Source organism: Trematomus bernacchii, unplaced genomic scaffold (genome assembly GCF_902827165.1).
Source record: "Trematomus bernacchii unplaced genomic scaffold, fTreBer1.1, whole genome shotgun sequence".
NCBI classification, from domain to species: domain Eukaryota; kingdom Metazoa; phylum Chordata; class Actinopteri; order Perciformes; family Nototheniidae; genus Trematomus; species Trematomus bernacchii.
The window spans coordinates 1,131,531-1,266,253 of NW_022987592.1; the positions used below are offsets into that span (position 1 = coordinate 1,131,531).

General features: G+C 43.0%; 5 protein-coding genes across 11 annotated transcripts in view; 2 read left to right on the forward strand and 3 right to left on the reverse strand.

The window, feature by feature from the left end:
* The first annotated feature begins 7,070 nt into the window (after positions 1-7,070).
* gpr173 (G protein-coupled receptor 173) lies at positions 7,071-17,727 on the forward strand. Its single transcript, XM_034129164.1, has 2 exons — positions 7,071-7,726; positions 14,792-17,727. Exon 2 carries the CDS (start codon positions 14,990-14,992, stop codon positions 16,169-16,171), a length of 1,182 nt encoding a protein of 393 aa, XP_033985055.1. The 5' UTR covers positions 7,071-7,726; positions 14,792-14,989; the 3' UTR covers positions 16,172-17,727.
* A 14,064-nt stretch (positions 17,728-31,791) lies between these two features.
* Positions 31,792-43,068, reverse strand: LOC117481505 (histone-lysine N-methyltransferase SUV39H1-like). 3 transcript variants are annotated; one of them, XM_034129218.1, is made up of 6 exons: positions 42,708-43,068; positions 41,853-41,998; positions 36,060-36,716; positions 34,187-34,333; positions 33,610-33,739; positions 31,792-32,655 (listed from the first exon to the last, which is right to left on the reverse strand). In XM_034129218.1, exons 1-6 carry the CDS (start codon positions 42,760-42,762, stop codon positions 32,522-32,524), a joined length of 1,269 nt encoding a protein of 422 aa, XP_033985109.1. In that variant the 5' UTR covers positions 42,763-43,068; the 3' UTR covers positions 31,792-32,521. The 3 variants fall into 3 exon arrangements, with proteins under 3 accessions (XP_033985109.1, XP_033985108.1, XP_033985110.1); XM_034129217.1 differs by having other exon boundaries at positions 36,060-36,719; positions 42,708-43,067; XM_034129219.1 differs by lacking the exon at positions 42,708-43,068 and adding an exon at positions 42,356-42,539 and having other exon boundaries at positions 36,060-36,719.
* A 15,966-nt stretch (positions 43,069-59,034) lies between these two features.
* Positions 59,035-66,696, reverse strand: si:dkey-16n15.6 (organic solute transporter subunit alpha). The gene is made up of 7 exons (XM_034129212.1): positions 66,633-66,696; positions 63,428-63,579; positions 63,239-63,312; positions 62,990-63,145; positions 60,936-61,047; positions 59,541-59,793; positions 59,035-59,444 (listed from the first exon to the last, which is right to left on the reverse strand). Exons 1-7 carry the CDS (start codon positions 66,694-66,696, stop codon positions 59,035-59,037), a joined length of 1,221 nt encoding a protein of 406 aa, XP_033985103.1.
* Positions 66,697-68,693: 1,997 nt separating this feature from the next.
* LOC117481496 (protein-serine O-palmitoleoyltransferase porcupine-like) lies at positions 68,694-87,675 on the reverse strand. Of its 5 annotated transcripts, none has more exons than XM_034129197.1 (13): positions 87,589-87,675; positions 85,917-86,059; positions 84,379-84,571; positions 80,492-80,535; positions 78,670-78,851; positions 77,791-77,921; positions 75,823-75,948; positions 75,225-75,325; positions 74,256-74,332; positions 72,603-72,666; positions 72,157-72,242; positions 70,483-70,593; positions 68,694-69,306 (listed from the first exon to the last, which is right to left on the reverse strand). In XM_034129197.1, exons 2-13 carry the CDS (start codon positions 86,050-86,052, stop codon positions 69,205-69,207), a joined length of 1,353 nt encoding a protein of 450 aa, XP_033985088.1. In that variant the 5' UTR covers positions 86,053-86,059; positions 87,589-87,675; the 3' UTR covers positions 68,694-69,204. The 5 variants fall into 5 exon arrangements, with proteins under 5 accessions (XP_033985088.1, XP_033985086.1, XP_033985087.1 ...); XM_034129195.1 differs by having other exon boundaries at positions 87,396-87,652; XM_034129196.1 differs by having other exon boundaries at positions 87,400-87,646.
* A 19,709-nt stretch (positions 87,676-107,384) lies between these two features.
* LOC117481471 (myelin transcription factor 1-like) overlaps positions 107,385-134,723 on the forward strand; it is a 45,381-nt gene continuing 18,042 nt past the window's right edge. The window contains 13 exon segments of the mRNA XM_034129161.1: positions 107,385-107,542; positions 108,368-108,446; positions 108,751-108,802; positions 109,767-109,809; positions 109,890-109,958; positions 110,166-110,368; positions 116,898-117,581; positions 117,987-118,349; positions 118,828-118,947; positions 119,822-119,912; positions 120,362-120,437; positions 120,439-120,476; positions 121,968-122,185. Coding sequence (XP_033985052.1) covers positions 108,751-108,802; positions 109,767-109,809; positions 109,890-109,958; positions 110,166-110,368; positions 116,898-117,581; positions 117,987-118,349; positions 118,828-118,947; positions 119,822-119,912; positions 120,362-120,437; positions 120,439-120,476; positions 121,968-122,185 — 1,957 coding nt within the window. The 5' untranslated portion in view covers positions 107,385-107,542; positions 108,368-108,446.

A 134,723-nucleotide genomic window follows, 5' to 3' on the forward strand; every position in this document is an offset into this window, starting at 1 on the left:
TCCTGCTGGAAGACCCCTCCATGACCCATTTTCAGATAAAAATGCACTAAAGCCAAGGTTCAAAGGTCAACAGTTGAGAGCACGACCTGCTTATAATCTTCTTCCTCCACACAGCCTAAGCCCAGGGTTACTTTCCACCGAACCCTTTGGAGGTTCAATCTCAACAATACCACTACTATTACCTTTACCATTACTTTTCAAGTTCTACAGTACACATATGTAAATATCATAACCAAGCAAAATATGGACTATTTGAGGCTTATGAATTGTACCATGAACCAGTGGCGGCTGGTGCATTTTTCTCCAGGGGGGGCTCTACCAAAATGTAAGCAAACTTATACACAAACTCAAAACATATGTCATATTACAACGCAGGGCTAGCTCAAAGGCACACAGCACTTGATACAGTCTATTATTTTGGTGCCTGTTTTTGTCAACCTCCTTATTATGCTTACAGATCCCTATCCTGTAGCCCTCATTGGACAGCAGTGTTTACTTTCCTAAACATGGCTAGTCGCATAGCATCATCCATGTTGACTCTTTGTTCATGCTTTTTGTTTTTTTTCTGATATTTAAATCACTCACATTTGTCTGGATCCATGCTGGGTCTGGTCCATAGACTGGTCTGATCCTGACGTTTGAAAAGGGCGGCAGGGGAAGCAAAATATAGCACTGGTGTAGCTACAGGTAGTTAGCCAAGCCTTCTTGCCAAAGCAGCTACTTTGAAAGAGCACGTATACTGCCTTCCTCTGTGCTTAACTCCTGCCTATGTCAGGCTGATCAGGTCCGAGCGCTTACACTTTCAGCTTTCCCTCCAGTGTCCTCCTCTCAAAGGCTGTTTCTTTAAGTGATTAAACATCATTTTCCTTCTCCATATTCGCTATCTAGTTTTGTTTACACACCGTCTCCGTCTAACTCTCTCTCATTCAAACGTCAATCACTCACTCTGGCTCTCCTGCTGCCCCCTAGTTGTTGGCGGTGTCAACAGCTGCTTTGGGCGCAGTTAGGTGCGCCCCGAGCTGCTCCTATCTGTTGCATTGAAGAGGTGCGGACTGCGCATGCACCACTTATAACGAGAGTCAATGGCCAAAGATTTCTGCGCCCCAAGCAGGAAACACGTGATTTATCAGTAACTTTAGACATCGTAAAACCATTTTTATCTATATTTTATCGTAGATTATACATTTAACTGACACCAACTATATAATATGTACCTTGTTCATTAATTTTCTTTTTTAATTAAATTAATAAAATAAAAATATTTTTGAATGACAATCTAGAATGTGGGAAGAGGTGGGGCGGCGCCCCTAGCGCCGCTATGGGCCGGCCGCCACTGCCATGAACCTCTATACACCTGTATAGGCAACTGATGTTACAAATAAGGTACACAGTAACACAGCATACAATGCCATAATCACTTTTCATTATTAGTGTAGGACACATATGTGTGTATAACATCTGAAGATGTGTAGTTTTATTCATGTTTTCACATAATTTTACTGGATGACATATTTCACATATTTTAGTTCTATACTGATTTGTAAAACATCACAGGCAGTAAGGTTTATCCGCCCCCTTAAGGTGCTAATCAATAAGTTATGATTGCAACAAGTAAATGGAACATGGATCTCTGAACAGAGATACAAACATAACATGAATGCACAGTCATAACAATGACCGTCAACCCTAATATCGGACCTTGGTAACAAAGAAAAATGATGTCCAGTCATTTAACGGTTATCTATTGAAATGCTGATTCCATAGATGTGTCTCCCATCACCAAAAACCCCTGACTATACTCTCAACTCAGTGTTTACATTCTTTAATGCAAAGAAAATCAATAATATCTTTAAAAACGACAAGTCTCTTTATATCAGCTGTGCACCGTTATGCAAAACGACACAATATTTTGTAGTTTATTTTGGGTATGCAAAAAGGTGTAAAATATAGCCTGTCCACCGATTGGATCAAATATAAAAGTCAGCCGTATAAAAGTATTATTTTCTTTTTTAAATAATTTTGCAGATTTTTTTTATAGCACAAACATCATATCCCAACGTGCATTGCACGTGACTGGCATCATACCCTGCATTGGGTAGTGTAATATTTTCAAAACTCTGAAAAAATAAATGTGGAAAAACACAAAAGCATTGTACACAATTTAAACCAATTAATGTCATGTAATTAACAAGGACAATTTATGTTTTTTAGTTGATGAGTACTGCATACATGTATATCACTGTAAAATCATTCGACAGTGAGGAGAATACTTCCGGTTGTTATATGCCAACCACCTTAGTTACTATGAAAATCTGAGACCGGAATTAATGTTTTCACGGTTTTTACATGGACGCTGGTCAATAGAAATGAATAGGGGGAAAGACATATCAATCTCACAATTTCAGGGGGTGCGCGCAGAGCAGCCTTTATAGTTTACATACCTAGTATATACACGTTCTCCTGGCGAGACCTCAAATAATCTTCGTAATATCTATCAAACTGTAGATCCTACACATCCACTGGATGTAGATTTTAAAACAATATACACTTCTCGCTAGAAATTGAATCAAAACGCATTTGAATGGCCAAACTATCCTACAATTTAGGATTTTCCACGTGGCCAGCAGCAGCTCGGTTACATTTAAAGGGCCAGACCCAGAATCAGCACTTCAGTAACAGGGCTGTAATAGAGGGGTATGAGGCATGCTACAATGGGTGATCTGTTTGGTATTTTGAGCAAAACACTTCAGAGACATGTTTTGTATAGATATGGCCCGATAATATATTGTTCAAATTTAGCATTATCGGTGAGCTTTAAAAAAAGAACAGCTTTAACAAACGAATAACACCGAATAAAATGAACTAAAGGTGAGGAGACAGAGTGCATTTAGGAGATGATGCCAGTCACAGAGGCGTTAGCAGCTCAGCCCTTCATCTATAATCTTCAACCTAAAAGAGGGATTATTTTACAAGTGCAGATGGAAACTTTATGACCACCTGTCACATCATCAGATCCTCAATGCTTGCTGGAGGTCCAGACATGCAGCAGATTGCCAGGATTGATCAGCAAAACAACAGTGAGTCAGAAGAGACACGCACTGTTGTGTTTTAGTTTTGTAACGCATTACTAAAGCCTGCACGGTATATATGTACTGTAAAATAACAGACACCTGGACGTAAGATTGCATCTATTCTACTCTACACTAAACATATATTACTGTATTTCTTTTCATTCTTTCCTTACAAATAAAGAGAAAAGTATTTAACATAATACATTCAATATATGTTGCTTTAGTTCCTTACAAGTCCTTAATCATTGGATCAGTTGACTGTAAGAATAACAGTATTTGGAGCATTTATAATACAAAACTGACATTTATGACAGGCTTTACTAAACTGATGAACATAAGCTCAGACGCAGAATTAAAAAGCATCCAGCAGCAGAGAGAAGGTCAGCTGTTTTTCATATCAGCTGTACAACAACAACAAAAATAGGAGAACACAATAAATGAAACCTGAATTATTATCAGAATTGACAGCAGTTTGATAAAACCATCAAAGAAAACCATACTGGACAGTGGACACAGACTTCAGGAGACAGGCTGATGAGCTCTGTGTGGTCCCCGGCAGCAGATCCAGGCAGGGCTTCAGAAGCAGGGCATGAGCCGTTAAACTACAAAAGAGTTATCATCACTATAGAAATATCTGGCATATGTTCACTGCTTGACAGAAAACAAATACATTATGTTATGTATCTGCCTTTATTTAAACCAACTGCAATTTAATTGTTTATTGATTATTTAACAGTATTTTAGAATGATTATGAAATACTGTAAGATACTGTTGTCGTCCCCCTCCTGGTAAATGTGTAGCAATCCATTTCAGTGTAATAAAGCATATTTCATATGATTTCAATAGACCTTAAAGGTCCCCAATAATACTGTTTTTCATCAATACCGATAGGTCTCATATATACAAAACATGTCTCTGAAGTGTTTGGCTCGAAATAACAAGCAGATCACCCATTGTAGCATCCCATAAATCCCTCTGTTTCAGCCCTGTTTCAAAAGTGCTGATTCTCTGTCTGTTACTTTAGATGAAAATAAGGAGCCCCTCCCCACGCCCCTCTGAGAGAGATTTGGTTCAAAAGAACCCAATGGTGCTCTAGGAGGAGATTCAGGTGATAAGGTGGGGGGGGGGGTACCTTGGTTGGTTATTGGCTAATGGTTACACGAGCCAAAAAATCGTTATGACATCATAAAGTGGCCAAAATCTAATCAGCTCATTTTCAGACAGGTTTTTATATAAATGGATCAGGACAAAAAGAGAGAGAATCTTTTTTCCTGAAACTTTCAGAATCTCTTTCCACAGAGGGGACACATGTTTATGTATTAAAGGTCCCATGACATGGCCATTTCTACTGATCATAATTCCATTGTTGAGGTCTACTAGAATAGATTTACATTGTGCAATTTTCCAAACTCACATTGGTTTTCTCATACAGCATCTCTGTATTGTATGTGTATTCACTGAATTTCACTCTCTGTCCTAAACGCCTTGTTGGAGATGTTTAAAACTCAGTTAATGGGGCTCATTCACTGGCGCTTCCACAAACAACAAACAACATAATTATTACATTCAAATGAAGTACATTATTCAAGTTTACATTAACTTTGGATAATAACACGGGAGAAATGAGCGGATGCGCTCTCTTTTCCTCTCTCCCCCTCTCTCTCTCTCCTGACAGCCTGTCAGTATCTCATGCAGCTCACTGATCCAGTAATAATAATATATAATATAAATAAATATATTTATAACTAGTTTAGCTTGTTCCAGAGGTAGATCAAATAGCTAAGTGTGTTAGGTCTAACACTTAGTGTGTGTTTTGCTCCCCCGTCCGTCTGTCCGTCACAGCGGGTGGAGCTGCAGGATTTCTGCTTCACACACGTTGCATACCACTATTTTATTGTCATTTTCGGACACCTTAAAATACTGCCAGACTGGTGAAGCCGCGCACAGAGAAAAGTGTCATGTATTTTACGTCATCATTTTACGTCATGCGATCGGCTCTCGCGATCGGCATTTTTAGAGAGCACCGATCGATCGGCAGAGAGTGAGTATCGGCCGATATCGATCAGCGGCCGATCGATCGGAGCATCCCTAAAAAATATTCATAGACCACAGAACACAGGAGTCGCAGGATGGTAGTCATGTGGGGGGGCTGCGTCTGTGTTCAGGTTACAGATTCAGAGGAGATCCTGCTCCTGTGACCCTATGGGTATGTGTCGTCCGGTTCAGTAGCTCTTGGTCGAGTCTCACAAGGCAAAGTGTTCCCAGTGAGACTCAGGCCCAGTTCCAAACTGCCCCCTACACCCTACCCCTACACACTTCCCCCTGTTTGCAAGGAGGGTACGCCACGTTAAGTGCTGTTCCAATCTAACAAGTGGGGAGTGAGTTATCAAGTCCTCCAACAGAGAGTCTGCACCGGTCCGGACTTCACCTGCTGCTCTACCTGACCGACCCAACGCTGTTTCTGTCCGTCATGAAACACACTGTTACAAACAGTTCCTGCAAACATTTACTGGCAAACTGCTCCTAACAAGATAAACAATAAATATCGTCATTCTGACATTAACAACTTAATTTTATTTTTTACTCAGGATCATTTTGTTCGTGTTTGGTCTAGAAAGGGGTAAATGTGTGCATTTTGTTATAAAGTTTTGTATATTTACAGTGTGTTGCAAAAAACCAAGTAGCTTATAAACATCCGATTTTAAAACAAAAATAAGAGAAACGTCATTTTATTTTGGTTATCATGATTTATTTTTTGTACGAGAGGATTTTGCATTTCCTGTTTCTGTTTCTGTCAGAGAAAGGGGAGGCTTTCTGACCCCTGGAGGGACAGACCTCCTGAGCTGGAGTGGGAGTTGTATGGATTAGTTAGAGATCAGGTCACCCCCACTTCAAGTACAATATCTTGTCCCAGGATATTATGGGTCTCTGTAAAGATGTTTTAAATCCATCTGATTAGTTGGTTTCACAGAGATCTCATGTTTTGGTGTTCATTAAATCCCTTGTTATGGTCCATGGCAATGAATGATTCGAATATTGCTCACCTGAATTAATCGAAAACACATAATTGTATTTAATCTTCCCAAAAGGTTTCTTTCCCACATACGTGTGCTCCAAACAGTGATGTAAGTGATGTGCAAGACACATTAGCTCCATGGTTAGTGAGGTAGAGGTTTTACAGTGAACAGCTTCCAGCAGAGCACACATCTGTTCAGGCAGCACACAAACACATTGACCTGCCGAGAGGAGGGCAGTGATCCAAGCCACACTGTGAAGCTCTTCATGTCCTCACCGAGGCCGCATGTTCCTGTGACCTCTGCTGACCCCAGACCAGTCAGCCTGCAGGCCATCAGAACACATGGACCAGTGCACTGCAGCGGCCTCATTAGTCAGCACAACGTTCATCATCATCATCATCATCATCATCATCATCATCATCATCATCATCATCATCATCATCATCATCATCATCATCATCATCATCATCCTCATCATCCTCATCATCATCATCAGGACTGCGCAGCTTGTTGACTAATCCTTTCTTTAAAAATACATCAATTAAACAGATGTCTGGAACTTTTGACTCTCAATAGAGAGATACTCAATTTTTAATGTTGGATTTTCAGTTGAATTATATTTATGGTTCAAGAAAACCCACTTTTAAAAGGATTCATTTTTGTTCGAAGTTTAAAGTATGCATGATGTTTCCTAAATCAGGTTTTGGGCTCTGGTGGTGAGAGTCCGCCCACATCCCCAAAAAGCGTGGGGCCGCCCCTGACCATTGAGCATTCAGACGGGATTAAAATCATTCCCGATACCAGCAGTTCCCTTTCCTGACGGTTGGATGCTGCTCTTATTCCCGGCCCATCGCTCCCTCTCTGCTCCGGTACAAAGCGGCACATTGAGCTGCAGTGACACCGAGCAGCAGGCGTCCCCCGGCTCTCCGCACAGTGTCTCCCCGCTGGCCGCTGACGGGCTGCGGGACAGAATGAGGACCGGCCTCGGTGTCATCCCGCAGCCCTGCCCGCTCCGGGCTTTCTCTACTCAATACGTTAGCTAGCGAACAGAATCTGTTCTGAGCCATCGAATTGTTACTGCATGCTGACGGATTTCCTGAACAGCAGACTGAGGGTTCGGACCCGATTCATGCGAGGGACCTGCGGCGGGGATCGACAGGCTCTCGGACACCGGGAGCAGCAGAGGCTCCACAGGGCGTCTGCTGCCGGCAGCTCCAACAGAACCTCAGCTTACTCATGCCACAATAGGATCCTACCACCTGCAGTATTTGTATTCATTAATGTTAATTATACTGGGTAAAGGAGCAGCCCTCTCTGGATCACAACCCTGTGCTGCCTCTCACTGTGGATTTACCGTCGACCGGCACGAGCTGTGGAAAAACGGAGACATGACATGCACGAGAAAAAAGAGGAAACAGCTTTGGGTTCTTTAAGCACTTTGATTAATAAAGGGAGTCCTCAACAGGCTTCCCTTAACACCCTTTAGGAAGATCTGGACCGTTGACACAGCTGTCAGCTCAGCAGGTGATCTATCTCTCGTGTATGATGTGTGGAGCAGCCTAACGGTTCATGTGGACTGCATCGTGGACTGCATCACGGCCTGCCCGCCACAGAGTGGAGGACCAGCGGCCCAGCAGGTAAGGACCACAACATGAACACCATTTTGTGCTGCCTACAGATCCCAGGTCTGCTGCCTGCTCTGCAGCCATTAGCCTGAGTGTGTCTCTGCAGGCCCAGACTGGGACTCTCTGGGACACAGCCTTTGTCTGCCAGCCTCTACAGGGCTGTCATCTAATGAGGGGGGGCATTATGCAGAGCTAAGCTAATGTTTGATGCATGTCTCACAGCAGCATGCAGTGGTCAGTGTGACACTGCTATGTTGATGATAAATAATACAGGCTTTTCCCTGGCTCGCTCAGCACTGGGACAAGCAAGTGATTTAATATAATTTGGTGTAATGTGGCCCGGAGAACCCAGCTCCCCCCACCTCCCCTGCTTATACACAGATCATGTGGTGTGTGGTTTAAAGCAGCCTGGCTCCTAAATGCTGGACTGCAGCAGTCACTGGCCCCCCACTCCTACATGTGAGGGGCCTGATGCTGGGCCCCTCTGTCAGAGACCAGCTCTGTCTCCGTCTCCTCCACTGGGCTCTGTCGCCTCCTCCCACCGACATTGAGCCAGAGGTATTGGGCTGCTGTTGCTACCCAGTTCCTGACAGTGACTCTGCCCTCCCCCGCCAACCAACTCTCAGCTCTGCAAAGCCCCTCCTTCAGACTCAGCCCCCCCAGACCCCCAGCCTGTGGAGCTGTGAGCACTGCAACTCAAACAGAACCTGATAAAAACAGTATATGAAAGTCAAATGAATTAACCACATGTCATCCCTACATCTCTTTTGTTATCACCCTCTGATTTACATTAATCATTTCCTGTTTTCACTCTCCTTTAACACTGAGAGGCTTAAGCCCTTTTTTAATATGTTTGGTTTGCCTTGTATTCTTGCTTAATAATGCATGTATAACCTCAACCCTGAAAGGCATAATCAAGTTATACATCTTTCTTTTCAGGATAAACTAAGCTATCAGCACATCTAGGCTACAAGGATGCCACATTAAGGCTTTTCCTTTTTGCTTATTTGTAATAAAATGTCGTCAAAGGCTCTCCTCATGTTCACAAACAGCTGATATTAGACTGTTCTTGGACTGTGCTGACAGATAACCAAATAGATAAATAAATAATTCATAGAAACATTTTCAGAGGCTCCTATCTTGAAATGGCAAAACTGACATCCCCCTTTATTTGCTTTCGTCTCTTTTTATTTGTGAATGAGGTGTTCTGCAGGCACAGCAGCAGTGTGAACAGTGGTGTAGTGGGGATTTTTTTACTGGGTGGACGCTATTTTAATTAGGTCATCCCAAACAATGCCACAGACTCAAAACCATGAACACACCGGCACTAGGCCTGTCAAGATAATACATTTTGTTGGACGATAAATTTTTCCGGAAATTATTGCGATAAACGATAATATTGTCGGCACCGTTGTAAGACCATTTTAGACCACTGACATAATGATAATATATAATAATAATTCAAGTACATCCTTTCAAACAGAACTTTTTTATTGAACATTCAACATTGCAAATGAAATGTGAAATAATATTCAAATATATAAATTATATATAATAAATAAAAAAATATATTAAATTATAAAAAAATTATTAAATCACACAACCAAAACAATCAAATAAATAGACTCAGGCTGGAAAACAGAGCTCTCTCTCTCTCTCTCTCTCTCTCTCTCTCTCTCTCTCTCTCTCTCTCTCTCTCTCTCTCTCTCTCTCTCTCTATATATATATATATATATATATATATATATATATATATATATATATATATGTATATTTATTTATATATATATATATACAAATAAATAAATAAATATGAGCACACATTGTCTCACAAGCAAAAAAAACCTCAACAGGCCATATCCAAATCTGTATCAATCAAATATTTCGAGCAAGGAACACCAGCATGTTTGCATTGTCGGGCAAATGCATCTTTGATTGGAAACTGTCGGGAAGGTGGGGGCTCTCCATCTCCAGCTGCCGTGTTGGCTCCCAGCTGGGAAAACGGAATGGGTAGGTTGTGTTTCAGGTGCAGTTTAAGGTTGGTCGTATTGCTAGCTTTTGTTGCTACCTTTTTAAAACAAATGCGACACACCGCCCGGCTCATTGAAGTCCGTAGGTTCGCCTCGTTGATTTGGCTTAAATCCAAAATATTCCCACACCGGAGATGGAGTTAGGTTTTGAAACCAATAGCAGCCAAATTAATAATATAGAGACAAGCAGGAGATAACGTGTGACTTACTCGAGGGGAATTTGAAGTTAAAAACTTCAAATTCCCCTCGAGTTATCTCCTGCTTGTCTCTATATTATTAATTTGGCTGCTACACTGCTGCACGCGGAGTGTCCTGACCTGGCTGTGTGTGAGCCCCGCCCCTCACGGCGCGCCTGGCTAAAATGCTGGTCACATCCTTATGTAAACAAACACGCATGTAAACGGCAATTTATCGAGTTCAGAAAAGTTATCGAGTTCATTTTTATTTATCGTACGATAAGTCAATTAATTGCTTATCGCGACAGGCCTAACCGGCACATAAGTTACATAAGAGAGAAGCAGACAGCGCTGCTTCTCTCTCTTTCTATCTCCACTTTCAAAATCTATTTAAAACTCATAACAAACAAACAAAATTCCCAAAGTTGTCCTGAAATTAACTTATTTAGCTTCGGTGCTGCTAGCCTCTTTCTTCTATTGAATGATATTCTTTTTAGAAAATAAGTCAAGTAACGTTTTTTTGCCTGCCATTATAGAGCTGTTTCGTTTGCGATAATTTTTTATTATTATAATTACTGTGAAATGTATTATGTTTTCGTCATTATTACAACAAATTCACACTTGCAACTGATAACACTGGCAATGATTTTATATTTATTAGACTATTAAAAAAAAAATCATGCTTCAAAAAAGTGGGGGCTCCAAATAAGTGGGGGAACAGCGATCCCCCGCGTCCAATGACCACTACACCACTGAGTGTGAATGCTTTGCTCAGGATTTGTTGGATTGGCTTTCTCTGGATCCACTCATCTGGACCTAAACCATAATTGCATACTTTTTTTTTTCATGTGATCCTTGTTTTCACTGCACAGCCAAAACATTCTGAATGCTGACCAAAGAGGCTCCATCACTTAATGCACACTGTAGGAGCCATTTGTGTGTATTGTTGGCATGTCCGTTCATTTTATTTTAAAGTGCAATATTATTTTTGAACACTTGGTGTGTGGCTGTGATAAGCTGCACAGGGTATATAATTAGGGTCATTGGTGACTGGAAAGGGACAGGAAGAGGGAGAGCATACCCATCCAACCATACACAGCAGATGCTCACAGCTACAACAACTCACTCATCAACCTTAGTAATGTACAAATTCTTCAATAAACACCCAGCCAAACTGAATCCAACGTCGTGAAATTCATCAGTTTTTGTCTGCATAAAGATCACACTCAGCCTCACCTGTGTAATAATGGCAACCGGAATAAATGACGTTGAACCACTTAAATTAAAGGGCCCATGTCATGGCCATTTCCACTGATCATAATTACATTGTTGAGGTATACTAAAATAGATTTATACTGTGCAATTTTCCAAACTCACATTGGTTTCGCATACAGCATCTCTGTCAAGCATGTGTATTCAGCAGTATTCACTTTCTCCACTAAACGACTCGTTGGAGCTCTTGCCCCCCCCTCCCTGTGAGCCTAGTGTGCTCCGATTGGTCAGCTCGGCCACTCTGTTCTGATTAGTCAACCACCAGAGAGGCTGCGCCCATGTCTAAACGGCTGCTCTCAGCCGAACATCAGTCTTATCATGGCGTCGGTACAGCCGTATATTTTATATACATATATATATTTTTAACTGTTGTTATAGAAGAGTGTGACGGCCCCAGGGCCTTTGTCTTACGATGGGGTGGAGCTGAAGAGGCTAATCAGCGCGATCACGGACACCTGGCCGGAGCCGAGGTGCTAGCCAGCTGCCGGGAGTCACACGGCAGCCTCTCTCTCCCTCCAAGCAGCACAGCAATCCTCTTCCCTGACCACGTATCTCTGCATTTACCACAATAAATGTGCCGTGGTTTTGTAAACTCGTGTATGTCTCCTTGTCTTTCCGTTGTGGCCTACGAGCCGGTCATAACAAAGAGTAAGTTATTTTTACCCGTTATAAACTACTACTGTTTGATGAGAAATCAAATCATGGTTTGCTATATATAGTATTTCCATTAAACTTTATTTTTAGAAATGTACAAAATGAACGTAAATATACATATATACACGGTATATCGTCAATCACTCCCCGTTGTCGGCATCTTGCCTATAGCAGCCGGGGCTTTTTAGGACGAGGCCTCAGTGTGGTAGTCCGGTCCCCGTCATGTATTGTCCGGCAGGATCTGGCTGGACGAAATCAAATGCAAATCACAAAATATTAGAGAAACTTAGTTGTTTTAGATTCGTTAGTAGTAGTTGTGGTAGGAGTGTGGATCTATCTAATCAATCTAATGAACAGCTTGCCAGCTAATATGCTAACCTAGCTTTGTTTACCTTGGTAGCTAACGTTAGCTCGGAGGAACGGCAACTATAATGTAGAGTAATAAAACTACTATGAACAAAAACTAGTGGTTCATATTAGGCTAGCAATAACGTGTTTATAATTGCAATGTTATACGGGTAGTCTGCTACGTTCGGTCATACATTGTAACGGTCATGAATACATTGTTTTGCGCTAGCATACAGCTAGCCTCGAGCTATACATGCAGTATATGTACTGTCACAATGTACGGTAAATCACCCGGAGTATACTGTATGAGTATTCCGTGTGTGTGACTGCAGACATTCTCCTGCCATGACAAACATGTAAGGCCATCTGCTGACATTGTAGTTGATATATTTAAACGCTAGCAACGTAGCATCACAAAAATGTTTTTCCGACCAAACCTAGCTCTAGCTCTAGCTCCGTGTGTTAGATCGGTTGCATACACGCTACGCCAGCTATAATGTAATTACGTTTCGCGACTGACCGCACGGCAAATCACCCGGAGTATACTGTCAATAGGTATTTTGTGTGTGACTGCAGACATTCTCCTGCTATGAGATACATGTATGCAAGGCCATCTGCTGATATTAGAGTTGATATATGGAAACTCTAGCAACTTAGTTAGCACAGTTAGCACTGTGTCAATGGCTTAGCAGTCCAACACAGTTTACACATTTAAACAGTCTTGTTTGATAAATACACAAATAACAATGCAAACTTACAGGTTGTGTACCCGAATCTTCCCCTGCTCCAAACGGTCCAAACAAGCTGTGCATATCCGGCCTCAAACTGGGCAATGTTTTGGAAGCTTTCGTCTGTGAAATGCCGGTTCTTCGAACCTCTGGAGGAACACGCCGCTGCTGGTGTGGCCATAGCTCTTCGGGATTGGTCCATTTCGTTCCGGGTACCGCATGACATCAGGCGGTACCCGGAACTAAATGGAAGACTCAAATGGGCAGTGACGTATCTCCAACGAGGCGTTTTGGGGAGGTATTTTCTGTGTTAGAGTTTTACTCGCTACAGGGTGTACTTTCAGGGTTTTGACTCTGCACACCGTTTACATGCATAAAAACCTTCATAACACACAAGGGGACGGGTAATAACCGGAAAAGCATGACATGGGAGCTTTAACATTACACACACTATAAGACCAGCTTTAGTGGTTGGTGTGATAAATGTACGTAGGATTAACTTTCTTCCCGGATTACAGTGGAGCACAGCTTCTTATCTGAGCCTTCACAAGTAGCATTCAGGACTTTCAAATATTGAAACAGTCCAAATGAGTGTATGGTTTTAGAAGTAAGATTGTTTTGGATAAAGTGCTTTTCTAAATTGCATCTTAAATGCAGTTTCTGATGCTTCCTGCCGGTACACATATCACGGATATGGAATCCTAATAAAATATGAGCATTTTAAGTTAATGCTGAATTTTAGGTAACTTTAATTTCCTACACGTTTCAGGAGAGTTTAGCTGCTTTTAGGCTTTATTAATTTACTGTCACACAGAATAACATGATAACTGAAAATAAGAAGCATAGTATACTGTTCTCTTTTACTGGAAACATATAAATGATCTCCCAACCAAGCATGTTTCAGAGTTTACTCCTAACGTTTCTACAGTGTCTTAATCTGTCCTAATTATGAGATTATTACATTTTTGTAAAATAAGTATGAGGATTGACTGGCCTTACAGCAGGTCCTATTTCACTGAATCTTTTATCATTATTTATCTCTCTGGAGTCACATGGTACTCCCCCACATTAACTAATTATGAACATTAAAAGACTGAAACTGGGTTACAGCTCTCTTGAAAAGTGACAAACACACAAATGTCACTGAAGTGTCTTCTCGTGGGGTTGCAATATTTCACTTGATCAACTTAAACTAATATACTTAACATAACCCTGTATTTCTTTCAGATTTATCATGAAAACTCCTTACACCCACTATTGCATTAGTATATGCATGAGTCATACTTAGCAGGTTGCTCTGCAATAGTTCATGATCAGCAGATTGATTTAAAAGTGGTGTATCTTTTGAATTCAATGTAAAACCATGTGCTCACTTAAATGTGGATTGTCTGCATTGGATTGACACTAAAAACAAACCTCATTGAGTTTGAGACCAGTTTATCGGTTGGTGTTGGCCTTCAGTCTGTTCAATGAGTTCCTGGAGAGGATGGTCCAGTTCTGTTTCACCACCAGATTACATTTCCCCTCGGCCTCCTGCTAGCTCTCAACATCTTCCCAATCCGTCTGGTTGACATCAAAAAGGATCCTCCTGATATGGCGGCTGGTCCACATCAAAGTTTGATAGATAGTTTTAACCGCAAACTTTAAGAGTTTTGAAAACACCCCTAGGCACCAAAAATGATGTTATTTAAATTGTAATAATTTGCCTCATTATAGCTTAAGAAGTCATTTACATAAACAGCAACCTTTCTTTGACTTAACATTTTTATAAAAAGTGATTCTGTGGTACTACATAGATGACTCTCCACAGACAAATGTAAAAGAGATTCATCCAAACTTCTAATTCTTTGTCTGTCCTTTTGTTTTCAGGCACCTGGAGTGGATCAGGAGGTGAGAGGATCAAATACACCGTCAAAGGGATCCTGCTTGAAATGGGGCAATGTGGATTGAGGTGTTCCCGTTCCTTGTGAACCGCGGAAAAAGAGCAACCACGAGGACGCAGGAACCATTAGTAGAAGGAGGAGGCCGTGTGGGAGCGGCGGCTTTGGTGTGTGTAGAAAAGCTGGTATGGGTGGAGGGGCAATCGCGATGGCGAATGGGAACGAGAGCAGTGAAGGGCCTGCTGGGCCAATAGCAGTGGTGGCTACCGCAGGAGGCATGGTAGCAGAAAGCCCCTCCTCGGCTGTATCTACCTATATTAAACTGGTGCTCCTCGGGCTGATCATCTGCATCAGCCTGTTGGGCAACCTGGTGGTGTCTCTGCTCGTCCTGCGGGACCGGGCCCTGCACAAAGCACCTTACTACTTCCTGCTGGACCTGTGCCTGGCAGACACCATTCGCTCTGCCATCTGCTTCCCCTTTGTGCTGGTGTCTATAAAGAACGGCTCGGCCTGGACCTACAGCGTGCTGAGCTGCAAGGTGGTGGCCTTCATGGCGGTGCTCTTCTGCTTCCATGCCGCATTCATGCTGTTCTGCATCAGTGTAACACGCTACATGGCCATTGCACACCACCGCTTTTACTCGAAACGCATGACATTCTGGACTTGTGTGGCAGTGGTGTGCATGGTGTGGACACTGTCCGTGGCAATGGCGTTCCCACCAGTTTTTGATGTGGGCACATACAAATTTATTCGCGAGGAGGACCAGTGCATCTTTGAGCATCGCTACTTTAAGGCTAACGATACACTAGGTTTCATGCTAATGCTGGCTGTGCTCATTCTAGCCACACATGTTGTCTACATGAAGTTGCTCCTCTTTGAATATAAGCACCGCAAGATGAAGCCGGTCCAGATGGTGCCGGCCATCAGTCAGAACTGGACCTTCCATGGGCCGGGGGCTACTGGCCAAGCCGCAGCCAACTGGATTGCGGGCTTTGGGAGGGGGCCGATGCCGCCGACCCTGCTGGGTATCCGACAGAACTTGCACAACCAGAACCGGCGCCTGCTGGGCATGGATGAATTCAAAGTGGAGAAGCAACTTGGCAGGATGTTCTATGTGATCACCCTGCTGTTCCTGGTGCTCTGGTCTCCATACATAGTAGCTTGCTATTGGCGGGTGTTTGTGAAGGCCTGTACAATACCACACCGGTACCTCTCCACCACAGTGTGGATGAGTTTCGCCCAAGCCGGGGTCAACCCTATTGTCTGTTTCTTCCTCAACAAAGACTTGAAGAAAGGGCTCCTTTCCCACCTACCAGCCTGCTGCAGGACTAAACCTCATTTGCCACGAGAGCCTTATTGTGTCATGTGATCAGAGAGGATCTAAACAGAGAGGAAACACGGGGCAGCCAACAGTGTTGAGTGTTTGCTTGAACTGTTGCCGCATTTCAATACAATAGAAGCTATTTTTAAGCAGTGGTTGCAAACTAGTAAGTGTGATGATAACACTGGAATGGTTAGCATGTATTTCATTCGTCCAACCCTTTTTTCTCTCAAAACCACCTCATACATGGAGTCAGACTTTGACTTTTGATAATAAGAAACACAGTACTTTAATAAGAAAACATGCAAGTGATAATGCAGTCATTATGGAAACCAAGCCAGACAAACACCCAACAAATTACACAAGCTGCTTAAAAAAGAATGGCAAATTAGAAACATCTAGGGTTGATTCAAAGGATAGGAAGATTCCTACGGGGGACAAAGATAATAAAGAATAAACGTTTGTACTTCAATTAAAATGTCACTTATGTGCTGGATTAGTAAGCAAAGCCTTTTGTATAGTGACAGTGAAGAGGAACAGGTCATATCAGCAACATGATGTCACATTCTGGCCAGAAAATAGCCATTTAAGGAAAATAAAATAATTGAAAAGTAGGGGGATCACTGCATTCCTGGAGTCCGCAGAGGCAGCCTCACGGAGTCAGAGGGCGGAGAGATGGGTTAACCTGAGCTCACGATTGTAATGAATTATGAATACTTCTATGAAAGCTCTTTACTGAACAGGAAACTGAGGCAAACACATGAGTGACAGGAACACCAGCTCTAAGACCAGGATGATGTGTTTACTTCCTTACTGATTAAGACAGAAGTTATCCATGCTATGATTTATCAAGGTGTCACTAATTGAATTAACTAACACAAACTAAGGTGACTGACAAATCTTCCTTCTGATACACATTATTATTATTTAGATCTGTGCATGACTTTGAGTCAAAAGAGAGGAAGTGATCATCTGCAAACATTAACAGCAGCTTGACAAAGTGTTAGCACCGCGCCCAGCTGCATAAAAGGCTTCTCTTAGCCCAGAGCAGATTTTTGTTATAAACAACACAGTACCTTTGGTGTCCGGTAGGCAGGGCCATGCTGAGAGTGCTGATGTCCAGCAGCAGTCCCTCGGCTCTGGTGTCTTAATACGCCTAGTTTATCAGAACAGCTTGTTTCTGAAGCATGGGATTCACCTGTGAATGTATGTAAATGTCTGTATTGTGGACCATTGAATTGAAATTCATTTTTAATTCATAATATTTCATAATAACTTTGTGTTCATGTACCAATGGCAAAGCTTTTTTTCTTGTTTGTCTCAGTCACTTCTCCTCTGAAGGAGTGCTTAAGCGGTTATTCGCCACTCAGTACTAATATCAGAAGAGTGCGGCCATGTCTTCATTACCATGCTGGTCCTGCAACATGAAAACGTTTTTATTTATGTATGCTGATAGACTGTGTGTTTTCTAAGCCCATCAAATTAACGTGTGAAGTTCCAAAACACTGAACTAAATGCAAAAGATTCAGGAACAATTATTATTATTATCAGTCAGAGAAAAAGGAGCTGCACTGGGAGGAGGAGAGATGACAGACAGCAGGAATACACTGACAGGTGAGCCTGATTTCTTTATGAGACCCCTTGAGGACACATCCCAGAGTTCCCGTTAGCCGGTAATTACCGGACAATGACCGGTAAAATATGCTGAAGTCCGGCAAATCTAAATCTCTCCGGTCAAAATGTCCGGTCAAAATAATTTTCCCTTAGCGCAATACCGCATCAGTTGCGCCACTTATGTGACAGACAAGAATAGTATGTGACAGACAAAAGAGTATGTGACAGACAAAAATTGTCAATTCTAATGTCTAACACTTAATGTGGAGAAAGAGATGTCCTGTATGGGTTGATTGTGCGTTGATCTGTTGGTAATGCCTCGGGGTTCCGGTGGGCATGTAAACAAATGCATAATGCTGCGCTATACTTTGTGGCCTCATCCGGTTGCATAGCGACGCTTATTGTTTAGGTGTCTTTTAACAAGCAGGTAGTCATATCATTAGCTAGAACTAGCTAGATCTGATCGATATGGACATAAATGCGAGTAAAGTCTAATCTGACAGGAGAGAGAGATCGGCTGCTGCTGACGAGTCGACACGCAGCTCTGCATGATCCCCTGCAGCGGCGAGCAGAGCAAAACACACTTCAGGTTAGAAAATCACACGTAGCTATTTTAATTACCTCTCAAACTACCTAAACTAGTTATAGATATGTTTAGTTTTACTGTCGGGTCACTCATTACTGGATCCGCGAGCTGCATGATACTGACGGGCTGTCAGGAGAAGGAGAGAGCGCTCCGTTTATTATTCCCGCGTTTTTGTAAATTACTGTACACTTTTGAATAATGTAGTTAATCTACTATAATTAGTTTGTTTAATGTCGAATCATATCAATTTGTTTTAAAGCTCAATAAATAACAAAGAAGACCTTTAACCGGCACTTATCTAATTTTGTCCGGAAGATTTCAACTTTAACGGACATGTTGACCGGCAAAAAAATATTCTAACGGGAACTCTGACACATCCTTTACACCTGTCACACCTGAGAGCAGCTCAATGAAGTCCTGAGCTGTAGCTAGGCTCTGGTCCCTGCATAGCTCTCATCACTTGTTGAGGGACAGTATGTTCTAAAATACAGTAGATATCAGAGACAGGAGCTCTAGGCAACAGCAAGAAAGGGGTGGGGGTCCTAAACACTATATGGACTCCCTGTTCACATATAGTCTAGCCAATATTAATCTTTTGGCATTACAGCAGGCTCTATCACACACATTGGTTTTGCTGCTTCACCCATTCAGAGCAGCCAACAATGGGTGCTGCACATTCAGCTAGGACTGATTATGGGAAAGCACTCAATCCAAATTCTGAATCATATAAATGTCATATACTTACTTTTTAGAATCAACATTATGAAATGAAGTCTGAATTTATAGTTACTTTATAGAAAGTAGAAGTAAAACTCCAAACAATAGAAACTTTGATTACACACGTGAGGACAGAGATCTACGGACTTGAGGTAAAAAACCACTAGAAAGAACGCAGGTCAACTAAAGTGACCTTTGAAATGTGGTACTTTGGTAACACTAAAAACCACACCGCTCACAGCCAACATACAGCACAACATGTTTTATTAGCTCATAAGACTACAAGATGCATCTGAATCAACATCCGCCTGGTTTTGTTTGATGGCACAGTGGAGCCAAAGTCTCATTAAGCATACATCTTCATCACTTCACACAGGACTGAAGTTAGAGGGTGCAGTAGAAGAGACATCTGCTTTATTTGAGTACAAATCTAAAAATGGATAAATGTGCTTTTTCCCTGTTTCTTTCTGAAATGAACTGTAAGACAGGTAGAAATGGAAGGGGAGGACAGGGCACAGAGAATGTCTGAAAACATGACATTGTCCTTAAGATTGAGGGAATATTGTATTAGGGGTTTGAGGTGCCCCTTGTTCTCTGCCGTGGCATATCTTACAGCCCCAACAACAGCATGCTGCAGAGAAACGCTTATCTTCATTTGATCTTTTCTGAATTATGGCCTTACTCCACTAAAGAAATGTCACACCAATGGAACAAAGAGTAGACAAACGTGTCTCCTCTGTCTGCACTACAATCAGGAGGGGGCAGAACACTGTGTACACCGGAGACATCAGGAGACTCGTTGCTCTCCCCATCAGACCTGGCCCACCAGGGACCATGACGGCGCGGGGGGGGGGTAGACTGATGATCTGAGTGACCCCTACTCCGGATTTCTGTGGGATTTTGTTGAATGAAGTAAAAACATTGAGTCTGTCTATTTTCCTTTCTGAGACTAAGCTGTTGCTGGAGCAGCCTGAGCTTTTTGAGTTGCCTCAGGCAGATTCTCTTTTGTAAATGTACAGTGACCTCTGTATTGTTAGTGTGTATTATAATGACAGCTAATCAACTCTGAAATGCAACAGAACAGTTCCTGATCACCAGATTTGTACTGTGTGCGTGTTTGTGTGTTTCTATTGGCAGGAATGATTGTGTGTGTAAGATGATGGTTACATGAATGGAAGAAGAACTAAGAGGGAACACTGACCAGATACATTTTACATTTCAATGACATCATTCCTGCTAAAGCTTCTTTAGTATTCTTCATGTGGGCCTTCTCCAAGGGATCAGCTTTTGTTTTAAAAGCAATGAAGTTGACTTTAAGTCCCTTATGTCATAAATAATTATTAACTTAATATACTTTTTTGTATATATTTAGAGATAATGAAGGAAAAAAAGCTTGACATAAATCACATAAATGTGACAGGCTAAATGTGATTGCATACACTGGTCTATTTCTGAATGTTTCATTCAGTGAATTAAAAGAAAGCATCTTAAACAACCAATAATATTGAACAACCAAGAACTGTACAAACCCCTGGCAGTTTCTCAATGACATCAAATCAGCACTAACAAAGTGTTCTTTTCTTTAAAGGTGACACAGAAGGTTCTGCTTGGTCACCTCCATCAGTACTGCTAATGGTGAGATGTGCTAACACAGTGACCTCCAGAGGTGGGAGAAGTACTCAGATCTTGTACCTGAGTAAAAGTAGATGTACCAGAGTGTAGGAATACTCTGTTACAAGTAAAAGTCCTGCATTCAAAATCTTACTCAAGTAAAATCACAAAGGTATTAGCATCAAAAGTACTTATTCTGCAGATTGGTCCATTTCAGAATAATATATATGATATGTTTTATAATGATTGATCATGAAAGTGTTCTCAAAGCTGGTAAAGGTGCAGCTAGTTTGAATGACTTTGTATACTGCAGGGTAGCTTGTGAATTTACTCCAGATGGAACTAAAGTCTGATTTAACACTTGATTATATTTCACATCATTCATCCACATCTGTGAAGTAACTAAAGGGATTAAATACATGTAGTGGAGAAAAAGTACACCATGTACCTCTGAACTGTAGTGGAGTACACAGTAGCATAAAAGGAAATAGTAAAGTACAAGTATCTCAAAATTGTACTTAAGAACAGTACTTGAGTAAATGTACTTAGTTACTTCCCACCTCTGGTGACCTCACAGTCACATGATCGGCAGCTTGGAAACTGACAGGTTGAACACAGCCTGGCTGTTTCCTCCATCATGACTGGGAACACCTGCATCAGTCTGACCTCCAGATAAAGTAGTTTGGACTGTGTGATCATCTGACAGCCTTTGTGTTATTGTCACACTTTGGTTTTTAGCATGTCGCCCCTCAACAAAAACCAATACAAATAATTGACAAGGCATACAAAAAAAAACACAAGTAAAAAATTCTTCAATGGTTCTATTTTGTGTCAAAGATTGCTCCTGGTCATGTCAGAAGGGTGCAAAGTGTTACCAGAGGCTAGCAGTGCAGCTAGCTGAAGCAGAGGCCAAGGCAGCGTTTGTTTAAAGAAGTCCAGAAAAGTTGAACCCAGTTGTTCCATTGAATACAGAATTTGGTGTGAATGCTGTCATGAATGTGGAAGTGGATGTGCCACAGCAGTCAGTGAGTCAGATTCACATTGGAAGTCAGTGTTTGGTTGTTCTGCTGTGTAACTGTTTGAACCCGCACAGCAACAGAAACACACCAACAGGAATCACAGCAGCTTTATACAGCGTTTCTGTTCTCCAAATGTTGCCCTGTCTTAGAAAGGGTGCCAGTTCATGAATTATTTGGAACATGTTTAATTTAAACCTTAGGGTATACCATTAAATGTCAAAGGTTAAAAGAAAAATGTAATCTCAGTGAATCCGGAAGGCAAACAGCTGACATAAAGCAAAAGGTTTGAAGGATGTACGAGGGGTTTCCTCTGACTCAGCATCATGGAGCCGGCTCGGACTGCAGGTTCCTTTTGTTTGTTTTGGTTTTTTAAATGGTTGAGCTATAACGCATGTCTCTGGAAATTGATGACTTTGTAAAAATAATAAATTTCCTTTGAAATGATCATGGCAGTGCTTCCAATAATTCCTGGTTGTGATGGTATATTGCTTTTAAAGATGCATGTTGCATACCAAGCATACATGTATTGTTCCACTCTGCTGTTCATTATTGGTCCAGGTTTTCTGTCTCTGAGATCTTTCTCACAACACTCATTTAATACCAACGGACACTTGATGCTTGCTCCACAAATGACAGCTCAACTTGCTTTCAATGGCAATCAAGGTTTAAAGCTCACCTATTATGCTATATTTGAACAATATATTATAGGCAGGGGTGCACATAACCTTTTTAGTGAGTTACTCAGATGAGTACCAGGAGACAGCGTTTGGTACTCACCCCACACGAAGCGTGGTGTTAATAAATGCAGTCCCCCTCCCTGTCCTCCTCAGTGTCTCCTTCACTGTCCTCCTCAGTGTCCCCCTCCCTGTCCTCCTCAGTGTCTCCTTCACTGTCCTCCTCAGTGTCTCCTTCACTGTCCTCCTCAGTGTCCCCCTCCCTGTCCTCCTCAGTGTCTCCTTCACTGTCCTCCTCAGTGTCTCCTTCACTGTCCTCCTCAGTGTCTCCTTCACTGTCCTCCTCAGTGTCTCCTTCACTGTCCTCTAGTTCCTCTTCTTGCATGGTAGATGATGAAGATGATGAAGATGCTGCAGATGCACCTCCCTGTCCCTGTTTAAGCCTCCCATTTGCTTTCTCCAAAACTTGTTGCCAAAACTGTGCATTTCCTGAGGCCAAGTTGAAGGATCAAATACTAAGAAATGATCACATGACGTGAAGTCATATCATATGTGGGAAGTAACTAAGTACACTTATTCAAGTACTGTACTTAGGTACAATGTTGAGATACTTGTACTTTACTTGAGTATTTCAATTTTTTGCTACTTAGTACTTCTACTCCACTACAGTTCAGAGGTAAATGGTGTACTTTTTCTCCACTACATGTATTTAATACCTTTAGTTACTTTGCAGAATTGGATGAATGATGTGAAATATAATCAAGTGTTAAATCAGACTTTAGTTCCACCTGGAGTAAATTCACAAGCTACCCTGCAGTATACAAAGTCATTCAAACTAGCTGCACCTTTACCAGCTTTGAGAACACTTTAAAGGTTTCCTATCATGCAAAATGCACTTTTTTATGTCTTTTAATCATATTTATGTGTCCATGTTGTGTCAGGGAACTCACAAAGTTTCAGAAAATAAAACCCTCTCTCTTTTCCTCCATATCCACATCTCTAAAAACGGGGGTACAACAGAGCTGATCCAGATTTGCGTCCGATATGACGTAATATCTGAAATGTTGGCTGGATTTACACCCACGGCCCTATCAGAAAGGTCCAGTGTTGGGTGTAACTCATTACAAAGTTACAAAGTTACAAAGTTACAAAGTAACGCGTTACTGTAATCACATTACATTTTCCGGTAACGCAGTAATGAAACGCGTTACTGTTATAAATTCAGTAATGACAGTTACTAACATTGTGCGAAAAAATTACTAGATTCTCCCTTTGACAGACTAGACTCTAGTAGTTACTACATTATTCAGAAGTTTACAGTAATTTAAAGGGAATAATAAACGGAGCCTCTCTTTTCCTCTCTCCCTCTCCGTCTGTGTCTCATGCAGCTCGCTGATCCAGTGAATGAGTGACCCAACACGACAGTAAATAATAAACATATTTATAGCTAGTTTAGCTAGTTCCAGGGGCAGATAAGATTGGTAAATTAGATAGGTCTAACTTTTAACCATTTTAAATATTTCTAGTCACTAGAGGGTCGAGGCCGAGGGATTTCCGCCGCAGGTTTATATTGGCGTAACATTTGCGTGACTTGTCTACATGCAACTATCACAGGGGTTGTGCTGCATTGCAGAGATATGGCGGAGTCATCATCATCAACAGCTATAATTTTCGAGGGGGCAGGTGGGTCGTAGTGGGGGGACAAGTGGGACTGACTACCCAAGGCCCAGATGGGGGGAGGGCCCTTGAAAGGCATGGAATTCAAAGTTTGTTTGCACTTTTTTTTTTAGTAGATAGTGTCATAACTAAAATGAAACTAGCTCAATAAAATCGGTTGAATTACTGAATTCTGTATCCAACAACAAATGGTGAAAGCTGTGTGGGGCCCCTCTCACCTCACAAAAGGAGGAAAATGGTTTAGTCCTCCCCGCACTAGTTGTCCTTAAGCCCCGCCTCCCAGACGCTCTTCGGCTTTTAGCGCATTTTAAAACTTTTAGGATTTAATTATATAAATAAGGGCTATTCAAGTGTTCATACTGGAAAGTTGATTTACCTCAAAAAAACATAAGAAGATTTATAGAAGTCTCTTTCCCAATGTAATTCAATGAGAATTTGCTTCAGCTCCTGGCAAACTTCCTGAGTGGCTTGCTCGAAACGTAGATAATTCAAAGAAGAAGTAGAGGGTCAGCTAACGATTTTGCTAACAAGACCACCCCTCAGTGTCATTACTGGGGAATGAACTCCAATATCATCAGTTCCATAAGATACATTAGAGTTTGAAGTTAGAACTTCTTCATATTTATTCAATAACTGCAAGATCAATCATATTATCCAAAGCATAACTTGTAAAGATTTTTCAGCTTTCTAAAGTTTTAATTATTTAGCTTTTTGGCATTGTAAACGACGAGATGCTGTTACTAGAGCTCACGTTGACATGTAGATATATACATTGTATTGTATAGGGTATATTGACACAGTATTGTGTAACCCTAACCCCCGGGCCCGCACACCTCTAAATATAGTTCCGGGAGGGAAACGGCAAGTGGTAGTCTCCAGGGGGGAGTTTGACATTTTTGCACATAGATATATTTATTTAATGTATATTGTCATAGCTTTATTCATGTGTATATTATTGGTAAATTGGTGGGGAAATATTTAGTAAATGTGTATATAGTTGTAGTAAATCGTTTGCTTAGATAAAGATAATGGTATGTGCCAGCCAATGAAGATCTGAGGCCTCCTACAAAAGGCAGTCAGTGTTGTTGAGAAGGGTGTTGTATACTGTGTGGGAGATGGAGGACAGCCATGTGGTCACAGTGGATGGACAAATAAAACAGTTTTCTGTGGAAAAACACCAACCGGCCTGCTTCTCCTATTTTTCCTCCATGGCCGCTCGGGCATTCTAACAGGCATATTTGCTTTCTGATTCTTTGTGTGTTATTGTTTATGGAAATAATCATGACTTGTGAAGTCTTGTTCAGTTGTCTGTTATTATGCAGTATAGTACGCACACTCTCAATGTAGTGGTTAGAAAACTAAGATGGTGTTTTTTTTGTTTTGTCTTATACCGTGGGAATGATAAATACTTAAATAAACATGAAGAATGTTCTCTTAAGGCAAGGCAAGGCAAGAAAATGGCATTTAAAAACAGTCATTAAAAAGCAAAGATAAAAGAAATATTAAAAGAAAAAATACATGGATAAAAGTTACAGTGCAGTTTAAGATATGAATAGTTCAATTAAAAGCAGCGGCAAAAAGAAAAGTCTTCAGCCTGGATTTAAAAGTAGTAAGAGTTGCAGCAGACCGGCAGATTTCTGGTAGTTTGTTCCAGATATTTGGAGCATAATAACTGAACGCTGCTTTACCATGTTTAGTTCTGACTCTAGGGACAGAAAGCTGACCAGTCCCTGAAGACCTGAGAGTTCTGGATGGTTCATAATTTAGCAGTAGGTCAGACATGTATTTTGGGCCTAAACCATGCAAAGCTTTATAAACCAGCAGCAGTATTTTGATATCAATTATTTGACACACAGGAAGCCAGTGTAAAGACTTCAGAACAGGAGTGATGTGATCCACTTTCTTAGTGTTGGTGAGGAACCAGTGTAAAGACTTTAGAACTGGAGTGATGTGATCCACTTTCTTAGTGTTAGTGAGGACTCGAGCAGCGGCATTCTGAATTAGCTGCAGCTTTCTAATTGATTTTTTTAGTGAGATCTGTAAAGACACCATTACAGTAGTCGAGTCTACTGAAGATAAAACCATGGACAAGTTTTTCCAAATCCTGCTGTGACATTAGTCTTTTAATCCTAGATATGTTCTTTAGGTGATAGTAGGCTGATTTAGTAACTGTTTAAATGTGACTGTTGAAACTCAGGTCAGAGTCCATGACTACACCTACATTTCTGGCTTTATCTGTTGTTTTGAACATTGCAGACTGAAGCTCAGCGTTAACTTTTATACGTTCTGCCTTGGCTCCAAAAACCATTACCTCAGTTTTATCTTTGTTTAATTGGAGAAAGTTCTGACACATCCAGTCATTGATTTGTTCAATGCACTTCCTCAGAGTTTGAATTGGAGAATAGTCTCCTGGTGAAATGGTTACGTATTTATTTTGTTGTTTTTCATTATCTGAGCCAGTGGTAGCATGTAGATGTTAAAGAGAAGAGGCCCCAAGATGGAGCCTTGAGGTACCCCACATGTCATATTTGTCAACTCCGATGTGTATTTACCTATAGAAACAACGTTTTTTCTGTCCTTTAAGTAGGATTCAAACCAATTTAGAACTGTTGCCGAAAGTCCCACCCAGTTTTCTAGTCGGTCTAGTAATATGTTGTGGTCAACAGTGTCAAACGCAGCACTGAGATCTAATAATACTAACACTAAAGTTCTGCCACTGTCTGTGTTTAAGTGGATGTCATTGAAGACCTTTACAAGAGCAGTCTCAGACCCCATTTACACCGGTTCGCAAACGCAAACGGACCGAATTCGTTATCAAAATAGTCTTCCGTTCACACGCATTCGCCTCATTTAACGTGTCCGTTCACACGAGACCACTGGAAACCAGAGTTCCCGTTAGAATATTTTTTTGCCGGTCAACATGTCCGTTAAAGTTTAAATCTTCCGGACAAAATGAGAAAAGTGCCGGTCAAAGGTCTTCTTTGTATTGAGCTTTTAAACAAATTGATATGATTCGATATTAAACAAACTAATTCTAGTAGATTAACTACATTATTCAAAAGTGTACAGTAATTTATAACACGGGAATAATAAACGGAGCGCTCTCTCTCCCTCTCCTGACAGCCCGTCAGTATCATGCAGCTCGCACCCGACAGTAAAACTAAACATATCTATAACTAGTTTAGGTAGTTTGAGAGGTAATTAAAATAGCTACGTGATATTCTAACCTGAAGTGTGTGTTTTGTTCCGCTCACCGCTGCAGATGATCATGCAGAGCTGCGTGTCGACTAGTCAGCAGCAGCTGATCTCTTGCTCCCGTCAAATTAGACTTCACTCGCGTTTATGTCCATATCGATCAGATCTAGCTAGTTCTAGCTAATGATATGACTACCTGCTTATTAAAAGACACCTAAACAATAAGCGTCGCTATGCAACCGGGTGAGGCCGCAAAGTATAGCGCAGCATTATGCATTTGTTTACATGCCCACCGGAACCCCGAGGCATTACCAACAGATCAACGCACAATCAACCCATACAGGACATCTCTTTCTTCACATTAAGTGTTAGACATTAGAATTGACTATTCTTGTCTGTCACATACTATTCTTGTCTGTCACATAAGTGGCGCAACTGATGCGGTATTGTGCTAAAGGGAAATTATTTTGACCGGACATTTTGACCGGAGAGATTTAGATTTGCCGGTCTTCAGCATATTTTACCGGTCATAGTCCGGTAATTAGTCCGGGAACTCTGCTGGAAACGCTGTAGTACATATTCCGGGCCTGTAAGTGGCGCTGTACTTATGCCACAAAATACACCAAAAGCAGCGAAGAAGACCCCCGAGCATGGTTGCCCTTCTGTTTATGCCCCGCGGTAGATTTAGCAACATGTAGTTCATGTAATTCTCCATGTCCACTTGCAAACACCACCTCAGTGCTGTGGTTTGGACGAAAGCCTGATTGGAACACATCGAAACAGTTATTTAATTGCAAGAAATTACTCAACTGTTGAAAAACAACTTTTTCAATGATTTTACCTAGAAATGGCCGGTTTGATATGGGCCTGTAATTGTTCATTACTGAAGCATCTAGATTATTCTTATTTAAGAGTGGTTTAATGACTGCAGTTTTCAGTGCCTGTGGAAAAACACCTGAGTGAAGAGACTTGTTTACTATGTGAAGTAGATCTGAGGCCATGCAATGAATTTTTTTTGGAAAAATCCTGTTGGAATAATATCAAGGCAACTTGAGGAGGATTTCAGATGTTTTATAATGTCCTCTAGGTTTTTATAGTTTAGTTCTACTTTAGTTCATTAGTGACTTCCCTAATAACAGCTTCAGATTAATGTGTACAGTTCATGGCTCAGTCATTTGTAAATACATTTCAAAAGGTGCATTAGAGACATGGATCTAGAGGGGAAGGGGGCCCACAGAGATAGCTTATGTATAGAGCCCGGAGTTTGTGCTACGCCCCTGCGAGGGGGTATGCCCATTATTTTAAATTAGTCCGAAGAAAGGACAGGAATGTGACGGTAAGGTGCTCTGCTGCAAACACAACATAAAACCTCTCCAAGCAACTGCAAAGGCAACATGCTAACACGAAGTTAGTAGCTCAAGACCCCCGAACCCAGAGTGATGATGTTCAGTGTGCCGGATAATAGAGTGGTGCAGGCACGCAGACTGCGTGGGGCCTCACCTCGCGGAGGGGGCCTCACCTCATCTGAAGCGCAAATGCGGCGCACCTTTATGCGCTTATGCGGCGCAATTAGTGTAAGCACGCCAGTTTCACCGCTGCGAGGCTTCATAATCAATTTAGTGGTTTGGCGCTTAATCACGGCAGCAAGAAATGACGTAAGCTCCATGATCAAAACTGCCAAAAAGAATTTCATCAATGACAAAACTGAGGAAAACAAAAATAAACCCCGTGAACTTTGGAAATTACTCAATAACCAGCTTGGCTGCAGTAAAAAACTCAAAACGAGATTTTCAAACTTAAACATAAAGACAGATAACAGGCTCATCACAGACAAACTGGATGTGGCCAAGTACTTGAAATTTTTTTTCACAAACATAGCCACAACTCTTGTAAATAAATGACCCTCCCACTCAGGGCTTTTTGGAGTAGATCACATCATGACCTACTACAAAAACCTAGGGGTACGCAAAGATGATTTCAGTCTAGCAAGGGTAACAACAGCAGAGGTACTCATTAAACTGAGCGCCCTCAAACCTAACAAGGCCACTGGCCACGACAATATCCCCTCCAAATTCCTCAGAGACACAGCAACCGCCATCTCACCAGTCATAGCTCACATAATTAACCTCTCCATAAAACAGGGAAAAGTACCCAAAGACTTCAAAATTGCAAGAGTAACCCCCCTGCACAAAAAGGGCAGCAAATTGGACCCAGGCAACTACCGCCCTGTTTCTATACTTACCTCCATCTCGAAAGTCATGGAAAAAATAGTATATGAACAGGTCGAAAAGTACCTCGCGGAAAAGAAACTAATCTATGAATTTCAATCTGGCTTTAGAACATCCCACTCCACTGACACATGCCCTCTTTATTTGAACGACCACATCAAACAAGAGGTGGACGAGGGTAAATACTGCGGCATGGTGATGCTGGACCTACAAAAGGCTTTCGACACTGTCAATCACCCCATTCTGATTGACAAGCTAAAAGCAATTGGTTTTGATAAACTATCGGTGAGCTGGATGCAATCCTACCTGGAGGGGAGAGAACAGATGGTGGAGGTAAACGGTACTCTGTCCCCCCCCCTCCCAGTGAGCTGTGGTGTTCCACAAGGAAGCATATTAGGTCCGTTACTGTTCCTAATTTATGCAAATGACAAGTCATCAGCATGTGACTGCAACTTGTTCCTGTTCGCGGACGACTCAGCCCTGCTGGTCTCTGACAGGAGCAGATTGCAGGTTGAAAAAACCCTCAGCTCCGAGCTCGGCAGAATCTGCACCTGGCTCGCCGATAATAAATTATCATTACACCTGGGTAAAACAGAGTCCATTCTCTTCGGTTCGAAACATAATCTCAGCAAATCCGACGACTTCTTAGTTGCAGTGGGTGACATTATTGTCACTAGTAAGAAGGAAATTACATACCTAGGATCTATTCTTGAGGCAAACCTCTCCTGTGAAAAAATGGCATCCAATGTAATAAAAAAAGTCAATCAAAGAACTAGATTCCTATACCGGATCTCCTCTCTGGTAAACAAAAGCACCCTGAAAACTCTGCCAGGAGCACTCATTCAAGGGTACTATGACTATGCTTGCACGTCATGGTACCATAGCACCTCCAAGGCGCTAAAAATAAAACTTCAAACATCACAAAATAAACTGGTCAGACTACTGCTTGACCTTTCATCTAGAACCCACCTCACCTCTGCCCACTTTGACAACCTAGGATGGCTTAGAGTAGACGACAGAGTACAGCTACTTGCAATGGGCCTGGTCTACAAGATCCACTACACCTCTATGGTACCCATGTACATGTCAAAATTCTTCCCAAAGGTCAAGGAATACCATGACCATAACACCAGAGGGAGCTCCACAAATCATGTAAAACCCAGATTTGGCACAAAAAAGGGGGAATACACGTTTCGCAATTATGCCACATCAAGGTGGAACGCTCTTCCCACAGCTGTAAAGGAAAGTAAAACTATACTTACCTTCAAAACCTCTCTTAAAGAGCACCTTCGGGGGAGAGCATTGCAAAACTGGCCCCGGTAATGGTACAAATCTCAACCTGTCGTACAATGGACAGCTTCCCCCCCCATCTATGTATATACTCGCATTTTAGACTCTGTTACTAACTGTATATCTGTAGACTTGGTATGTCTTAAATGTCCAGTTAGGATGTATTAGAACGAAATCTAAAATGAAAATTGTAAATAAGCCATCTGTATGTAAATTGTAAATAAGCCATCTGTATGTCAAATATGTCTTAAATGATATGATGAATTGGAAATGGGGGACCCTGATGTAAACAAGACGAAAGTCTTTCTCTGGTCTGCATCGCCTTAACAATTGTATGTTTTGAGCTGTACTGTACTGTACCCAATATACAAGCTGTTAATAAACTTTTCAATCAATCAATCAAGCATTTAGCTGCATCTGAGCAGAGCAGACAGCTCGTCACAGAACTCACTGCTTGCCTTGCTCCAAAGGGGGCTGGGCCAGCAGCTACAGACCCAGAATCAGCCATTCTCTAACAGGCCTGAAATAGAGGGATATGAGGGATGTCTACAATGCATGATCGGTTTGATATTTTGAGCAAATCACATCATAGACATGTTTTTTATATATCTGACGCATAATATATGCCTAAAAATAGCAGCATGATAGGAGATCTTTAATGCATCAATAATTATAAAACATATCGTATATATTATTCTGAAATTGAACAATCTGCACAATGACTACTTTTACTTTTGGATCTTTAACTATATTTCGATGATAATACTTTTCAACTTTTACTTGAGTAACATTTTTGAATGCAGGACTTTTACTTGTAACAGAGTACTCCTGCACTCTGAGTACTTCTACCACCTCTGTTCATACTGATACAGTCTGACGTTTGGCTGAAAGTAACACCACATCAATTCTTACCTTTGTGCAGCCGGAAGTGAGACTCAAACATGTTCTGACAGTTGAAAGTGATCTAAAGCACCATCTAGTGTTATAATGTTGCTAGGAATAGACATAAAAAAAACCTCAGCCCTCTACATCCGGCACATAAAACTACAACAATGAAAACATGACAGCAACCGGTAAAAGCCATTTATTTACATTGTTTTGCTCTCCACCTATCAGACAGCAACGAAGAATAACTCAAATGTTTAAATATATACACTGTAAAAGATCCAATAGAAAGAGTCATTTTGATCTTCCCCATTTTAATATAAAAAACATAGTTCACTATAATCAGAGAAACATTTTCTTACTCCTCTCTGGTGGTGTGCAGCCATGTGAATAGTGCTAGCTGCTGAGGTCAGAGGACGTTTTAAAGCCAAGCAGAGGTTGGACATTTTCTAACAATCTGGATAAAATGTTTGTCCATCACTTCTACCAGTTGATGCATTGCACACAGAGTTAATAGCTGAGATGTGGGAACTCCAAAAAGGATCTCAAGAGGTGAAGACTCGAGCAGTCAGAACATCAGCCGAGGGGGGGGGACACGATACACCAAATCTGGACGTATAATACTCACTAGTACTGCAGTAAGCTCAGAAGGTCCAGACTGAAGCAGGAATGGATCTGCAAACTGTGGGGGGGCTGAAAATGTGTTTCTTTAAGTACTCAAATAATCCAATGATGCAGTTTCTATTTTAAATTCTAGATCATTTTTATATTGGAGGATTTCACATATAAAAAGTTTCTGGCTAAATTTCGGCTTTCATAGACAATAAGAAAATAAAAATTCATATAAAAATCTGTACAATTTTCAACGTCTCTCCATAGATGACAGTGTTACCAGTCCTTTGTCAGAACAGGTATTTTCGACAGGAGTCGGACCCACAGCGACACTCCACTCGGATCCTCTTCTTCGGGGAGCCGGGGAGCCCCGCCAGGTTGAAGCTGGAGTCCATCTTGGTGCTCTCCGTGTCCACCGGGTCAACTGCAGACAAACACAGGGCAGGATGGAGAGGGCTCAGAAGAGAAGCCAGCCACTTTCTATACTATGCCCTTCACCAAATGTTTCTCCTGCATACTGGTATGTTACCATTTAAACCATTGTTCTTTGTCCAGTTTGATATTTGAAACCTAAGGAAAACTGAACAAAACTCTAGCCTGGCCTATGGCCTTTTCCTGCGTAAGGTTCACTGCCTGGTGCTTTAGCCGCAGTTGGATTTTTAAGTTTTTATTTTATTATGTTTGCTTTTTGTTTAGGGACATAAATAGCATATATGCTGATAGGCTTGTTCCCCATCACGGAATGAACATAACCACTAGATGATTGGATATGGAATCGTTGTTGAGTTGTGAGCATGTAATTCTAAGCCACATCTTTGGCAGATGTTTTGATTAATGGCAGCTATCTTGTTTTAAGGTCTTGCTTATTTCTACCAAAAATGTGTATCCCCCTCCTTGCTATATACCATATTTGGTGTTGACAAGTCAAAATGTCCATTTCCCATTGTACAATTTAGTAAAACATCTAGTTCGGCAGACTTTAGCGATTCTTGAGGCTTTTTGTAGATCCCGTTTAGTTGGATATGTGTGGCAATTTTGAGTCAGTTACACTCAAAGGCCTTTTGAAAAACACATTTTTGGTGGTTGATTACAACTGAGATTCTTTAAAAATAAAACACTTTCTACATGTAACTGCTCACAACAAGGCCAGTGTATCTTCTTGAGTAATCGGGTGATGACTTCTGCAAAGACACATTGCTGTTGAGATTTTCTGATGCATTTTTTTCCCTTTCCTTCAGAGACGGTAGCTCACAATAAACTGTTCTGATAACTAGCCCTGCAGGCAGAGAAAGAACTGTTATTTTGGTTTTGTGGCGAGCTGGCCCCTAAAGATGATTCTGGTGACAGTGTTAATTAAAACTAAATCAGCGGCCCTTACTCTGCATCTTGTAGTCAAAGGTGAGCTCCTCTCCGCTCCGGATAGCTCGTGTTGAGAATAAAGCGATTCTTGGGAGCCTCTCATCAATGTTGTTGATGAACACATTAAATACCTGCAGGTTGGGGTTACACTGCAAAAAGAACACAACTTGTGTCAGGAGATTTTCTGACTCTGCTTAACTATAGCAGACATTGAAAGAAACTTTACATTTCCAAATAATAAAAATACATTTAATGTATATAGCGCTTATCTAGATACTCAAAGTAGCCTAATATATACACAGCATATTGTATGTGCTGAGTAAGGGAGGAGCTATGCAAAGACTGCAAGTGACATCATCAACAAGTCACTGCACATTTATCTGATTTATTTTACAGGGTTACAGAGACTTATGGATAAAAATGTAATGCATTTAAAATACTCTGCAGTATGACTTATCAAAGTTAACAAACGTTTACTTGACTGTATAGTGTAATTGATTTTACGGTTACTGAATGTACCATGTACACAAGTGCCTTCAGTACCTTTTACAGCACTAAACAAAGACAGTAATGTTATCCTCTTTTATCACACTCACGCTGTGGTTGACAAAGTGGGAGATGTTGCCTTGGTGAGCTGCGTCCACGGTGTACACGTCCTCCACATAGTCCAGGTCAAACAGGTACGTGGAGCCCTGGCAGTCGTACACATGACCCCTCCTCTCGGCTTCCTCATTCGTGATGATCTGCAGGAAACAGGACAACACAGGAAATCACTGCAACAAACATTGTTTTTTGGATGCAACACAAAAATAACAATTGATTAAAAGAAACTCAAATACCCTTTTCAGATATATATCAATTTCAGCACGAGCAAGCTCAGCCATAAAACATGACATGTATTCTAAAACACTGATCTGAGCCCCATTGATAGAAGAGAAGGACAGTTACATCAGCACAAACAGAGGGATTACAAACCTATAAACAAGAGCACTGCAATAAATCCTGTCTTAGCTTTTCTTAGAGAGGTGTCATAAGAGTGCCTGTCTAGAATTAACAAAGAAAACATTTCAGCCTGATTTCTTTTAATTGTTTTGGTTCCAGGAGAACACAGGCTTTCAATCATGAATAATTAAAATGCAGAAAATAATTGTATCTTTTTTTATGTTGCCTGAACGTAATATGTAGAGTCCGTCTTTAGTAATTTGGCCGGCTAATACACTACATTAGTTCAAATGGTTTTCTCCTAATGCAGAGTGGCAGAGGATGGGACTGTGTTACTATAATAAAAACTTGTTCCCCTCAGGGTGTTCATGGACAACCAAAGACCAACTCTTAAGGACCGTCACTAAGCTGAATCTGAATCCTTCAAACTGGAGCTATGAGTGTGCAGATCGGTTTTTATTTATAAGAGATATTTGAAACACCTTTCAATATAATACCTATACCGGGGCTTCTTGAGCTATCAAATTTGTAGTTGACTAATTGATTTGTTGACTTGAATCAACAGATGTGTAAAACTACAGTGACAGAGACTACTAATGCCAGGTTTTGTAAAAACTGTTTCCACCTCAGCAGTTATTTACATTACAGTAAATCTGAAAAGGGTCCTGATGCACACCTACAGACTGTCCCCTTCACTACACCCAGAACACACATGTTTACCTAACCCTAACCACAGATAGTGTGTGACAGCAGATGCTAGGTGAATCCAGCGGGCTGCAAGGAACCGTGATTTAGGCATGGAAGAATGAAGTGGTGAATACAGAAGGGGATGAGACACAGGGAAGAACTACCTGATTACCATAGTAGTTAGATCATTACCAGACCTCTCAACTGTAGGTTTTTTTGCCAGTTTAAAAAAAAAAAAAAATAGTATATATATATTTTTTTGGTGTACTTCTATTTGCCTACTACTAAAATACGAATTATATTAAAATTGCACAGACTACAACTGCGCAAACAGATCTACAGCAGTTAATACACACACACACACTATAGAGAAATACCTCAAAGTACCCAGTTTGAACCAGCATGCAAACAAATTGACCAGCGTTTTCTCTCATCTGCACCTGAGTGTTCATGCTGGTGTCTATCTGCTGGGCCAGAGACTTTCTGTTGCCCCAAGATTTCTCCTGTCGTCGGCAGATTATTTTTAAATTAAATTATGGATGTATCTGTTTCTCATTTATGTGTGTCAAACCGAGGGGGCTTACAAGTGAAATAAATATAAAATCATTGTCCGGTTTGAACATATATTTGTTTTCTTTACCGTGTTGCTGATTGTATTTAGTATTGTTTCCACTATATTCTCAATGATTATACTTCACTTGAGTGAATATTTGCATGTTTTGTCTTCTGTAAGAATAATGAATCGTAACGAAAAAAAACAATTTGGTGAAATAAGCATGTAACCCCGCCCATTATGGAAGTGGAATCAAGAAGGGAGAGCTGTGTGTGAGCAGGTCTTACCTCCCCCACATACTCCATGATGAAGGTGTTCTTCCTGATGTGCTGCAGCGTGCGCACCCCCCACCCCCGGCCGTTCTCCGTCTTAAAGATGCACAGGTCAACCTGGATGCCCTTCTGCACTACTCTGTTGGGACACTCGGAGCAGCAGCTGCATTGGGAGTTACACTCGTATATGGGCTGTCCCGGCCGGATCCGGACCAGGCCCTTGTCATTGTAGGCCATGCGGTGCAGCGAGGCCCCGGGGCAGCAGCCGTTTATTGGTTCCTCCAAACAGTTTTTACACTCACAGCCCACCGCCATCTCATCTAACACAATCCCTTGGCCTACTTTGTAGTTGTTGATGTAGGTGAAGCTCTTTGGAGGGCCCTCAAGGTCCACTTCGTTTGCAACAAAAATGCGGCCCGGGTGGTTGCGCGTCTGGTTCAGATGGGCCTCCCAGCGCTTCAGACTCTGACGGAGCTTGGCTTTTTGGACCAGGAATGAGGATATTTCCTTATCCAGTTTTTTTGGGGTGTTGCGTCTCTTGTGGCGCCTCAGCTGCTGATCCAGGTCCAGGTGGAACTGCTTTATCAGTTTGTGGCATTTAAGGTTCCTCTTGGGTTCCCAGCTGTTATCCGACTCTGGGAAGCCCTTCCACTTCAACAGGTAGAACTCCTCCTGCTGAAACACAAAGCACTTTTAAATAGGGGCAAAGATTTCTGCAAAGATGTCTGATGTACGCAGCCCAAAACCAGAATGCCAGGTATGTGCTTATATATGTCTCATAATTATTTGTGTGAACATAAAAATAATTTGTGTGTAAATATGTGATTTGTAAATGTAAAACACCATCCACAAATGCATAAAACGGATCTGCAAATACGCTAAATATTTTTACAAATTAAAAAAAAAAGATCTTTGAATATCTCTTTAACATTTACAACTTTCGATCAGGCATTTGTGAATCCATTTTGTGTTTGTCGACCAAAAATGTGCTTGCGGATCTCAAATCTCTGCTCGTGGATCGTCTTTTTACACACATGGAGTTTTGAGACAAACTTTCTGCCGGTCTCGGCTAAAATCTACTCGTGTCACTCGGTTATTTTCGGAAACCACGTGATGGCCTGCTGATGACGACATTTCCGCATGGTTTTCAAAGTAAGAGCATGATGGTTTGTTTAATGCGCTGTTTTTTTTAATGAACAGCGGAACGTTAGATGCATTCTTCATCACCATCATCATCATGTTATAGTGATACAGTTTAGTTTATTGGTTCAACTTTCTTCATTGTTTTTTGTGTATTCAGTCAAGCGGGTCAAAGTTACAAAGCACTTCACATCTTATTAATCAGCCTAGTTTTACCTTACCAGTGGTAAGGTAATCTGTAGAAAAGAAAGAGAGAGAGAGCAAGATTGTTGTTGCTGCGCTAACAGATATTAGAAGCTGTTTCTACAACTAAGTGAAAGGAAAGTCCTCTCCTGTCAGATAACGTCAGCTCAGTGAGGTAAAGGACTCTCTCAGTGTTTAGATAGTTAACTTTAGTCTAATGGCGCGTTTCCACTACACGGCCTCGCTCGGTATGGCTAGGCCTCGTTAGGACTGGCTCACTTTAATGCTGCGCTTCCATTACAGTTTAGGAACTGGGGTAGTATCTATAGTAACGCAGTGTAGGCGGAGCCGTGACGTCATCTTCAATGAGAACCCCAGAAAAACAACACAGCCGTTAGCTGTTAGCACTCAGAGCTCACAGCTCCTCATATATGTTCAGAAACTAGACAAAAGTTAAACAAGTACAAACCACAGACTGTCTGTGTCATGGTGAGTACAGTCGCTGGTTTATTTATGTCTGTATAGGCCGTTGTTGTGAGTGTGGACGGTCGGAGCATATACTGCGTTAGCTTAGCCAATCTCCATTCAGAAAACACGCATTTTAAAAGGTTTTTTCGCCTGCCGTCTGTCTGCAGACTTGACAAAGCATTAATTCATGGTTTTTACTAACCGGTATCAGTATGTTGTTACTTCGGCATCATTTTGAAACGTGTATTACAATTAAATCACGGTCAAATATGTCCATCTTGTTGTAGTTGTAGCCCCCTTGCCAGCGATTCTCTCTCTAGTTTAGCATACTCAGCCCGACTCAGCCTGGTTGTCTCTGGCCCTAGACCCACGATTTTATGAGGCCAGAAAAACTGTGAATTAGGACCCGCCGGCCGGTACTAGGCCAAGTGGAAACGCAACCAAAAACGGGCCGCTGACGTCACAGCCCTCTTAAACCGTGCTCCGCGCTGTAGTGGAAACGCGCCATTAGTTATCTCAGTGGGTCTCAAAACAGTTTGATCACCATTTATGTAAACAAGTATTTCTGAGGCACACCTTCATATGATCATTATAGTTAGGCTATAAAACAATAAGAGAATAAATGAAAAACAGGTATGAAATACTATATGACAGTAAAACAAGAGTACAGTTTAAAAGGAGAGTGATTTGTAAAATATCCATAAAGAAAAAGTAAATCTGTTTACAGTTCTGTTTCATATGGGTGTTGAGAGATGTATCCATAGATCTCTTCATTTTGCTCTCAAAGTGCACCAGATTGATGCATTTAACTTCAATAATTTAAAAACAAATCTTCCCGGGGGAACATGCCCCCGGAACCCCCTAGGAGGCTGGTCCGCCCCCCACTTATAAAAAAATAGCACTTTACCCTTCCTATATGCCGTGAGCTGATTATCGAGCCTTCATTGTAACAGTCGCGGGTGTACTGTATGTGCGTGTGGGGAGTGTTGCAGTAGAACATTTCACTAGCCCATAGCTACATTAATGGGAAACCCTACATGTTTGAGCAACCTCTATGAAGCGGCAAGCTACCCCACAGCACCCCCAACAGAAAATCTCTGGCACTGCCCATGTATCTATCTATCTATCTGTCTGTCTATCGGTAGGTAGGTAGCTTATATATATATATATATATATATATTAGGGCTGTCAAGTTAACGCGTTAACGCAAAAAAAAAAATTAACGCCACTAATTATTTTAACGCGATTAACGCATGTGTATTTTTTGTCCTCGGCCGCCGTAGTTTCAGAGCGCATCGAGTGTAAAATACCATCGACAAGCTGATGCTGACAGCCCCGCTCCTGTCGCCAGCTTGTGGCAGACCACACTTCCACGCTCACCGGCAGGCCCGGACTGGCCATCGGGAGGACCGGGAGGGAGTGTGTATGTGTGGCGCAACTCGCGCGAGCGAGGCACACCTTACGTGGTGTTGTTGTTAGCATCTGGTGGTAGCTAGCTGCGCTAACGGATATAAGGAGCTGTTTCAATGACATTTCGCCGACAACTGCGCCGAGCACTTGACTTTATGCAGGTAGCCAGACAGTGGGACATTGTACGAAAAGTCAGCACAGATAGTACGCGCAACATGATTGCAGCGTCCAGGCAGCACCCGTTCGAGCATATATGCCTTGAGCGGCACATAGCTCCCACGATCCATCACAGTGTATCCATCACAGTGTATCCATCACAGTGTATCCATCACAGTGTGGGGGCACACACACACACACACACACACACACACACACACACACACACACACACACACACACACACACACACACACACACACACACACACACACACACACACACACACACACACACACACACACACACACACACACACACACACACACACACACACACACACATCACACACACACACACACACACACACACACACACACACACACACACACACACACACACACACACACACACACACACACACACACACCACACACACACACACACACACACACACACCACACACACACACACATCACACACACACACACACACACACACACACACACCACACACACACACACACACACACACACACACACACACCACACACACACACACACACACACACACACACACACACACACACACACACACACACACACACACACACACACACACACTTATTGTATGAGAGAGGTTCCAGGTTGAATTGAGGCGAATATTTGTAATGTTCAGAGGTTGTTGTGTTTAATATTCATGAGAATATTTGTCATTGTTCAAATGATAATAAACAAACATATAAAGCATATTTGTCCACTCATATGTTGATAAGAGTATTAAAAACGTGAAAGATATCCCTCTAAGGTACATTTAGAACAGATAAAAAATGTGCGATTAATTTGCGATTAATCGCGATTAACTATGGACAATCATGCGATTAAATATTTTAATCGACTGACAGCCCTAATATATATATATAGATAGATACTTCATTCATCCCAAATTGTGAAATGTGTGGAAACAAGTATAAACATAATAACATTAAATACAAATGAAAGCAATAGACAGGAATGTATGCATATACAGTAGAAAGGACACGATGAATATTATAACATATAATGTAGCCTTACTATGAAGGCTGACCTAAATACGGTGCTTTTCAACAGATTACCTTACCACTGCACTCACTGGTAAGGTAAAACTAGGCCGATTAATAAGATGTGAAGTGCTTTGTAACTTTGACCCGCTTGACTGAATACACAAAAAACAATGAAAAAAGTTGAACCAATAAACTAACTCAAACTAACTGTATCACTATAACATGATGATGATGGTGATAAAGAATGCATCTAACGTGTGTAAAAAGACGATCCACAAGCAGAGATTTGAGATCCACAAGCAGAAATGTGAGATCCACAAGCGCATTTTTGGTCGACAAATACAAAATGGATTCACAAATGCCTGATCGAAAGTTGTAAATGTTAGAGATATTCAAAGATCTTTTTTTTAATTTGTAAAAATATTTTGCGTATTTGCAGATCCGCTTTACATTTGCAAATTTATTTGTGAGTTTTCAAATCTTTTAAATGCATTTGTGGATGGTGTTTTACATTTACAAATCACATATTTACACACAAATTATTATGAGACATATCTAAGCCCATAGCCAGGCTTCGTGTTTAATATATAGTTCCAATGAGTCAAACGATTTGCAGCCAATATTTAATGTTTCGGTTACGTTCTATGTTCCTGCATTATACACTGGTAGATAACTGGTAATAACAAGGTAACCTGGAATAACCAGCTGCAACATTTATGTTATTTCATAAATGGCATCACTGTACACGCATTTTAGAGGATGGAAAAGGGTTTTTTGTTTGACATGTTTAAGACAAAAAATCTAAGGTTAAGGAGATCAGCAGGGAGGAAGTGCAACTTGATCAGACCCTTATTGAAACAGGGCCTTGTTCTGATGTGAATTTAATACAAATCTTAATAAACTATTTTGCATTTTCCTCGAGGACCCTTTGTGTGGAGAACCCCTGACGTTGATGAGATAGAGCTGTTAATATAAGAAAGCTGTGTGTTATGATCAGAGGTGAAAGAAGTACTCGGATCTTGTTCTTAAGTAGAAGTAGAAGTACAAGAGTGTATGAATACTCTGTTACGAGTAAAAGTCCTGCATTCAAAATGTTACTCAAGTAAAAGTAAAAAAGTATTAGCATCAGATGTTTCTATACTCATTCTGCTGATTGGTCGTTTTCAGAATAATATATATGATATGTTGTGATTTTGGTGTTGATTATATTTCACATCATTAATCCAAATCTGTAAAGTAACTAAATGTATTAAATAAATGTAGTGGGGTAAAAATACACGGTTTACCTCTGAATTAAATGGGGTAGAAGTACAAAGTAGCAAGAACTCAAGTAAAGTACCTCAACATTTTACTTAAATACAGTACTTGAGTACATGTACACACCAATGGTTATAGTACTGGTGGTTTACCTTAGGCTTCTTGTAGTCGCAGATGAATTCCACATCATAGACATTGGTGCTGCCTCGGTTCACCCCCAGCTGTTTGCAGTAGAGCTTCTCTCCGCGGCACAGAGCCTGCAGGTCCTCCCAGGACATTTTGCAGGACACACTGCAACCTGACACACACACGCACTTTAACTCAGTGTTAAGGCATGGAAGCTACACCAAACCCACTTAAAGTAAATCCATTTAAACTGGATCTGCTATGCGAGGGATCTGCAAATCAATATTACAAGACTACTAACAGTTCTTCATGCAAACGTTAATCAACATATCTCAATGAAATCGAACGATCAATTTGACCGCCAAACACAGCAGTAGAGGAGATGAGATATTCAAAAGCGAGACAGCAACATTCTTTGGGATTCTGATAGTCGAATACATACCCTTCAGAGCAACATAAAATATTTGTCAAAAACACATAAAGTTCCATTTAAACATTACCGTGGCGCTGCATGGCGCGTGAAACGTACCTAACAATACAACGGTTTCTCCGCTTATCCTGCAGCCTGCCCCTAAAAACACAGCGCTACACTAACATAATAAGTAATGCTTTCTACAACATAAAGTATATTCCTATTGCTGATACAGTCAAAATTATTTCAAATTCACAAGCAGAATGTTGGCACAAAAGAGGCTGCCAGTGACGTTACTCCAGACAAATGACTTCCTAGTCACCATAAAGTACCACCCACGCGCTCTCATTCATGTTTTGTAAACTCTATGACAAAAAACATAGTGTATATTTAAGCTATTTTAAAAGTGTAACGCTCGACGTAAATAAGCATAACGGAATATCAAATCATATGTAGTCTTATGAGTTACCTTTCAAATATTCCGCCATGTTTTCCACACAGCCGCCAAAATGGAGATACAACATTGGTGGGAGGATCCTGCTGCAGGGAGAGAGCAGCGGCTTATGATTGGATGAACGTCATCTATTTGTCCTCTCATTGGTTCAGGATGTAGTCAGGAGGGTCGGCCGGAAGACAATAGCTGTTTACGAAGCTAGTTTTCACTAAGAAGTTAGGAACGTATCTAGTTATAATAGTCTGCCTGCTGTTAGTTAGGAGGCAACTATTGTTGTGTTCTGGTACTGTATGAACAATCAATACTCCAGACTACGACGTGCTATATTCAACGTTTATTGGTATTCCGGAGGAGTCTATCGTTTTTCCAACCCAGTTTAGATTTAACCACGCCCACTTCCGCATTACGCAAGCATCGACGTAGCTCTACGCGATAGCGTCACAAAGCAGAATATTGAATAGTTGATTTTTGTCTTTCCAAAGGATTTGTTGACTGAAAGTAAACGATCCTATAATCAAAGCCATATCGAAGAGTCCTGAGATTGTATTACTGGTGTTTTATCATCTATAAATAGCCTGTGTGTATCCTCAAATTTCGTTTTCAGGACAAACAAAATACGTTTTAAATATTTTATCAGCTGGTGTAAGTGTAAGCAGAATATTGAATATAACCTTGACTATTACTGTGTACTACATTTATCTGACAGCATTATTTAATGATACTATTTTATATATATATACACTTTTATTAAAGGTAGGGTAGGTAAGTTTGAGAAACCGGCTCGAGATACACTTTTTGTTATATTCCATGGAATGCTCTTAACATCCCGATAGCAATGAATATCTTAAGTGCTTTGACAAAAAATCCATACAAAAATGTCATCTGTGGAAGCCATAGTACTGTAAAAAGTACGACCAATCATTTTAGCCGGCCCAGCTAAAATAACTGGATGGCCTACCTGCCTGTCAGCCTTCCATCTGTGCACAAACTTATTTCTTGCCCTCATTGGTCATGTGCGCGTTCGTGTGTGTTGGAGGAGGGGCTCTGTAAGGAAGTGGCAGATTTTCTCCGGTTGTGTATTTTCAAATTCTAGCGATCTCGAGCCGGTTTCTCAAACTTACCTACCCTACCTTTAATTAATTGATATACACACATATACTGTTTTTATATATGTGTGTATGTGTGTATATATAGCCTATACCGTATATATATATACACACATTTATTCCTTTGTAAACATATATATATACATAAACACACACTTATATGTACTCACACATGTATTTATTCATTTATACACACAGATTTATTCATTCATTTATACACACATACTCACATACACTTTATATTAATTCATTTGTACACACACATAAATATATATATATATATATGTGTGTATAAATAAACACACACACACAAACAAAACAACACAATATAATAAACACAGTTGCAATAATCATTTGTACACACACACACACATAAATATATATATATATTTATATATATATATATGTATATAAATAAACACACACAAACAAAACAACACAATATAATTAAAACAGGTGCAATAATAATAATATAATATGGTATGATCAATTTTACCCTTTTGTTTTTGCTCCCATATTTCAATTAAAAGATATTTGTCAAAATCAATATTGGTCGGGGCTCTTTTGCAAAGATAATCAATAACACCACCTGACAGTTGTTGCAGATTAAACAGCATTACTTGTTACTTACACACATGTGCCTTAGGATGGTCCCAAAAAAGCCAAAGTCTGCACTGTAAAAAAAGTATACATTTATTAGGCACTCTGAATAAGGGTTGACTGTGTAATAATCATGCCTTTTAATTGGTGTATATGTCTCACCAGGTGAAGGCTGGGACAGTGGGAGGGGTGAGGTAGGAGCAGGGGACTGCTGAATGCTGAGCTGAAGTCCCAGGATACAATCCCAAGTTGACTGCATGATCCACTTACCTGTTTGCATCAACTGCAGGAGGTCAAGCAGGGGTCATGTGATGTCCTTTAGGTTGGATCAACACCAGCCTCTGGAAAGATTTCATGACTGCAGAGGGCAGTGGACCTTTAGTCATTTCATACTGTGATGTAGGGTAATGGATTTGTATTAACAGGGAGGTTATATTTCAGCATTTGAGATACACCTTGAGGCCTGATTTGGTAAAAAGCCCACTTACAAGGTACAGGTCATACATGGGATAAGACATGACAAAGACATAAGGTGAAAAACAAATGAGAAAGAAAGGCATACACATATACAAACAGATACAAACAGGGTGTAGAGGGGCACTGAAGTGTCCTGCCTCTAAACAGAGGGATGGGGGTGACGAGGAGTCAGAGGGTGTAGAGGGGCACCGAATACCAGTGTCCTGCCTCTAAACAGAGGGATGGGGGTGAAGAGGAGTCAGAGGGTGTAGAGGGGCACTGACTAGTGTCCTGCCTCTAAACAGAGGGATGGGGGTGAAGAGGAGTCAGAGGGTGTAGAGGGGCACTGACTAGTGTCCTGCCTCTAAACAGAGGGATGGGGGTGACGAGGAGTCAGAGGGTGTAGAGGGGCACTGACTAGTGTCCTGCCTCTAAACAGAGGGATGGGGGTGAAGAGGAGTCAGAGGGTGTAGAGGGGCACTGACTAGTGTCCTGCCTCTAAACAGAGGGATGGGGGTGAAGAGGAGTCAGAGGGTGTAGAGGGGCACTGACTAGTGTCCTGCCTCTAAACAGAGGGATAAAATAAATACACTGCCAAACTTAAACTGTGCTGTTTCACAGGGCGCCCAGATAATAAACGCCGTCTTGAGCCAGCGCCTGACTTCCTGTGTGCAACAGCTGTAGGCTGGCAGCCAATCATCGGGCCTTGACGTCCGGCAGCCCGCCTTAAAATGGCGGCCCTTTTGCTGGTCAGGCTGCCAGATTTCCCAAAGGAATGGAAGGCTGACAGCAGTTTGGAGGGGTTGCTTCTCAGGACATTGTACTGCTTAGCCATTGCCAGTAGCCCAGCAGTGAAATGTGGATCCTGGCAACGACTTTTCATTTCCTCCATCATGCTATCCACAAGAGAGACGTCATCTGATGCGATATCTAAGAGGGACAAATATTTAAATTAAAGGTTTCTTTTTTAAGTTGATATTATACATATAGTAACAATTTATTAATTCATCAATCTATTAAGCACCAAAATGATGTGTGAACATAAACCTGCACACTCACAACTCACCTTCTTGTGGCCTATCACCAGTGACACTTCTGGAGGGCTGGACTTGTTCTGTCAAAACACCTGTGAATCAAATCAAATCAAATCAAGTTTTATTTATAAAGTACATTTAAAAGCGATTTTTGGTCGAGCCAAAGTGCTGTACATGTAATAAAAACACATTACTACAATCACAATAAAAGACAATAAATTACAACAGATATATATATAAAAAAAAACACAAGGAAAAGTCAGGAGTCGTGCTCCGCTCTGACTAGAAGGCCAGAGAGAAGAAGTGTATTTTTAGTGTAGATTTAAAAACCCCTAGGGTCTGGGCCAACCTCACATGGAGGGGCAGAGTGTTCCAGAGCCTAGGGCCAGCTGCTGCGAAGGCTCGGTGCACTCGGGTTTTAAGCCTGGTCTTGGGCACTACCAGCAGCAGCTGGTCAGCAGACCTTAAAGCTCTGGCTGGGGTGTAGCGCTGGAGGAGTTCAGCTATATAGGCCGGAGCCAGCCCATTTAGTGCTTTAAAAACAAATAAAAGGATTTTAAAATCAATTCTGAACCGAACTGGAAGCCAGTGCAGTGAGGCCAGAATTGGGGTGATGTGGTCACGCTTTTTGTGGCCAGTCAGCAAACGTGCAGCTGCGTTTTGGACTAGCTGCAGGCGTTTAATTGAGGCCTGGTCCATACCCACATACAGAGCATTGCAATACTCCAGTCTTGAGGTAACAAAGGCGTTAATAACCCTTTCTAAGTCTTTAAAAGATAAATACGACTTGGTTTTGGCCAATAATCTTATTTAAAAAAAGCAGGATTTGACTACGGTGCTGACCTGCTGGTCGAATTTAAAAGTGCTAGTGAAGGTCACTCCAAGGTTCATGACAGAGGGGAGGATGTTTTTATTGAGAGAGCCCAGAATATCAACCGGAGAGGCTGGAGGTTGGGGTCCAAAAAAGATGACCTCAGTCTTGCTCTCGTTGAGGTTGAGAACGTTTTTGCTCAGCCAGGATTTTATCTCTGTTAAGCAGTCCATCAACTGCTGTAGTGAGTGTTTGACATTTGCTTTGAGAGGCAGATAGATCTGTACATCGTCGGCGTAGCAGTGGAAGGGAATATTATGTTTTGTGAGAATTGAACCTAGGGGCAGTATGTACAGTAGAAAAAGGATGGGGCCCAGAATCGAGCCTTGGGGAACCCCACAGGTAAGAGGGGCTTTGGCAGAGGAGAAGGCACCGAGCTGTACTGAGAAGCTACGGTCTGTCAGGTAGGACCTGAACCATGCAAGGGCAGAGCCTGTGATGCCAGCGGACTGTTCAAGCCGTGACAACAGGATGCTATGGTCCACAGTGTCAAAGGCAGCTGTCAGGTCTAACAGCACCAAGACAGCTGGGCTACCTGAGTCGGCGGCTAGGAGCAGATCATTAAAAACTCTTAAAAGGGCTGTTTCAGTGCTGTGCATGGGTTTGAAGCCAGACTGAAACTTTTCATGGATTCCATGCATGGTTAAAAAAGACTGCAGCTGGGCGTAGACTACTCGCTCCAGGGCTTTAGATAAAAAAGGTAGCTGGGAGATGGGCCTAAAATTTGCGAGAATGGAGGGGTCGAGATTTTCTTTTTAAGTAGTGGCTTAACCACGGCATGTTTGAAGGCAGCTGGGACACATCCTGAGCTAAGAGAGGTGTTTATAAGTAATAAAATACTTGCACCAACTGATTCCAAAACATCTCTGAGAAGGCGAGAGGGAATGCTGTCTGAGGTGCAGTTTGTCGGCCGCAGGTGCTTGACTACATCCGAGAGAGAAGAGAGGGATACAGGCTCAAAGTGGTCGAGGACAGCAGGGCACAGAAAAGGAGCAGGATCTGGGGTAGCACTAGTGTGGGCTAGCCTAAGAGCAGATACTTTTTCAATAAAAAATTTAAGAAACTTATCACAGAGAGTAGTCGATGGCACAATAGAAGAAACATCACAGGGATTAATGATCGAGTTGAGGACATTAAAAAGAACTTGAGGTTTATGGCTGTTTTTGGAGATTAGCAGAGAAATGTGCTCTGTTTTGGCTGCTTTGACTGCCGTCTGGTAGTCAGAAAGGCAAGCACGAAGGATTTCTAGGGAGACATGGAGTTTATCCTTTTTCCATTTTCTCTCTGCACGCCTGCAAGCACGTCTGAGAGCACGAGTACAGCCATTGAGCCACGGCTCTGATAGAATTTTGGTGCGTCTAAGCGTAAAAGGAGCAACAGAATCCAGTATTAGTGTGCATGTCGAGTCAAACATGGAGATAAGCTCATCAGCATTAAAAACACAGTTCACCTCTAATTTACAGATCGGAGAAGCATTAAAAACATCAGAAAACTGTGAGGCAGTCAAGGGGTTAATCGAACGCAGACGACACGCAGGGGCACGTGATTCGACTCCTGCGGAAGGGATCGAGGTTGTAAACAGAACCGGTAAATGGTCTGAGATACGCGTTGCTGCACATATTTCATCTACAGATACAGACAGTCCAAACGATAATACTAAGTCCAAAGTGTGTCCTTTTTCGTGTGTTGGGCCAGCCACGGACTGAACGAGACCAAAAGAATCAAGGAGATTTAAAAAGTCCCTAACCAGAGGTTTGGACTCGCAACACACATGGACATTGAAGTCTCCGGAGATCAAAACACGATCATATTTCACCATGATCCCAGACAGAAAGTCAGAAAAGTCATTTATGAAATCCTTATTGCACTTTGGCGGACGATACACGACTGCGCAGAGTATAGGCGAGGCCGGGTTCAGTTCAAAAAGCTGCAACTCAAAGCTAGCATAGCTAGTTACAGGGTGAAGCAATCGGCATTGGAGGCTAGCTCTAAACACTGATGCTATGCCCCCACCACGGCCGGTGGCACGGGGGGAGCTGAAGAATGTACAGTCAGGAGGAAGAAGTTCAGAGAACGGTGTATACTCGCCAGCGTGGACCCAGGTCTCCGTCAGGAACATAAAATCCAGTTCACGAGAGGTGAAGAAGTCGTTTAGCAGGAACGTTTTGTTTGCTATCGACCTAGTGTTTAGCAAAGCCATGCAAAGTTTTAGCTCCGGGCTTGCCGAAGGTGTAGTGCGTCTCAGCTGACGAAGATGTGCGTGTTGAACGCCGCGCGGGCCGGGAGGAGTCAGTCGGGCAGGAGGAGCTGTCAGCGGGCCCAGCAGAGGCCGCAGCTCTGGAAAAACAGGGCGAATCCATCGATCCCTCACATGGCGTGCAGCGGGAGGGCCATGACATCCGAGGCGTGGATAAGTCCCAGAAGAAGCCGTCAGGTATGCTTTTTGATGGACCAGAGCACCAGCACGCTTTCCCCGTCGTCTAAAGCGCTTTCGGCGAGGCAGGATGCAGGGCAACCGGCGCAGGTAGGTGGGTATATCCGACAGTAGAGGGGGGGGTACGATTTATGGTTGCCAGATGTAGGTTTGGGCAGCAATATCAACTCCAGTGAGGGTCTGAGGTGGAGGAGAGTAGCATATGATAGTATTCAGTTAATTTGTATTAACTATTTCAGTGCCTCTTTTCTGATGTTATGGTCCAAGGGGAAAGAAAAGTCTAGGTATATATATAGTGTGTGTGTGTGTGTGTGTGTGTGTGTGTGTGTGTGTGTGTGTGTGTGTGTATGTGTGTGTGTGTGTGTGTGTGTGTGTGTGTGTGTGTGTGTGTGTGTGTGTGTGTGTGTGTGTGTGTGTGTGTGTGTGTGTGTGGCGTGCGTGCGTGCGTGCGTGCGTGGGTGCGTGCGTGGGTGTGGGTGTGTGCTTGTGTTGTTCAGTTGAAATGTTCATAACAAACCTTCATCTTGTTGATCCTGAGGCGTAGTGCTTGGTGCCTACAGATACCAAGAGATACATCAATTATGTGTGTCTCACATGGTATTAGTGATGGACATGGATAATATAGAACTACTTTGTTATTTTAATTTAAAGTTTCAATTATTTTATATAATTACACCATTATTAATGTAAGTTTAGTTTATTACTTACTTCTAAACGACTGACATGATTGCCTCGCAAGTCTGAGGGGTTGGAGGAAATCCAAAGAGATGGTTTCTATAAAACATTAAGGGATCAACATTAATATAAAAATAAACAGTGTATATCCCTTATTTTGTCTCATTACACCAGTTATTGTTAAAATATTGACTTTACCTGCCGATGTCAGTTTCATCAGCTCTGCTCTCATCTCTGGGTTTATTGTTAGAAAGGAATGTGACAAACAGCTGTAATGTTTCATCACTGCTGCCTGGTGTTTGCAAGGCGCTCCTGTTTGTCCTGCAGGGCAAGAACACAGCTCCAAATCCATGTCTACATCATAAGTTTGTGTAGATCCCTTCACCACAAACTTCTTGTCCTCAATCTGCAAAATCACAAGTCAAACAAGGATAAATGTATTTGTTACACAAGTGACATATGTGCGTATTGATTCTGTAGTGATAAACCTATAGCATGTTATGTTTTTTCAGCTGTTGTATCCATTACCTGCTGAATATGCAATGCTGCAATGTTGCCATCTTGGGGGAGGAATTTTGCTCGCTGGAATGATTCCCAGCGTCCAAGGGCAACATCAACAATGCGTGCCTCATAATGGGTCTCCAGCCTCGAGGTCAGCAGATCAAACAGCTGAGGAAGGTTGAAGGCCTTTGTCCTCTGCAGTATTTTGTCCTTGAGGACACGCATTGCCGCTTCTGCAAAATTGTTGGTATTGTTTCCTCTGGTGAGGAAACTGCCTCTATAACTGAGGGCCCAACACTCTTCTGGCGTGTTGATTACCTGAGGAACTTTTCATACCTGCAATTGGTTAAAAAAAGAAACAAAAAAAGCTTTAAATAATAACAAATTATCCAAACAGTAAAGCTTAATCACTTCACTACATTGGGATGTTATTTGATAAGAATAAGTTCATATGGCTAAACAAAACATCACTAACTTGTCTGCATTAAACACTAACCTGGCTGCAACTGGATGCCCTCTTGCCTCGCTGTAAAGCCTATCCACACTGCCTATCTCCTGACAGTAAAGCATCTCTTTTACAATGGCAAAAAGTGCCGGTCTGTCTCCGTGAGTGACCCCACTCTCCTTGCTCCACAGCCACCTCCAAACTGCTTGTAGCAGATGGAAGGAGCACAGGAGAAGTGTGGCCTTAGGAAATGCTTTTCCCAGAGCTCCCCTCTCTGCCCTACAGTCATCTGTGATGACCAGTTGTGGCCCTTCGTGTCCTCTGCCAGCAAAGCCCTTCTCTCCAACAACTTGTTTTAGCTGTTCCAGCCCTTGAGCAATAGTCTGCTCATCCTCAGACTGGCAGAGGAGAATGCCCAGAGGGAGGCCACCTGCACAGCTGTGGGTCAGGAGGAGGAATATAGTTCGGTCATCTCCAATTCCGTGACCGCGGAGAGCGGAGGTTCCTTTCTCTGTGGATTTGTCATCTATGAAGGGTTTAAAAAAATAGAAGCCCCCATGACCCTCGCAAAAATGCGGGCAAATTATTTTAGAGCCCTAAATCCAAAATGGCTGCCATCACCATAGGTTGAAAATGAGCTTTTCAATGTCTTGGCCTACAATGTTGTTCAATACATGGGTTCTGGCACTTTATGGGTCGAGGAATTCATATTTGATGTTGTTTTGATGGTTTGACCTATTTTTGACCTTGAAATCCAAGATGGCCGCCGATTTCTTCGCTCCAAAAGGTCGATTTTTCTACGTTGTCGTAGAGCCTTCATATTAGGCTCTAATGAAAGATATGCTCATGCTGAGTTGAGTTATAAACAGTAAAACAACAAGTAAGTACACAGAGGTCATCTCAGAGGTAAAAAGGATCAACATTTGTGGCTGATGAGAAACAAACCGTAGCTCTCTATGCTCACAAATGTCTCATTATGGTCACTAATTTATGAATTAATTCAGTTGAATTTGATGACAAATGTGTTTAATATAATACAAGGTATTACACAAGTAATTTAACAAGGCATTTAAATTGAATTTACAACATTACAATAGAGCGCTACTCTTCATCTGAATCTGTTGATTCTCCACACTCACTCATCTCATCATCGCTACTCTCATCAGGTAAGTCAGTACGTGTGAGCTGCTGGGTCAAAGGGGGAAGGGTATGACGCACTGGTCGGCACTTCCCATTCACAAGTTCCCAGCCATGACCAATGGGAGAGGGATGCTCAAGCAGATTGTAATGCAGCTGGCAATTTGCAATATCATTTGTCCTTTCTATATGATGGTCCAATGAGTCATCATCAGGTGGCAGACGGACTGTGCTCTTGTTCTTCAGTTTGTGCCACTTGGATGCTCTGGCCTGCCCACAGGTAACATTTGCAGTCTCAGCATAGACAATGGAGAGGCCAAATGCCTTCATGTCAGCTCTGACTCTGTCTTCCAACACCAGATTCTCACCCACTCGTCCCAGTAGCTGTCTTGTCTCAGGATTAGTCATCACCTTCTCCATCACCTTCTTTGTTCCATGCCCATAAAACCCTGAGGTGTGGTCACTGCCAGTGATCACATGGAGAGGTATGATGATCTTTGCAACCTCTTCTGAGAGCATCGCTTGGCAGTTGATGAACGCATGCTTGCGTCTAATAAGTAAATCCCTTGGGAGTTGTTTGCGAGACATAAGCCGCTTGGACAAACACGTCCGTGTCCTCACAGTAGAACAACTGTTCCAGTGTAGTTCCTGGACCTCAGCTTAGCATACACAGAGAGCAGGATTGTATCTGCTTCTGGATGCTTGAAGACATAGTCCCCGCTTGCCACGCCAGTGCCCAGGTTGGTTGCTCTTTCTCCCTCACAGTATATTATTTCACCCTGCACCCGACAAACTCGTGTTTTCAACTGTTCCTTGAGGAGCTTCTGCAGTTTTGACTTTGTTTCCTGAGTATCATTACCATGAGTTCATTGAACTCAGCAGCTCCTGGGAACTTGTCTTCAGACTTGGGGAAAACATTTTGGATGTGTGGATGTTTTGCTGCCCGACGATCATGCTCATCATCCTTGATGCTGAATGGAAGGTCATACTTATCGTTGACAAGGATGATGTGGCTTGCATTAGCGTGGTGTGAGAAGATGATTGCACAGATTCTTTCAAGGTAGTCACTCCAGAGGTACTCGGAGCCGTCACGCTTCCTGGCCTCACGGTCTTCAGGTGTGGGGGTGGCTAGCCGCCAGATCAGCCCCATGTCCACAAGGCTGCAGTGGTCTCGTGGATCCTCAATAACTGGGTCTAGGTTGAAGAGCTCTAACAACTTGCTCTTAACAGTCTTGCGCATTGACCCATCTACGTTGTAGAGTGAAAGGCACTCCTCAGTCACTCTCCCCTCAAGGGCTGACTCAAGTTGGATCAGACCTGATCCCTCTGCAAGGTCCACCAGGGCTGTCAGCCCTGATCTCTCCATCTGGGCCACCTTCATCAGTGCACCAGATGGTGCACAGATCCTTTCACTAGCGAAATTCAGCTTCTTGTTCCTGTGGATAATTGCAGTGAGAGGCTTGATCTTGGTGAACACTCGCTCTTGCATGAGGGTTCCAGCTTGAGCTTGGCCATGTGGAAGTGCGGTCTCGAGGTCATGCACTAACTCCGGTGAGGCAACCAGGCCAGACTGTAGTGACCTCAGTTTAGGTGAGGAGATGTCAAAGGGCTCAGCGTCAAAATCCTTCATGCATGCCTGCAGGTCCTGAACTGCCTGCTCATCCTTCCTCATCCTCGCTGGCTGGCATTCAACATGCTTCCTATGGCGACGCTGGCACTTGAGGTTCCGCTTCAAAGCAGCCTTTACCCTTGCAACATTGTTTGCATTCCTTGTTGTTGAGAACAGTTGCTTCTCATTCTGTAGAAGCTGAAGCCATCCTTGCTTTAGCTTTGAGATCAGATTCATAGTTGTTTCTAGCCAAAGGTCCATCGGCTGACAGGAGTAGGGTAGCCCTGTCAATGACTGGGTGAAATGATCATTGAAGAAGGCCATTTGCTCATCTGTCAGCGAAGAGAGCATTGCCCAATAATCTGGCAACCACCTCCCATAGTCATGGTTGTCGTAGGCCATCAGTCCAGGCAACATGTTGTATGTTGATGACAGGTACTCTGAGCCATTTCTTGCATGACATGCATCAATATTTTGTACAAGAGGGTCAGACATAGGGTTGGAACCGAAAATACCGGGTACTGGGTACCCATACAAAATACACAATTTCGGATCTGCTTAACGGTTCCTAAACGCGGTAGACCCTGTATTCCACCGGGTCCGTCTGCGCCGCGGCGACCCGGTGGAATCCAGGGGCGGACTGGCCATCTGTGTGTTCTGGAGAATCACAGAACGGCCGGTCGTCAGCGGGCCGTTGACGGCCGGCTCGGTTCGCTGACGGCCGGCACCGCCCTTCATTTTTTTAAACGGCATCATGTAAGTTGCGCTGACAGGCGACAGAGGTCCACAGTTGCCCCGCAGCGAGGCTCCCCCGCCCCCCCCGTAGACAGTTCACGAGCTCAGTCACTTCATAACATATATATATATATATATACACACACACAAACTCATTTTGCAGACCCTATCCCTCCGTAGTCTTTCAAGTAGGAGGAGAAATGCCAGCGTTCTCCTCCGGTTTACAGGCACTGTGTAAATTATATATTTAGAATAATTATGATGATGAATGCATTTTTTTACCACTAAAATACAGCAACACATCTTTGATTCATGTCATTTATAACTGGAATATTACAGTTATTATTAACTTTGTCTGTACAAAGTAGCCTGTCCAGGAAATATTCCCAAATCAACAAAAACTGCGAGCCGGCAGGCAAGACGCTCCGCTTCTGAAATGCTTCTGAAACGCGCCTGGTAGGGTATGACGCCGGAGGAGGCCGGACCAAAACTGCGGCGCAGCCGTAACGCGGCGCAGCCGTAACGCGGCGCAGACGGGCCTGGTGGAATCTAGGGGTTAGGCTTGCTCTTGTTGGGCGGTGTATGACGGCAGGACTGGGCACCACTGTATGCCGGAACTCGTTGCTCATGAGGTGATGGTCTTGTACCATTATTGTCTACGCGAGACAGTGCATGTATCACACAGCGAGCACGCTGCAGAACTGTGCCGTTCACTGGTGGATCTACCCTGGTACGAGCTGGTGGCTCACTCTTGCTGCCAAGGGGACATCTGTACTGGTGAACATTTGTCAGCTCTATACACTTTTGCTTCAGCTGTGCAGAGATTTCTTTCTTCTTGATGAGCCTTACAGCAGGCTCTTCATCTGGCTTCTTTTCATAGCTCTCTGGCTGAACGAACATAACATTTGTTCGATGTGCTCCAGTTGAGTTGCCTGTCATGGTATCAATCTTGAAGTCATCGTTCTTGACGATCACAATGGCTGGCTTGGTGTCTGCAATCTCCTGTGGGCAGGTTGCTGATGCCTCAAGATCCATCAGAGCCCAGTGGTCATAGAGGAGAAGTGTGTCTGCATAGCTGATGCTGACACCACTCTTGTGCAGAGTTTCGACCAGATCTCTACTCCTCGTGATGCCATGGACATTGACGCCCAGGTTAATAGCAGTGGTAGTGCGCTGTCCTGTAATGTGGTAGGTGATCATGGAGGCCAGACTGACTGTGGCAGGGCTAATGTCAGCAGTTTTTCTCTCAGGCTGTTTTAGCCAGGTCAAAAGCTTCAACAGCAACTTACATACCTCTTCGCCTTCCTCAAGATGATCAATGCGAGGTGGCCAGGGGACAGTAGTTGTGTCTTTGATCTTCTTAGATAACCGCTGTGCCAGGTTCTGGAGCAGCTGCTCATCACTGATGCCAAGGGATGAGATGGCAGCCTCAATGTAGTCACCTCCTCCCCCAACATCATAGACCCACTGGCTCTTGTTCATTTGATTTCTCTCTTTGAAGCCAATTGTCTCTTGATACTCATTAATGAGCAGGCCCTTGACATACGACGATTTGACATCACCCACTTCATAGCCATAGTCACCGAAAATGCGTTTGTATTCTGCTAAAAGAGACTGCAGTGAACGGATCTGTCGCTCAGTGAAGATGATGGAATCCACGTGTCTAACGAACAAATTCCTTGCCTCTGAGAGAGACACATTCTGAAGATGCATTGCATCATCTGGCTTGAAGTGTGTGTGGTTGACGTATTTCCTCCAACAAGCATGGTGGTACATTATATCATTTGCGAAAGGATCAGACGTTGACTCGATGAGCCGTGTGAGGCGATCCCTCAGGTCCCCATCTTCTATTAGGACTGGGTGGCGCTTGAAAGAGCGCCATGCCTCTGTCTTATCATCACACATAGATTTATGCGCTTTCATTTCAGAACTTGATGTTTGACTCGAACACTGAGCACTTTCTTTGTTTTTGCACCGTCTGGCTTTTTCAAGCTTGTCTGAAGATGACATTGAGATATAACATGACTGATGCATGTAATGACCTCCCTGCCCATCTTGCCATGAAGTGGTGGTATAAACATTACCAAATTTGTCAAGTCTTTTCCCCCTTTTCCGCCAGGCCGCTGCGGTTTCAGGCAGTACATGCCCAGCAAGCCTGCCAAATATGGAATCAAGTCCTGGGTGAACAGTACAAGTTTCCTTTCCACAATGAAAGTGGCTATAATGTGATCATTTTTCCTTCTCTTTTAGTCAACCAGCTAAATTGTGCATCACAGTGAACAATATATTTGAACTCACATTGTAGTGGTTCCTATCCAAATACTCCATACTGATGTTTTGACCATAAATGCAGCGTGAAACCGGGTAAAGAGTAACTACGGAGATTAAATACTGTGAAATCAGTTTATTATCTTACAATGATTTGATTGGGCCCTTTAGTTGGGCCCCACTGCAGCCTATGCATGAGAAGAGCTTACAGAAAATGGATGATTTGATCGGCTGTTTGTATAGGAGGTATTCATACATAAAGACACAGAAACAAACACATGGATTGGTGACAAAAGGAACACGAACATCAACAAACCGAAATATATATACAAATTCTCTCCTTTTTGTATTGTTTTTCTCAAAGAAAGTAAAGGTCATGTAGAACCTAAAACAAAGACACATTGAAGTTTAGTTGGATTAGAACCAGTGTACAATGTGTCTTTGCTCATTTTGCAGACACTTTAGTGTAAAAGATGGACTATCCAACAGTCGATCAAAGAGAAGCAATGTGGCAGGTACATGCAGCAAGCTAATAAACCTTTACACTGTGGCATAAAACATAAAAGATTCCAGTTTCATACTTTAAAAAAAAAAACGTAATATAAGTGTTTATCTATTCATCATGCCTTTCATTTTCCAAAAGTGATTAGCTTGTATGGGCTCAGAACAGTCTCATAATACACACATGCACACAGAAGGATTCACACTTGTATTTCATGATCCGCAAAAGGATTCACACTTGTATTTCTGGATCCACACTTGTGTTTTTCAATGCACACACAAATGTGTTCCGTTTCATATACATGTAAATAAAATCCAAATACAGAAAAAAGTTTTACATATGTACTTTTGATCCTCACATATTTGTTTACCATTAAAATCCCCTGAACCTGCAAACCCAACCCGCTTTCTGTGCATGGATCGCTGTGCATTCGTGTGTGGGTCTTTTGAGACTCCCCTGACGGTGACCCGATTCGTACTTGTAATTTTTTCTATCTATAGCCAATCAGATGTCTCCTCAATTCTAAGCCAATCACATGAGCGCGCCCCCACGAGGGTAGATTTCTTGCGTTCATGACGTAGCGCTTCATGTACGCATTTTGCGCTGTCTGGAGCTGACAGGTCCATGGAGCTTGCCTGCAGGCGCTAATCTCAGGACACTTCCACTCTCCGTACATTGCCACTTTCCGAGCAGGAAATGCACGCAAATACAAGCCTTTATATTATTAAGGTACAGTGCCACTTTCCGAACCATTAATGAATGCTTGTGTACACAAAAACGGCAGGCAAAACCGTTTTAAATGTGTGTTTCCTCTATGGCGAATACAGCTGCTTTATTTATGTCTGTATGAAGTTGTTGTGAGTGTGGAGGGAGCAGCTACAGGTTAGCTTAGCCTAATCGATCAGTGCACTACGAAGCCAGTGCTAGACAGTGAACTGTCAACGGGGGGAGCCCCGCCGGTCATTATCGGCCGATATTCACTCTTAATAGTTTGATCGGTGCTCTCTATAAAGGCCGATCATGAGAGCTGGATCTGATCGATATGGACATAAACGTGAGTGAAGTTTTAGCGAGCTGCATGAGAAACTGACGGGCTGTCAGGAGAGAGGAAAAAAGAGATGATCCTTACTCCCGTGTTATTATCCGGTCATAGTCCGGTAATTACCTAACGGAAACGCTGCTACACAATTCTTATTATTATTATTATTGAAACATGACCGGTAAAATTCAATTCTGTCCGCGGAAACCCTGCTCCGGACTACACAAAATGCGTATATGAAGTGACATGAACGCAAGAAATCTACCCTCGTGGGGGCGCGCTCATGTGATTGGCTTAGAATTGAGGAGACATCTGATTGGCTATAGATAGAAAAAATTACAAGTACGAATCGGGTGACCGTCAGGGGAGTCTCAAAAAACCCCACACACGAATGCACAGCGATCCATGCACAGAAAGCGGTTTGTGTTTGTAGGTTCAGGGGATTTAAACGGAAAACAAATATGTGAGGATCAAAAATACATATGTAAAACTTTTTTCTGTATTTGGATATTTTGGATGTATATGAAACGGAACACATTTGTGTGTGCATTGAAAAACACAAGTGTGGATCCGGAAATACAAGTGTGAATCCTTTTGCGGATCATGAAATACAAGTGTGAATCCTTCTGTGTGCATGTGTGTATTATGAGACTGTTCTGAGCCCATAAGCTTGTGCAGTACACAACATTGCAAAGCATATCATATTAGGAATATAACAAAAGACACATCTAGGGAGGAAAAATAACTAGAAGCAGCAACATTTCTCATGACTTTACATTGAACAGACCAAGTGGCTAACATTGCAAGGTCTGCTACAGCTGGTGGCCACTGTTTACAGTATCCTATATGTCGATTGTCACCCATTTATCATAGGGTGACCACCAGCAACTCCTGAGGTAAGCTTTAACTGATTTAGTCCTTTGTTTTAGGTCAAACTACAGTAAAATCCTTAGAGACCTGGTAGTTAATATCAGCCCTCACACTAACGTGGGAACAATTTGTCCCGGGTTCCTCTGCTGACCTGGGCTCCCCTGGTTCTGGCCTGCCTGGCTGGTGGCCCCTGGCCTTAGGGAAGGGGAATCCGTCCAGAGGGGCGTGCTCGATCCTGCACAGGCTGTCCTCGCTGTCGCTGCTGTAGCTGGGGTTGGAGGCGCTGACGAGGCCGCCCGGCTTGTGAAGCATCGTGTGAACGTTGTCTGTTTGAACAGCCTTTTCCAACTGCGTAGCACTGATGGTTCCCTCCATGTCCTCCACCAAGCTCGGCTCCACCTTGCGGAACGTGTGGCGGGCATACAGGCCGATGCAGAACATCTCCACTATCACACAGTAGTGGTAGATCACTGAGGATGGACAGAGAACACAGGTTTAGAGGATGGGCGAGCTCTCTCCTGAACTTCAGCTTTCAGACAGAGGTTGGGAGAGGTGCTGGGACTTACACTGGGACCGGGTCAGGACAGAGAAAGGGGGGGTGCAGGGGATGACCTCCAGAGCACCCATGGTCTCCAGGATGCCGCTCTGCAGGCCACACAGCACCAACACCACGATGACGCAGATGAACTTGGCTCTGAGTCCGTAGCCATGTAGAGCACTGTTAGTGGCTTTGTAAAAGAGGAGGTGGCCGTAGAAGGACACGAAGGTAGAGACACATATGATACCGTTGACGTACACGTTGGGATTGACTGAGTCCACCTGCACAACAAGAAGATGGCTTTTATCCTTCACTGCTCTAGTCTAGAGTATACCGTCAGCACATTCATAGCACCTGAGTTCAATTTGTCTTAGTTAGTTCAATGTACACGCATGTGCAATATATCCTCATGCAATTCAAGATTGAATTGTTCTCTCAATTTGTTTACAATTGGCAAACAGTACCAGCTACCTCTCACATTCTTATATGGTCACTTAAAAAATAAATATACTTATTTTTACCATGGTATACTTATCTATTTGTTTTTTTTACTCATTGTGTTTCTTATTATAAATAGCGTGTGCATACTTAGTTATTTTGGATTTTTAATATGTAAGTCTATTCTCTTCACTTTATCTGCAGTATACTTCTGCTGTTGTAATAATGTAAATGTCCCTGTTGCGGGACAAATAAAGGAATTCTGATTCTGATTCTGAATACTGCAGCTTCAGTCATGTAAGGCCTCAGAATGCTTATTATTGTCGAGTGATTGGCATGTTTTGGTGATGTCCAGGAACCTCTTCATTTTTGGGACACTGGATATGGAATGTCCTTGCTCAAACAGGAATAGAGGAATTCATATTGTAGACATGAATTGCCAACCTTAATTATCCTAAGATAAAATATGACCAGCTACTGAATAGACTTATATTGCATATCTCACTTGATTCAGTAGCATCATCTGGATGGAACATCTTAACACATATCTAATATTTAAATTTGTATAATTTTTATGTTAAGAGCTGACAGTAAAATGCATAATTGAACATGTTTGTGGTAGCAAACATGTGATCAAATAACACTATATATAAAGTATATAAATCCTGTTGAAAGTCTGTCACATATTAATTTAATTCTGTTGACTCTATAAACAATTTAGTAAAGGAAAGGATCTGCCCACTCAGAAGGTACCACGATCTGCTCTTAAACTGTGTTTATCCAGAGCCTGTAAAGGAAGAGTGCTGGGGAAAATCTGACATCCTTCATATTATCAAATATAATATACGACCCGAGCACAGACTGTACTGACAGCGTTTGGTCCTGGGGTCTCCTGCGACACTTTCCCTGCACAGGTTGGTGTTAAAGCAGCCTTAATACTCGATGGGGGATTAAGCATGGATCAAAATTCAAACAATTGACTTACATCACCATAGTCATACTGTTCATCTGTCCACAGCACCAGAGTGACGAAGAACAAGATGCTGCGGACCACCGAGAGCTGCAGCACCGCCGCCATCATCCAGGCCCGGCTGCTGCTGCACAGAGAGACAGTCACTGTACTGCTGATCCAGGACCAGTCACTATACTGCTGATCCAGGACCAGTCACTATACTGCTGATCCAGGACCAGTCACTATACTGCTGATCCAGGATCAGGCACTGTACTGCTGATCTAGGACCAGTCACTATACTGCTGATCCAGGACCAGTCTCTATACTGCTGATCCAGGACCAGTCACTATACTGCTGATCCAGGACCAGTCACTATACTGCTGATCCAGGATCAGGCACTGTACTGCAGATCTAGGACCAGTCACTGTACTGCAGATCCAGGACCAGTCACTCTACTGCTGATCAAGGACCAGTCACTCTACTGCTGATCAAGGACCAGTCTCTCTACTGCTGATTAAGGACCAGTCACTGTACTGCAGATCAAGGACCAGTCTCTCTACTGCTGATCAAGGACCAGTCTCTCTACTGCTGATCTAGGACCAGTCACTGTACTGCAGATCCAGGACCAGTCACTCTACTGCTGATCTAGGACCAGTCACTGTACTGCAGATCCAGGACCAGTCACTCTACTGTTGATTAAGGACCAGTCTCTCTACTGCTGATCCAGGACCAGTCACTGTACTGCTGATCCAGGACCAGCCACTGTACTGCTGATCCAGGACCAGTCACTGTACTGCTGATCCAGGACCAGCCACTGTACTGCTGATCCAGGACCGGTCACTATACTGCTGATCCAGGACCAGGCACTGTACTGCTGATCCAGGACCAGCCACTGTACTGCTGATCCAGGACCAGTCACTATATTGCTGATCCAGGACCAGCCACTGTACTGCTGATCCAGGACCAGTCACTGTACTGCTGATCCAGGACCAGGCACTGTACTGCTGATCCAGGACCAGCCACTGTACTGCTGATCCAGGACCAGCCACTATACTGCTGATCCAGGACCAGGCACTGTACTGCTGATCCAGGACCAGCCACTGTACTGCTGATCCAGGACCGGTCACTATACTGCTGATCCAGGACCAGTCACTATACTGCTGATCCAGGACCAGGCACTGTACTGCTGATCTAGGACCAGTCACTATACTATACTATACGAAGCATAAAGGAATTATAAAAAACAATTTTAAGAAAACTATTATAACATAAAAATATAGCAATATTTACATTAAATATAGATTTACCCGTAAAAATAGAATAAAACAAAAATAAAATATGAAATAAGAAATGTGCAGTATTGGTATGACAAGTAGAAAGCCCTAATGTGGGAGGGTGGTGCAGGACTGACAGTTTTGAAATGAACAAGATATTGTTTGCAATATCTGATATGATATAAATACTGATATCATGTTAATAATACACATAATGTGATTGAAACTTCTGAAGCAATGGAGACAGGACTCAGAAGAGACACAGGGAGAGCTGGCTGTGCCACAAGGTGTCACAGAGGTTGCCAAACCAATTCTGAAGATCTCTACCCCAGACCCATGTATTTAGCTGGTTCTGAGAGAATAATCAACATGCTGCAGAACAAGAGAAAACAGGAGAAGCACAATAACTCTATCAGCTGAAGCCAGCAGGCAGGAAACGGGAGACAAAACACTGAGAGCAGCCCAAGGTTGAGGCCTGTGCTCAGTGAGGGCAGTACAGACTGATAAACTGGGTCAAGGTGTGGGCCCAGGAAAATATTTCCCCAACACATAAGATAATAATTATCGTCAATAATCCAGCACCTCCTAAACTAAACTAAACTAAATGTTGCTCTCGCCCAGTATAATTCATAGACTTACACACATACATGCACACACTCACCCACACAGACACGCACTCACTCAGACACTGGCTGACAAGGGGAGAACAACAAACAGCTTCACTGTCACAGCTAGTAAACATGTAAAACTCAGTGCAGGTGTATTCTGTTACTCAGATGTATGAGTGGGTGTGTGTTTTGTGTGTGTATGTACCTGTTGATGGCCACCATGGGCAGGCAGCAGCAGCAGCAGCAGGGGAAGGGGTCTGGAGATACCTGGTGTCCAGACAGAGCCGCCAACATACGAGCTTTCCCCCCGAAGAAGTCTGTGATCAGCCCCATGAACTTCAGCAAGGTGGTGGAGTGATACCTACACATTGATTTAGTTGTGTGTGAGCTGGATCTAACTAATGGCCAACAATTCTGAAATTAAATCTTTAAATCTCAAGCCTTGTGAACTCACAGTGAGGCGATGAAGTTACACAGCGAGGAGGAGCGAGGCACGTACAGCGCGATGAGAGAGGTCAGGGCAAACACCTGAGATATAACAACAAACACTGAGACAGAGGGCACCCTGGACCAACACTAATTCAGGATACTTAGGATTTGAAGTGGATAATCATTATTTTTCATGTGAGGAGGTTGATGTTACCGGGTACATTCCTAATATCCACAGGTAGAGCCGCTTTCGTCTGGATGAGGGAATGTGGCGCAAGAAGAAGCCCACCTCCTCCAGAAACAGACCCAGCAGGATGAGCGCCAGGCCGGCCGGGATGAGGAAGAGCCACAGCTCGTCTTTAATGGCTGACCAGAGATATAAAGTCAGTCAGTGTCTCATTTCCCCCGTGTCATTCCACATGGACATGGGTGAACAGTGACACCATGCTGATAAAACACTGCAGCTGAATAGGAAGCCCCTTCTTTCCCCCATCTGTGGTTTGCTCTAGTATTTTTCTCCACTTTTCCCAAATTGATGGCCCACATTTTCAGATTAATACATCTTGAAGAGAAATTGAATAAGAAGATAAATACATTCACTGGCCACTTTATTAGGTACAGCTGTTCAATTGCTCGTTCACGCAAATATCTAATCAGCCAATCACATGGCAGAAACTCACTGCTTTTAGGCATGTAGACATGGTCAAGACGACCTGGTGAAGTTCAAATGTCAGATTTAAGTGACATTGAACGTGGCATGGTTGGTGGTGCCAGACGGGCTGGTCTGAGTATTTCAGAAACTTCTGATCAACCATTTACAGAGAATGGTCAGAGAAAGAGAAAATATCCAGTGAGCGGCAGTTCTCTGGGAGAAAATGCCTTGTTGATGCCAGAGGTCAGAGGAGACTGGCCAGACTGGTTCAAGATGATAAGAGGCAACAGTAACTCAAATAACCACTGGTTACAGCCAAGGTATATGCAGAAGACCATCTCTGAACACAACACATGTGGAACCTTGAAGCAGATGGGCTACAGCAGAGAAGACCCCACCGGGTGCCCCTCCTGCAGGCCCGGTTCCAGAACAAAATGACTTGGGGTGCATCTGAGATTACAGGGGGCGCAGCAGTAGTAGGCTTACATGAGCAATAGTGGCTGGCAACAGCAATGAAAAATAGCCTTGATGTTATGGTCCCCAATGAACAGATTATGGCATTTGTTATGTTTTGAAACCAAGCAAGTGAAAACATTTCAAGTGGGTGCAACAAATATTTAATATAATCCAAAGTGGACTATGGCAAAGAAAAGCACAAAAGCTTCAAAACTGTACTGATAAAACAAATGAGAACATATTGTAAATCAAGGCAAATATTATTTGAACCAGCTCATGGTTTGAAATGGCAAACATTAAAAGGCAAAAGTATTATTAAAAGCATGTACTACATCATCACCTTGGTCCCATCATATACTCTGGGAAGAGAATATTTACTGTGCTTGAAAACTGGTATCACATCATCATGTGAGGTTGACTTTGTGACCTGGAGAACATTTCAGCTGCAACATTAGCTTGTTGATAAGCTTGGGATATGAGATCTTTTTGTAGCCATTCGTGGTGAAGGCATCTGTGCTATTATATATGCATTATTTTTGACCCAACATATCTACAGGCATGGCAGAATATGGCACTATTTTTACATGAATATTCTAGCCATTGTCTATTTTTATACCACGAGCTGCAAAATGACCGCCTTACCCCACTGTGCAGGCGGGTACTTGTTTAGATATGCCTGGGCAGGCTCTGTTTTGCCGTGGTATCCTGGCACCTGCATCGTTGTATCGGGCGACGAGTAAGCTCGTGTCCACGACGGCGGGTAACGTAACGTCCCCATCTGACCTGTTGCTACTGTCTGCAGTAGATGTAGTGTTGCTGGCGTTTAGTGATGGTTGCTTAACCATTTTCGTATATCCATGATTATCCACAGATGTGTGTCACTGCTGCGGAAGCACTTTGGAAATGATGCACGTGAAGCGGCGCAGGTCAAGCACACCTGACACAATTTGTTTTGTATTGTTTTGTATTGTATTCTATTATTGTTGTTATATATTTTTTTAAATCGCTCCCTTCTCTTTTTTTAATAGAGGGTGCATAACATTCAACTGGGGGTACAATGCATGCCTATGCACCCCCGTAGAACCGGGCCTTCCCTCCTGTCAGATAAGAACAGGAAACTGAGGCTACAATTCACACAGGCTCACCAAAACTGGTCAATAGAAGATTGGAAAAATGTAACCTGGTCTGACGAGTCTGGATTTGTGCTGCGACATTCGGACGGTAGGATTAAAATGTAATGTGGCGTAAAAACATGAGAGCAGGGCCGCCCCTCCCTACATGCAGTTCACACAGACTGCGTGGGGCCTCATCTTGCAGAGGGGGCCTCATCTTATGATGCCCGTCAACGCTCGCGACACATGTGTGACGACTTGTGTACAGACCCGGGGGGCCTCATGCCACAACTTTGCGTAGGGCCACAAGTTGGCCAGGGGCAGCCCTGCATGAGAGCATGGACCCATCCTGCCTTGTACCAACGGTTCAGGCTGGTGGGGGTGGTGTAATGGTGTGGGGGATATTTTCTTGGCATACTTTGGACCCCTTAGTACCAATTGAGCATGGTTTAAACACCACAGCCTACTTGAGTATTATTGCTGACCATGTCCATCCCTTTATGACCACAGTGTACCCATCCTCTGATGCTCCTTCCAGCAGGATAACGCGCCATGTCACAAAGCTCAAATCATCTCAAACTGGTTTCTTGAACATGACGATGAGTTCACTGAACTCAAAGGGCACCAGATCTAAATCCTATAGAGCACCTTTGGGATGTGGTGGAACGAGAGATCCACATCCTGGATGTGCAGCCGACAAATCTGCAGCAACGATGCTATCATGTCAATTAGGACCAGAATCTCTGAGGGATGTTTCCAGCACCTTGTTGAGGCTATGCCCTGAAGAATGAGAGCAGTTCTGAAGGCAGAAGGGGGTCCAACCCGGTACTAGCCAGGTGTACCTAATAAAGTGGCCGGTGAGTGTGTGTGTATATATATACATGTATATTTATATATTTTTCTTCTGAAACTGCTGTACAGAATAATTGTATGCATAATTAAGATCACCCTAGTACAGCCGTGATTATATATTATATATATATAATATATATATTGATAATACATATATAAACTATATAAAATAGTCGAAACGCCCAAAAAACCATTGGTCCACATTATTTCATAGCCCTGGTCAAACGAAATAATATCTAAAGGTCCCCGACTTTACTTCTTCTGATAGAAAACAATCTGGCTGAAAAAACAAAATGCCTAAACCAAAGGTCCAGAAATTGAGATGATGAGTTATTGCCTTTGCTTACCACTGAAGAATTGTGATGACAGAGGGATCTCAGACCCAATCCAGCTACAGTTGGATCTTACCATACTGAATGTAATGCTGCTCTATTGTCCTCAGTCACATAGCAGACACTGAGGCTACAGAAAGCTGCTCTCAGACAACCAGCACACTGAGAGGCTCCGAGTGCTGTTTCACTTCCTGTGAGTCTGCACACATTAATGATTGACTGGGAACAGGTAAGTGGACATGTGGGGATCCAAGTCCATTATGTGAGAGCAGTCATTAAACCCCCGATAATCCATGTTTTGTATAAACAGGAACTAACATGAAAAGATTAGAACGGACGGACGCGCGCTAACACACTGCAGGGTTACTGCAGGGTCCTTATCGTTCCTCTAATGCTGCAGGGTTCGTGCAGCCACACCTTTCCAACGCCCTACTACTGGAGGGCAGGTCTGATGCTGACAGAAACTCAGACAAAACTGTTCATTCTATATCCCACATAATTATTTTTTAGTCTCCAAGTCAAGTTGTGTGAAGTCAAGTCGCAAGCAGCTTACACTGTATCCTTACATCTCAAGATGTGTATTAAAATGAAAAGTAACAATTTATATTAAGGTACACAAATTAACCATCAACTAGTTGTTAATTAACATGCATATTAGCAGTATATTGGCTCTTTATTAGTCATTATAAAACACTTATTAATGCCTTATTCTACATGACCATATTCTACAAGTAATAAGCCATTAGTTGAGAGTTTTTCCTCAATAACCCATAATTAGTGCTTATTTATTGCAAGTAAGGAAGTTGTTGTACATGAGTTTTGGTCTTAATATGCTCTGCTCAATATGGGCCTAATAAGGCAGTAGTATCACAAGAATTCTCCCATAATAACACTTAACAAATATGATCTATTCTTATGTAACAAGACATGAAACTATAAGCGTTAATTGTGTCTAAATAACAAAAAATGAGGTATTTCAATCTAAGAACATGTTCTTTAAAGTGAAGTCTTGTTCATAACCAATAAGCTGAAGTTGCCTATTCACACTTTGTAAATACATTATAGCACACAACTACTGAAATGAACCTCAACAGTACATGAACAAAGTAGGCATACGTTGAAATATCTGTTTAATTAGTGAACCACTAGAGAGGTTCAGGCACATTCCAAAACATGTCAAGTTTCTCCAAAGCGGAGAACACATGCAGCCTGTACTTTTTAATAACAGATTTTTAACAGAGTTTATATATTTGTGATCATACTGTATGACCTGCTTGTATGTACTTACACAATAGGTGAAAGGTGGTTATTGTGTTTTTGACAAGACTAACAGTGTGTGTAATCATTACAAGTGTGTGTAAAATAGATCATATTTGTTAAGTGTTATTATGGGAGAATTACTATTCTTGTGGTACTACTGCCTTATTAGGCCTATATTGAGCAGAGCATATTAAGACCAAAACTCATGTACAACAACTTCCTTACTTGCAATAAATAAGCACTAATTAGAGCGTTATTGAGGAAAAACTCTCAACTAATGGCCTATTACTTGTAGAATATGGTCATGTAGAATAAGGCATTAATAAGTGTTTTATAGTGACTAATAAAGAGCCAATATACTGCTAATATGCATGTTAATTAACAACTAGTTGATGGTGAATTTGTGTACCTTAATATAAAGTGTTACCAAATGAAATGTAACCTTTTGGGCAGACAGATGAACAGATCTCAGTGCTGCCATGTTCTAAAGGAACTCAACTATTTAAGCTTAATCATTCCAATAAAATGGCTCATATTTAACTCATTAACGCCAATGCACATGGCTTCTGTGGGTCAGTGTTTCTATGTGGAACTGTGAGATGACCCTAAATAAAACCTGCTCTGAGCAACTCCTTCCAACGCAACTGAAGTCAGATCATGACTGGCATCCTGTAGACTCCAGCTGCTTCAGAGGGAACACATGGACAGTCTCTTATTTACAAAAAGGCCCATTGGAGGACTAGCAAACTAGTCTTCAGCTGTGAAGGTATGGGATTAGTCCCTGGTCCATGATATGCACAAAATAAATGACATAAATATGATTATTCACCAAGTTTTTTTAATGAGGTAGGTGATTATAATAAAAGATAGAAAACAATATAATACCAGAGTTCAGGTTGTCAGTCTGTCACCATGCTATCTGCAGTTAGGAACCATTTAAGAGAAGAAGTAATAATAATAATAATAAACACATAGCAGCTGTAATAAAAAGTTGTAACAGAAGAACATATGAAATGTTATGGACCCTTAATAAATGTTCATCAGTCTAAGCATGCTAAACTGCTGAAATGCTTTTGGAGAAGGACCTCAGCAACATAACAGCAAGACTAATTCTACAGCATACAGTATATGTGTGTACAGTATATACAGTTCACCTGTTCTATGCTTCATACTGTCAATGGAATCAAATCAATGGATCATTTTCTGCAGTTCATCTCCACTCATACAGTGTAATAAGGTGGTTCCTCTGTGCTCAGTAACTCTGTCTGTGACCCTCCCCACACAACCCCACTGCATTATGAAGTATTTGGTGTCTGCTTCCGTCACGTCACAGGATCAAACGGTAGAAGACCCAGCATGCCAACATGACCCAGTGACTGGCCCAGTTCAGTTCGGACCACCTCTGGACGGTGTGGATGGCAGTGTAACCCTGTCAACAGGAGACAAAAACAAAACATTACACACACATCTCTGTCTCATGTCAGTCTGTGCTGTGAAACAATAATCACTATAACATTGAAATATGTTGTACAATTCTCAAAAGGTCACTGCAGAGAAAACCAAGCCGTTGATTGGATTAGCCTATCAGAGACAGTCCTGTATTCTAAAGCAGGGATGTCAAACATCTTCACAAATGTAATGGAGATTTTCTCAACTTTTATGTATTTTGTATATACATATATATGTACAAAATACATAAAAGTATATATATATATATATAAAGAGAGATTGTATACATTTACAAGGCAGGGGGATAACTTAAACTTCTTCCTTCATAGTTCCCACATTAGTTTTTATGCTGGTGTGTCAGGATTACTACAAACATGTGGAAATGAATGTTATATCATTTCAAGATCTTGAAAAGTTGTTTTGATCATAAAGTAAAATCCTATAGTGTTCAGTTATGTGTCTTTGTAGATACACTGTGATCTGTAAGAGTCATTACATTTTTTAAATTGTACTTAAAAAATGTCAGGTTGTAATGTTTTGTAAAAAGATAGTTCATTAAATGTGAAAATCTTCAGAATGTATTTTTTGCACTTAACCAAAGGGAACAATTTGGAGTTGTGGTTATGTATGGGTTATTCTGCTATGATGTTACTGGTCAGGCCCACATGAGATCACATGTGGCCGTATGTGGAACCTGAACTAAAATGAGTTTGACACCCCTGATCGAAAGCATCCATCCGTTATCTGTCAGCACTCCTCAGAGAGCCTCAGCAGGGACTGTCTCGCTGAGACATGTCCATGCTAACATTCACCTGCATGGCAAAGGACTGTTAAAACCCACACTGCTAACCCAGAACCCTGTTACTGTGCCAGTCCCATGTCCTTAGTATGTGCCACCACATGTTGGGTAACAGCCTTCCTGCTCTCTGCCCCTGCTGGACTTTGCTGTAAATCTAAACACATCACATGTGTACCTGCAGTTCTCTGCTCACTAACTCAATAAGACACTTGTGCACAGATGTTTTCAAATAAAAGCATTCCAGCTACTAAAATGTCTTGATCCCTCCCTTCTATTTATAACATGAGCCTCTGTGACCTGCACTATATATGACTTAATACAGTATGTTAATGTTCCTTATCCTCCAGTTGCTCTCACCTCTTCTACTTCCTGTTCGTCAAGTCCAGGATCAAACATAGAGCCCAGGTAGGTGAGGTGGAAGATGGCCAGGAGGCTGAAAACCAGGTTCAGCAACATCACCCAGTAGTCCTGCACACAAATGAAGAAAAATAACTGTGTGTTGTGTGTGTGTATTTCAATTGTGAACTTAATCTAATGCTAAACTCCCCGCAAAGTGTAATCCATGAGGCAAACAGGACAGCAGGCACGCTCCTATTCCATTTCATAAGATCAAGAGAGTCAAGTTATTTGAATACAAAGAACCATAAATCCTTAGACAGGAAGGAGAGTCCTCCTCATTAACATATGATTACTAAGGCCTAGGCTCCACGAAAACGGGTTCTATCCGCATATTTCTCTTGCGTATAGCCCTTTAAGCTACACGACGCCGTAACGGAACGGTAGAAACAGACCCTGCAAACAACAACGGGTCCAAAGGTGGATAGATCTGGGAACGGAGCGCTCTGGGGGGTCCAACGGGGCCGTGTGGTAGCCTATACGGTCATTCGTTTTCATAGCCCCGCCTCTCCCTGCCTCTCCCCTGCGGGGTTGCTATCGTGCTCCAGTCGCTACTGACCATGCTACAGTTCTTTGTGCACAGGAGCTCCTCCTTGAATTCAGATTATTTATCTTTATCTCGATATGGACATAAACGCGAGTGAAGTCTAATCTGACAGGACGGAGACACGCAGCTCCTCCCGCTGTGATGCAGCGGGAGCAAAACACACACTTCAAGTCAGATCATCACCCTTAGCTATTTTAATTACCTCTCAAACTACCTAAACTAGTTATAAATATGTTTATTTTTACTGTCGGGTCACTCATTAAAGGATCAGCTGCTGCATGAGACAGACACTGACGCTGTCAGAAGAGAGGAAAAAGAAAGGACAGGCTCCGTGTATTTTATTATTATATATCATTATATCGTCGTTATTCATTTGTTTTAAAGCTTAATAAATAACAAAGAAGACCTTTGACCGGCACTTTTATAATTTTGTCCGGAAGATTTAAACTTTAACACACGTTGACCGGCGAAAAACTCTGCCCGGTTCCCTCTGCCCCCACCGCGGAGAATAAACAGAAGTGCAGCCATGACAACCATTCTTCTTCGCTGCTTTTGTGGAGGAAGTTGCTGCTTTTGTGGAGGAAGTTACAGCGCCACGTACAGGCTCGGCATATGTACTGCAGCTTTTCCAGCGGTTGGATCTAAACGGAGCTGTCTCGTGTGGCAAGACACTATCCGGTGTATATTGCGTGTGGGCGGAAGCCTTTTGGCGATTGCGTTTGCGTTAATCCTATGCGTTTTGCCGTATGCGTTCCTGTGGGGCCTAGGCCTAAGATGTTAACTGTGTAGGTGCTAATGCCGTCAGCCCTTAGAAAGGGCATCAGTTGATGATTAAAGTGTGTTTTATTAAAGGGGACAAATTCTTATGCTGATTCATTTATATCAATCTATCTTTAAAATGATATGTGTAGAGCCCAATATGACAAATTACAATTGGCTCCGGGAGCTTTACAGTCTGCAGCATAGACCCTTCAGCGGCCCAGATCAATTCCCCTGAAACTGTTCATCATGGCAGCCATAACTGCTTTACAACAGATACACAGAATTTGCCATTGATAAGTAGATGTCTGTTTTGAGCGAAGCTGTACCTTCTTGTGCTGATGGCTGCAGTCGGGGGGGCAGGGCCTGGAGAGGACACAGGCACTGAAGATGGAGGCAAGCTTTTTTCTCAGAACTGAGGATGAGAAAAATCAACAACCTTGTTCATTGAGGTGTGAGAACCAAAACCCATTAAAGCAATCACACATGCTGGGAGCACACAAGGACCTACATGGGAAATGTAGTCTTTTTTAGCCTCTTGACTACAGAGGTCATGATAAGGTGAACATATTTGCCTTTTTTACAAAAAACTAAAGACTGGCTATAACAGTAATAGTTCTGTTCAATAGATCAACGTTCTCTCTTGAAAACTCCTATTAACAAAGCTGATATGGAAATGGAAGATTTAAATACATTCCTCTTTAAAACTTCACAAGATGAAAGATGAAAGCAGCAGCACACACACAGGAGGTTCAGTGAGTGCATTCACCCGTACCATGTTCCACATATGTGATGAAGCCCAGAGACAGCAGCACAGCGCCCAGATGGAAGCTCAGCCCCTGAGAGAGCACAGGGGGGGTTTGACAAAACCAAATCCAGTCACAACACAACAAACATACAAGACTACTACAAACAAAACAAAAATAAAATATTCAAATTTGGACATAACCACTATAGGGCCACAGAGAGGCCATGAACAAATACATCTGCAAAAATATATATATATATATTACTGTGTATACATATACACAGTAAAACAAACATAATCTGTGAAAGGAGGATCATTGGGGTTTTGTAAAGCTAGAAACTAAAATATGTTACTGAAAACATTTGAGGCAAGGCTATGAAGAAACAGAACCCTGATTTATGTTTGACAGTTTGATTGGAGGTGACAAGCAGTGATTAGGTGCTTTCACACCAAGTACTTTTCCCAGGAATAGTTCCCGGAACTTTTATTTCCTGGAACTATCTAGTAAATCGCGTTCACACCGGAATAAGTCCCTGAGGGAGCCGCTGACGTCACTTCTTCTTCTTCTTCTGCGTTGGGTTTACTGGCAGGCCGCAAACAACTTCACGGCGTATACTGCCACCCGAAGTCCCCGGAGTTGGGGACTGGCTTCAGTAGAAGCTGCTGGGAGTCCCAGCAGCTTCTACTGAAGCCTTCCGAGTAAATCGCCAGAAGCACGGACATCTCTACCGCTCCCATGTTTTCTTTTGTGTTGCCATAAGTTAGTCTCTCTCCATTGGTGCGCTGGGCTAATGCTAATGCTAATAATGCTAATGCGAGCAAATAAAATGGCGGCTTCACAAAAACTTTTCAGAGTTTTACGGGGCGTGGTTTGCAATTCGCCCAGCCAATCAGAAATTGGAACCTTTTTCTCCCCAGGAAAGTCCCTGCTCTCTAGCAGGGACTAAAAAGGGGTGAAAAGGTTCACAAAAAAAAGTTCTAGTTCCAGATCTTTTTAGTGTGAACGCAAAATCCCAGGAACTATCGGAACTATTCCTGGGAAAAGTACTCATTAGTACCTAATGTTGATGAACTGACAGGCCCAGAGTGTTATTTGTCTGACCCGGTATGGAAGAAATAACGTTTGAGCCTCTTGTTATTGTGTCATGTGACCTGTTGTTGAAGACAGCCATTGTAGTATATCATACGTTCACAAACTATATCCTAAAATAATATTAAAAGTATATTTAAAGGTGGGGTAGGTAAGTTTGAGAAACCAGCTCGAGATACACTTTTTGTTATATTCCATGGAATGCTCTTAACATCCCGATAGCAATGAATATCTTAAGTGCTTTGACAAAAAATCCATAAAAAAATGTCATCTGTGGAAGCCGTAATACTGTAAAAAGCACGACCAATCATTTTAGCCGGCCCAGCTAAAATAACTGGATGGCCCAGCTGCCCGTCAGCCTTCCATCTGTGCACAAACTTATCTCGTGCCCTCATTGGTCACGTGCGCGTTCGTGTGTGTTGGAGGAGGGGCTCTGTAAGGAAGTGGCAGATTTGTTCCGGCTGTGTATTTTCAAATTCTAGCGCACTCGAGCCGGTTTCTCCAGAATTACCTACCCCACCTTTAAGTATACAAGCAATACCCCTAACACTGTTAAGTGCCGAGCAGAAAAGAGTCTTCCTGTCACTCACATGCAGCAGAGCGCTGGCTGTGTATGTCACCAGGATGGCAGGAAAAGTCCCCAGTTTCATGGCGTTTTTAAAGGCATCTGAAAACATGGATCATTACGCATTAAACACAACATCCTGAGGTTATAATGTACAGTATCTTTCCTAAAACATGTTAATACAAAATGAGTGATGATCAATGTGCTTGTTTTTGTCTAAAACCATAAGGTTTTAAATGTATTATAATATACAGTATGTATGACAAAAAAAAGAAAAGCCTCAGAGAGTAGCTGGAAGCAGATAATATTAGGATTACTGCTAATTAAGAAGCTAAAACCATGAACTGATTTTCTAAATGGTTGCTTAAATATTTTCTTCTGATTGATCAAGTTATGCAGCTATAAATATGACACTGCTCACAACAGAACAGGAAGATGTTGACATGTGTTGTGTACGTATAAGGGAGCAACAGAGGAAAGGTGATAGTCTATTTGCAGCTCATAGAGTCCTATTGTGAACCGAAATGTTGAGCACCCCAAAGTTTTATGTTAGAAATGTATAGTAGGGTCCCCAGCTCATAAAAACTGCCGAATGCTAACTTGCATATGTCGGGCAATTTGCACAATTAGCTTAAGTTGCGTAATTAACATTATAGCTTATGTCCACAATAGTAAGTAAATGGTCTGACCGATTGTGGTTTTGGAGATAGCGGAATGCATTTCGGACATTTTCAGAATCTGAAATGGCAGTTAGCATCGGGCAGTTTCTATGTGCTGGGGACCCTACTATACATTTCTAACATAAAACTTTGGGGTACTCAACATTTCCAGGTTCACACTGCTAGCAACTAGACTAAAAGGGGGATCATCCTCTGGGGATCATGACTGTCTGTCAAAGGTTTCCCCTCCATGGATCAGTGAGTGACGTTAGCCTCCAGCAGCTTTTGTGTGTGGGGCAGCAGGACTGAATCTTTCTGAAGATGTACGCACTTACAGGTTTTCAGCCATCGAGACATGGGAATGTTCCAGGAAGTCACCACCAGCACCATGGAGCGGGGCATCTCCACACTGAGAGGCTTTACCACACTCATGTCCCTGCCCAATAAGCACAGAGACACATTTTATGACCAGTAACTCATCATTTCACTCTTCTTCTAGCGCACTAAATGGACCGATCGCATACCGCCAACTTCAGTCAAGAGGAATACGACATTATAACAGAGACCTTTAAAGGAAAATATATATAAATACACAGCACAAAAGCATCACTTTTGCATTATTAGAAAACATTTATCAACTAATTCATATGGAAAGGGAATCCAAACATGTAATATTATTAAGAAATACAGGTTTTGTTTCTGAGAGACTGCAAAAAAGGTGTGAACTTTGTAGTGAATTATTGGTGACTTCAGCATCATTATTACAGAAGACGTTGGAATCCTGCAGGACAGACCAGCAGAAACTATAAGTCAATTACTATTATCAATAAATAAAGGTTCTCGTTAGCACAGGTTTGGCCGCTGAATACCTTACAATGTGTCTGATGAACAGGTCTACCTCTACAGTGCAGTTCCCCCCTGCTCAGCTCTTACCATCTGATGTGGTCCTTCTCTTCAGTGGCCCCCGCTCCAGCCAGCATGCTGGTGCCTTCACTGAGGTGACCCACAAAGTAGTTACTGAAGTGGAAGGACACTGCGTTCTCATACGCATGCAGCCACCTGTGCACAAACACAAAGACACACATTACGTTTACTCAAACGCGGTTATCACTTTCACTTAAGACTTCCTGTAAGAGGACATCTTAACCCCCTTTTAGCGTAACTTCAGTACTTCCTTATGAACAGATAACTTAAAAGGCACTAAAGTAATCTGATAATCCAACACAGGTGACAGAATTGCATCTTCACCGGTTTGGTCTCAGAATGTTTCATACTTGGGGCATACGATGACATCTGATCCATCTTCATCTTATGATGAAGACCATGAGAGACGTGGGAGCTGATGAAGTGAATGAGTGAGTGAGTGAGTGAGTTGACCCTGAGACCAGGATGTTTTGTCTAAGGAGTAGTTAACTGAGGCCCCGTTTACATGGAGAGGGTTCGGGTTGTATCTGCTACTTTTTTCTATCGTATTGACGGTTCGTTCACACGAGGCAGCAACGGAACCGCGGAAACGGACCCCTCAAACGATAACGGGTCCCAAGGTGGGTAAATCTGCGGACGGAACGCTCTGGGGGGTCAAACGGCTCCGTGTGTACGCCCTATACGCCTTAGCCCCGCCTCTCCCCACCTCTCCTGCTCACCCCCGTGTCACCCGCGTCATTGCTGATGTGTTTCGCCAACAACAACAACAACCGAGTGTTTCGAGCCAGGTCCCGGTATCTCGCAGGACAGTGCACCCAGCAGGAGCCTCCAGCTAGATTTGATCGATATGGACATAAACGCGAGTGAAGTCTAATCGGACAGGTGAGAGAGATCAGAGATCAGCTGCTGCTGACGAAGACACGCAGCTCTGCATGATCACCTGCAGCTCCGCCCGCTGTGATGGAGCGATGAGCGGAGCAAAACACACACTTCAAGTTAGATCATCACCCTTAGCTATTTTAATTACCTCTCAAACTGCCTAAACTAGTTATAAATATGTTTATTTTTACTGTCTGGTCACTCATTACTGGATCAGCCAGCTGCATGAGACGGATACTGACGGCTGTCAGAAGAGGGGGAGGAAAAGAGAGACTCCGTTTATTATTCTTATATTATTATATAGAGTCGTTATCAATTTGGTTTAAAGCTCAATAAATAACAAAGAAGACCTTCGACCGGCACTTTTCTAATTTTGTCCGGAAGATTGAAACTTTAACGGACATGTTGACCGGCGAAAAAAACACAAGGGCAACCAGGCAACCATGCTTGGGAGGTCTTCTTCGCTGCTTTTGGTGTATTTTGTGGCGTTAGTACAGCGCCACTTACAGGCCCGGCATATGTACTACGCGTCTCCAGCGGGTCGAGCAGTCTCGTGTAGAAGGACTCGTTTATTGAGCCGATTGCGTGTGAACGGAAGACTTTTTTGATATCGAATTCGGTTCATTTTCGTTTCCGTCTCCGTGTAAATGGGGCCTAAAACACCTTACTACTGATAACTACCAAGCACGGGACTCTTGTTTGAGTTTTTGTCATTACAAACATTTGATATGTGAGCTTTGTTACACACGACATGTCTATCTGTTTTGGTTTGGTTCAAAAGTGAAAAGTCTAAAGGTCCAGACCAGAAGAGGTAGGTATGATAGAGACAGACTGACCTTTGAGTGGTTAAACATGTGCTGACAATGGAAGCATTTATCCATCATCCAATACCACATTTTTTGTATTAACACACTTCAGTTGTTCTATGGAAGCCTGTGGGAAATCAGCAAACTCTAACCCTGAAAACAATTCTTACCTTTCTCAAATGTATCTTGGAAGCAGGGAGAGAAAGACAGAAAGCATGTTCACAAAACAGTGTATTGTATTGACTCAATGTCTTAGTTGAGGAGGATAAAGATGTTTTTAAAGGTGCCTTACTTCTGTGTGATTGTGTTTCCATGGATGGGGATGAACAGAGGGAAGAGGTAGGGGGCGACGCAGGTGGAGACCAGCAGGCAGACCTGACTCTTCAGGAGGCAGAGGGAGGAGCTGCCCAGCCAGCGCCAGCTCTGAGGAACACACAGGGCGGTCCAAATGTCAGGTTAGCTTAGGAACCTTCCTAACGGAATGAAATGACCTGGAAGTTCCTCAGTGGCCGCCATGATAAGAGCTGTTCGAATTCTCTAGTCTAGATGAAAGGAAAGGAGGTTTGAAACTTCCTTTATAACCTCCTTTAGCTTAGGAACCACTGGACCTTCCTTTACGAAAGGAAATGCTGTCCCACAATGCCTTGCGGCTGCAACATTTATCGTGACTTTGTTTTGAACATTAATTTTTCACTGTAAAATAAATAATAATAAAGTCAACATTTCACAGTGTATACTGAGCGGAATGGGGTGAGCCACAATAAGTTTCACTTTACTTTTTTAATTTAAATTCAGATCTTGGTAATAAAGAGTATATTTGTCACTGTTGTCCACGTTCATAAAGCCGGCATAAAACCCATTATAACGCACGGTGCAAAGTCTTTATGTGCTCTTACAGTAGTCCTCTGTACAGACAACTGTAGTTTCCCCACAGCAGACGCACATTCATTTCTTCCTTTTGCGCATCATGAATACGTCCGATAGTGTCAGTGCAGTCGGATTCTCAAAGCACTCTATTCCTGAGTCCTGACGTTTCTCACAGAGGTCAAGGAATAGTGGTTAGGAAAAGATGATAGGAGCTGATTTTAGGACAATTCGACCGCAACCACACTCAACACCACAGCACTGAGCATGGAGAGCACCGTGCACACAGTTGGACAGAAGTACTCACCAGCTTTTTGCCCTCAATGGCGTTCTGATAAGTGGAGAAGCTTATCCAAGGGCCGAACACTACAGTGCCCACAAAGAGAACGTAGCCCAGGAACTGAGCTGGGGAGGGCAGGCAGCTCACGGCCCCCCTGTCCAGGTCAAAGGCCAGAGAGATGGCCTTCATGGCCACCACCATCTGAGAGCCTGAAACACACACACACACATTTTCAATTACCATTACATTTAGAAAAAAGTTACCAGATTATGGTTACCTTTTTTTTTAGAATAGAGATTACTAGCAGGATAGCAGTGTTACAACACATTTTGAACTAAAGATGGATATATTATAGGTAGACGTACTGAATGAGTTTTCTTTATGGTTTATATTTAGGCTACTTTAATTCTTTATTTTAAATACATTTATCTTGAATGCAGTAGGTGGACACTTGATTTATTAAACAAAAATACAGTCCATGCTTTTGATTAATGTATTAAGCATTTGTGAACTATGACTGTTACTACATTTTGGATATGAAGTATCTTGGTTTCTTCTTTTCTACGGTTACATTGTAACATTGCTTAATTAAAAAACATCTTATTGTTATTTATTTTCTCTTGTTTTTATTGATTTGATATTGATGTAATCTAAAAGTAATGAAAGGTAATCAGGTTACATTAATTATATATTTTGATACTCAGATTAAGTTACCGATTACATTTTTTGACATGTAACTAGTAACTGTAATTGTTCTTACTAACCCTCCCAACCCTGTTAATAAATGATATTGCACTCAAGCTCCATTCACTAAAGATGATTGTTATGCTAAGGTGTGTAATAATCAGGGTTCATACACTTTTTCACCAATGATTTTCAATGACTTTTCCATGACTTCTCCATGACCTTTACCTAATTTTCCATGACCAAAACAATTACTCTTTCTCAGCGGTACCACTGAAAATGGTTTATTTTAACATGGAATAGGAAAATAAGGTCTGAAACATGTTGTGCCTATCTAAAACAAATCCAATAGTAGGCTTACTAGCTTCTACACGCTAAAGCAACTCAAATCTCAACAGCAAAACACCTCGTCAGTTAAATGCCATTTTACGTTTCATTACTATACGATACAGTATGTATTATCATTATAGTATTACTATTTCGGCGATTAGATAACATATAAATTATATTTGATGCAACTTTAGTTACATTTCCATGACTTTTCCAAAACTTTGGGAAATATATTGTTTTCCATAACTTTTCCAGGGCCTGGAATTAGCATTTTGAATTTCCATGACTTTTCCAGGTTTTGAATGACCGTAAGAACCCTGAATAATGTTATCATGATGTGTTTAAAGGTCATCTTTAAAGCAATAGTAGTTTCAGCAGTGTATTGTTTTCACCCTGGGGTCCAATAGGATATTGAGAATTGTGGAATTTCGTAACGACTACTAAATGTGCTGTAGAATCCCTTTGCTAAGAACTACATCCTAGGATAATATATTGTTTTTACAATTTTCATACATTACAATATTATATTATATATTATATAAGATTTCCATAGCTGACAGGTTCACACAAACTTTTGAACATTGATTTTCACAGCAATAGATTTAGTACCATATGACCCATTCTCTGTTTCCTATCATAGTAAAACATATCACTGTCAGTTTTTAATTATTTTAAAGTAGAACAACGACTGTAAAAGGATAAACATGATCTTTGATGGGAAATGGGAACATTAAATACATAGTTGTGGAACTATGTGGTACTATCAACTGATTCAAATACACAACTAAACATACATCAGTGACAGTGTTCTCAGGACAACTGGTGGAATATTTACCTCTTATTTTATGCCAGGTCACCATGTCAATCAGATGCAACTCTCTGAAAGGAAGAGGGAAAAAAACTAAGATTTTACAATTTATTCTACACCAGAAATGTGTGGGTATGCTGAGTACTTATGGAATGGATAGATAGAAACTATTCAGCAGTGAGTAGGAGCCGCTCTAACAGGCTGCAACTTGTTTAAGTTAAGAATTAACATTTGGACTTTAGTGGCTTTTGTGAGCGAGGCCTGAAGAGACAGGCTCTCAGTGTTTTACCTAGACTTAGCAGCTTATGGAGCTAGTGCAGACAGTTCCTTTCCTAACAGTTGGCAACATTATGCTGGGTTTTTTAGTTGGACTATTTGGTGCAGTTTACTTTGCTGGCCTCTGAAACTGAAATTACTCACACAGACACACACAGACAGACAGACACACAGCCTCACACAGCCTCACACAGACAGACACACAGACTCACACAGACAGACACACAGCCTCACACAGACACACACTGACACACACAGCCCAACACAGCCCCACACAGACACACACAGCCTCACACATAGACACACACAGCCCCACACAGCCTCACACATAGACACACACAGACACACACAGCCTCACACAGACACACACAGCCTCACACAGACACACACAGCCCAACACAGCCTCACACAGCCCCACACAGACACACACAGCCTCACACATAGACACACACAGCCCCACACAGCCTCACACAGCCTCACACAGACACACACAGCCTCACACAGACACACACAGCCCAACACAGACACACACAGCCTCACACAGACACACACAGCCTCACACAGACACACACAGCCCAACACAGCCTCACACAGACACACACAGCCTCACACAGCCCAACACAGACACACACAGCCACACACAGCCACACACAGCCTCACACACACACACACACACACACACACACACACACACACACACACACACACACACACACACACACACACACACACACACACACACACACACACACACACACACACACACACACACACACACACACACACACACACACACACACACACACACACACACACACACACACAGCCTCACACAGACACACACCGACACTCACAGACACACGTATGTTGGTGATGGCCTCTGCGTTAGAGCTGTGCATATTCACTGGTTTCACGATTCGATTCGGATACGATTATCCTGTCAACGATTCGATTCGATATCCCGATGCATCACGATTCATACCAATGCGTTGCATCCTCAATTTTCTATATTACTGCACATGGCTTATTTTTCATCAATGAATACATGCAGTAAATACATATGAACTCTCTTTTTATTATTTAGAAAGTGCTTCAGAAATCAATAACATAAATGTCTTGACATTAAATTATAAACCAAAATAAATCAATTGTATAGGTCTAGCCTCCCTATATCTGTGTGTGAAATTGTTCCATCCTCAAAAACTAAAAACTAATGCTTCTGCAGTCTAGCTGCAGCTTCTAGCAACGGTCTTCTGTTAAAAAAAGGACACTGAATGTCCTGAATGTGGCATCATACACAGGACTTGAGTCTGAACACAGCAGACAACAGGAGTATTTACAACAGCATTATAAAAACAAAAATACTGCATGTGGGTGCACACTTACATTCTCTGTCTTACTGTTACATACATCCCATGATTGTATGAGATTAAAGGGGACCTATCATGCAAAATGCACTTTTGTACGTCTTTTATACATGAATATGTGTCCCCGGTGTTCCAGGGAACTCACCAAGTGTCAGAAAACACAACCCTCTCTATTTTCCTCCATACCCAAATCTCTAAAGAAGGGGCTGCAACGGATCTGATAAAAACTGATCCAGATTTGAACACTGTCCTGACGTCATGACGGTGGCGCTACGGCTATTGGGCCAACTCTCCACCTATCAGGGGAATGTGGGGTTGGGCCACGGCCGGCCATTGCCGCTCGAAAGCGCTGGAGACGCTGTAGTACATATGCCAGGCCTGTAAGTGGCGCTGTAGTCTGCCACAAAAGCAGCGAAGAAGACTTCCCGCCCATAGTTACCCTTCTGTTTATTCTCCGCTGTGGCTTTTTTTCTCCCTCCCCGAGGCAAGCGTTTGCTCCCGCTGCTTTAATTCAATGCAATCCCTCCCCGTCGAGGCAAGCACTGTAATTCTCTCCGGTTAGTCCACCAGCAGATGACAAACACCCACCTCTCCGCCTCTTCCAAGGAACGAGGGGACCGTGCAGCAGAGTTTCAGTTTCAGTTTGTTTCGCCGGTCAAGATGTCCGTTAAAGTTTAAATCTTCCGGACAAAATTAGAAAAGTGCCGGTCAGAGGTCTTCTTTGTTATTTATTGAGCTTTAAAACAAATAAATAACGACTCTATATAATAAAACACGGAGGACGGAGATCTCTTTTTCTCCCCCTCTTCTGACAGCCCAGCAGCTGATCAGAGCACGTCTCCCCTCTCCTGCAGGGGGGTGTGGTCAGCAGAATCAGACCCGTAGACAGCAAACAGCACATAGAGCGAAATGAGGCATGGCTAAAATGCATGATCTGTTTGGTATTTTGAAAACAGAAACGTATAAATATACCTTATATAGGTATGGCCCTACAATATATCATTTAAATATAGCATGATAGGTCCACTTTAAGTTAGCTTCATTATATCTCAATCAGTGATTAGGTGAATAATAAAGTTTCTATCAGGTTACTATCAGCCTGTCACTCATTATTTTCAGGGAGGGGGCGGGGTTTGGAGGAACGGAGAGGAGACGGTGATCGCGGAAGCTTTTTCCTCCTACCTTCACAAACTTTACACACGTATATATCAACTGAAAATAGCAAGAGGACATTCATACTCTGCAATCCAAGACTTAATTAAATCCACCAGAAACCTGACATGACGACAACGAGTGTTTTTCAAAAAGATAAAGCCTTGTGTGTCTGAGCCGCAGCGACAGGGACTGATTCAGAGCGGGTCCTTCTGCTGTTGGTTCTGGACTGGTGTTCTTGTGTTGGTGGATAAAGCAGACTGCTCCGTGTTTGGAGTCTCTGTGCCGCTGTCACGTCTGTTCCCTGATCTCTGCGTCACCGACCGATTTGATATTCAAGTGACAGAAAAAAACAACAACAAAAAACGTTATTGTCCAGCCGCGGCCGGAAGATTAGGAAGCAACGTTACTATGCTATTATCGATTATGTTCTGTCCCTGCATCGATGCAGAATCGTCCACGTCCGCATCACGATGTATCGTAGAAACGATTAATTTCAACACCCCTACTCTGCGTTCACTGTGATGGAGGGTTGACGCTACAGCTGGGTACTTTTCAGTTTCTTATTTAATCAAGATTTCAATACTTTAGATAAACTAAAATGGTTTGTAATCAATGCTAAAATGGTGCAATGTCACTGTTTCGATGTGGGTGATATACAAATGCATAACACATCAATCAAAAACTGCAAATAGTGTATGAGGGAGTTTGCAATTTGCAACTGTACATCGTTGCTGCAAAACATGAAGTCCTCACTGGAGAGGAAGTGTTTACGCTGCCACAAAGAGGACATCCAGGACTCTCAACAGCTAACCTGGTGTTTTCAGCAGCCAGTCTGTGTGTGTGTGTGTGTGTGTGTGTGTGTGTGTGTGTGTGTGTGTGTGTGTGTGTGTGTGTGTGTGTGTGAGCATGGCACATTGTGTACCTACAGTACCACAGAGGGGGTTTTAATACTTTGTTAGGTGTTTATATTTCTGTGTGTCCGTCTGTGTACAGATTTTGTTGCAGCGACAGCACCTGTGCAAGAAGAGGCCATTACCCACTCCCTTCTTTGTTTTAGATTTCCGAAAATTATTTCAGCTTCCAGGAACACATGTGTTTTTGCAGGTTATTTCTCACCCAACAAGGAGGTAGATGAGGATGAAGACAGAGAGGAAGACGCCTCTGCTGCTGGAGTGTTGGCTGAGGAGCAGAACCAGGTAGCAGAGCACACTGAGCAGAAGCACCCACAGCATGTGCAGCTGGAAGAACAGGAAGAGGCCGTACACCCCCGCCAGCACGGACACTACATGCTTCACAGTGGACTCACCTCCTGAGGAACACAAGCAAGAACATTTGATAAATGACGATAAAGTCCTCAGAGCTCGTTTCCTAATGAAGCTTTCATCGTACATCACATCATAAACCGGTTGCATTTAGGTATATTCTAGCCCATTGTAGTAAACATGGATGACAGAAAATCTACTATGTTAAAAAAAAAAATTCTATTTCACTGTCACTTGATCTTGAATAGGAGTAGTGTTGAAATCAAGGGACATTATCTAAGGCCCCGGCTCCACGAGGACGAAAACGGGTTGAATCCGCATATTTCTCATGCGTATAGCCCTCTAAGCTCGACGACGCCGTAAGGGAAACGTAGAAACAGACCCCGCAAACGACAACGGGTCCAAAGGTGGATAGATCTGGGAACGGAGCGCTCTGGGGGGTCCAACGGGGCCGTGGAGTCGCCTATACGGTCATTCGTTTTCATAGCCCCGCCTCTCCCCCGCAGGGTTGCTATCGTGCTCCAGTCGCTACTGACCATGCTACAGTTCTTTGTGCAACATCTACAGGAGCTCCTCCTTGAATTCAGATTATTTATCTTTATCTCGATATGGACATAAACGCGAGTGAAGTCTAATCTGACAGGACGGAGACACGCAGCTCCTGCCGCTGTGATGCAGCGGGAGCAAAACACACACTTCAAGTCAGATCATCACCCTTAGCTATTTTAATTACCTCTCAAACTACCTAAACTAGTTATAAATATGTTCATTTTTACTGTCGGGTCACTCATTAAAGGATCAGCTGCTGCATGAGACAGACAGGAAAAAGAGACAGGCTCAGTGTATTTGATGATTATATATCATTATATCGTCGTTATTCATTTGTTTTAAAGCTCAATAAATAACAATGAAGACCTTTGACCGGCACTTTTATAATTTTGTCCGGAAGATTTAAACTTTAACACACGCTGACCGGCGAAAAACTCTGCCCGGTTCTGTCGGCCCCCACTGCGGAGAATACACAGAAGTGCAGCCATGACAACCATTCTTCTTCGCTGCTTTTGTGGAGGAAGTTGCTGCTTTTGTGGAGGAAGTTACAGCGCCACGTACAGGTTCGGCATATGTACTGCAGCTTTCCCAGCGTTTGGATGTAAACGGAGCCGTCTCGTGGAGCTTGACACAATCCGGTGTATATTGCGTGGGGACGGAAGCTTTTTTGCGGTTGCATTTGCGTTACTCCGATGCGTTTTGCCGTATTTGTCCTCGTGGAGCCGGGGCCTCAGTATGTTAGTACACACCATACCATCCTTTTCCTTGAGCTATATCCACATGAAATAATGAAGACGAGTGTTGCTGTGAAGGCTTTACTTGCTGATAAGAGAGAGCACCCACCCAGTCTGAAACAGAGTCTGCAGGCCAGGCAGAGCAGCAGCAGCCCCCCCAGCTGCTGCCCCCCCTGCTGCACCGTGCTGACCCCGCAGCCCTCCCACAGCTGCTGCAGCACCACCAGCCGGACAGACAGCTCCATCCTCAAGCTGCACACACACACAATTTATTATTACAACACTTATCAACCCATGAAACTAAGACAAAATAATTGTAAAAACCAAAGGGGTTTAGATGAATGAAGGTCTGTGAGGAAACACCTCTGAAGAGCGGCCTCATAAGATGAGATAACATGAGATATACTTTATTGATCCCAATTTGTGACATTTTTCGTCACATCAGCAGTAGCATATACACCACTGTGAATATATACATATCAGTAATAAAGGATATATATCTATAAAGTATGTGTATTGAATACACAATATAACTATACAAATGTAGAGGATTGAAGGCAGTTTACATTATGATAGGCCAGCCTATCACAAACTCACAAAATGTAAACATTGATTACAATTTACATTTGAGTTAGCAGCATAATTACAGATTTAAATGAATCCTCAAGGGAGCACAAAGTTCAATAAAGCCTCTAACACAAGCTTAGTCCGGCAGTGGCTCAGTCAGTAGGGGCTTGGACTGTGAGCTGTAGGGTCGCCGATTTAAGTCCTCGACCAGACCTAAATATGGAGTGTGGACTTCTACTTGGAGAGGTCCCAGTTCACCTCCTGGGCCCTGCCGTGGTGCCCTTGAGCAAGGCACCGGACAACCTCCTTCCCCCCCACTCCCATTGCTCCCCGGGCGCTGTGCAATAGCTGCCCACTGCTCCTAGTACTAGACTCCTGGTACTAGGATGGGTTAAATGCAGAGGACACATTTCACTGTGTGCTGTGTGCTCTGCATGTGTGACCATTAAAGAGGGTTTCATCCTTCCGATTCTATTCTATTCTTCTATTAACACATCCCTGCAGAGTACGTACCTCCACAGCAGGATGTTTCAGTGGGCAACATCTCTTCCTCCCTGCAGCCTTTACAACCAGCATGCCCCTGGTAGACCCCCCCCCCCCCCACTCACACAATTTAAGACTACGACAACACTGTTGTGCAATAACACTTATGTGCAATTTGTAAATTATTAGAATCTACTTCGAATGTGACTTCTTTCACATTTGTAATCGTATAATGTGTGCATTCCCTTTCATCTAAAAGTGTTTTTTTTTTTTAAATGTTGTCTACATCTTCACTTTTGCTGTAACTATGTATATGTCCCCTCTGTGGACATTCTGCTTGTATAACCTGCACACCTCTGCAGACTGAGATATGCTAACCTTGCTACGTCAACTTCCGAGCTATAGGTCCTTCTAGCGTTAGTTTAAGAAACAAACCTAATATCGCCTTTTTCCAGCCATTAAAACATAAAAACATCACTTAAACAGTGTTAGCTACCTAGCTAAGTTAACATTAGATGCTTTGAAATAGTTCACTTACTAACTTTACTGTGAACGTATTGTCTTGTCCGTTGGAAGGTTGCCTTTAGACATGTTTGAAGACTGTGAAACAAATCAGCGCGAACGCTTCTTAATGAAATGAAGCAGCGAGCCGAGGCTAGCAGTAGTGCTACAGAGTTTATGAGTTAGCATGTAGCCGTGGAACAGGAGAAGGGAGTGTGTGCGGCGGAGACCTGTTCAGAGAAGGGAGTGTGTGTGCGGCGGAGACCTATTCAGACTCAGAGAAGCCCCGGTGACTCCAGCAGACGAGTGGAAGTTACGTTCAACAACATACCTCCACTTCTTCCTCTCTTTACGGCTGAGGCTGTGACCAGCGTTAAAGGTGCAGTACCGCCACCTGCTGCAGTGGAGTGTAGAACGGAAACATCTACCTAAACCAAGCAAGCCCCCAGTCTCCTGGTGGTCATACATACTACAGCAGAGAGTTTGGAAGAAATATACTGTACAATAGTAAAGTTATTGAAGATGATGCCATATTTATTGAAGACTTTACATTATAAATATTCACCAAAATTATTCAAAAGCATATTCTTCCAAACTCTGCTGTAGTATAACCACCAGGAGACTATTGATGTGTGTAGTGAGTTTGGTAGTAATATACTGTATAATAGTGAAGTGATTGAATATTATTGTATTCTCTTTTTTCGGAGAACTTTGCACTTTGCAGACGGTCCCTGAGCACTCGTTTCTTCTCCGGCTGCAGATAGAGACCAATGTAATGTGTCCAGCTCGGAGGACGGCGCATATTGGCTTTTTTTGATCAAAATGTGATTGTAGTTCGTTGTCAACCTTACCACGGTACTTAGGAGACGTAATTTGTGTCTGAATAACCTTTTGTTCATGAGTTATTGATCCGTAAAATCCGAATCTGCCAATATCATTCCAACTTTACTGAACTACCTTGAGCTAACTTATCCATTAGCTAGTAGCCTACCTTAGTTAACTATATTTGTTCTTGTCTTTTAGCTAATTAGCTGTAAACTCGAGGCACTGGCAGTTTAGTAATTTGTTCATCACCACTCACCTTCAAAATAAGCCAAGAAAAGCCGGCATAACATGGGACAGTAAAGTGGGAGGTGCTTGCTTGATTGATTGATTGATTGAAAAGTTTATTAACAGCTTGTATATTGGGTACAGTACAGTACAGCTCAAAACATACAATTGTTAAGGGGATGCAGACCAGAGAAAGACTTTCGTCTTGTTTACATCAGGGTCCCCCATTTCCAATTCATCATATCATTTAAGACATATAAGACATATTTGACATACAGATGACTTATTTACAATTTACATACAGGTGGTTTTTTACATACAGATGGCTTATTTACAATTTTCATTTTAGATTTCGTTCTAATACATCCTAACCGGACATTTAAGACATACCAAGTCAACAGATATACAGTTAGTAACAGAGTCTAAAATGTGAGTATATACATAGATGGGGGGGGAAGCTGTCCATTGTACGACAGGTTGAGATTTGTACCATTACCGGGGCCAGTTTTGCAATGCTCTCCCCCGAAGGTGCTCTTTAAGAGAGGTTTTGAAGGTAAGTATAGTTTTACTTTCCTTTACAGTTGTGGGAAGAGCGTTCCACCTTGATGTGGCATAATTGCGAAACGTGTATTCCCCCTTTTTTGTGCCAAATCTGGGTTTTACATGATTTGTGGAGCTCCCTCTGGTGTTATGGTCATGGTATTCCTTGACCTTTGGGAAGAATTTTGACATGTACATGGGTACCATAGAGGTGTAGTGGATCTTGTAGACCAGGCCCATTACAAGTAGCTGTACTCTGTCGTCTACTCTAAGCCATCCTAGGTTGTCAAAGTGGGCAGAGGTGAGGTGGGTTCTAGATGAAAGGTCAAGCAGTAGTCTGATCAGTTTATTTTGCGATGTTTGAAGTTTTATTTTTAGCGCCTTGGAGGTGCTATGGTACCATGACGTGCAAGCATAGTCATAGTACCCTTGAATGAGTGCTCCTGCCAGAGTTTTCAGGGTGCTTTTGTTTACCAGAGAGGAGATCCGGTATAGGAATCTAGTTCTTTGATTGACTTTTTTTATTACATTGGATGCCATTTTGTCACAGGAGAGGTTTGCCTCAAGAATAGATCCTAGGTATGTAATTTCCTTCTTACTAGTGACAATAATGTCACCCACTGCAACTGAGAAGTCGTCGGATTTGCTGAGATTATGTTTCGAACCGAAGAGAATGGACTCTGTTTTACCCAGGTGTAATGATCATTTATTATCGGCGAGCCAGGTGCAGATTCTGCCGAGCTCGGAGCTGAAGGTTTTTTCAACCTGCAATCTGCTCCTGTCAGAGACCAGCAGGGCTGAGTCGTCCGCGAACAGGAACAAGTTGCAGTCACATGCTGATGACATGTCATTTGCATAAATTAGGAACAGTAACGGACCTAATATGCTTCCTTGTGGAACACCACAGCTCACTGGGAGGGGGGGGGACAGAGTACCGTTTACCTCCACCATCTGTTCTCTCCCCTCCAGGTAGGATTGCATCCAGCTCACCGATAGTTTATCAAAACCAATTGCTTTTAGCTTGTCAATCAGAATGGGGTGATTGACAGTGTCGAAAGCCTTTTGTAGGTCCAGCATCACCATGCCGCAGTATTTACCCTCGTCCACCTCTTGTTTGATGTGGTTGTTCAAATAAAGAAGGCATGTGTCAGTGGAGTGGGATGTTCTAAAGCCAGATTGAAATTCATAGATTAGTTTCTTTTCCGCGAGGTACTTTTCGACCTGTTCATATACTATTTTTTCCATGACTTTCGAGATGGAGGTAAGTATAGAAACAGGGCGGTAGTTGCCTGGGTCCAATTTGCTGCCCTTATTTGTGCAGGGGGGTTACTCTTGCAATTTTGAAGTCTTTGGGTACTTTTCCCTGTTTTATGGAGAGGTTAATTATGTGAGCTATGACTGGTGAGATGGCGGTTGCTGTGTCTCTGCTACCTGTCCGTCTGAAGCAGGGGTCGGCAACCTTTTTGATATGAAGTGCCATTCAAAAAAAATAGTTTTATCAGCGTGCCGACGATCGTGAATTATCAACGGGGGGGGGGGGGTGAAGAGCTCGACGCTCGTGAACTGTCAACAGGAGGAGTAGTATGAAGCTGCAGCGTCGGAGGCTGCAGTCTCAGGACCCTAGTTGTTTTGCAACATCGCCACCTAGTGAGCAGGAGACATGAATATGAACGACAACGCAGAGAGTGTGAGTAGTGTCAAGTGCTTTTAAAGTTTTATTTGTTTAACATTAATAACAATTCCGGTGTCTTGAAATGAAGTGTGATTAGCTAACATTAACTATGATAGTCTTAAGGCAATACAAACAAACATCTGTTAGCTTATGATAGCTTCTAACAGTATTAAAGGCACTAAAAACAATTATTCGTTAGCTATAGCTTTCGGCAAAAGCATTATTAGCAAAAGCATTAGCTTCGTTAGCATATTTGATTATTTGTTTAATGAAACTGTAGCGTGATTTTGGCAAGCCCAACTAGGTGTCCTACATTAATTGTTGATTTAATCACTAATTACAGTAAGAGTGTGAGTAATGTGAATCATGTTGTTTGTTTAAAGTTAACAACTATTCTGGTGTATTCAATTGGACAGCAATACAAGCAACACGTGCTAAATGTCATCTGTTAGCCTATGATGACTTACTGCAAAACCAACTGTTAGCCTTTTTGTTTATTTGTTTAATGAAACCGTATGTTATGGTTATGTTATTTAGCAGAGGCTTTTATCCAAAGTGACTCACAAAAAACATAAAATAACCATAATTAACATTAGAATATCAATACAAATAGTTACATAGTCAGTTACATTACTTATTACATTTTTAACAGGGTAATTAGTCATCTGTAACCTACTACATTTAAAAAAAGTAAACTTCCCAACCCTGATCATTAATTATAGTCAGCTAATTAATTAAACTTCAGAGGATGACAAAAGCATGTCAATATGATCTGTCTGTCCGCTACATTAAATCAGCAGTAGCCTAAGTTCTGTCTTCAGTGTAAATGCTTCTTTAATAGTCATTGTATTACTATTTGAATTCATTGTAAATAATCTTAACTGTGCTGACTGCCTGTTTACTGTTTATCAGACAGTCTCATCATTTTGACATGTTTTGTAATATTGCACGAGGTGTTTTAGTCAGTTATTATGTTGGCCTATTCTGTAGGTTAGAATATTATGAAGTTGATTGACTAAGAGTAAGGTCAGCTAAATTAAGGAAGGTTTTGTTATTTTTCTGTCTGAATTGTAATTTTCTTATGACATTCTACTTCAGGTGTCGTCAACTGGAATATCTTCAGAGGGACACAAACACGAATTTAGGAAGGCCTACCAAATTTCCAGGTGCTTTCAGTGTGACAACCTGTATAAGGACGTTGGCACAGGCTACCGGGGAAGTGGACGGCGAGGAATATTACAGGGTTTTTACTCAGAAGAGGGCTTCCCGGGGTACTGCAGCTGGAGCTGTTTTCTGGTGGTTGAGGGAACAGCAGACCCCGCCTCACCCCAGTGAACAATCCACAGTGTGGAAATTGTGCCCAATAAATACAAATGTATTCTGCACTGAAATGCCTCTCGTCAAATTGCATGTTTATCTTTTGCAGCCTGGTGCATAAACACACTAACAGTTGTTTTTGAGTAATCTAGCACCTCTTCAAAGACACATTTGATTTGATTTATTTCGAACGTGTAATACAATAAAAAATATATATATAATAATAATGAAATGAAACAAGAGAATTATGATACCGTAGAAACATAAGCAGTATCAAATTGATTCAAAGGAGTTTACACTTATTTAACCCCACCCCTTCTCCCAAAAACGAAATTAACAGTTTTGTTTTCTTTTAACAAAATATACATCTAAATGTATGTCTACATACAATATACATTTACAATTATAAATAGATTATATCATTATTACTACAACATATATATATATATATTTATGTTGTATGTCAAATTTGATAAGACAAATATAAAAGACTATCTTTTTACATCTGACATACAAAATACATTTGTTATTAAAAAACAAAAACATATTAACAACAACTTGTTGTTAATAATAATAATTTAATTTCAGTAAGAAAAACATATTTTCATGCATTTTTAGATGGTTAATAACAAGCATTACAATGTCTAAAGAGACTCGCTGTGTATGAGACTCAATACTCGCTGGTTGTACTTTTGCGGTCATCCAATCCACTAGATGGCGATGTTGCAAAACAACTAGGGTCCTGTGAGTGCGGTCCTGTGAGTGCGGTCCTGAGAGTGCAGCCTCCGACGCTGCAGCTTCATACTATTGAACAGGAGGGCGGGTGTATGGAAAGCCAAATGTGCCATAATACGCATACATAGTTTCGCGCGAATATACGGGGAGGTCCGTATATTCGCGCGTAGTTTCGCGCGAATATACGGACCTCCCCGTATATTCGCGTGAAAATACGCGCAAAAATACGCGCAAAAATACGCGCAAAATACGCGCAGTTTTTAATATGATAATGAGCCCCTCCTTCTGATTTCCTTAGCCAATGAGTTCAAAGTGTCTTCAACCAATCAGTGAGGGGTAAAGCCAGACCAAAGCAATCGGTAGATGAAAAGTTCCTGACATTGTGAGGCTGTGCTGTAAAGTGTACATTATTCCAGATTCAGGGGACTAAGTATGAATTTGCCTTTGAATATAATAAATATATCACCTTCATTGTCTTTTAAAATAAAATCACATTACCCTTTTCCTTAACCCTCTGGAGTGTGAAGTGAAGGGTATTTTCTCAATTTTTAGATGTCTCCATAAATCAACTTTTAAATGTACTTCTTATAACATGGCATGGTGTTACATGTCAAAATGTTCAGTACAGTCTCTGGTCTTGCTAGAAATGCAAAGTCACTCACCTTAGAGCACTGTCTTATGAGATACTAAGCTTAGAAATCCGATTTTTGGAAAACTTCAAAACTGTTGTGAAACAATGACTCATGTCATCCTTTTTTTTGGTGTTTCAGATTTGGTTCACCAAAGTCTTTGGTTCACAAAAGTAGTGAAATCTATTCACAAATATTCAGAAACTGTAATGAACAATGACTATTATTTATTTCAAGAACTTTTATTTACAGAAACTCAACATTTCCAATCTGTGTGACACAAATATGCACGATTTTTTTGGGCTCCCCCTATTTATCTCAAAGTCGGCCTTCAGGGGAGCTCCCCCCCTCTTTAAGGGAGCCAAGCTCCCCCTGGCTCCCCCCCATTTTGAACAGTGGTTGTATGTCTTAAATGTAATTTAGGTTAACTTCCTGTGCTTTTATTTTGAAGGCGAGTTTAGGCTGTTGACAGGAAGTTGTTGTTTCTATGGAAACAACATGACAGAGAAAAAAGTAATATCTTCTACACATAAAGACGTAGAAAGTAAAGAATAACGTGGCCTACCAGATCTGTTACAATGAAGGCTCGATAATCAGCTCACGGCATATAGGTGTGTCGTGTGTGTGTAACACAGAGTTATAAAGTAGAAATTAGTAGAAATTATAAATCTTTGTAGGCCTATATAAAAAGCTTGTTAGCTGGCTGTCCATCTCATAATGTTCACATAGAAACTAGCTGTCAATAGGAAATATCAATCAGAAGAATTATAATTTCATGCAAAAATCTGTCACAAAAAGAGGTTGCACATTTAAATTCAGGTGTTGTTATGGCAACGTCAGTGGCCAAACAGCTACATTTACTGCTGCAAATACGTTCAAACATGCTGTCGACACGTAAAGCAGTGGCAACTATGCCACCATTTCAGCTGACTTTTTCTCAGAAATACAGTCACATAACATCCATATATTTCAGTGCTAGGTTGATGCTTAGCTAAGCTAACTATGAAACACTTTAACTGACAGGAGGACTCAGGATCAACTGTGTACTGTAAGGTAGCTTCTAGCTTCATGTCGAACAGTAAGTCAACATTTTCCAGAGAGCTTTCTTTGAAATCACCAGGTAACGCTAAAAAACACAACATTTAGATTGTATGACAAAGTGTTTATTTAAAGGAGAGGTGTCATGCTTTTCCAGTTATTACCCGTCCCCTTGTGTGTTATGAAGGTTTTTATGCATGTAAACGGTGTGCAGAGTCAAAACCCTCAAAGTACACCCTGTAGCGAGTAAAACTCTAACACAGAAAATACCTCCCCAAAACGCCTCGTTGGAGATTTCTCATTTTCTTCCTGGGCACTGTGACGTGTTACACGTCACAGTGCCCAGGACCCAGGCCGCACCCTCTGCCAGCCTTTCACGTAACAAAGCTTCCCAAACCTTTCAGCGATTCATGCCGGATATGTACAGCGTAGGGCACTGAAGAACAATGCTGTTCCTACTTTGTTTGGACCAGCGGGAGATTCGGGTACACAACCTGTAAGTATTCATTGTTGTTTGTGTATTTATGATGTTTAAAACAAACAAGGTATCTACCACGACTGTTTAAATGGGTAAACGTTTTTTAACGAGCAGCAACGAGCCTGTCAGCTTCTCGACCAATCAGAGCACACTGGGCTCACAGGGAGGGGGGGCAGGAGCTCGAACAAGCCGTTTAGGACAGAGAGTGAATACCGGTGAATACACATACTTTACAGAGATGCTGTATGAGAAACCAATGTGAGTTTGGAAAATTGCACAGTATAAATCTATTTTAGTATACCTCAACAATGGAATTATGATCAGTAGAAATGGCCATGACACCTCTCCTTTAATATATCTGGCTAGCTATAGCTACTTGCTAACGGTTTAGCTTACCCCCGCGATTCAAAGTAACGTCAACGTAGCTGTAATTTATGCTTTGCTTACATGTTCGCATAACTTTAAAGTTTACTGACATTTACATACCTTGTTTACCTGGCTCAAGTGGTGGCTCTGGGGTTGTTGTGTGAGCCACCACTTGAGAATTGTCGTCTTTTTTATGAAAAAAATGTCTTATGTCCATCTTTAGAAACTCAGAGTCCGCGGCTGACAGTTTAAAGTTTAAACATTGTCACAGAGGAGAGGTACGTACCTGTCAGCCAATAAAACACGTTTATTTCCATAAAAACTCTCTGATTGGTCTGGTGGTGTCTTGCCTCTGTTGCATTCACTGAACACGGGAAATTACAATCCTGCCGTCCTCTAGGTAAAGTACGGTTAATGTATTATATTATTGAGGGAGAATTTGTCCGGGGCTAAAGAAAAAACCTGGGGTGGGCATCCGGGGCTAAAGCCCCATGGTTTCCACTCGGACTTCAATACAGCCAGGGACGTGCACAGACATTTTGGGGGGCGGAAGCTCAAGTGAGAAAAAGGGCAAAAATGTTTTAAAACAAAAAGTTAAATATAGTTGCACATCTCTGACTTACTGACCAATTTATTTTAATACCCTCACACTGATGCAATTGTTTAATACTCAACAGAATTTTACAAAATAATCAGTTAACACAGAGACAATGATCTTCTTTAGTATGTTACGGCCTGGCTCATACGCTGCAACAAATATGGGAGACCAGACAAGTTAAGTGTAACAAAAGCATATTTATTTACAATACCACAAAAACCAAAGGTCTTCAAAGAAACCTAATAAATGTGGAAGTCAGTTATCAGTAATGATTGCGTGTATGGGTGTGTGAAAATGTGCAGAAACAAAGGCACGGCCGTGTCCAACAGAAGAGTGAGAGGGCAGTATGGGTTGGTGTTGGCCTTTTATGTCGACGGCCCAGGTGTGGCTCATCAGGTTGATCTCCTGAAACACAAACCCCCCCCCCTTAAAAAAGGGGTTCCCCCTAGGAACACTGTCCAAACGTAGCAACCAATACAGAATAATATTTAAATGCAAAGTTCAAAATGACATATACATGTTCCATACTGTTTGAATTTCATATCGGTGTTCACCCAGTCTCCATTTTCCAACCCAGCAACTCTAGTGCCTGAAGAAACCTTTTAAGAGATGCAACCCCGCAACATCAGTGCCTAAGGAAGCTTTTTAAGAGTTTACAGGAAAGATGGAGATCAGAGAGAACACACACTGAAGAGAAGGGTGATGGATGATGGGTCGTGCATGGAAGGTCCAAAAACAGATAAACATTCACCAGTGTCCGACAAATTACCTGCAGCTAGACAAAGCTTGTTAAAGCTTTGCCCTCAACAAGATTCCAGCTATAACAAACTAGAATCAACATAAGCGTCAAACCAAAGGTTCCTCTGAAACAAACGGCTCACTAGCCAACCAAGTCTTCCTCAGAAGCACAGCACAAAGAGGCAACCAAACTACGCAAAGCTCACCCAACCAAGGCATGAACTGCAGCGCTTATGTTCCCGAAGCTTACAGGTCTAACTAACCACTTGCAGACACTTCCAACAAATTACCATTTTGCACTTCCCTCCTGCATCTACTTACTTCCACATAAGCCACTGTAGCATCCTGCACTAAGATATCACCAAAACCCAGACTTGTTTTAGAACTAATAAAGCCAAACGGTTTACCAGAATTAAGCTACTAACAGGAAAACCCAACAACCCAAAATAGGATAGCAACAAGTAGTCAAGATAGTCAGTTTAGCTTCGGTTGCTATGCTAACATCACCCATTTTATATCAGAGAAACTTTCATAACAGCGTTGTGATGCCAAACAGCGGGCAGCACTGCAGCGGTCGGTAAATGCCGCTGAAACATATTAATAAACCATGAACCACGGCACTCTGGAGAAAAGTATAAGGGTTGAGAAGTAGTTATTTAATTTAATCTGGCTTCGTATGATTAAAAGCAACACGATCATCGACCCGACACCGTTGGGGAGAAGATCAGCGACGTAAACAATGACGCAGCACCACTCGGGCTCTGGGCGGTGTGAACAAAGCGGGGGCTGAAAACAAAAACCGGTTCCGAACCAGAAAAGCTCTAGCACGGAGCTAGAACGGGAACCGCGTTGGTGTGAAAGGGGAATGTGAGGAACAAATTTGTAGTGGCCAAACGGCGGTACTACAATTTCCGTATCAGTCCGTGATATCAAGCGGCTTCACAAAACTTTTTACGTTTTACGGGGCGTGGTTTGCAATTCGCCCAGCCAATCAGAAATTGGAACGTTTTCCTCCCCAGGAAAGTACCACCTCTCTAGCAGGGACTGAAAAGGGGGGAAAAGGTTCCCGAAAAAAAGTTCGAGTTCCAGATCTTTTTGGTGTGAACGCAAAATCCCAGGAACTATCGGAACTATTTCTAGGAAAAGTACTCCGGTGTGAAAGGGCCTATTGACTAACATGGGGAAAGAAACGTCTGTATATCAGCGGATCATTTTTTTAAAACTAAATAAACTACTCAGTATGAACTATTTTATAGCCCTTATTAGAATCATTAGGTCCTTAAAGTTGTAAAAGGCACTAAAAGCCGAATCTAGATTGATTTTCTCTCTCCATTCATTCTACTGAGCCGAGAGTGGGAGCTCTGGGAGCGGGGCTTAAGGGGCGCATGCTCTGTGAGCACACATACAGGTTCTTCTGCGCTAGGCGACCCTACAGCTCCCAGTCCAAGCCCCTACTGACTGAGCCACTGCCGGGAACGGAGCAGGACGGAGAAGCGGAGGTGTTGCCCACGTTGCCTTTTCGGCCACCAGACGCTTGCCGACGAGTCCTCCTTCTGGGCCTGGCTCCAGAAGGGGACCCCGGGCTTCCTCCGGGCCGGGTATCCTCACTTCTTAGTTCGTCTTTCATGAGGTCTTCGAACCAATCTTAGTCTGGCCCCTTGCCTGAGACCAATTTGCCATGGGAGACCCTACCAGGAACACAAGGTTCCAGACAACACAGCCCCCAGGTTCATCAGGGCACACAAACCTCTCCACCACGGTAAGGTGCTGGTTCTTCAGAGAGGTGCTGGTTCTTCTTCTTTCTATTGTCTTTTTTGTAATACAGAATGACATGTTCTACTGTTTCCTCGACCTGGCAGTGTTCATATAATTCGGATGGATGTTTTCCTACTAAATGTAGTGTTTTGTTCAGTCTTGTATGTCCTATCTAAGCCTTGGTAATGCATTATTCTCTTTGGTGCTCTTTTTAACTGTCCTGACTCTGCTGGTTTTTGGCTGTATGCATAAAGGCACTGCTTGGCTAATGTGTCTTCTATTTAATTTCCCCTAATTCCTCTGTGAGCTGGTATCCACATAAATGTGACCTGCTCCATCAAAATCAGTCGCATTGACCCAAAGACACATTTTGAGTTGTATATACTCTTTATGTTGGAAAGAGGAGATTCCTAGCTTTCTAATTATATCAGGATTGTTGTTGTACTCCAAATATTAAGCGAAATATGTCACATTACATAATGACTGTCACCGAGTCATCATTTTGAGAAAAAGGCCTTTAACCTGTTAAGCCCGAGAGACCCCGGTACCGGGGCACTGCCGCAACATCTTGCAGGAAACAGTGTCTGAGGGCATGTTCATTTAATAAACTATGAATGTTTTATATCCATGTAACGGGAAGAAACTCATCTAACTGATCTTTTTTTTTTTTTTTTAAAAAGAAAACCCACAATGCTAACACTGATTATACGGATTTGCGACGTTATAAACAAAAACAGACATCAAAACAGGTGACGCTAGGTAGCTAAAAATGCTAACAAGGTTACCTTGGCTCTGTAGTCTCAGCAGAGTGGCGAGTGAGAGCTGTTATCGTCCGTTTACAAGCTTCAAAAATGTATTTATCGTGTGATTTTGGAAATAAAAGTGTCATATTCTGAAAGCCAAGACTTTGTTTATTTAAAATCAAACAAAACACCCGTTGTGGGGATTTTAAGGACGCGAAGTCTACCCATGTGCAGCCTCGAAATTTCCCCCAAACCAAGGACGCGGCCTCGGTGAAATTCCAAGTATGCTGGACATTGGAACGGTCCTGCTGCGCCACTTGATGACGTAGCATCCTTGAAATATTGGCTTGGAAGCCAATATCCTCGCGATTGAGAAACGGCCGTGTCACAAATGTTATCTTCACTTCTTCTTCTACACTGTTCTTAACTTTTTTAGTGCACACCGCCACCTAGCGTTCCGGGGGAGGCTACGTAGAGCAGGATCAGGTTAAGATACAAGTCTGCAAATAAAGAATGATTCAAAAGAAAGCAGGTCGTTTTTTATCCATATTATGGTTTGATCACTTAGATTTTTACAAGGCAGTCGTTCGAAATGTTTTTGAGGAAAAAGGTACATTTCAAAGTATGTGTGCTGTAAAATATCTGAAAATGCGTTTTTTCGTTTTTATATGTACAAAAGTGGTGGGGCACGAACAACTTAAATGTCTATTGCTTCTGGTGCTTTTTTAAACACGTAAACAAATAGCTGTAGGCTGTCCATGGTTCCGATAGAGAGTGGGGGGGGGATATAAGGAAAACACAGACACTCATCACCGAGGTCACAATATCAATCGATCCAGCAAAGCAATAGCCTATAGGCAAAACACAGAAGATCAACAAAATACTTTGCCCCACTGGTGATTATTTCTTTGCCGCACACATTGAATAGAAAAATACTCTGAGCATGCGCAGTGTAGTTTTTACAGCACCCATTCATTTTGACAGCAGAGAGAATGGCTAGCCCCACATCGCTCAACATGGCTCAATGCACACTGTGGACACTAACCCCGGGATTCCACCGGGTCCGTCTGCGCCGCGTCATGGCTGCGCCGCGGTTTTGGTCTGACCTCCTCCGTCATAACCCACCGGGCGCGTTTCAGAAGCGGAGCGTCTTGCGTGCCGGCTCGCAGTTTTTGTTGATTTGGGCATATTTCCTGGACAGGCTACTTTGTACAGACGAAGTTAATAATAATTGTAATATTCCAGTTATAAACGACATGAATCAAAGAAGTGTTGCTGTATTTTAGTGGTAAAAAAATGCATTCATCATCATAATTATTCTATATATAATTTACACAGTGCCTGTAAACCGGAGGAGAACGCTGGCATTTCTCCTCCTACTTGAAAGACTACGGAGAGATAGGGTCGGCAAAATTTGTTTATTTTGGGGATTGACTGGATGCTCTGACCGGTCCACTTCCTGCCCGGCGCTATGCAACGTCTCGCGTTGCGTCAAAAATAGACTTGCATCCTATTTTTAGCGGAGCCCAGCGCCGAGACGCTTCTGGGACGCTTCTGGGACACTTCTGGGACGCTTCTGGAACACTTCTGGGACGCTTCTGGGACGCTTCTGGGACGCTTCTGGGACACTTCTGGGACGCTTCTGGGACGCTTCTGGGACGCTTCTGGGACGCTTCTAGCTGTAACGTGGCGCGTCTGGTGGAATAGCACCCATTGACTAGAGTGGCCGTGATTGCTGTGAACGCCACGGCGCAGCCGTAACGCGGCCATAATGCGGCCGTAACACGGCCGTAACGTGGCGCAGACGGACCCGGTGGAATCTAGGGGTAATTGGAAGAACGCAGCAATGTACAGACAAATTAGATGACTAAACATGATCTTAAAATATATTTTAACATATATTGTTTTTGCATATTTTTGGAATTATTATTTGCATTACTTTCTGCTGACACTAATTACGAGTCGCCACTGTATATTACACTTTGTCAGATCTAATGAGGCGGGAGTGAGTTAGCATTGAAAGGTGAAAGAGGCCGGAGGAGAATGGGATTTGTAAGGGACACAAGAAACACATGGAGATAAGAGGCCTGTACTACGAAGCCGGTTCAACATAACCTGGATATGTTTGAGTTAGCCGGTTGGCCCAATCCAAAACATACGCGCTCTCGCTAAACGGTCCTACGACGCGGGTTATCAAGTGGATCGCTCAAGCCAGCCGTGTCCTATCTAGTTAGGTGCGCGTTCACATGAAAGGGGTGGGGTTAGCAACATTTGACCAATCACAAACATGGAGAAGCGCACTGACAGCGCAGCGTCATACTTCCTGAATGAAAAGTGAACTATAATTAGACAAATATGAAGAAGTTAAACTTTAAACATCCATGACTTAAACACTTTATCCAGGATAAAAGCCACATAGCTGCACCTGCAAGGTGAATACTGCTGGTAAAAGAAAAAGCGTTTGAATGCGTACATTAACAGGTTTATGATATCACTGCCCCGTCTAAGACATGAGTGGATCTGACTTTAATTACATTTGACTCGAGTGTTTCGTCAACTTCATGTGTTGCTTAAAATAATACTTCTGCATACAGTATGTGACACTGTGAGTGTTGCACGGCCAGATACGGCTCAAGCAGCTGACTCAGATAAGGAAATATATGATACATTATGATGTGATATGATATGAATGATAATGGGACACATCGACGTCTGCACTCACAGTGCCGCGGACTGTACGTAATGTTACTTTGATCCGGTTACTTAAGTTGTGGCAGATATTTAAGTAAGCTTTCTTAACGCTAATGTTATAATAGTCAGATTGCTCTGAAGATGGGAGGGGATATTCTATTAATTTTCACGTTCACACAGTCAGTGATTTTTGCCGGCCGTCTTTCCTGCAACGGCAGTTTTTCTGTATTTCCTCTATCCTGTAATATGACTTGATAGCTTTAAACTCCGCACACGGAGCTCTGATTGGTCAGCAGGTGGATCACTGAGTTGATCTCTTAGCCTGCAACCTAACCTGCTCCGGACCAGGCTAGCCGCTCAGCATAAGTTACCATGGAGATCTAGCCCGCTAAAAAGAGAACCAGCGTCGTAGGACCGGAAACCCAGAGTTTTCCCTGAAGTTAGCCGGCTAAGCGAAAATCCGGCTTCGTAGTACAGGCCTAAGGTGTGGGAGAGTTATTTGTCTTATTTAACAATGGATTCTTACACAATACTTTTTTATTCCACATATCAATCTATCTCGCATCCCATCGGCCTGATGTCTATTTAGAACCTGCATATCATGAATGCAGTAGTGATGGTGAGATGAAGCCTTACTGTATGAAGCTGTGAAGCTTTCCAGCCAATTGGTTCGCAAAAGGGTTCATCTCATGAGGCTTCATTTGAACACAACCCCCCCTGTTATAATTATAATGACAATAAAGAAATGACAAGTAAAAATACAATGAATAAATAAAAAGATGATATCAATACATACGCAATTAATAATTAAATAATAATAAATATTGATAAAAGATGTATAATATTTAAATAAATAATAATAAAAACAATAATAATATAATAATACAAAAACTTATAATAAAAAATAATATAATATAATGTAATAAATACATATAATATAATAATAATAAATAAAATAATATAAATAAATAAAATATAATTATAATAACAAAATATAATAACAACAAATACAATAAATAAATAAAAAACATGAAATATATACAAAAACAATCAAATAATACATCCAAAAAATAATACGGAGATTCAGAATCAGAATACCTTTATTAGTCCCACAGAGGGGACATTTACATTGTTACAGCAGAAAAGAGCCAAAGACAGTTTAATGTTACCTAAGCATGCATAACAAAAGTACTAAAGATAAAAAAAAAATTATAATAAAAAAGTTACACATTTTACAAAAATACACACCCTGTAACAGTTCTGAGGATTTAGCAGCAGGTATATTCATGTATTTATTTTATCTCTACATTTATTTATTTGTCTATTTATTTATTCCTGTATTTATTTATTTATTGCCTTATTTATTTATTTATTCATGTTTTTATTCATACATTTATTTATGCATTTATTAATGTATACTTGTCATGTTCCGTCCTCCATATAAGTGAGGGTCTGAGCTCTCTTAATCCAAGCCCCCAGGAAGTGCGCCGGACTCTGAGGAAAAAATTCGTCAGCCGTTTCTCAAAGTCGAGGACGCTTCCTTGGTAGGACATGTCCTTCCGAGTCAGGTCCTTCAGAGGCTAGGCAAGAATCCTTCCTAGCATTCGGAGAACGAAGAATGGAACAGGCTAGCAAGTGTGCAGGTGTGCGTCATATGAGAGGCCCCGCCTTAAATTGAGCGTGATTTGTTTGAAGACTCATAACTGATTTGCGAAGGTGGAAGATGTACTTGAGTAACTGTATTTTGTAAAATGATCATCTCTCCAGGACAGAACCACTAAACTAACATAAAACGTTCTCCTTCTGTTTGCAGCCTTGAAAAAGTCCTGGAGGATAAGCAGCCATAAGAAAATCATAAAATCACCATCACCAATCAATAATAATATTTGTATTCATATCATACTTGATGTCTGCAAACCTTTTTTACACATATTGGTGCACATTGTAGCACAAACCACAAATATCAACAAAAGAGGCAAAGTCAAAACAAGGTTCATTTTAATTATTTATTTAGGTGCAAAACGCTCTGGCAGGGGTCTCCAACACGTCGATCGCGAGCTACCGGAGTGGCGAAGTCCCTCCCCTTCCGGTGGACCTCCATGGGACCTTATTTCGGAAAAAATATGTATTGAAGTCAATGGAGAGAGAAAGATTATCTTTCGATCCCGTTTGAATTGTCCCACGAATTACACATATGATGTTTGTCAATTTAAAAGATAATTTTGCAAGTCAAAACAAAACAAATGTGTCGTAAAACTGTGAAGTAACACATTTTTTTGTGTGAAACGCTCAATGAACTACATCTTTTGCACAACAACACACGTCACCAAGATGGCCGTCACTACTGTCTTGTCAAAAAAGTGATTGACCACCCTCACTATCACCACAATGAAACACGTCCTGAATAATGTCATGCAAAGCTGCCTGCCTGCCTTCCTTTGATTCTCTCTGAACTGCCTGATCTTTTTAATGTTTAATGTCAACCATTTGTGCAGATAGCATGAAGTAGAAAAGATCGCCGAAGCTAATGTAGCGTTAGCATTAGCATTTCTCCCCCGGGCTTAAATGGTGTATTATAGAATGATCACACCGGTGACAGTACTCTTCAAAGGGTTCACGAAATATGACTACTACTCTTACTGTTTAACATTTTGGGTTACTTAAAGGGGACCTATCATGCAAAATGCACTTTTGTACGTCTTTTACACATGAATATGTGTCCCCGGTGTTCCAGGGAACTCACCAAGTGTCAGAAAACACAACCCTTTCTATTTTCCTCCATACCCAAATCTCTAAAAAAGGGGCTGCAACGGATCTGATAAAAACTGATCCAGATTTGAATACTGTCCTGACGTCAGGACGGTGGCGCTACGGCTATTGGGCCAACTCCACCAATCAGGAGGAGACAGCCACGGCCATTGCCGTTCGAAAGCGCTGGAGACGCTGTAGTACATATGCCAGGCCTGTAGGTGGTGCTGTTCTCACTGAATCTGCCCTTGCTAAAACAGAGCTAGAAATGGTCAAATTGAACAAAATGAGGCATGGCTAAAATGCATGATCTGTTTGGTATTTAAAAAAAATATATGTATGGAAAAGTATAAATATGCCTTATATAGGTATGGTCCTACACTATATTATTCAAATATAGCATGATAGGTCCACTTTAATGTTACTTCATGTTAAGGCTAATAAAAATGACAAGGCTAAGCCTGCTGTAATGCTAACTAACGTGCTAGCTACTAGCTAGGTAGCTAACTTGATCCAGCCACTCCTGGTCCTTTCATCAGACAGGAAGCGAAAGAACGAGCAAGACCCATTGCTGGTATGATAACAACCTGGTACTAAGCACACAGGCATCTTGTTAAAGTTATCTTATCTTAGCTATCTCTATTTTAGTGGAGGAAAACAATTGTGACATCAGTTATGAGTGACATCACTTACGCGACTCTGGAATTTGTAGTCTTTCTAGTTGCGTATTTTTCATAGTCTTATATTTCAACAGTTTTACGACAAACTGTTACTTTTTTGACATGGAAAAGATTTTTTAAGATTGACAAACATCATATGTGTAATTCATGGCACAATTCAAACAGGATCGAAAGATACGTTTTCTCTCTCCATTGACTTCAATACATAATTTTTCCGAAATAAGGTCCCATGGGCGTGACTTCGCCACTCTATAGAGTGCCACAGTGACGCGTCCTAAAACCCGGAAGTAAGTTAGCATTTTACTTCATAAATCTATCGATCATAAATCTATCGATTAGATTTATGATTCGAAAATTATAAAAGTAGGGTAGACATGTGGATATTATCCGGCTGAACAAAACGTGATCCGTCTCTTAAATGTGTGTCAACCACAGACCTTATTTCAAGCTATTTTCCAAAATCCTATGGAGAAATTGCATTGCTTTTTTGTCGAAGGAACCGGAAGTAGTTTACTTCCAGGTTTTAGGACGTGTCACTGTCAAATATTCGATTTTCCATGATGAAGATCAAAGAACTGCTGCCGAGTCGCATATTTGTTAGGAAACATAAGTCAATAAGTCCACAAGTCAATACACAGGACAGGGTCAGGCTTAGTCATGACACTACTGTTTTATTTATCTGATTATTATAGTAGATGGAGTCAGCCCCTTTTAACCTTTTTTTTATGAGACTAATAAGAACTGATAATGGCAAAACCAATGGGCCGATGATGAATTAGATAATAATAGCCATGAGTATTATTTATAACAACAATAGTAACAGCGGGATTATATCTCTTTACTTCATTATGATATAATATCACATCCTATATCATCCCATGATGTCAAACTAACACAACAATACATAACATGACATGACATAACATAACATCACATTAAATAACGTGAAATAATATAACATCACATGCAAATTACATTACATTACATCATGAAATAACATTGAATCATGACATGACAATGACCTTACTTGACATGGCATCACATAACATGATATGATGAAAAAACAAAACATAAAATGTCATACAATGACAAAACATAACATAACATAATAACATATTTCATCTCAACACAAATGCCGTGATCCATCCCAGTGAAATTATACATATTGTACTGCAGTTGATGAGATCAGTCACTCAGGTGCTGCTACTTTATTTTACTGCAACCATAACAGTGCAACCATTGCTATGGTCTATATAATATAGCCTGCTACCAGCAAAGCTACTGCTGCTACTGCAGCATAGTGACGTATCAGTTATGATGTCAACTCATGGGTCCTAGGTTCAAATCATTACCCTTTCCAACGTTCATTTCAATTTCATGGGATGTGTTTCTTCCTGACTTTTTCTGGCCCAAGGCACTGGCTTTAGAGCAGTCATGTGCACTCTTAGTTCACCTGACAGCTTTGTTTTTGTTGAGGGTTACCTGGTTCCAACTAACAGTGAAGGAGTAGCGAGCCGTTTGACCGACGCAGAGCAAAGTGCACATGCTGGAGTTTATGGTTTAACCAGGTCCTGGATGTATAGCGATTTGGACAGCTACTGGTTGATAGAGAGAGGAGGGGGGGAATGTGCAAGAATGTAGGGAGGTTGAAGGCAGAAGATGCATTCTGAATTTGTTTCAGAGTTGGTATGGCTCACTGGTAAATTTCACCTGCATTGACAATGACATGTGGGGAGGACTGGATTACAACTGGATTACAACCATAAAGTGAACTTTTTGGATGTTTTCTTTTGTACCTCTTTTGCAAAGCTTTTTAATTGAATTGTGGTCAACTGTCTCTTGTTCTTATTGGTTGATCTGGGACACAGTACAAAGCTCTGCGTTCTGATTGGCTGATCTGAGGGCAGCATTGGACGGTGCTGTGACTGGCTGACGAAAATGCCAATAGCCTGCTGCTAGGTGGTTCCTGTTTAAAAATGATAAAGTCACCTCCAGCACTATCAGTACTTTGACTGCTTGTTAAACTTGGTGTTTCCTTCTGGGTGTTTTATTGACTTGAGGAAGACGGCTGTTGAAATATTCAGTAACCCGTCTCCTCCGCCCCGGGGAGCGGGAGGCAGGGCAGCGGGAGGCAGGGCAGCGGGAGGCAGGGCAGCGGGAGGCAGGGCAGCGGGAGGCAGGGCTGCAGCTCGTCGGGGCTCCTGCAGGGGGCAGTGCAGCGGGCTTCTGTCCATGGTGCTGAACACTGGGCTGACTCTGTCCGCGGTGCTGATCAGCTGCAGCGGCTCTGTTTTGTTCCCTCTTCAGATGTGCTGTGCTGGATCTGCGCGGCTTCTCTCCCTGTAGAGCAGGACAGTCTGCGGAGATGTGGGAGGAGGGGGAGGGGAACATCAGTGTGATCGCACGGTAAGGCTTTATGTCTCTGACAAAGACCGTGGAGCACTTATTTGTCGGTATTTTCCGGGCCTTGTCTGCAGGCCTACGGTGGATTCCACACCGAGCAGGGAGGACGCGGTGCGGCTGTCGGACGCTTTCTGACGGCTCTCCTTTAATGGAGACGAATTAACACGGTGCGGTCAGGCTTTAGAAACCGATTATTACGGTCGTTTATTTCCGGCACATACAAAAGCAGCCCGGTGTCGATGCAGTGGATTGTGTTTGTGTGTAGTTCGCGGAGTGCTGAGGCCTTTGTGTGTCGGTGTGTGTTGGTGTGTGTCGGTGTGTGTTGGTGTGTGTCGGTGTGTGAGGCCTACACCGCTGCTGTCACCGCACCACAGGCTCTGCAGGATCTGCGCATAATGTTTTGTATGTGAACTGTATGATCATACAGTAGCCATTTAAAGTGAGCACCATAACCAGCGAGCTGCTGTCACACTGCCAGCCATCACATATTCTCTTTCATAATCGTAGAGGAATCCTCAAGCACTGATTTCGAAGTTATGTCTGTAAATTAACTGCTTGTTTTAAATGTTTTAACGAAAATTCTAGTTTATTATCAGTTTGAATGCTGAAGTTATGTTTTACCATACTGAACACCTGATAAGAGCCTTAACTGTAAAAAACAAATACAGTGTATTTCAGAATCGTCATCATCACTTATTATGTATATGCTGCTGCAGTGCTTCATGGCAGTGTTTAGTCCCCCAGTGAATCGGTCATTTGATACAAACGTGTGGAAAAAACAGCTGCTCACAGTAAAGGGTTCGTTTTCTTGTGTGTTTCATCCAACAGGAAATGAGTTCATAGGTCAAAAACTGAGCCAGCAGACCAGGGGAGAGCCAATCAACCAGAGAAGAGCCCCAGCATCAAAGTACTGTGTGTGTGTGTGTGTGTGTGTGTGTGTGTGTGTGTGTGTGTGTGTGTGTGTGTGTGTGTGTGTGTGTGTGTGTGTGTGTGTGTGTGTGTGTGTGTGTGTGTGTGTGTGTGTGTGTGTGTGTGTGTGTGTGTGTGTGTGTGTGTGTGTGTGTCTGTGTGTCTGTCTGTCTGTCCCTCTGTCTGTCTGTCCGTCTGTCTGCCTTGTGCCTCTGTCTGCCTGTCTGTCCGTCTGTCTGTCCGTCCCTCTGTCTGTCTGTCTGCATTTCCTGATTGAATCTTGCTGTCTCTCTGTTATTCAGATGAGCCAGGACACAGAGACACGAACACGGACCCGCTCCAAAGGCAGTCGGGGTCAGTATGTGCACGCACACACGCACACACACACACACACACACACACACACACACACACACACACACACACACACACACACACACACACACACACACACACACACACACACACACACACACACACACACTGGATGTAAAGTGATACTGATGTTTACCAGGTTAGGGAGCTGCAGTGTTGCCTCAGGTTTGCTGTGTGTCAAATGAACTTCCTCTGCCTGTGTGTGAATGCTAACTTGTTCATGTAGACAGAGGAGGAAAAGTAATTTGATCGTGTACTTAAGTAAAAGTAGAAGTACTCAGATGTTGTACTTGAGTAGAAGTACCAGAGTGTAGGAATACTCTGTTTCAGTAAAAGTCCTGCATTCAAAATGTTCCTCAAGTAAAAGTATAAAAGTATTATCATCAAAATATAGTGAAAGTAGCGACAGTAAAAGTAGTGATTCTGCAGATTGGTCCATTTCAGAATAATATATATGATATGTTTTATAATGATTGATCATGAAAGTGTTCTCAAAGCTGGTAAAGGTGCAGCTAGTTTGAATGACTTTGTATACTGCAGGGTAGCTTGTGAATTTACTCCAGGTGGAACTAAAGTCTGATTTAACACTTGATTATATTTCACATCATTCATCCACATCTGTAAAGTAACTAAAGGTATTAAATACATGTGGTGGAGGAAAAGTACACCATTTACCTTTGAGTTGAAGAGGAGTAGAAGTAAAAAGTAGCACAAAATTAAAATACTTAGTTAAAGTACCAGTATCTTAAGTAGTGTATTTGAGTAAATGTACTTAGTTACTTTACACCACTGCATGAAGAGTGCTTTGAGGGCTCGTAAAGACTGGAATAGCGCTGTATAAATACAGTCCATTTAACAAAATAAAAGCATCATCACCTTCTCAGTCTTTTAGCTTTCATACGACTGTTTCTGCTCTCTCTGACTCCGGCTGCTCTGCTCTCAGTGTCGTCAGAACTCGTGAGCCAAGAGATGAAGCAGGAGTTAAGGTTAGTATGTTACACTGTAACAGAAGAATATCATGATATGAAATGTTTCCTGTATGACGTGTGTGTTTGCTGTGTGTCAGCAGCAGCTGTCCTACCCCTGGATGTGATGGCAAAGGCCACGTCAGTGAAAGATACTCTCGACATAGGAGGTAGGGTTCATTCCGTGCTCCATCACAGCTTCTGCACACAGCTAGTTAGACACTAGAGCTAGAAGAAAAAAGCATGAAAAGTCATTGATCACAAAAAGCATGTACAGTGTTCACCTTAAAGGCCTGAACAAGGAGAAGCTGTTGATTTGGATGATGAAAGCACGTTCAGCGTTAGCATTGAGTTACATGCCATCCTGCTCTCCTCAGCATACTGGGATGCCCGCTTGTAAAGAAAAGGAAGCTGGAGGAGGCTGAGGAGAACCAGTCTGCTCCCAAGAGGAGGAACCAGCCCGCCACAGAAAGTGACCCAGCAGAAGAGGAGGAGGCGCAGAAAGAGGAGGAAGAGGAGGAGGAAGAAGACCTCAAAGAGAAGCAGGACGACAAAACTGACAGGCCAGAGTCAACTCAAAGTGAGTGAAAGCAAACAAGAGATCACCATGAAACATGTAACCATGACAGCAGTGGGGCTGCAGTTGGCTGTGTCTGCATCTGCACCAACGACTTCACAAGGGCCCCATCGCTGCATCCTGTCATTGTATATAGGGTATACAGTATAGGTTCTAGAGGTGGCAGAAGTACTCAGATCTTGTACTTCAGTAAAAGTAAAAGTACTCAGATCTTGTACTTCAGTAAAAGTAAAAGTACTCAGATCTTGTACTTCAGTACAAGTAAAAGTACTCAGATCTTGTACTTCAGTACAAGTAGGAAGTCCTTCATTCAAATTGTTACTGAAGTAATAGTAGAAAAGTATTCTCATCAAAATATAGTTAAAGTAGCGACAGTAAAAGTAGTCATTGTGCAGATTGGTCCATTTCAGAATAATATATATGATATGTTTTATAATGATTGATCGTTAAAGTGTTCTCAAAGCTGGTAAAGGTGCAGCTAGTTTGAATGACTTTGTATGCTGCAGGGTAGCTTGTGAATTTACTCCAGGTGGAACTAAAGTCTGATTTAACACTTGATTATATTTCACATCATTCATCCACATCTGTAAAGTAACTAAAGGGATTAAATACATGTCGTGGAGTAAAGTACACCATTTACCTCTGAATTGTAGTGGAGTAGAAGTACTAAGTAGTATTAATGAAAATACTCAATTAAAGTACAAGTACCTCAAAATTGTACTTAAAGGGCCCATGTCATGGCCATTTCCACTGATCATAATTACATTGTTGAGGTATACTAAAATAGATTTATACTGTGCATTTTTCCAAACTCACATTGGTTTCGCATACAGCATCTCTGTAAAGTATGTGTATTCAGCAGTATTCACTCTCTCCACTAAACGACTCGTTGGAGCTCTTGCCCCCCCCTCCCTGTGAGCCTAGTGTGCTCCGATTGGTCAGCTCGGCCACTCTGTTCTGATTAGTCAACCACCAGAGAGGCTGCGCCCATGTCTAAACGGCTGCTCTCAGCCGAACATCAGTCTTATCATGGCGTCGGTACAGCCGTATATTTTATACGCCAACTAACCGAACTGTAGCTACAACTGTTGTTATAGAAGAGTGTGACGGCCCCAGGGCCTTTGTCTTACGATGGGGTGGAGCTGAAGAGGCTAATCGGCGCGATCACGGACACCTGGCCGGAGCCGAGGTGCTAGCCAGCTGCCCGGAGTCAAACGGCAGCCCCTCTCTCCCTCCAAGCAGCACAGCAATCCTCTCCCCTGACCACCTATCTCTGCATTTACCACAATAAATGTGCCGTGGTTTTGTAAACTCGTGTATGTCTCCTTGTCTTTCCGTTGTGGCCTACGAGCCGGTCATAACAAAGAGTAAGTTATTTTTACCCGTTATAAACTACTACTGTTTGATGAGAAATCAAATCATGGTTTGCTATATATGAATGATATGTTATAGGAGCAAATAATTCAGGGAAGAAAGGATAGGCCTACTAAGTATTTCCATTAAACTTTATTTTTAGAAATGTACAAAATGAACGTAAATATACATATATACGGTATATCGTCAATTACTCCCCGTTGTCGGCATCTTGCTTATAGCAGCCGGGGCTTTTTGAGACGATGCCTCAGTGTGGTCGTCCAGTCATGTATTGTCCGGCAGGATCTGGCTGGACGAAATAAAATGCAAATCACAAAATATTAGAGAAACGTAGTTGTTTTAGATTCGTTAGTAGTAGTTGTGGTAGGAGTGTGGATCTATCTAATGAACAGCTTGCCTGCTAATATGCTAACCTAGCTTTGTTTACCTTGGTAGCTAACACGATATGAACGTTAGCTTGGAGGAACGGCAACTATAATGGAGTGTAATAAAACTACTATGAACAAAAGTTAGTGGTTCATATTAGGCTAGCAATAACGTGTTTATAATTGCATTATTCTACGGGTAGTCTGCTACGTTCGGTCATACAATGTTTCCCGCTAGCATGTATAGCTAGCCTCGTTAGCTATACATGCTATCAGCGTCGGAGGAAAGCCAACTGTAATGTACCGTCCTTTGGGGGTCTGTGAGCGGGCAAAGAGAGGGGATTTCCCTGTTGTCTCTGCTGGAAGTGTGAAATAAACAGAGTCCCCATTTCAGGGACACCTCTTGGAGGTCTCTAGGCCGTCCGTTGGGGGTCTGTGAGCGGGCAAAGAGAGCTAACCTAGCTTTGTTTACCTTGGTAGCTAACACGATATGAACGTTAGCTTGGAGGAACGGCAACTATAATGGAGTGTAATAAAACTACTATGAACAAAAGCTAGTGGTTCATATTAGGCTAGCAATAACGTGTTTATAATTGCAATATTATACGGGTATTCTGCTACGTTCGGTCATACATTGTAACTTGCATGAATACATTGTTTTGCGCTAGCATACAGCTAGCCTCGTTAGCTATACATGCAGTATGTACATGTACTGTCACAATGTACGGTAAATCACCCGGAGTATACTGTATGAGTATTCCGTGTGTGTGACTGCAGACATTCTCCTGCCATGACAAACATGTAAGGCCATCTGCTGACATTGTAGTTGATATATTTAAACGCTAGCAACGTAGCATAACAAAAATGTTTTTCCGACCAAACTAAGGTCTAGCTCCGTCGGTTAGATCGGTAGCATACACGCTACGCCAGCTATAATGTAATTACGTTTCGCGACTGACCGAACGGTAAATCACCAGGAGTATACGGTCTATGACTATTTCGTGTGTGAATTCAGACATTATCCAGCTATGAGGAACATGTATGTAAGGCGATCTGCTAATATTGGAGTTGATATATGGAAACACTAGCAACTTAGTTAGCACAGTTAGCACTGGCTTAGCAGTCCGAAACATGTTTACACATTTAAACAGTCGTGGTAGATACCTTGTTTGATAAATACACAAATAACAATGCAAACTTACAGGTTGTGTACCCGAATCTTCCCCTGCTCCAAACGGTCCAAACAAGCTGTGCATATCCGGCCTCAAACTGGGCAATGTTTTGGAAGCTTTCGTCTGTGAAATGCCGGTTCTTCGAACCTCTGGAGGAACAGTGTTAAAAATAAATTTCAACCACTGACTTCGTTGTGGTTCTTCCGTCGGTAGGACAAACAGCTCAGATTTCTCCTCACATTTCAGGAAACAGGTCCTTGGCATTGGCATGACTGGATCGATTGTGAACTGAACCAGAGCTTCCAACAGTAAATGTTAGGCTGGCAGAGGGTGCGGCCAGCGCCGCTGGGTGTGGCCATAGCTCTTCGGGATTGGCCCATTTCCTTCCGGGTACCGCATGACATCAGGCCGTACCCGGAACTAAATGGAAGACTCAAATGGGCAGTGACGTATCTCCAACGAGGCGTTTTGGGGAGGTATTTTCTGTGTTAGAGTTTTACTCGCTACAGGGTGTACTTTGAGGGTTTTGACTCTGCACACCGTTTACATGCATAAAAACCTTCATAACACACAAGGGGACGGGTAATAACCGGAAAAGCATGACATGGGAGCTTTAAGAACAGTACTTGAGTAAATCTACTTTGTTACTTAAACCACTGTTTACACTGTGTCAAATGAAAACTTTAAGAATTACAACTTTGTATCATCAATGTAAATATTAAAGGACACCTATCATGCTATATTTAAATGATATATTGTAGGGCCATACCTATATAAGGTATATTTATACGTTTCTGTTTTCAAAATACCAAACAGATCATGCATTTTAGCCATGCCTCATTTCGCTCTATGTGCTGTTTGCTGTCTACGGGTCTGATTCTGCTGACCACGCCCCCCTGCAGGAGAGGGGAGACGTGCTCTGATCAGCTGCTGGGCTGTCAGAAGAGGGGGAGAAAAAGAGATCTCCGTCCTCCGTGTTTTATTATATAGAGTCGTTATTCATTTGTTTTAAAGCTCAATAAATAACAGACCTTTGACCGGCACTTTTCTAATTTTGTCCGGAAGATTTAAACTTTAACGGACATCTTGACCGGCGAAACAAACTGAAACTGAAACTCTGCCGCACGGTCCCCTCGTTCCTTGGAAGAGGCGGAGAGGTGGGTGTTTGTCATCTGCTGGTGGACTAACCGGAGAGAATTACAGTGCTTGCCTCGACGGGGAGGGATTGCATTGCAGCGGGAGCAAACGCTTGCCTCGGGGAGGGAGAAAGAAAGCCACAGCGGAGAATAAACAGAAGGGTAACCATGGTAACCAAGTCTTCTTCACTGCTTTTGTGGCAGACTACAGCGCCACTTACAGGCCTGGCATATGTACTACAGCGTCTCCAGTGCTTTCGAACGGCAATGGCCGTGGCTGTCTCCTCCTGATTGGTGGAGTTGGCCCAATAGCCGTAGCGCCACCGTCCTGACGTCAGGACAGTGTTCAAATCTGGATCAGTTTTTATCAGATCCGTTGCAGCCTCTTTTTTAGAGATTTGGGTATGGAGGAAAATAGAGAGGGTTGTGTTTTCTGACACTTGGTGAGTTCCCTGGAACACCGGGGACACATATTCATGTATAAAAGATGTACAAAAGTGCATTTTGCATGATAGGTCCCCTTTAAGTAACCCAAAATGTTAAACAGTAAGAGTAGTAGTCATATTTCGTGAAACCTTTGAAGAGTACTGTCACCGGTGTGATCATTCTATAATACACCATTTAAGCCCGGGAGAGAAATGCTAATGCTAACGCTACATTAGCTTCGGCGATCTTTTCTACTTCATGCTATCTGCACAAATGGTTGACATTAAACATTAAAAAGATCAGGCAGTTCAGAGAGAATCAAAGGAAGGCAGGCAGGCAGGCAGGCAGCTTTGCATGACATTATTCAGGACGTGTTTCATTGTGGTGCATTTTGCATGATAGGTCCCCTTTAAAGGAACATCTGGAAAGAAAATGGTTTCAGACAGACAGACAGACACACAGACAGACAGACAGACAGACAGACAGATAGACAGACAGACAGACAGGGACAGAGAGACACACAGAGGGACAGACAGACACAGACAGACAGACACAGACACACACAGACAGATAGACAGACACAGACAGACAGACACACACACACACACAGACAGACAGACACACAGACAGACACACAGAGGGACACAGACAGACACACAGAGGGACAGACAGACAGACAGACAGACAGACACACAGAGGGACAGACAGACACAGACAGACAGACAGACACACACAGACAGACACACAGAGGGACAGACAGACAGACAGACACACAGACACACAGACACACAGACACACAGACAGACACACAGACACACAGACACACACACAGACAGACACACAGAGGGACAGACAGACAGACACACAGAGGGACAGACACAGACAGACACACAGACAGACACACAGACAGACACACAGAGGGACAGACAGACAGACACACAGAGGGACAGACAGACAGACACACAGACACACAGACAGACAGACACACAGACACACAGACAGACACACAGATACACAGACACACACACAGACAGACACACAGAGGGACAGACAGACAGACACACAGAGGGACAGACAGACAGACACACAGAGGGACAGACACAGACAGACACACAGACAGACACACAGACAGACACACAGAGGGACAGACAGACAGACACACAGAGGGACAGACAGACAGACACACACAGACAGACACACAGACACACAGACAGACAGACAGAGACAGACAGACAGACACAGGCACACAGAGGGACACACAGACAGACACACAGAGGGACAGACAGACAGACACACACAGACATACACACAGACACACAGACAGACAGACAGACAGACACAGACAGACAGACACAGACAGACACAGACAGACACAGACAGACACAGACAGACACACAGACACACACACAGACAGACAGACAGACAGACACACAGACAGACACACAGACACACACACAGACAGACAGACAGACAGACAGACACACAGACAGACACACAGACACACAGACACACAGACACACAGACAGACAGACAGACAGACAGACACACAGACACACAGACAAACACACACACACAAAGACAGACAGACAATGTAAACAAATGTATAAATAAAAAATTAACACAAAATATATATATTGTCTGTAAAAAAATATATATCCAGAAGACTATCTACACAATATAAAATATACAGAATACAATAGACTACTATTTGATATACTAATCTACAAATGAGACAGAAACATATACACTTAGTGTAAGTTTCTTTCTACAGCCCCTTTCAACACGAGGCATTAAGAGCATTAAGAGACATATTATAACATGGCATTTAAAAACACTCATTTCAAAGCAAAGATAATAAAACATGAATAACAAAGGTACATGAATATGTACCTTTGTGTGTGTGTACTATATACATTATGACATTGTGTAAAATAAATATGTGTAACAGTGGACAGAGTGTGAGGTCAGAGTGTAGATGACCCCATGCAGCACAGTATTACAATGATACCATGCAGATGAGGAAGAATACACTCACCTTCATCTCTCTTTGAATCCACAGCAGACACAGCAGAGGACACACACACTGCAGACTGTCCTCCCAGCGCTGGGGACAACAGCAGCTTCAGCTCACACACTCAGGAGGAAGCTGGGAGGGAGACAACCAGTGAGGAGGTGAAGCAAGTCACTGAGGACCCTCAGCAGGAGGAAACACAGACAAAGGAGGTAGAGGTAGAGGCAGAGGAAGAGGAGGAGGAGGAAGGTAAGCTGGTGACAAATGACCAGTCATTAGAGCAACCTGCAGAAGAGATTAGTGAGCCTACAGAGACAAAGGAAGAGGAGGAAGAGGAGGAAGAGGAAGATCAGCAACAGAACATTGTGGAAGAGACGGTGAGAGAAAGACATGTGATCAGTCAGGAAATCTCCGATCACCAGTACTCCAGTGGAGATTACAACCATCACGCCAAAGAATCAACAGTGGAGCAGAGGAAGAGGGAGGAAGAGGAGGAAGAGGAGGAAGAGGAGGAGGAGGAGGAGAGGGACGTCCACCAAGTTGTCGATACTCCTTACACTTTGAGTACGATCAGTCAGGGGTCTGAAGCTGGGATGGCAGTCAGGGGAGAAAAGGTCAGCACCCCTATGACTGAGGAAGAGGAGGAAGACGAATACGAGAGGGAGGAAGAGGAAGAGGAGGAGAGGCTGGCTGCAGGAGAACTGCTGGAAGAGGAAGAGGAGGAGAGGCTGGGTACAGGAGAGCTGCTGGAAGAGGAAGAGGAGGAGAGGCAGGCTGCAGGAGAGCTGCTGGAAGAGGAAGAGGAGGAGAGGCTGGGTGCAGGAGAGCTGCTGGAAGAGGAAGAGGAGGAGAGGCTGGGTGCAGGAGAGCTGCTGGAAGAGGAAGAGGAGGAGAGGCAGGCTGCAGGAGAGCTGCTGGAAGAGGAAGAGGAGGAGAGGCTGGGTGCAGGAGAGCTGCTGGAAGAGGAAGAGGAGGAGAGGCTGGGTGCAGGAGAGCTGCTGGAAGAGGAAGAGGAGGAGAGGCAGGCTGCAGGAGAGCTGCTGGAAGAGGAAGAGGAGGAGAGGCTGGGTGCAGGAGAGCTGCTGGAAGAGGAAGAGGAGGAGAGGCTGGGTGCAGGAGAGCTGCTGGAAGAGGAAGAGGAGGACCGAGACTCCAGCAAAGCCTCTCCCACCACAGTGGTTATAGAAGTCCGCTCTGAGGAAGACGATGAAGAGGATGATGAGGAGGAGGAGGAGGAGGAGGAGGAGGAAGATGAGGAGGAGGAAGAGGAGGAGGAAGGTGAAGAGCAGGATGGTGTGTCGGAGGGCTCAGGGATCACAGACGACTCTGAGAACTGGGACATGACCCGGGGGAACCTGGGTCTGCTGGAGCAGGCCATCGCCCTGAAGGAGGTGAAGGGGGGGCAGGAGCCGGGCTCTCCAGACTACCAGCCCTACAGCGGCTCCAGCCACAGCCCCGAGGCCTCGGCCCTCCCCCGCCGCACCCCCCACTACAGCAAAGGTATTCTTACTGTCACTACTGTAGGGAGTATCTGTACGAGGTGTTAGAGCTTAATACTCAGTCAGAGTCCCAGGAGCCCTTTAGGAGCCGTTGCATCCAGCCAATCCAGTGGCTCCATCAAATGGCCCAGTGATGAAGGGCAAGCTTTCTGTCTTCAGATCGCTGGCTCCAAGTTCTTGTACAGTTTAATAATGGTATTCATTTCAAATTGGCATTTCTTACCAATATTTTGAAAATACAATGAACATAGCTCAGTAAAATAGGGTAAATAAAGATTTAAATATATTTTAGTGGATAAAACACATTTTTAATGATTAAACATTGTAAATTAACCACTTTAAAAGTTTGATGTGTCGGTTTTAATACCAATATTAGTGATTCTGGGCCTGGTAGTATTTCCTATTGGTCAGAACCCCTTGTATTCATTACTGTGTGCTTTCGTTCATGATCCATCTAAATCACACCATCCTCTATGCAGACAAGAAGGAGGTGAAGTGTCCGACCCCGGGGTGTGATGGGACAGGTCATGTGACCGGGCTGTACCCTCACCACCGCAGCCTGTCTGGGTGTCCTCACAAAGACCGGATCCCTCCAGAGAGTGAGTCCCCTTCCATCAGAGCCATCTGACTCTCATTCATATTCTGTCTCTCCTGCAGCGCTCTGATTAACATCCACCTGTTCTGTTTCTATTTCAACAGCTACCCAAGTGAAGGCTAATGCTGGCAGTAATGATACAAACTAAAGTAGCCAACATAACTCTTTTTTTACTTTTATAATCAGAGTTGGTGGAAGTACTCAGATCTTGTACTTGAGTAAAAGTAGAAGTACCAGAGAGTAGGAATACTCTGTTACAGTACAAGTCCTGCATTCAAATTGTTACTGAAGTAAAAGTAGAAAAGTATTAGCATCAAAATATAGTGAAAGTAGCGACAGTAAAAGTATTCATTGTGCAGATTGGTCCATTTCAGAATAATATATATGATATGTTTTATAATGATTGATCATTAAAGTGTTCTCAAAGCTGGTAAAGGTGCAGCTAGTTTGAATGACTTTGTATACTGCAGGGTAGCTTGTGGATTTACTCCAGGTGGAACTAAAGTCTGATTCAACACTTGATTATATTTCACATCATTCATCCACATCTGTAAAGTAACTAAAGGTATTAAATACATGTAGTGGAGTAGAAGTACAGAGTAGCATAACATAGAAATACTCAAGTAAAGTACAAGCATCTCAAAATGGTTGTTAAGTACAGTACTTGAGTAAATGTACCTGATTGCTTTACACCACTGTTTATTATTAAGTAACACATTAGAGTTATCAATACTGCCAGTATTAATATCAGTAGTTCTTGTAGTTGCTATACTATATAGAACACACTAATACTACTACCTTTATTACCACTTGTGTGTATGAGTACTGCTTGTGATGTGGAAGCTTGACTGACCTGATGTGTGTGTGTGTGTCTGTAGTCCTGGCCATGCATGAGAACATCCTCAAGTGTCCCACTCCGGGCTGCACAGGCCAGGGCCATGTCAACAGCAACCGCAACACACACCGCAGGTTAATAACACACACACACACACACACACACACACACACACACACACACACACACACACACACACACACACACACACACACACACCCACACACACGCACACACACACACACACATGAACATATGTAATACTGTATGTCTCTGTGTCTAACAAAGGGACTTGTGAACATGTATTTTGAGGATTCTTACATTTCCTATTTCAGAAGTGCATAATGTCATGTGAACATCAGCGTTCTATATAGCACGTGGCTTGGCAGAGTATATTACTGGTCTTGGAATAAAAAATACATACATTTGCACACAAACCTTTTAGTGAAGCCAATCTGATCTAATACTACTAACACATACTTACACTTGCTATACAAGTCTTATCAATATTTCAATCTCCTGTCTGACTAATCATATGAGTTTTCTTCTGTTAAATGGACATTTGGACATGTGTCCCCTGCAGTCTGTCAGGCTGTCCCATCGCAGCAGCCTCCAAGCTGAACAAAGGTCAGGACAAGCAGGTGGTGCTGCAGGCGGCGGGGGGGGGAGGCGCCGTGTAACTCCGACCGGGTGCTCAGGTGAGCCGGCAGGGCGGGGAGTAACTAAGTACATTGACTCAAGTACTCTTCTTAAGTACAATTAGGAGATACTTGTACTTTAGCTGAGTATTCTCAGTTTATGCTCATTTATACTTATACTCCACTACATCTCAGAAGCAAATATGGTACTTTTTACCCCACTACATTTATTTGACAGCTTTTAGTAACTAGTTATCTCTTAGGTTTAAAATATTGGCTAATAAACTTTGACATATATTAATAGTTTAAGATATCCAGCAGCAGTATATAAAGTTATTCAAATTAGCTCCACATTTACCAGCTGTGATTAAAACACATCAATATTCATAACAGTAACTCAATATATATACAATTCTGAAATGGGCCATTACACATAAGGAGTACTTTTACTTTTGATACTATATTTTGTTGCTGATGCTTTTGTACTTTTACTTAAGTTATATTCTGAATGCAGGACCTTTACAATGTAGTATTGATACTTTAAAGGTCCCATGTCATGCTTTTCCGGTTATTACCCGTCCCCTTGTGTTATGAAGGTTTTTCTGCATGTAAACGGTCTGCAGAGTCACAAACCCTCAAAGTGCACCCTGTAGGGAGTAAAACTCTAACACAGAAAAGACCTGTCTATGCTGCCCCAGAACGCCTCGTTGGACATTTTCTTTTTCCATTGTTTTCTTCTTATAGTGTAGTAAGTACAGTGACGTATTGGGTATAGTGACGTAACGTCTCGATGCGAGACGGCGAGACTTCCTCACACACACACACTCAATCTTTTCTCAGCTGCAGCTCCGCGGATTTCTCAGCCTGAACTCAGCCTGAACTCAGCCTGAACTCAGCCTGAACTCAGCCTGAACTCAGCCTGAACTCAGCCTGAGACGGCGAGATGCGGCGGGGCTCGGCCTGGGCTCGTTCTGAGCACACACGCAGACTCACAGCCAGGCTGCAGGTGTGTGTGTGTGCTCGGGCTGGGTTCAGGCTGGGTTTCGCTGTGTCTTGCTGTCTCGCAGATCCCCCGCAGCAAGCCAGCTCACACTGTCCGCTCCAGCAGCGAGCCCCGCAACGTCCCGCCAACACGGCACCCAGACCCCACGCAGCATTCTCATCTGTTTGTCATTACTGGTGTCATTTTCTGGTTGCTAACGCCATTGTAACACATAATCACTGATGTTCCGCTGTAACGGTGGTGGACTCATCAGAACAGAGTGGGCGAGCTGACCAATCAGAGCACACTGGGCTCACAGGGAGGGGGGGGCAGGAGCTCCAACAAGGCGTGTAGGACAGAGAGTGAATACACATACTATACAGAGATGCTGTATGAGAAACCAATGTGAGTTTGGAACATTGAACAATGTAAATCTATTCTAGTAGACCTCAACAATGGAATCATGATCAGTAGAAATGGCCATGACATGGGACCTTTAACTTTTCGTTGGTGATGCTCACATGTGACTGCGGTGCAGGGGAGGGGTCTAACGGTGCGTCTCCCCCCAGGCCCATGTGCTTCGTGAAGCAGCTGGAGATCCCTCAGTACGGCAGCTACGGGCCGGGCGCCGTGACGACCACCCCCCGCGCCAACCTGGCCAAGGAGCTGGAGAAGTACTCCAAGGTGTCCTTTGACTATGCAAGCTTTGATGTCCAGGTGTTTGGGAAACGTATGCTCATTCCAAAGACCCCCGGCAGCACTGAAACATCACCCAAAGCCTTCAAATGTAAGACCCGCCCACTCCCCCCCCATGCTCACCTACTATATGTGATTCTGACCTGTGTCATGTGATCAAATCCAAAATGAAGGGTAACTGGAGGAACAGGTTAGAGTTGCTCTCTGAGGATCATTCATTTTGTCACTTTTTCAAATCACATTTAAGTTCATCTCTATTAGAACCAAACACATACTGAATCGCTTTAGTCAATACCATTATTCATATTTGAGAATTAAATAATCTGATAATGATGTTCCTGCCTATTGTTTTGATTTGATACAATATTTTGATACTCAAAATGTTTAAATCAAGCTTTAGAAATGAATCAGCTGTGTGAGCAAATGAACAGATCAGACATTTAGCGTCTTTCCACCTCTTCTTCCGCTTGTTGTTTGAATCAGATCATGGCCTTGTTTGGATCACCGTCTCCGAGCGTAGAGTCCACAATCATAACCCAGATGAAAACACTTTCGCACAATGTCTAACTAAACATATGTGTATTGGACCTTAAACATTATAGAATGTCCGCAATACCTCGGAGAGAACAAATGAGTGATTATTTTAATTAGAAAGCAGGAATTGGCCATTTATGTGCATTCCTGGTACATTTATTGATGGAATTGTTTATTTAGCAGGGACAATGCTCAGTAATGAACACTTCAAACATTCAAATGTATCAAGCGTAACAGTGCCAGATTTAGCTTTGAGCTCGTTTCCATCCGCAGTCCCTCACATAAAACATTTAAGAAGATTACATTTACAAACATTGTAAAAACAAAATACATGATGTGCAAAAAGTGCAAAAGAGCAAGAGCAGCATACACAAGTATTTATGACATGGTAACACAATGTAGCAGCTACGACTTCTAAAGTGAGAGGATACAAGAGATACCTAAAGGGCAAGAGGAGATACCCCTGAGTTAAAGGAGAGGAGATACCCCTGTGTTAAAGGAGAGGAGATACCCCTGTGTTAAAGGAGAGGAGATACCCCTGAGTTAAAGGAGAGGAGATACCCCTGAGTTAAAGGAGAGGAGATACCCCTGTGTTAAAGGAGAGGAGATACCCCTGTGTTAAAGGAGAGGAGATACCCCTGAGTTAAAGGAGAGGAGATACCCCTGAGTTAAAGGAGAGGAGATACCCCTGTGTTAAAGGAGAGGAGATACCCCTGAGTTAAAGGAGAGGAGATACCCCTGAGTTAAAGGAGAGGAGATACCCCTGAGTTAAAGGAGAGGAGATACCCCTGTGTTAAAGGAGAGGAGATACCCCTGTGTTAAAGGGCAAGAGGAGATACCCCTGTGTTAAAGGAGAGGAGATACCCCTGTGTTAAAGGGCAAGAGGAGATACCCCTGTGTTAAAGGAGAGGAGATACCCCTGTGTTAAAGGAGAGGAGATACCCCTGTGTTAAAGGAGAGGAGATACCCCTGTGTTAAAGGAGAGGAGATACCCCTGAGTTAAAGGGCAAGAGGAGATACCCTGTGTTAAAGGAGAGGAGATACCCCTGTGTTAAAGGGCAAGAGGAGATACCCCTGTGTTAAACTAGAGGAGATACCCCTGTGTTAAACTAGAGGAGATACCCCTGAGTTAAACTAGAGGAGATACCCCTGTGTTAAACTAGAGGAGATACCCCTGTGTTAAAGGAGAGGAGATACCCCTGAGTTAAACTAGAGGAGATACCCCTGAGTTAAACTAGAGGAGATACCCCTGAGTTAAACTAGAGGAGATACCCCTGAGTTAAAGGAGAGGAGATACCCCTGAGTTAAACTAGAGGAGATACCCCTGTGTTAAAGGAGAGGAGATACCCCTGTGTTAAAGGAGAGGAGACCCCTGAGTTAAAAGAGGAGATACCCCTGAGTTAAAAGAGGAGATACCCCTGAGTTAAAGGAGAGGAGATACCCCTGAGTTAAAGGAGAGGAGATACCCCTGAGTTAAAGGAGAGGAGATACCCCTGAGTTAAAGGAGAGGAGATACCCCTGTGTTAAAGGAGAGGAGATACCCCTGTGTTAAAGGGCAAGAGGAGATACCCCTGAGTTAAAGGAGAGGAGATACCCCTGTGTTAAAGGAGAGGAGATACCCCTGAGTTAAAGAAGAGGAGATACCCCTGTGTTAAAGGAGAGGAGATACCCCTGAGTTAAAGGAGAGGAGATACCCCTGTGTTAAAGGGCAAGAGGAGATACCCCTGTGTTAAAGGAGAGGAGATACCCCTGTGTTAAAGGAGAGGAGATACCCCTGTTAAAGGAGAGGAGATACCCCTGTGTTAAAGGAGAGGAGATACCCCTGTGTTAAAGGAGAGGAGATACCCCTGTGTTAAAGGAGAGGAGATACCCCTGTGTTAAAGGAGAGGAGATACCCCTGAGTTAAAGGAGAGGAGATACCCCTGTGTTAAAGGAGAGGAGATACCCCTGAGTTAAAGGAGAGGAGATACCCCTGAGTTAAAGGAGAGGAGATACCCCTGTGTTAAAGGAGAGGAGATACCCCTGAGTTAAAGGGCAAGAGGAGATACCCCTGTGTTAAAGGAGAGGAGATACCCCTGTGTTAAAGGAGAGGAGATACCCCTGAGTTAAAGGGCAAGAGGAGATACCCCTGTGTTAAGGAGAGGAGATACCCCTGAGTTAAAGGAGAGGAGATACCCCTGAGTTAAAGGAGAGGAGATACCCCTGTGTTAAAGGAGAGGAGATACCCCTGTGTTAAAGGAGAGGAGATACCCCTGAGTTAAAGGAGAGGAGATACCCCTGAGTTAAAGGGCAAGAGGAGATACCCCTGTGTTAAAGGAGAGGAGATACCCCTGTGTAAAGGAGAGGAGATACCCCTGTGTTAAAGGAGAGGAGATACCCCTGTGTTAAAGGAGAGGAGATACCCCTGTTAAAGGAGAGGAGATACCCCTGTGTTAAAGGAGAGGAGATACCCCTGTGTTAAAGGAGAGGAGATACCCCTGTGTTAAAGGCAGAGGAGATACCCCTGTGTTAAAGGAGAGGAGATACCCCTGTGTTAAAGGAGAGGAGATACCCCTGTGTTAAAGGGCAAGAGGAGATACCCCTGTGTTAAAGGAGAGGAGATACCCCTGTGTTAAAGGAGAGGAGATACCCCTGTGTTAAAGGAGAGGAGATACCCCTGTGTTAAAGGAGAGGAGATACCCCTGTTAAAGGAGAGAGATACCCCTGTGTTAAAGAAAGGAGATACCCCTGTGTTAAAGGAGAGGAGATACCCCTGTGTTAAAGGAGAGGAGATACCCCTGAGTTAAAGGGCAAGAGGAGATACCCCTGTGTTAAAGGAGAGGAGATACCCCTGTGTTAAAGGAGAGGAGATACCCCTGTGTTAAAGGAGAGGAGATACCCCTGTGTTAAAGGGCAAGAGGAGATACCCCTGAGTTAAAGGAGAGGAGATACCCCTGAGTTAAAGGAGAGGAGATACCCCTGAGTTAAAGGAGAGGAGATACCCCTGAGTTAAAGGAGAGGAGATACCCCTGAGTTAAAGGAGAGGAGATACCCCTGTTAAAGGAGAGGAGATACCCCTGTGTTAAAGGAGAGGAGATACCCCTGTGTTAAAGGAGAGGAGATACCCCTGAGTAAAGGAGAGGAGATACCCCTGAGTTAAAGGAGAGGAGATACCCCTGAGTTAAAGGGAGAGGAGATCCCCTGTGTTAAAGAGGAGATACCCCTGGAGGGCAAGAGAGATACCCTGTGTAAAGGAGAGGAATACCCCTGGAGTTAAAAGGAGAGGAGATACCCCTGGTTTAAAGGAGAGGAGATACCCCTGTGTTAAAGGCAAGAGGAGATACCCCTGGTTAAAGGAGAGGAGATACCCCTGTGTTAAAGGAGAGGAAGATACCCCTGTGTTAAAGGGAGAGGAGATACCCCTGGTTTAAAGGCAAGAGGAGATACCCCTGTGTTAAAGGAGAGGAGATACCCCTGAGTTAAAGAAGAGGAGATACCCCTGAGTTAAAGGAGAGGAGATACCCCTGTGTTAAAGGAGAGGAGATACCCCTGTGTTAAAGGAAGAGGAGATACCCCTGTGTTAAAGGAGAGGAGATACCCCTGTGTTAAAGGGCAAGAGGAGATACCCTGGTTTAAAGGGAGAGGAGATACCCCTGTGTTAAAGAGAGGAGATACCCCTGTGTTAAGGAGAGGAGATACCCCTGTGTTAAAGGGCAAGAGGAGATACCCCTGTGTTAAAGGAGAGGAGATACCCCTGTGTTAAAGGAGAGGAGATACCCCTGTGTTAAAGGGCAAGAGGAGATACCCCTGTGTTAAAGGGCAAGAGGAGATACCCTGAGTTAAAGGAGAGGAGATACCCCTGAGTTAAAGGGCAAGAGGAGATACCCCTGTGTTAAAGGGCAAGAGGAGATACCCCTGTGTTAAAGGAGAGGAGATACCCCTGAGTTAAAGGGCAAGAGGAGATACCCCTGTGTTAAAGGAGAGGAGATACCCCTGAGTTAAAGGCAAGAGGAGATACCCTGTGTTAAAGGAGAGGAGATACCCCTGTGTTAAAGGAGAGGAGATACCCCTGAGTTAAAGGAGAGGAGATACCCCTGAGTTAAAGGGCAAGAGGAGATACCCCTGAGTTAAAGGGCAAGAGGAGATACCCTGAGTTAAAGGAGAGGAGATACCCCTGAGTTAAAGGAGAGGAGATACCCCTGTGTTAAAGGAGAGGAGATACCCCTGTGTTAAAGGAGAGGAGATACCCCTGTGTTAAAGGAGAGGAGATACCCCTGTGTTAAAGGAGAGGAGATACCCCTGAGTTAAAGGAGAGGAGATACCCCTGAGTTAAAGGAGAGGAGATACCCCTTGTTAAAGGAGGGAGATTCCGCTGTGTTAAAGGAGAGGAGATACCCCTGTGTTAAAGGAGAGGAGATACCCCTGTGTTAAAGGAGAGGAGATACCCACTGTGTTAAAGGAGAGGAGATACCCTGTTTTGTTAAAGGGCAAGAGGAGATACCCCTGTGTTAAAGGGAGAATACCCCTGAGTTAAAAGGCAAGAGGAGATACCCCTGTGTTAAAGGAGAGGAGATACCCCTGTGTTAAAGGAGAGGAGATACCCCTGTGTTAAAGGAGAGGAGATACCCCTGTGTTGAAAGGGCAAGAGGAGATACCCTGAGTTTAAAGAGAGGAGATACCCTGTGTTTAAAGGAGAGGAGATACCCCTGAGTTAAAGGGAAAGAGGAGATACCCCTGTGTTAAAGGGGAGGAGATACCCCTGAGTTAAAGGGAAGAGGAGAAGGAGATAACCGTGTTAAAGGGCAAGAGGAGATACCCTGTGTTAAAGGAGAGGAGATACCCCTGTGTTAAAGGAGAGGAGATACCCCTGTGTTAAAGGGCAAGAGAGATACCCCTGTGTGTTAAAGGAGAGGAGATACCCCTGTGTTAAAGGAGAGAGAGATACCCCTGTGTTAAAGGGCAAGAGGAGATACCCTGTGTTAAAGGAGAGGAGATACCCCTGTGTGTTAAAGGAGAGGAGATACCCCTGTGTTAAAGGGCAAGAGGAGATACCCCTGTGTTAAAAGAGAGGAGATACCCCTGTGTTAAAGGAGAGGAGATACCCCTGTGTTAAAGGGCAAGAGGAGATACCCCTGTGTTAAAAGAGAGGAGATACCCCTGTGTTAAAGGAGAGGAGATACCCCTGTGTTAAAGGGCAAGAGGAGATACCCCTGTGTTAAAGGAGAGGAGATACCCCTGTGTAAAGGAGAGGAGATACCCCTGTGTTAAAGGGCAAGAGGAGATACCCCTGTGTTAAAGGGCAAGAGGAGATACCCCTGAGTTAAAGGGCAAGAGGAGATACCCCTGAGTTAAAGGAGAGGAGATACCCCGTGTTAAAGGGAAGAGGAGATACCCCATGTGTTAAAGGGCAAGAGGAGATACCCTGGTTAAAGAGAGGAGCCCCGTGTTAAAGGAGAGGAGATACCCCTGTGTTAAAGGAGAGGAGATACCCCTGAGTAAAGGAGAGGAGATACCCCTGAGTTAAAGGGCAAGGCAAGAGGAGATACCCCTGTGTTAAGGGCAAGAGGAGATACCCCTGTGTTAAAGGAGAGGAGATACCCCTGAGTTAAAGGAGAGGAGATACCCCTGTGTTAAAGGAGAGGAGATACCCCTGTGTTAAAGGAGAGGAGATACCCCTGAGTTAAAGGAGAGGAGATACCCCGAGTTAAAGGAGAGGAGATACCCCTGAGTTAAAGGGCAAGAGGAGATACCCCTGTGTTAAAGGAGAGGAGATACCCTGAGTTAAAGGAGAGGAGATACCCCTGGTGTTAAGGAGAGGAGATACCCCTGTGTTAAAGGGCAAGAGGAGATACCCCTGTGTTAAAGGAGAGGAGGAAGATACCCTGAGTTGAAAGGAGAGGAGATACCCCTGAGTTAAAGGAGAGGAGATACCCCTGTGTTAAAGGAGAGGAGATACCCCTGTGTTAAAGGAGAGGAGATACCCCTGAGTTAAAGGAGAGGGATACCCTGGTTAAAGGGCAAGAGGAGATACCCCTGTGTTAAAGGAGAGGAGATACCCCTGTGTTAAAGGAGAGGAGATACCCCTGTGTTAAAGGAGAGGAGATACCCCTGTGTTAAAGGAGAGGAGATACCCCTGTGTTAAAGGAGAGGAGATACCCCTGTGTTAAAGGAGAGGAGATACCCCTGAGTTAAAGGGAGAGGAGATACCCTGTGTTAAAGGAGAGGAGATACCCCTGTGTTAAAGGAGAGGAGATACCCCTGTGTTAAAGGAGAGGAGATACCCCTGGTTAAAGGAGAGGAGATACCCCTGTGTTAAAGGGAGAGGAGATACCCCTGGTTAAAGGAGAGGAGATACCCTGTGTTAAAGGAGAGGAGATACCCTGTGTTAAAGGAGAGGAGATACCCCTGTGTTAAAGGAGAGGAGATACCCTGTGTAAAGGGCAAGAGGAGATACCCCTGTGTTAAAGGAGAGGAGATACCCCTGTGTTAAAGGAGAGGAGATACCCCTGTGTTAAAGGAGAGGAGATACCCCTGTGTTAAAGGAGAGGAGATACCCCTGTGTTAAAGGAGAGGAGATACCCCTGTGTTAAAGGGCAAGAGGAGATACCCCTGTGTTAAAGGAGAGGAGATACCCCTGTGTTAAAGGAGAGGAGATACCCTGTGTTAAAGGAGAGGAGATACCCCTGTGTTAAAGGAGAGGGAGATACCCCTGTGTTAAAGGAGAGGGATACCCCTGTGTTAAAGGAGAGGAGATACCCCTGTGTTAAAGGGAGAGGAGATACCCCTGTGTTAAAGGAGAGGAGATACCCTGTGTTAAAGGAGAGGAGATACCCCTGTGTTAAAGGAGAGGAGATACCCTGGTGTTAAAGGGCAAGAGGAGATACCCCTGTGTTAAAGAGGAAGGAGAACCCCTGTGTTAAAGGAGAGGAGATACCCCTGTGTTAAGGGAGAGGAGATACCCCTGTGTTAAAGGAGAGGAGATACCCCTGTGTTAAAGGAGAGGAGATACCCCTGTGTTAAAGGGCAAGAGGAGATACCCCTGTGTTAAAGGGCAAGAGGAGATACCCTGTGTTAAAGGAGAGGAGATACCCCTGTGTTAAAGGAGAGGAGATACCCCTGTGTTAAAGGAGAGGAGATACCCCTGAGTTAAAGGGCAAGAGGAGATACCCCTGAGTTAAAGGAGAGGAGATACCCCTGAGTAAAGGAGAGGAGATACCCCTGAGTTAAAGGAGAGGAGATACCCCTGTGTTAAAGGAGAGGAGATACCCCTGTGTTAAAGGAGAGGAGATACCCCTGAGTTAAAGGAGAGGAGATACCCCTGTGTTAAAGGAGAGGAGATACCCTGTGTTAAAGGGAGGAGAACCCTGGTTGAAGGAGAGGAGATACCCCTGTGTTAAAGGAGAGGAGATACCCCTGAGTTAAAGGCAAGAGGAGAGGAGATACCCCTGAGTTAAAGGAGAGGAGATACCCCTGTGTGTAAAGGAGAGGAGATACCCCTGTGTTAAAGGAGAGGAGATACCCTGTGTTTAAAGGAGAGGAGATACCCCTGAGTTAAAGGAGAGGAGAACCCCTGTTAAAGAGGAGGAGATACCCCTGTGTTAAAGGAGAGGAGATACCCCTGTGTTAAAGGAGAGGAGATACCTGAGTTAAAGGGCAGAGGAGATACCCCTGAGTTAAAGGAGAGGAGATACCCCTGTGTTAAAGGAGAGGAGATACCCCTGTGTAAAGGGAGAGGAGATACCCTGTGTAAAGGAGAGGAGATACCCCTGAGTTAAAGGGCAAGAGGAGATACCCTGAGTTAAAGGAGAGGATACCCTGTGTTAAAGGAGAGGAGATACCCCTGTTATTAAAGGCAAGAGGAGATACCCCTGAGTTAAAGGAGAGGAGATACCCCTGAGTTAAAGGAGAGGAGATACCCCTGAGTTAAAGGAGAGGAGATACCCCTGTGTTAAAGGAGAGGAGATACCCCTGAGTTAAAGGAGAGGAGATACCCCTGAGTTAAAGGAGAGGAGATACCCCTGTGTTAAAGGAGAGGAGATACCCCTGTGTTAAAGGAGAGGAGATACCCCTGGTTAAAGGAGAGGGAGATACCCCTGAGTTTAAAGGAGAGGAGATACCCCTGTGTTAAAGGAGAGGAGATACCCCTGTGTTAAAGGAGAGGAGATACCCTGTGTTAAAGGCAAGAGGAGATACCCTGAGTTAAAGGAGAGGAGATACCCCTGAGTTTTAAAGGAGAGGAGATACCCTGGTTAAAGGAGAGGAGATACCCCTGTGTAAAGGGCAAGAGGAGATACCCCTGTGTTAAAGGAGAGGAGATACCCCTGGGTTAAGGGAGAGGAGATACCCCTGAGTTAAAGGAGAGGAGATACCCCTGTTAAAGGAGAGGAGATACCCTGAGTTAAAGGAGAGGAGATACCCCTGTGTTTAAAGGAGAGCGAGATACCCCGAGTTAAAGGGCAAGAGGAGATACCCTGAGTTAAAGGAGAGGAGATACCCCTGAGTTAAAGGGAGAGGAGAACCCTGAGTTAAAGGAGAGGAGATACCCCTGAGGTAAAGGAGAGGAGATACCCCTGAGTTAAAGGAGAGGAGATACCCCGGTGTTAAGGAGAGGAGATACCCCTGAGTTAAAGGGCAAGAGGAGATACCCCTGTTAAAGGAGAGGAGATACCCTGAGTTAAAGGAGAGGAGATACCCCTGTGTTAAAGGAGAGGAGATACCCTGTGTTAAAGGAGAGGAGATACCCCTGAGTTAAAGGGAGAGGAGATACCCTGAGTTAAAGGAGAGGAGATACCCTGAGTTAAAGGAGAGGAGATACCCCTGAGTGTTAAAGGAGAGGAGATACCCCTGAGTTAAAGGAGAGGAGATACCCCTGTGTTAAAGGAGGAGAGGAGATACCCCTGAGTTAAAGGCAAGAGAGAGATACCCCTGAGTTAAAGGAGAGGAGATACCCCTGTGTTAAAGGAGAGGAGATACCCCTGTGTTAAAGGAGAGGAGATACCCCTGTGTTAAGGAGAGGAGATACCCCTGAGTTTAAAGGAGAGGAGATACCCTGTGTTAAAGGAGAGGAGATACCCCTGTGTTAAAGGAGAGGAGATACCCCTGTGTTAAGGAGAGGAGATACCCCTGTGTTAAAGGAGAGGAGATACCCCGTGTTAAAGGAGAGGAGATACCCCTGTGTTAAGGGAGAGGAGATAACCCTGTGTTAAAGGAGCGGGAGATACCCCTGTGTTAAAGGAGAGGAGATACCCCTGAGTTAAAGGAGAGGAGATACCCCTGTGTTAAAGGAGAGGAGATACCCCTGAGTTAAACTAGAGGAGATACCCCTGTGTTAAAGGAGAGGAGATACCCCTGTGTTAAAGAAGAGGAGATACCCCTGTGTTAAGGAGTTTAAAGGGAGATACCCCGTGTTAAAGGAGAGGAGATTACCCCTGTGTTAAAGGAGAGGAGATACCCCTGTGTAAAGAGAGGAGATACCCCTGTGTAAAGGGCAAGAGGAGATACCCCTGTGTTAAAAGAGAGGAGATACCCTGTGTTAAAAGAGAGGAGAACCCCTGTGTTAAAGGAGAGGAGATACCCCTGTGTTAAAGAGAGGAGATACCCCTGTGTTTAAAGGGCAAGAGGAGATACCCCTGGTTAAAAGAGGAGATACCCCTGTGTTAAAGGAGAGGAGATACCCCTGTGTTAAAGGGCAAGAGGAGATACCCCTGTGTTAAAAGAGAGGAGATACCCCTGTGTTAAAGGAGAGGAGATACCCCTGTGTTAAACTAGAGGAGATACCCCTGTGTTAAAGGAGAGGAGATACCCCTGTGTTAAAGGGCAAGAGGAGATACCCCTGTGTTAAAGGGCAAGAGGAGATACCCCTGAGTTAAAGGAGAGGAGATACCCCTGAGTTAAAGGGCAAGAGGAGATACCCCTGTGTTAAAGGAGAGGAGATACCCCTGAGTTAAAGGAGAGGAGATACCCCTGAGTTAAAGGAGAGGAGATACCCCTGAGTTAAAGGAGAGGAGATACCCCTGAGTTAAAGGGCAAGAGGAGATACCCCTGAGTTAAAGGAGAGGAGATACCCCTGAGTTAAAGGGCAAGAGGAGATACCCCTGAGTTAAAGGAGAGGAGATACCCCTGTGTTAAAGGAGAGGAGATACCCCTGAGTTAAAGGGCAAGAGGAGAGGAGATACCCCTGTGTAAAGGAGAGGAGATACCCCTGTGTTAAAGGAGAGGAGACCCCTGAGTTAAAGGAGAGGAGATACCCTGAGTTAAAGGAGAGGAGATACCCCTGAGTTAAAGGAGAGAGATACCCCTGTGTTAAAGGAGAGGAGATACCCCTGTGTAAAGGAGAGGAGATACCCCTGAGTTAAAGGAGAGGAGATACCCCTGTGTTAAAGGAGAGGAGATACCCTGTGTTAAAGGAGAGGAGATACCCCTGTGTTAAAGGCAAAGAGGAGATACCCCTGGTTAAAGGAGAGGGAGATACCCCTGCGTTAAAGGAGAGGAGATTCCCCTGTGTTAAAGGAGAGGAGATAACCCCTGTGTTAAAGGAGAGGAGATACCCCTGTGTTAAAGGAGAGGAGATACCCTGAGTTAAAGGAGAGGAGATACCCCTGTGTAAAGGCAAGAGGAGATACCCCTGTGTTAAAGGAGAGGAGATACCCCTGTGTAAAGGGCAAGGGAGATACCCCTGTGTTTAAAGGAGAGGAGATACCCCTGTGTTAAAGGAGAGGAGATACCCCTGTGTTAAAGGAGAGGAGATACCCCTGTGTTAAAGGAGAGGAGATCCCTGAGTTAAACGAGAGGAGATACCCTGTGTTAAAGAGAGGAGATACCCCTGTGTTAAAGGAGAGGAGATACCCCTGTGTAAAGGAGAGGAGATACCCTGTGTTAAAGGGCAAGAGGAGATACCCCTGTGTTAAAGGAGAGGAGATACCCCTGAGTGTTAAAGGAGAGGAGATACCCCTGAGTTAAAGGGGAGGAGATACCCCTGTGTAAAGGAGAGGAGATACCCCTGAGTTAAAGGGCAAGAGGGAGATACCCCTGTGTTAAAGGAGAGGAGATACCCCTGTTGTTAAAGGGCAAGAGGAGATACCCCTGTTGTTAAAGGAGAGGAGATACCCTGAGTGTAAAGGAGAGGAGATACCCTGAGTTAAAGGAGAGGAGATACCTGTGTTAAAGGAGAGGAGATACCCTGGTTAAGGGCAAGAGGAGGAGATCCCCTGAGTTAAAGGAGAGGAGATACCCCTGAGTTAAAGGGCAAAGAGGAGATCCCCTGAGTGTTAAAGAAGAGGAGATACCCCTGAGTTAAAGGAGAGGAGATACCCCTGAGTTAAAGGAGAGGAGATACCCCTGTTAAAGGGCAAGAGGAGATACCCCTGAGTTAAAGGGCAAGAGGAGATACCCCTGTGTTAAAGGAGAGGAGATACCCCTGAGTTAAAGGAGAGGAGATACCCCTGAGTTAAAGGAGAGGAGATACCCCTGGTTAAAGGAGAGGAGATACCCCTGAGTTAAACTAGAGGAGATACCCCTGAGTTAAAGGAGAGGAGATACCCCTGTGTTAAGGAGGAGGAGATACCCCTGTGTTAAAAGAGGAGATACCCCTGTTAAAGGGCAAGAGGAGATACCCCTGTGTTAAAGGAGAGGAGATACCCCTGAGTTAAACTAGAGGAGATACCCCTGTTTTAAAGGAGAGGAGATACCCTGGTTAAAGGAGAGAGATACCCCTGAGTTAAAGGAGAGGAGATACCCCTGTGTTAAAGGAGAGGAGATACCCCTGTGTTAAGGGCAAGAGGAGATACCCCTGTGTTAAAGGGCAGAGAGATACCCCTGTGTTAAAGGAGAGGAGATACCCCTGAGTAAAGAGAGGAGATACCCCTGTGTTAAAGGGCAAAGAGGAGATACCCCTGTGTTAAAGGGCAAGAGGAGATACCCCTGTGTTAAAGGCAAGAGGAGATACCCCTGTGTTAAGGGAGAGGAGATACCCCTGTGTTAAAGGAGAGGAGATACCCCTGTGTTAAAGGAGAGAATACCCTGTGTTAAAGGAGAGGAGATACCCCTGAGTTAAACTAGAGGAGATACCCCTGTGTTAAAGGAGAGGAGATACCCCTGTGTTAAAGGAGAGGAGATAC

Excerpts from the sequence above, each read along its gene's own strand:
- gpr173 (XM_034129164.1), top strand. The coding sequence starts at position 14,990 with ATGGGTGGAGGGGCAATCGCGATGGCGAATGGGAACGAGAGCAGTGAA.
- LOC117481505 (XM_034129217.1), bottom strand. The coding sequence starts at position 42,762 with ATGTTGTATCTCCATTTTGGCGGCTGTGTGGAAAACATGGCGGAATAT. Across the intron at positions 41,999-42,707 it reads CATGGCGGAATATTTGAAAG|GTTGCAGTGTGTCCTGCAAA; the intron begins GTAACTCATAAG and ends TGTGTGTGTCAG. Across the intron at positions 32,656-33,609 it reads CTTTGACTACAAGATGCAGA|TTGACCCGGTGGACACGGAG; the intron begins GTAAGGGCCGCT and ends GTTTGTCTGCAG.
- si:dkey-16n15.6 (XM_034129212.1), bottom strand. The coding sequence starts at position 66,696 with ATGGTAAGATCCAACTGTAGCTGGATTGGGTCTGAGATCCCTCTGTCA. Across the intron at positions 63,313-63,427 it reads GGATATTAGGAATGTACCCG|GTGTTTGCCCTGACCTCTCT; the intron begins GTAACATCAACC and ends GTTATATCTCAG. Across the intron at positions 59,445-59,540 it reads TGTCCTGACCCGGTCCCAGT|TGATCTACCACTACTGTGTG; the intron begins GTAAGTCCCAGC and ends GTCCATCCTCAG.
- LOC117481496 (XM_034129197.1), bottom strand. The coding sequence starts at position 86,052 with ATGGAGCTGTCTGTCCGGCTGGTGGTGCTGCAGCAGCTGTGGGAGGGC. Across the intron at positions 75,949-77,790 it reads GGAAACACAATCACACAGAA|GTGGCTGCATGCGTATGAGA; the intron begins GTAAGGCACCTT and ends GTTTGTGCACAG. Across the intron at positions 72,243-72,602 it reads CATCACATATGTGGAACATG|TTCTGAGAAAAAAGCTTGCC; the intron begins GTACGGGTGAAT and ends TCTCATCCTCAG.